The sequence below is a fragment of the Eretmochelys imbricata genome, chromosome 1 (genome assembly GCF_965152235.1).
Source record: "Eretmochelys imbricata isolate rEreImb1 chromosome 1, rEreImb1.hap1, whole genome shotgun sequence".
NCBI classification, from domain to species: domain Eukaryota; kingdom Metazoa; phylum Chordata; order Testudines; family Cheloniidae; genus Eretmochelys; species Eretmochelys imbricata.
Window position 1 is genome coordinate 192792588 of NC_135572.1, and position 144179 is coordinate 192936766.

Genomic DNA, 144179 nt, shown 5'->3' on the forward strand with positions numbered 1-144179 from the left:
TGCAGATCAGTTTGTAAAGTCAATCAGTCTATCCACCTACTGCACTGGCCAGCTAGATAGCTATTAAAATTCTTTTATAAAACAAGGGATATTTATAGAGGTTATAATTTATTCTTCAACAGTGATTCTTTCTCTATTTTTCCGCTCTATCTTGCTCAACTGCCTGCTCTACTTTTAAAGCTGAAAACAATTTCAAAATCATGAATATTTGAATGACCCTTCAGTGGCATATTGGACGCAACTGGATACCGTGTAAATAGTATCATGGCGGGATGAACACATCTATAAGGCTTGTCTTCACTATCAGGGTAACTCGACCTAAGTTACACTACTCCAACTACGTGAATAACGTAGCTGGAGTTGATGTAGCTTAGGTCAGTCAACTTACCCCGGTATCGTCACTGCGTCGACGGGAGACACTCTCCAGTTGACTTCCCTTACTCTTCTTGGGGAGCTGGAGTAGCGGGGTTCACTGGAGCGCACGCTGCCATCGATTTAGCAGGTCTTTACTAGACCCATTAAATTGACACCCGCCGCATTGATTGCAGCAGCATCAATCTCCCCAGTAGTGAAGACAGACAAGCCCTTATTAGCGTCTACAACATACACATCAAAATATACTACACTAATACATACACTAATCAAAATCAGCAAGGTTCCCCATCTGAGTTTCTCTGTCAATGTCCAGAGCTCCTTTGTGTTGCTGGGACACCATTCTTAGCTCAGATAAATCTGCAGTGAAGTCAATAATCAATAAGCCCAGTAAACCTAATAAAAACTGCCAGAAGTGGAGGACATTTGAAAGAGCAGCACTTTAAACCTGGTGACCAAAATAGTAACATTTAAGATGACCAACATTGATTTTGAAGGTGAGAAAGGATAATGATTTAATTCTTAAAATTTCCTTTGGAAAGAAACTGATTCTACTCAGACAACTAGGTAATTGTAACCATTTTCACCATAAATACAGGGAATAAATTAATGATCTAAATCCTCTGTATGTCGTAGCTACAAAAAATTGGTTGTGGTCTAAATATTCCATTACTGGAGTTTTAAAACATTTAACCCGCAAATAGGAAGTTCAGATTCAGCCCAGAGTAATGGCACCTAAATGTAGATATTCTGATGACTACAAAGTGAATTTTTTGGTTTCGGTCTATTTCCTATTGAACAAGCAAACACGTTACAAAAACCCACTACCCCAAACAGTAAGTGGTAACATTGCTCGCGGGAGGAGAAAGGCCAAGGATTGAGTGGGAAACAGGATGACTCCTCATTTCACTTTGAATATCAGATGTGTGACAAAATGTGAAACCCTGAACATTTTTTAATAGGCCACAAAGCCAATTTGAAACTTTAAGTGATCCGTTGATCATCAATAATACTTAGCCCTAGTCTACACTACGAGTTTAGGTCGAATTTAGCAGCATAAAATCGATTTAACCCTGCACCCGTCCACACAACGAAGCCATTTTTGTCGACTGAATGGGCTCTTAAAATCAATTTCTGTACTCCTCCCCGACAAGGGGATTAGTGCTGAAATCAACATCGCAGGGTCGAATTTGGGTTAGTGTGGATGCAATTTGACGGTATTGGTCTCCAGGAGCTATCCCACAGTGCTCCATTGTGACCGCTCTGGACAGCGCTCTCAACTCGGATGCACTGGCCAGATAGACAGAAAAAGTCCCGCGAACTTTTGAATTTCATTTCCTGTTTGGCCAGCGTGGCAAGCTGATCAGCACAGGTGACCATGCAGATGTCATCAGCAGAGGTGACCATGGAGTCCCAGAATTGCAAAAGAGCTCCAGCATGGACCGAACAGGAGGTACTGGATCTGATCGCTGTGTGGGGAGACGAATCCGTGCTATCAGAACTCCGTTCCAGAAGACGAGATGCCAAAATATTTGAAAAAAAATCTCCAAGGGCATGAAGGACAGAGGCTATAACAGGGAGTAGCAGTGCCACGTGAAACTTAAGGAACTCAGGCAAGCCTACCAAAAACCCCAAGAGGCAAAGGCCCGCTCGGTGTCAGAGCCCCAGACATGCCGCTTCTATGATGAGCTGCATGCAATTCTAGGGGGTGCCCCTACAGCTACCCCACACCTGTACTTGGACTCCTGCAAGGGAGTCTCAAGCAACAGGGATGAGGATTTTGGGGATGAGGAAGATGATGAGGAGGGGGAGGTTGAAGATCGCTTGCTGGTGTACGCTGAGAAACCATGCTCCCCGACAGCCAGGAACTGTTTATCACCCTGGAGCCAATACCTTCCCAATCCAGGCTCCCAGACCTTGAAGGCGGAGTGAGTGTACCTTTGTAAATATAATACACGGTTTAAAGGCAAGCGTGTTTAATGATTAATTTGCCCTGAAGCCTTGGGATGCCTTCGTGGCCATTACAGCTACTGGAAAAGTCTGTTAACATGTCTGGGGATGGAGCAGAAATCTTCCAGGGATATCTCAATGAAGCTGTCCTAGCGGTACGCCCAAAGCCTTTACAAAAGGTTTCTGGGGAGGGCAGCCTTATTGCGTCCTCCATGGTAGGACACCTTACCATGGCAGGCCAGTAGCACGTAATCGGGAATCATTGCATAACAAAGCATGGCAGCGTTTGGTCTCAGTGTTTGCAGGCATTCAAGCAACATCCATTCTTTATCTCTCTGTGTTATCCTCAGGAGAGTGATATCATTCATGGTCACCTGGTTGAAATAGAGGAATTTTATTAAGGGGACATTCAGAGGTGGCCGTTCCTGCTGGGATGTTTGCCTGTGGCTGAAAAGAAATCCTCCCCCCCGTTAGCCATGAGGTGGGGAGGGAGGGGTGAAGCGATCATCCCAGAGAATTGGGTGTGTGGGAAAGTGAAAAAAACACACTCGCAATGAAATGTTCTCTGAGCTCATGCAGTCCACTCAAACTAAAAGAGCTCAGCAGAATGCGTGGAGCAGACAAAGGCAGAGTCCAGGAAAGCACAAAATGAACGCGAGGACAGGAGGGACGCGCGAGAGGACAAGTGCGGGAGCAACAGGAGAGGTGGCAGCATGATGAAAGGAGGCAGGAAGCAATGCTGAGGCTACTGGAGGATCAAACGGATATGCTCCAGCATATAGTTGAGGTGCAGGAAAGCCACAGACTGCCACTGCAGCCCCTGTGTAATCAACCACCCTCCTCCCCAAGTTCCAAAGCCCCCTCACACAGATGCCCAAGAATGCAAGGGGTGGGGGGGAGGAGCCTCCAGGCACCCAGCCACTTCACCCCAGAGGACTGCCCAAGCAATAGAAGGCTGGCATTCAATAAGTTTTGAAGTGCAGTGTGGCCTTGTCCTTCCCTCCTCCACCACCCCTCCCAGGCTACCTTGGCAGTTATCCCCCTATTTGTGTGACGAATTAATAAAGAATGCATGAATTTGAAACAACAATGACTTTATTGCCTCTGCAAGCGGTGATCGAAGGGAGGAGGGGAGAGCGGCTGGCTTACAGGGAAGTAGAATGAACCAAGGGGGCAGGTTTTCATCAAGGAGAAACAAACAGAACTGTCACACCATAGCCTGGTCAGCCATGAAACTGGTTTTCAAAGCTTCTCTGATGCGCAGCGCGCTCTGCTGTGCTCTTCTGATCGCCCTGGTGTCTGGCTGCGCATAATCAGTGTAAACCAGGTGATTTGCCTCAACTTCCCACCCTGCCATAAACGTCTCCCCCTTACTCTCACAGATACTGTGGAGCACACAGCAAGCAGTAATAACAATGGGAATGTTGGTTTCGCTGTGGTCTAACCGAGTCAGTAAACTGCACCAGTGCGCTTTTAAACGTCCAAGTGCACATTCTACCCCTATTCTACAATTGCTCAGCCTATAGTTGAACAGCTCCTGGCTACTGTCCAGGCTGCCTGTGTGTGGCTTTGTGAGCCATGGCATTAAGGGGTAGGCTGGGTCCCCAAGGATAACTATAGGCATTTCAACATCCCCAGTGATTATTTTCTGGTCTGGAAAGTAAGTCCTTTGCTGCAGCTGTTCAGACAGACCAGAGTTCCTGAAGATGCGAGCATCATGTACCTTTCCCAGCCATCCCACACTGATGTTGGTGAAACATCCCTTGTGATCCACCAGTGCTTGCAGCACCATTGAAAAGTACCCCTTTCAGTTTATGTACTGGCTGCCTTGGTGGTCCTGTCCCAAGATAGGGATATGGGTTCCATCTATTGCCCCACCACAGTTAGGGAATCCCATTGCAGCAAAGCCATCCACTATGACCTGCACGTTTCCCAGAGTCACTACCCTTGATAGCAGCAGCAGCTCAGTGATTGTGTTGGCTACTTGGATCATAGCAGCCCCCACAGTAGATTTGCCCTCTCCAATTGATTCCTGACTGACCAGTAGCTGTCTGGCGTTGCAAGCTTCCAGAGGGCTATTGCCACTCACTTGTGAACTGTGAGGGCTGCTCTCATCTTGGTATTCTTGCACTTCAGGGCAGGGGAAAGCAAGTCACAAAGTTCCATGAAAGTGCCCTTACGCATGCGAAAGTTTCGCAGCCACTGGGAATCATCCCAGACCTGCAACACTATGCGGTCCCACCAGCCTGTGTTTGTTTCACGGGCCCAGAATTGGTGTTCCATGGCATGAGCCTGCCCCATTGCCACCAGGATGGCCAAATTGCTGGGGTCTGTGCTTTGAGAGAAGTCTGTGTCCATGTCCTCATCACTCTCGTCACCGCGCTGCTGTTGCCTCCTCGCCTGCTTTTGCAGATTCTGGTTCTGCACATACTGCATGATAATGCGCAAGATGTTTACAATGCTCATAACTACCATAGTGATCTGAGCGGGCTCCATGCTTGCCGTGGCATGGCGTCTGCAGAAGAGCAGGACAGCAGAGTTGCAGGGGAAGCGGTGGTTAGATGACCAGTTTTGCAGACCTACTGCACCGTCTGCTGCCAGGACACAACAGCTGAGCGGGCTGCACGCTTGCCATGGTATGGCGAGACAAGAGCAGCCGAGCAGTTGCAGTGGAATCGGCCCTGCAAGACCACCAGGAGAGCAGAATGGCAGCAGAAGCGGTGGATGAGGATGGTCATATAGAGGACCTCCGAGGTGGATTCATAGCATCGGGAGAGCAGGAGAGCAGAGTGGCAGCGGAAGTGGTTGTTCGATTACGACGGTTTGCAGACGTACTACACTGTCTGCTGAAAGCAGTATGGCTCCCGCAAGGAAAAAAGGCGTAAAACGATTGTCTGCTGTTGCTTTCACAGAGGGAGAGGCGACTGATGACATGTACCCAAAGCCCCCCATGACAATGTTTTTGCCCCATCAGGCAATGGTAGCTTAACCCAGCATTCCAATGGGTGGCAGAGACTGCGGGAACTGTGGCATAGCTACCCACAGTGCAACGCTCCGAAAGTCGACGCTAGCCTCGGTACTGTGGACACACTCCGCTGACTTAATGCGCTTAGTGGGGACACACACAATCGACTGTATAAAATCGCTTTCTAAAAAATCAACTTCTATAAATTTGACCTAATTTTGTAGTGTAGACATGCCCTTAGACTAAGGAAACTTTGAATGCTTCATATAACATCATGTGAGATAGAAAGCAGAGATATGGGGGTTACTGTATGGAAAATAAGATTAACAAGTACTTGCCTGGGCTGTTACACCTGAATCTGCACACGGAATTTAAATCATTAGATTTCTTGTACAGCAAGCTGGATCCAATTAGTATGCTACATGCTCTTAAGTTATACTTTGTATCTGGCAATGAATGGGACAGGGAGATTAATATAAAGAAATGACAAAGTACAAATTGAAATCATTGTGAAAGCAGGTGAATTACGTTTGATATAGAGAATAGGAAGGTACCCCCGCACCTACAATAGGTCAAATAATGATTTTTTTTTTAACTCACTGACATCAGTTAACTTATTTTTTAAAAAATGCATAAGATTAGTGTCAGCATACAAAAAGAAAAGGACAGACTAACACGGCTGTTACTCTGAAACCTGTCAGCATACAATATTTCTACAAAGATAGCAAAAATAATTTGGGCAGGTGGTCATTAAAAATATTCATTGTCTTGGTGATTATAAAGGAAGATGGAGAAACAGATGCCACAGACAAGTAGCCCATAGCACACAGAGGCATTACTCAGTGAGATTAGAATCACACCAGAACACGTGAGTGGTAAACTTCATGGTAAAACAGAGCATCCATCCAAGCCAAGAGTTTGCAGAACCCATTGAAACACATCCTTATCAGCAGCTTGTAAATCTCTCTGGTACCAGGAATCCTTCAGCAGGCAGCCTCTCTCCACAGTAATTTTTTTTCCTTTAGGCATCCCACCATTATTTTCAGTGGGATAGCCTTAGCATGAGTATCAAATATAAATAAGGTGCCAACTTTTTCTTCACCATGTCCTCCCATGCTGCTTTAACTCATCTATGCATGTGCAACTGTGGTATGTAACCTATCATTGAAACCAGCGTCTGTACCACATGGCTGGATGATAGCTAATGTAACACTTTTTTTTTTTTTAAAAAAAAAGGGTCCAGAGGCAATTCTGGCAATTACAGACTAGTAAGCTTTATTTCAGTACTAAATAAACTGGTTGAAACTCTAAGAAAGCGCCGAATTATCAGACATAGTTGAACATGATTTGCTGGGGAAGAGTCAACATGGATTCTGTAAGGGGAAAATCATGCCTCATTCATCTATTAGAATTCTTTGAGGCCAAACGAACAAGGGCAATCCACTGAATACACATGGACTTTCAAAAAGCCTTTAATCAGGTCCCCCACCAAAGACTCTTAACCAAAGTAGGCAGTGATGGGATAAGAGGGAAGATCCTCCAATGGATCAGTAACTGATGGAAAGATAGGAAACAAACGGTACAAATAAAATGGTCAGTTTTCACACTGAAGAGAAATAAATAGCAGTGTCCCTCAGGAATCTGTATTGGGACCAGTGCAAGATAGAAAAAGAGGTAAACAGTGAGGTGACAATACAGAATTACTTGAGAGTTAAATCCAAAACCAACTGCGAAGAGTTACAAAGGGAATCTCACAAAATGGCAGCTAAATTCAATGTTGATGAATGTTATGCACATGGAAATCATCATCCCAACGATACAAACAATATAATAGGGTCTAAATTAGCCATTACCATTCAATAAAGTGATCTTCGAGGTATCGTGGATAGTTCTGTGAAAACATTCACGCAATGTACAGGAACAGTCAAAAAAGCTAACAATGTTAGGAAACGGATCAATAAGAGAACAGTAAATATCATGTCATTCTATAAAGCCACGGTACAACCACCCCAGGAATACCGCATGCAGTTCTGGTCGCCCCATCTCAAGAAAAGATATTAGAAATGGAAAAGGTACAGAGAAGGGCAACTGTCAAGGTTCCTCCCCCACTCTGAACTCTAGGGTACAGATGTGGGGACCTGCATGAAAAACCTCCTAAGCTTATCTTTACCAGCTTAGGTCAAAACTTCCCCAAGGTACAAAATATTCCCCCCCGTTGTCCTTGGATTGGCCGCTACCACCACCAAACTAATACTGGTTACTGGGGAAGAGCTGTTTGGACATGTCTTTCCCCCCAAAATACTTCCCAAAACCTTGCACCCCACTTTCTGGACAAGGTTTGGTAAAAAGCCTCACCAATTTGCCTAGGTGACTACAGACCCAGACCCTTGGATCTTAAGAACAATGAACAATCCTCCCAACACTTGCACCCCCCCTTTCCTGGGAAATGTTGGATAAAAAGCCTCACCAATTTGCATAGGTGACCACAGACCCAAACCCTTGGATCTGAGAACAATGAAAAAGCATTCAGTTTTCTTACAAGAAGACTTTTAATAAAAATAGAAGTAAATAGAAATAAAGAAATCCCCCCTGTAAAATCAGGATGGTAGATACCTTACAGGGTAATTAGATTCAAAACATAGAGAACCCCTCTTGGCAAAAACCTTAAGTTACAAAAAAGATACACAGACAGAAATAGTTATTCTATTCAGCACAGTTCTTTTCTCAGCCATTTAAAGAAATCATAATCTAACACATACCTAGCTAGATTATTTACTAAAAGTTCTAAGACTCCATTCCTGGTCTATCCCCGGCAAAGACAGAATATAGACAGACACACAGACCCTTTGTTTCTCTCCCTCCTCCCAGCTTTTGAAAGTATCTTGTCTCCTCATTGGTCATTTTGGTCAGGTGCCAGCGAGGTTACCTTTAGCTTCTTAACCCTTTACAAGTGAGAGGAGCTTTCCCCTGGCCAGGAGGGATTTCAAACGGGTTTACCCTTCCCTTTATATTTATGACAGCAACAAAAATTATTAGGCAACTGATGAAATAACTACCATATGAGGAAAGATTAAAGACTGGGGCTGTTCAGCTTGGATAAAAGATGGGGGGGGGGTAGGGGGAGATAAGATAGATGTCTATAAAACCACGAAAGGTGTGGAGTAAAAAAAAATGCATGTATCCAACCTTTTTATTTGAAGCAGTCTTTATTTCATCTCTCCTGTTCAATTTTGAAATCTATAAGGCTTGTATTATTTTGTATACTGCTGAGAACAACCCACACAAACCCCACTTCACAGGAAGTCATTCAGAAGTCCCTATATCCCTGCTGAAATAATAGTAAAACCTCCATGTTAAAAATGTTAGGGATTTGATAATCAAGTGAGATTCTTCTGAATAGCTTGCACCTGTAGTGGCTTGGGTCTCAGTTTACCATACTGGAGCAGTTTACCATTTGAATTAAATGAAACCAGTAAATGCCAAATGATTTTGCTTATGGTTGAGGTGTAACATTGCTCTAGTTTGGTAATCAATTTCAGGCTCCCATCTAGATATGCTCATCTTGTAATTCATACACATAGACAAGGGTTCATTTTTGGATCAGTAGGTCAGCAACATGTGAAATGTAATCCACACATGATCCAGCTACTGAGTAATTTATATTCTCAGGAGATACATCTGACTGCCCACCTTTTGGTTTCAGTTGTAAATTGTTCAGGTTTGTAATTTATCATGTAGCTTAGGTTTGCTGTCTATTGAGTTGTTCTGGTTACTAATTAAGTGTTCCATTCAAGGGCAAGAATGAGTCAGCCATAGCCTTTCTTCCCTTTTCATTTTTAAACACACATGCTAAGATACCTTCCACCCCTATGTAACAAGAAATCAAAAGGGAGAAAACCAGATAAATTGAAGTATGGTCAAAATGGTTACCTCACCCAGGGCAAATGCATCCAGCTGTCTTTTCTAGTGTTCCCATAAATGTAAATACTATGGAAAGGTAGTTACACCTAATAAAAGCCATTCCTGGAATGGATATTAGCCATACTTGTAAATGGGACAAAGTCACGGAGTTGTTGCAGAAAAAAGTCAAAAGCATCACAAACAGAGATGGGTGAACTGACTGGTTGAGTAGGCTTTCATGATACACAAATAACCTATTCTATAAATAGGAAGCTCCACAAATGTTGAAAAATAAGTATTATTTCCTGATGTGCCAAGATAAAGAAGGGCATATAGCTTTTGAAAGAAGTGTAATTGTGTATGTAAATTTCTGCAGGACATTACGGAGGGATATTGGGCAACTCCCGCTTCCTTGCTTCACTCTGCCTTAATAGGATAAAATATATTCACAGATGCAGACATATCTAAATCTTTCAATGTAAGTGACACACAACTCTTACAGAATACAATAGTAGAGATCAACCTCAGGTCCCTAGAACAATGACCATGTGATTACTTTTCATCTGGCATAATGAGCTTAGAAAGACATTTGTAGAACTGAAATTTCAGTTTTTAGTTATTCTGAGCAACTCAAAATCAGACTTGCTCATCACTATCCCAGGCACGAAGGATATGAAAATATTGTGCAGTTGTTTTATGGCTGAATATCAATACTAAAACTCCATTTTATATTTGAAGCCAGGTTTATTATGCTGCATTTTCCCCCATTCTGTTTCTAGGGGCATTAGTTTAATTGAACATTTCAGGTACATAGTTGGGGTAGGAAGGTTCCGACACAAGTTTCAGAACTCAGAAATGGAAAAATATTAAAGCATAAAGCACAGTATTTTAGGATATCAAAAGAAATTTAAAAATTAAGTTGTACTGTACAGTTCTAATAGTAGCAAACATTAACCCTTGGCACAAATGTAAGAAAGGTAAACATATTTCAGTACAAAATAGTGTAGGAAACTTTAAAAAAAAAAAAGTCACAGGAAATCAAGGTGAGGGAAAGTTTTCCAACAAACAGCAGCATTTTCTTCACATTTTCTATCATTTGTGCAAATGCAGCATTAAGAAAACACCTTTATTTACAAAACAGAGGTAAGGAGACAGAAGTTAAAGCTCCACTTCCTTTCTTTTGTGACCTTTGCATCCTTCCAGATTCAGCAGTGTTCCATTGCCATAAAAAAAATGAGGTTTTGGTTAATCACAGAAGAGATCTGAGTGCTAAGCTCATACATTAGTGCTAACATGCAACTCATGCTAGGGTTGTCAGCTTGTCAATTAAATCATCAACAGTGTACACAAGAAGTTTCATGTCATCCTTCTCACTCATTCGGTGCTGACCAACTTTGCGGAGGATCACATCCACATCTGTGCTGACAACATGATCTGCAATTTGCATGGATACCTGCCATGGGACATCTTCATCCTTCATGCCATGGATAAGTTTTATAGGGCAGGTTATAGGAATAGGATTGCTCAAGAGACAGTGGTTTTCTGCTTCTTTAATGAACTCGTACGACAAACAATAAAACCCCTCCTCGTTGTGTTTTGTTGGCAGCTTCCATTCACCCTTTTCTTCTATTTCTTTTTGGACCTATTTAGAAAAGAAAAGGCAAAAGAATATTCCAGACAAGTGCGATTCACTATTAAACAAGGCAACCAGACCCCTTAACTCTGTTTTTAGCACATTACTAAGAGCAAAAAAAACCAAAAAACCCCAAACTCTTACAAACTTATCCTTACCAGTTGAGGTCAGAAGGAGGAAGAGGGGTGTATTTGACCCATTCCTGTAACCCCCCTGACATTTGCAGGAGGGAAACACCCACAGTGAGCCTCAGAAGCCGATCTGTATCTCCCTCCCACAAACTTCAGCTATTCAAGGCTCTCACACAGCAGGCCTCTCACCCATTACCCAGCCAAAAGACTCAGCAGCTCCCTACAACCGGTTTTAGTCCTGGTGAAGTCAACCAAGGCTCTGAAGAGTTCACTAACTGTCAATGAGTGAAATACTCATGGGGAATAGGGGTTTTTCCACTCACTGGCCTCCAAAGGCTTGCCATGAGCTCTCTCCTCTATCACACCTCAGGAGCTCCACAGAAAGGGAGAGGTGGAAATATTACCTGATCTGCTTTCCCCCATCCGAAGACCCCTGCACCCTCCAATCTCAACTGACTTCCCCCAAGTCTCCAGAGGCTCAGGGTTTCATTCCTTTGGAACTCCCAAAGAAGTCACCAAGGAAGGGGACCCAATGAAGACAGGGGGCTACCAGTGGGGGGGAGGGGAGAGAGAGATGATCTGAGGCCTTCCTTCCTTCCTGGGGAAATTCTTTGAGCATGCAGGAGTTAAGGCTCACAAAAAAAGAGACACATTTAGGAAGCCCATCAAAACCAAACCCTCCCACCCCAAAGCTTTTTGGTGGACATTCCTTCCCTCCACCCTTGAGGTCAGGTTATATTATAAGGTATCGCTAGCAAGAACCAAAAAGCTACTATGCTGGAGTTCTGCACTCAGATGAATACTTCAATAATTACTGTGTCAAATTTGGAGCCCAAATCCAGTTGGTTTCAAATTATGCAGAAAAATCCTACTTCAACCCCATATCTAACCTACCAAATTTAAGTCAGGTTCAACTGAAAGTTCATTTGCAACCTTAAAAGTAGTTGTCACAACTGTACCTATATTCCCACTCTGTGCTCCAGCAAGGACACACATTTTAGTCTCCCAGACCCTCAGCTGTTACCTCTTCCGTTGAGAGACCCGTATCTCTTGCTCCTGATAGGGGTATTTCCAGGCTGCACAGCTCCCTGCCTACACTATGAATTCCCCAGAAAGACAGACTACTTAAACAGGCCGTGTCTGTGCTTTGCTTTTTCAGAGGCTATAAACAGTGTATTTGCCACAGTTACAAGTTACCACACAGCTTTTTCCTAAGCATGCACATTTACTCTTAAGATGAAAGCATTACAGAAGACCTACTAAAACAATAAAACCTACACGCAGGCTAATAAGCTTACCAGAGATCAACTCCAACGAGGGCTCTGGTAAGCTATCGGTCCTTGAAACCCCACCAGAGGGTGTGTGGTTTCAAGTTTAGACAAGCTTTTACTCTGAACAAGCACCCATAGGCATACACCTTTCTTTCACTTGTGTCTTCAGAGACCATGAATAATCAATCAGACAATGGGTCTCCTCTCAGGGCACAGTTTCAAAAAGGTTGGGATAGGAACCTGCATTCACCTCCCCGCAGGTACTTCCTAGCGAACCCATTTAACTTGGTTTGTCCCAAAAGTCCCTTTTTGTCTGGCATATCGTTTGAAATAGTCCTTTGAAGCTTATTACACTTCTCCAGGGTTTACAGTGGCCCCATATTCTTCCCCAAGAGATGTCATGTACAATCCCACAATAATACATCAATTTTGCATTCATGACACAAAGGATTCCAAAGCTATTTCAACTTAACACTGTAAGATCTTCCAAAGATATTGCAGGAAATTGCCCTATCTGTCACAGTAGTGTTGGTATATGAAGTTATTTTCTAGCCTTTGACATAGAATAGCTACACTTACCTCACTCTTTCCCTCCCCAACTTTTTGCTCAATCATCCTGCCTGTCATTCAGACCCATATCCCAGAAGTCATTTGACTCAGACTTCTCTCTAGGTCCTCAGTCAGGCTCTCCCTTTAGATCTTCTTTCTGCACAAGATCTTTAAAAAACAACCTTTGTATCCATCCACGAAACTAAGACTTATCCAAGCCCTAATCATCTCACGTCTCAATTACTACAACATTCTTCCCTTTGGCCTTAACAAATGCCATTTTTCCCCATTCATATTCACTCAGAATGCTTCTTCAAATATCATTTTCTTAGTCTGCTGCTTTGACCACATCACCACTCTATCACCACTCTTTTCCCATGCCCCCCCCCCACCTCCCAGTTCCTTTTCTCTATCAAATATGAGCTACATGTCTTCACTTTCAAGGCTCTTCACTGCTTATCTCCACCCTACTTATCTCTCATTCACTATTGAAATGTCAATTCCTGCCTCTGTTCAGTCCATGTTACCAGCCTCAATGGGCCACTTGTTAAATTTTCAAACCAGCATCTTTTTGCTTTCTCCTTTGCTGCTCCTAATATATGGGAGGTGCTCCTGGTAAAAAGTGCAGAGCTACCTACCTCTTATCCCCCTTCATAACCCTCCTCAGAACTCTTTGCCGTGACGCCTACAAAATCCTGACAATAGTTAGATTGCTGGTGTGATGAGACCACTGCCTATTATGCTGACCAATACTGTCTTTGTACTCCATCCATCCGATGTCTCTTTTTCTTATACTTCGATTTTAAGTTGCTTGGGGCAGGAATTATCTTTTTGTTTTGTGTTTGTACTGTGCCTAACACAACGAGTCCCTGGTCCACAATTAAGGCTCCTATATACGGTGGTTGTAACAAGTCTTCATTTTAACTAATTCTGACAATTTCACTCAGAAATTTCACTATTTTGCAGGCTGTTCACTCAACAACTCTTACAGTCCATTTAACCATACGACACAAAATGAAAACTTTTCGTAAAGGGATTTCACACCAGCAAGTTTTCAAAATTTGCAAAAACAGAACATTTAAAGCCATTAGCATTTACCTCAAGGGGAAGTTGTTTAAAAGTTGTTACAAGATAGTCTGCAGCTACAGCTACTCCGACTAAAGCAGCCACCTTTTCTGGACGAGCTATTGCTGCATGAAGCATAAGCCATCCACCTAAGCTGGATCCCACTAGAATCTTAAAATAAAATTTGAAAAAAACAAAACAAGAAAAAGTCAGTGATTTTTTTAATCTAAAATTTACTTTTTTTTTTTTAATTAAACCAAAATATTTTCAGTTTTGTTTAGCTACTTAACCCTGGGGCATAATCTTGCTGCCCTTACCCAGCAGAACTGCTGTCATTTCCAGTGGGAATTTTGCCCAGTAAGCATCACAAGATCTGGCTTTTAACTACTGTTTTTTGTTCGGTGGGGCAAGTTATTGATTTTTCAGACTGACCCACTGTAAACAAAATGAGAACTGAAATGTAGTTGAGTGTCAAGTACTTTACTTTTTATTTTTCCAGCTGTGGAAGTGCTTTAACATTTGATGTTTCTTTCTTCTCATTAATAAAAGTCAGACAAACACCACACAAAACAAGTTTTAACACATTACAATAGTTCTAATATTCACTCTGAGCTACATTAGAATTACTTAGTAGAACTCCCTCATTAATTTAAACTGAGCTGTATGTAGTATTTGAAAGCGACCATTGCCATGGTATCTATGCAATGGACAGCTTAACACTGACTTCTTGACTTTATTCTGTTTTGAACTAAAATGGTATCTCCTCAAGTTGTTTCATTACCTAACCTACTTTATTTTACATTTAGTGTTGTTCTACAACGTTATGTCCATTGCTATTAGCTTGTTGATCAGCACCTCCATCCCTGTGTAAGGTACTTCATGACTTACATGCTTTTGTTCCATTTGAAACAACTCAAACCAGAAATGAGTATAAAGGTAATTCTTTTCTTTTTTATAGAAGATCATTCACAAGGACCGTTAAACTGTATTTCTGGCTATGTAATGCTTTAACTTGGGAGAACAGTTTCTGCTATATTTAAAAATAAAATATAACCTGTGGTCCATCTGTGAGTTCATCCAGTACAGACAAAACATCCTTCCTCCACTTTCCAACCGTACACTCTTGAAGATTACCATCCGAACTTCCACATCCTGTATAATCAAATCTGCAAGTTAACAGTCGAGATAAAAATTTAATATTACTTACAAAACAAGCTGCATCAGACAGTACCTACACAGAACAGGAACAATACTCTTGACTATTAATCAGAATTAAACAATTGCAATAAAGACAACATACCTCATAATCATCGAGGTTTGCAGAAATTTCAGTTGAGAGAGAAAGTTACTCTCAGACGTCAAATCATATACATAGGGATTTGCGAGCACGAGACAACTAGGAGGTGCAGTGCACCCATGCACTAAACTAGCTCGTTAAATCTGCAAATCCAAATTTAACCCGGACATATGGACAGGACTGTCCTTGAAGAACGAGCCAAAGACGTACATGATTTTTTCATGGCAAGCGTCTCCTTCATATACTATACATGGTTCATAAATGTGTTGTCAAGTACTGAGACTGTACATCCTTATTACATTCTGTACCTTCTTATAACAATGTTTCATCTGTACTATGCAACTCCTTTCACTAGCATACTCCTCTAAACCCACTCAAGATACTTGACCAATAGACACTAATCAGTATTCATAAGATTTAGCAGTGGAGACATCACAAATAGCATTCTACACAAGAGCTAAAATGAGAGCTCTGTTCTACGGCCCAAATCCCGGGGCTCCAAGCAGGAGTCCACCAACACAGTGCCCCTTGCAGGATAGAGTTTAAGCATGCAGTAATTATTTAATTTATATGTATTAACCATAATATAAATGAAGATTTCCAATTTCAAAGATTTTTCATTTTTATTCTGATACTCTATTTCATGAAGCATATCACTCAGGTTAGAACAGAGATCATTACAATTTCAATGAGTCATGCAAGTGTGCTGAAAAATTCATTTTACTGATTTAAATAACCTCTGCATAGAAAAGATGAACATATCTCTGAAACAGATTGGCAGTGACACCATCACAAGAAGCAGATGTTCTCTTATATTGCATGCTTTCAATCAAAATCTAACAGGCTGAAGTGGGGGAAGAATTTTCAGCATCTTAGACGTATTTTCACAGAATTCCTCATTTCTGGCTGCCATACTATAATACATGCTAGTTTCTCTAACCAATCTTCTTGACTGTACCTTACAAAGGCATGACCGAGAGATTTGCAGAAGTCCTCGAGTGCAACTGCTTTCTGCCCATTCATATTTGAATTAAGGCCTGGGAGGAAGACAACACCTGGGTTCTTGCCTTTTATCTTATTATAAGCTAGATTTGGACGATCAGGTCGACTAAGGAAACTGATTGATGACTTCTGTCTGCAAGCTTTAAAAAAAACAACAAAAAAAGACATTTTATAAAGAAAATCATCATCAGAAATACTTAAGTACTTGCGGTAAGATACCAGAAAACATTAGAAATCATCTTGAAACAAAATATTTTAGTTTAAGTAAAATAGTCAATCACAACACAGTTTGGCAATTATGTTCAATACTATCTATCTGGACAATTTCAAATCTTCAGGGACCCCCCAGCTATCCGGATGAAAAAAGCAAGATGATATTGAAGTCATTCAATACTAACAGTTTCACTCTAATCAGAAACGTGATTGACTAACCCTTGCCAGTTTTTAAAAGGGTTTGCACACAACTGAACGTTACTGAATCTTGATTTGTTAATGATGTTAATTTCATATTTCCTCAATAAATTTAAACTAACCGGATAACTAAAGTTATTTATTTGTGCTTCCTTTTTATTTGCCTCTCTGCTATTCTGAAGTAGGTTTTTCAAAATTAATCTTAAGAAGTGAAGTTATTATTTACATGGTACCATAGGTGTGGAACAAGCTACAGTCAAAGGCAATCAATCCTCCACAGAACTACAAACCCAGACCATCTCCTGCCCAGAGTCCCACTGTAATCAATGTTAAACAGAATGGGGATAGGTTGGGAGGAGGTGAGAACAATGAAACAAGCTTTGGAATTTTCCAGCATAAGAAAACCAATACATGCAAGTAACATTACTGTACGGAGAGCCCAAAAGAAATTCAATAAATAAAAGGTTAGTCAAACCTTAGTAGCGCAACGAACATCATCCCAGTAATGTCAACTTAGTCTGGAGACTACTGCTAGTTATTTTGTTCCTTTTCAATTGATTCTTCAATATTAATGGGGCAATCAGAAATCTGTATGGTAAAAGCTTTTTTTCCAAGACTCATAACTCCATCCTAAATTGATGCTACTTATACAGTCTCAACAGTATGTATCAACGAGGAAAAAAATCAAACACATTTTCCTCTTTTTTCAGCTTACTAATCAGAAAAACCTAGAAGTCTTAGAATTTCATGTATTGGAGTCTTGAACACCATGTTCTCAAGTTGCCCAATTTAAAAAAAACCAAAAAAACAACAAAAACCTTAGAACTGACACTTGGTCTTCCTGTCACTTGTAGGTGTACAGACACTACTATTTGAAACAACAGGCTTGAGAGTGGATACCAGTGGGTTTTCATTGCTGAGTAAAGCTCCTGTGAAATGTTGTTTTCTAAATTTGCTATTCAGTTCTTCATCCACATAACATAGGCTTCTATATCATATAAAAGAAGAAGCTGAAGGTGTGAAATTCTAGCATCTGAAAACAAGACACAAAATCTCTTTTACAGACGGGTAAGCATTGTTTTTTTTACATAATTTTTTTTTAGTTTAAATTAAATACAAATTCACTTTCTAAAAAGAAAGCTATTTAAAATTAAATCTGAAATTGACAACCTATATTAAGGCCTAAACTTATTAAAATAACTTAAAATCATTTAAATTAAATACAAAAAAATTGTATTCAGCAGCACATGTTTGCTGCTGAAGTTTTAAAGAAAGTCAAACCACTGAACTGGTGGGAGTCACTGGCTAAGCACCTGGAATCAGCGTTTGTTGAAGGGCTAAACCAGCTTTTGACAGCGGTAGCCTCTTCTGCCACTATAGAGACAATATGTTCTTCATTTCAATATATCCAATTAGTTCAGTTCAATGACTAGTTCCTTCATATAATTTAAAATAAAATAAATAAAAAAAATCAACTGGGAGTTGAAAAAACAGCAATGCTTGTTTTCCTCTTTCAATCTATGCATAAAACTAGTCGTAGATCTCGTTCTCTTACTAATTTTAAAATCTTGAAGGACATGTGGAGACCTGGAACAATAAGTTCCATTTCACCAAATTTAAATAACACTTGCTTTGCTTAATAAACATATTCATTTTAAATTAAAACATGTTGTGATAAACTTTTTTCTTATCCATCGTTCATCGTTTTCTAACATCATAAAGCTAAAAATTAACAAGTTCTATATAACTGCTTAAATGAGCGCATACAGATAGTGTGTGCTCATGGTCAGCAAAAAAATATCAAGTTTAGTATAATGGCTATATTTAGGTGTAAATCAATGTGTTTGAATGGTTATCAATCAATGGAAAAAACCCAACCTTTTTATATGAAAAATAGATAAAATGTATAAATATAAAACGCTATTAAAATCAAATGACTTAAATCAAGGTTTCTTGCTTGCTGATTTAAAGAATAATTAAGATCTGTGATTTAAAATCAATCCACCCTGCTTGAAGAAAAGAAATCATGTAAAAAGTTATAGAAAGTCTTCAGGCAACATTGCTGCTTGCTCTGCTACAGTTGTATTTGATATTTGAGTCTGGCAAGGCATAAAGCTATCCTGTGATTTATGGCTCAATCATAAAATGATTAATTTGGCAAAAGCAGCTTTTAGACGTTGCTAGAAATATGACCCCTCTGCAAAGTCTGATCAACCATGAGAGTCTGTGCTGATGAGGTAACAACTGTGATTAGGAGTTATTGTTTCATTATCTTTTCACACGTTATCTTGCTAGATACTTTTAGCAAAGGAGATCTATGGAAACTCTAGACATTCTCCTCTCTACCATCTGAGGTTCAGTAAAGGTCTTATTAAGCCAACTCACTTTTGTAAATCTCCTCTGGACTCAGTTACTTCAGTTCCAAAACCCCCTGTCACTACTAAATCATTTAATAACATCAATGGAGACACTATCTAGTGATTATGCTACATGCTAAAATGACAGTCGCCTGTCTAGGCCGTTTACATAATTGATACAACAAAGATTGCCTGCATCATTTCCCGCCACTGGGCTTTTGATAGTGGCGGGTCTGCTTTGTGCGATCAGAAACCAAGTTTGGTGGACCCTTTCTATCACTATAAAAGTCTCAATGGCCAGAAAAAATGCTTGCTATGTATTAATACTACTACTTTTTAAGCTAGATCCCTGAGTTGAGGGGTTTTATTTCAATCAGTGTGTATTACAACCTCATGCCTTTTCTTCTGATTCCTCATATGAATTGAGCATGCTCAATGCTGGTCATTTTTCACATTCTCCTTTGTAATTTTAATATTCTGTTTCAGTAAAGAACACAATTCAGATCCTTGGACTCATTGGGAACATTAAATTTTGAGCAGTGATAGCCAAACACCTCATTTCAAATCCTTAAACCTTTCTAGAACCAACAATGAGCTGCTTGTAATTGACTATTCCATCTCATGGCACCTTAGCTAAGTTAACTGTATCTAATGGAAATAACTGTTCAATTACGTTAATTAAGTACAAATACTGACACACAAAATGATGCTTAATTTCGAATTTAAAAGAAGTATACCCCTCTACTAGCAACACTGTAGTTAGACAGCCAACCTCTGAAAGGCAAGTTCAAGTACATTTATTGCTGTATGATAACTTCAGTCAGAGAATGAAATCCATCACTTATTTAAGAAGTTACAACAGCAGTTTTTCCTTGATTTAATTTCAAAATTAATAAAATGAAGCTCAGAAAAGCTTCAATGAAAAGATAGAATTGCCACAAGGGCTTTCTAAAAACTAAAATCCTTTATCATAAAAATGTTTCGGTATAAAAGGCTGGCTGAATATTAGAGAAAAATACTCAAGTGGTACAAACCGTCCCCAATGTTGAGAGATAGCACAGATGTACCAGTAAGTAAACAACAGTATGCTCCCATAAACTCACTGTCATTAGGCAATTTCAGTAAGTTGACAAATTTGCTGACTCAAAATGAAATGGTTATTTTGGGTGAAAATTTTACCAGATTAATCACAGATTAAAAGGCAAAGTTAGTTTCTGGAGATACTGAAGAGTACATACCACTAACATCCTGAAAATATTTTGAAGTCACTGTCATACTTACAGGAATCAACTTGTTGCCAAAGACTGAAGCCAGTCTTCCCCATGAAGTCTCGTAATACAGTAGTTATCTTAATAACAATAAAACAATATTTTCAAGAGTCCCACTGCAGCTAGATAAAGCATCCTCCAAGTAATACTGAAGAAGATATTTCAATAAGCTTCTCCGTTTAGCAGAAAGAACCAATCCCAAACACAAGGAAAGTAACTGTTTGAGTTGCTGTTTAGAAGATGATCAAGTTACCAGTTAAATATAAAAGGCTTATGATTAATAGGTAGGGGAAAATTTCAGAGATTTAAAGCCAAATTTTCACGTCCTGTTCACTCAAAAGTGAGTGGAAACGAAAACAAAAAAAAGTCAATTTTTAAGTTCAAGAAATGCATTCTAATAAAGGGAACGCTCCCTAGGCCACAGGAATAGGTGTATTCTAAAGGAAGCAAATTTACTCCTGATTGGAGAAGCTTCCTGTGCAGCTCTATCCCCTTCTGGTTATTACTGGACATGGCAACGTTGAGTGAAATGGGGCCGTAGCATGGAGACTAGGGGCAGTTGCAAGAAACTTAAGGGTCCCGGCTCCAAAATGGTGATAAATCATGGACTTAACATTGCGTGTCTAGATATTGCAACAAAGATGAAAAAAGTGACAGACAGTTAAGAACGGGGATCTGGTTCTGATACCATTTTATTAAGTCATAATGACTCCATTACTAGGTATCCCAACCCTATATAATGGGAAGAATAGTTACTTTGGATTCTTTGACCATGGGATGGTGTTCCATGAAGGAGGAGTGCTGGGCAGAGACGGGCTCCATCTTACGAAGAGAGGGAAGAGCATCTTTGCCAGCAGGCTGGCTAACCTAGTGAGGAGGGCTTTAAACTAGGTTCACCGGGGGAAGGAGACCAAAGCCCTGAGGTAAGTGGGAAAGCGGGATACCGGGAGGAAGCACAGGCAGAAATGTCTGTGAGGGGAGGGCTCCTGCCTCATACTGGGAATGAGGGGCGATCAACAGGTTATCTCAAGTGCTTATATACGAATGCACAAAGCCTTGGAAACAAGCAGGGAGAACTGGAGGTCCTGGTGATGTCAAGGAACTATGATGTGATTGGAATCACAGAGACTTGGTGGGATAACTCACATGACTGGAGTACTGTCATGGATGGTTATAAACTGTTCAGGAAGGACAGGCAGGGCAGAAAAGGTGGGGGAGTAGCACTGTATGTAAGGGAGCAGTATGACGGCTCAGAGCTCCGGTACGAAACTGTAGAAAAACCTGAGTGTCTCTGGATTAAGTTTAGAAGTGTGTGCAACAAGAGTGATGTAGTGGTGGGAGTCTGCTATAGACCACCGGACCAGGGGGATGAGGTAGATGAGGCTTTCTTCCGGCAGCTCACGGAAGCTACTAGATCGCATGCCCTGATTCTCATGGGTGACTTTAATTTTCCTGATATCTGCTGGGAGAGCAATACTGCGGTGCATAGACAATCCAGGAAGTTTTTGGAAAGCGTAGGGGACAATTTCCTGGCGCAAGTGCTAGAGGATCCAACTAGGGGGGGCGCTTTTCTTGACCTGCTGCTCACAAACCGGGTAGAATTAGTGGGGGAAGCAAAAGTGGATGGGAATCTGGGAGGCAGTGACCATGAGTTGGTTGAGTTCAGGATCCTGACGCAGGGAAGAAAGGTAAGCAGCAGGATACGGACCCTGGACTTCAGGAAAGCAGACTTCGACTCCCTCAGGGAACGGATGGCCAGGATCGCCTGGGGGACTAACTTGAAGGGGAAAGGAGTCCAGGAGAGCTGGCTGTATTTCAAGGAATCCCTGTTGAGGTTACAGGGACAAACCATCCCGATGAGTCAAAAGAATAGTAAATATGGCAGGCGACCAGCTTGGCTTAATGGTGAAATCCTAGCGGATCTTAAACATAAAAAAGAAGCTTACAAGAAGTGGAAGGTTGGACATATGACCAGGGAAGAGTATAAAAATATTGCTCGGGCATGTAGGAATGAAATCAGGAGGGCCAAATCGCACCTGGAGCTGCAGCTAGCGAGAGATGTCAAGAGTAACAAGAAGGGTTTTTTCAGGTATGTTGGCAACAAGAAGAAAGCCAAGGAAAGTGTGGGCCCCTTACTGAATGAGGGAGGCAACCTAGTGACAGAGGATGTGGAAAAAGCTAACGTACTCAATGCTTTTTTTGCCTCTGTTTTCACTAACAAGGTCAGCTCCCAGATTGCTGCGCTGGGCATCACAAAATGGGGAAGAGATGGCCAGCCCTCTGTGGAGACAGAGGTGGTTAGGGACTATTTAGAAAAGCTGGACGTGCACAAGTCCATGGGGCCGGACGAGTTGCATGCGAGAGTGCTGAAGGAATTGGCGGCTGTGATTGCAGAGCCATTGGCCATTGTCTTTGAAAACTCGTGGCGAACCGGGGAAGTCCCGGATGACTGGAAAAAGGCTAATGTAGTGCCAATCTTTAAAAAAGGGAAGAAGGAGGATCCTGGGAACTACAGGCCAGTCAGCCTCACCTCAGTCCCTGGAAAAATCATGGAGCAGGTCCTCAAAGAATCAATCCTGATGCACTTGCATGAGAGGAAAGTGATCAGGAACAGCCAGCATGGATTCACCAAGGGAAGGTCATGCCTGACTAATCTAATCGCCTTTTATGATGAGATTACTGGTTCTGTGGATGAAGGGAAAGCAGTGGATGTATTGTTTCTTGACTTTAGCAAAGCTTTTGACACGATCTCCCACAGTATTCTTGTCAGCAAGTTAAGGAAGTATGGGCTGGATGAATGCACTATAAGGTGGGTAGAAAGCTGGCTAGATTGTCGGGCTCAACGGGTAGTGATCAATGGCTCCATGTCTAGTTGGCAGCCGGTATCAAGTGGAGTGCCCCAAGGGTCGGTCCTGGGGCCGGTTTTGTTCAATATCTTCATAAATGATCTGGAGGATGGTGTGGATTGCACTCTCAGCAAATTTGCGGATGATACTAAACTGGGAGGAGTGGTAGATACGCTGGAGGGGAGGGATAGGATACAGAAGGACCTAGACAAATTGGAGGATTGGGCCAAAAGAAATCTGATGAGGTTCAATAAGGATAAGTGCAGGGTCCTGCACTTAGGATGGAAGAATCCAATGCACCGCTACAGACTAGGGACCGAATGGCTAGGCAGCAGTTCTGCGGAAAAGGACCTAGGGGTGACAGTGGACGAGAAGCTGGATATGAGTCAGCAGTGTGCCCTTGTTGCCAAGAAGGCCAATGGCATTTTGGGATGTATAAGTAGGGGCATAGCGAGCAGATCGAGGGACGTGATCGTTCCCCTCTATTCGACATTGGTGAGGCCTCATCTAGAGTACTGTGTCCAGTTTTGAGCCCCACACTACAAGAAGGATGTGGATAAATTGGAGAGAGTCCAGCGAAGGGCAACAAAAATGATTAGGGGTCTAGAACACATGACTTATGAGGAGAGGCTGAGGGAGCTGGGATTGTTTAGCCTGCAGAAGAGCAGAATGAGGGGGGATTTGATAGCTGCTTTCAACTACCTGAAAGGGGGTTCCAAAGAGGATGGCTCTAGACTGTTCTCAATGGTAGCAGATGACAGAACGAGGAGTAATGGTCTCAAGTTGCAGTGGGGGAGGTTTAGATTGGATATTAGGAAAAACTTTTTCACTAAGAGGGTGGTGAAACACTGGAATGCATTATCTAGGGAGGTGGTAGAATCTCCTTCCTTAGAGGTTTTTAAGGTCAGGCTTGACAAAGCCCTGGCTGGGATGATTTAACTGGGAATTGGTCCTGCTTCGAGCGGGGGGTTGGACTGGATGGCCTTCAGGGGTCCCTTCCAACCCTGATATTCTATGATTCTATACTTTTCAGCAACTGATGAAATACTGACACAAAGAAACTGGTTCAGGACTGAGCTTCACCCATAAAAGCAAGGAAACTGAGTGATCAGTTCCTCAATGTCATTTAAATATAGTTCTCTAGTTTCAATGCCATCTTTAGAAAGCCCTTATCATGTACCTAAGATGACATGATGGACTATAATGATTCCTTGGAGCCTTTACTTATTGTACAGAACCAGGATGAAACCAGCATTTTAGCTGGAGTTGTTAGATTGATCTTTCAGATAAAGATGACCACATTTGTCATGTCAGCTAAAAAGCCTAAGCAAAAGTATCTGGTTTTCTCTCTCCACATACCAGAAGAGCAAGAAACCAGTTATCAACAAGGATATGTGACAGAGGAGATACCGAATGCTGTACGTCTGAACTGAAGGCTGCATCTGGAATAACACGTGTGAAAATGCATAGCACAAAAGGCTACCAAATTTGCATGTCATTTCTGTCCAGTAGGATTCTGATAATTTATCATTCCTGCCCTCCTCCAAGCTTTTAGGATGAACACTACCACTATGAACAATGCTGCTTAAAATTCATGGTATACAACGAACAGTACTTTTAACATAAGTATCTCTCTGTTGTGGTTGTCTTTTTTCCCTGTCTGTTTTATTCTATTTCTGCTTGGAGGACTCCAGCGAGAAACTGCTGAATTGGAATTCATTTGCAAATTGAATACTATTAATTTAGGCTTAAATAGAGACTCGGAGTGGCTAAGTCATTATGCAAGGTAGCCTATTTCCCCTTGTTTTTTTCTACCCCCCCCCCAGAAGTTCTGGTTAAACTTGGATTTATGCTGGAAATGGCCCACCTTGATTATCATGCACATTGTACGGAGAGTGGTCAGTTTGGATGAGCTATTGCCAGCAGGAGAGTGAGTTTCTGTGTGTGTGGGGGGGGGGGAGGGTGAGAAAACCTGGATTTGTGCTGGAAATGGCCCACCTTCATTATCATGCACATTGTAGGGAGAGTGGTCCACTTTGGATAAGCTATTACCACCAGGAGAGTGAGTTTGCTTGTGTGGTTTTTGGAGGGGGATGAGAAAACCTGGATTTGTGCTGGAAATGGCCCACCTTGATTATCATACGCATTTTAAAGAGAGTGGTCACTTTGGATGGGCTATTACCAGCAGGAGAGTGAATTTGTGGGGGCGGTGGGGGAGCGGAGGGTGAGAAAACCTGGATTTCTGCTGGAAATGGCCCAACTTGATGATCACTTTAGATAAGCTATTACCAGCAGGACAGTGGGGTGGGAGGGGATATTGTTTTATGGTCTCTGTGTATATAATGTCTTCTGCAGTTTCCACAGTATGCATCCGATGAAGTGAGCTGTAGCTCACGAAAGCTCATGCTCAAATAAATTGGTTAGTCTCTAAGGTGCCACAAGTACTCCTTTTCTTTTTGCGAATACAGACTAACACGGCTGTTACTCTGAAACCTGATAAATTTAATCTGTCAGAAGTGCATTTGCTTGGAAAAGAGTATACGGACACAATTTCTAATGACCATCTGCTAAAGAGGTACAGATTCCTCACTGTGTGATTTGGGGGATTTTTGCCCATGCAGACACACAAGTTGTTCTTATAGTTCATGTTGTCCCACTACCCAGAAGTTACTGAGGTTTGAAAATTTCCACGGTCTTGCACATATTAGAACAGTTAAATTGGAGGGCCTAGTTAGGGTTAGACAAACCATCTACATCAGGGGTTTCCTCAACCTTTTTCCTTCTGAGCCCCCGCAACATGCTATGAAAACTCCAGGGCCCAGCAGGTGGAAGGGCAGGCTTGGGGCTTTAGTGCTAGCCACTGGGAAAGGGGGCCCTCGGCATAGTTGATTTCTACTTTGGAAGGGAGCAAGCCCTGCCAGGGCTTGGGCCAGCTCTACACAGCAGGGCCCTGGGAGGGAGCATCACCTTTACTCCCAGACTCACCTCAGCCCACCTTGTCTGGGTTGCAGGGGGCATGCATCCAAAAATTATAACTTGGGGGGGGGAGAGGGGGGGAGCGCTCAGCTCAAAAAGTTTGAAAACCAATCATGGTGCAGGGAGAGGAGAAGCTAGGGGCAGTATGCAGGCACGGGGGTAGCTCAGGGTGCATTCAGGGGGTAGCTAGGGGCTATGTGCTGGGAAGGTTGCGGTCACTGCTCCACAAGGGCTCTGGCCACCCTAGAGCCGTGTCCCCCCACCTGGGCAGCTCTTACTGGCTGCAGGAGCAGCTCCCAACCCCCTTTGACTGAGAAGCAGCCACAACCCTGGGCAGCAGCAGGAGACGACAGGGGAGCGCTGTGGCTGCCCACCGTATGGCACTGCCCCGCACTGCCTGGCTCCCCAGCTCCAACCTGGCCAGGAAGCAGGGCCTGTGGGGGAGGAGGGGTGGTGGGGAGTAGAGGTGGGGGTGTGGAACTGCCCCAGGACTACTCTGCTCTGGGGCTGCAGTTTGGGGGGCGGGATGGGCAACATCCCTGGTACCTACCCCTCAACTCCCCTGATGGGCTTGGGGCTTATACCCTGCAGGGCATCGGGACTCAGGGCTAGTAGATCCCCTGAACCTGACTCTCAGTCCCATAACGGGCCACATACCCCCAGTTGAGAACCACTGATTTCCACTACATAATTATAAACCAAGTCAGATTTTTATTGGTGTACTGAACACAATAAATAATTGTTAGTTTAGTTAGAGGAACACATACAGGCACACTAATTCAAGATGGCCACACAAGGCTTTTCACTTTTGAAAACACAGACTAGGCTGAAGGCTTCAGTGCCATTCAGCTTGATGCAAATTTATGGCTGAATTAGTTTTACACATTGGAGAGATTAAGAAAATGCTCATATACTGTATACTTCAAAAGACCTCATAGGTTTCTATAATATTTAAAATTAAATCCACTTTTTAGCAGCTTTTCAGTTGTCAACGAAGCAAAGTCATTTGGGAACATTTCCCCTCCTATATATGATCTGTGAAATGCTAAGGTGAGTCTGAACCTTTTGACATATTAGCTCAGATTCTTAAAGCACTATATCATAAGCACTATATAATATTGACAAATTAATAATTTCCAGTGACCAACCTTTCACTAATGAAAAACAAATGCATACCCAAATAAAATCTGCTGGGCCTCTATAATATTAATTCAAGGTTGACCTAGTGATGTAGTTCAGTAGATACAGAAATGCTAAGCATTAAAACAAGTGGGCCTTGACAGTATCACACCACAGAACTGTCCTGCAGCAACTAAGATCTAGCCTCCTGTTACCCTAAAGGCAATGTTCACAACATCTCCTTTTTACTTACAAGTGTGCACAATTATAACTTGCAACAGATACACTATGTTGATAAGTAAGACAGTAAATATTGACCATTGCTCTTTAAAGCTGCTATAGTACTTTGAAGCAAAAAGTTAGTCATGTTTGAAGAATTGTTTTTTTAAAAAGGTTACTATCACAATGAAAAGCAAAAAAACCTTCTATACTTTTTCAGTTTGCACAGTGCATTTAACAGCATTGTCTGTAGTCTGGTATATTATCTTGTTCTGTAGTCGAAGGGGTTGTTTGCACACCAAAGAATTAAAAAGAAGAGATAGTACAAGCTAAAAAAAAAAAAAATCTAATGCCATTCTGGGCAGACAGAGAACCTAAAAGCAATGTTCCTCCCTCCATCAATTTTTTTTTAAATTGGCCCTGAACCTACAATCTGATCCACCCAAGCAGGCAGATGCCTGAAAATTTGGAAAGCTAATCTGGGTTTATCAATTTCTGTACAGCAACTTCTGTGTTCTCAATAACTCATTCAACTCAGCACAAACACAGAAGAAAAAAAAAAAAGGATCTTTGGGATACAAAACACTGTTCATGGTAAACAGCTTTGAATATATATAGTTACCACACCTTGAGCCCTTTTTGTCATGACTCCTCCCCTTTACTTTTCCTGACAAATAGTATGAGATGACAACACATGAACCATGTAGTTCATACTTTATATATGGCTTTTATAAGTGCTTCAAATTATACAACACAAAGTAGAAATGACTGCAATTCAAAGGTGAAAAGTGGTAAACAGTCAGTATATAGCACAAACACTTATCTATGGGAAAGGAGTGTATAAAACAGGGGAGAGGAAAGGAAAGAATTTTGGCCAAAGGAACATTCCTGTACTCTTACACTCCTTGTCCATACAGTACTGGAAAAATTGCACCATTTTAACTATACTCGTATGGTTTAGCAGTATAAGTGGGGATGCAGTTACCTCAGTACAAAAGGTGTTTGTATTGGTATTGATAGTACCATGTGGAAAGGGGAATAACTACCAGTAAAAGAGATAAATTTGTTCACAGTTACTGTACATTTTGTAGCTCCAGTTTAAGTGGTATATAACAAATTATTCAAAAATCAAGTTCTCTACAGCCTCTATATCTAACAGGCTCACAGACTGATATTGCTAAACTGGTTCAGAACTCCGATTCTGCTGAAACAATATGGCTGGACTGCACAGACTAAATTATATTTCAATCGATTTCAGAAACAGTTATACAGGTAACACTCTACAGATGGGTTTCAGAATAGCAATCGTGTTAGTCTGTATTCGCAAAAAGAAAAGGAGTACTTAATAAATTGGTTAGTCTCTAAGGTGCCACAAGTACTCCTTTTCTTTTTACTCTACTGATGTTGGCTAGATAAATAATTGCACTTAAATGTGAGTTCTGAATTAAATTTAGCTAACTTCAGTTGAGAACAATGTCATTGGGTCTGTCTGTACAGCCTGGTGATAATACTTAAGTAGTAAATAAGCTAAGTCTGTTTCAGACAATTTTGGTGCCATTTTCCTGGAATGACAGATTTGATATATCTCAAGAAATACTATGTGAACAACTTAACATTTCCCCTTTATTGTTTTATTGCAAGGGCTTGCACACTTTGTTTCAGTGAAGGTATGGACTAAAAGCTTCCTAAGGGCTCAAGGCTGCTTTTAATATTTATTAAAGCAATCGACAGTCAGCTGTAACCAGCATACAGTGTCTTAGGGGAAGTCTACTCAGATCAAGGTGGCAGTGGGAAGGCATGGTAAGCCTCACCACACCATGAACAGATGACAAGGCAATGGCAGAATGGGTCAGACCCTAGCTACATGTCAAAAGAACAGGGTTTAAAAAAACAAACAAAATAACAAAAAACACAACTAGATAAGTTCATGGAGAATAGGTTCATCAATGACTATTAGCAAAGATGGGCAGGACTGGTGTCTCTAGCCTCTATTTGCCAGAAGCTTATAATGGATGACAGGGGATGGATCACTTGATGATTGCCTGTTCTGTTCATTCCCTCTGGGGCACTTGGTCTTGGTCACCGTTGGAAGACAGGATACTGGGCTAGATGAACCTTTGGTCTGACCCAGTATGGCCGTTCTTATGTTATGTTCTTATATTCTTAAGGCAGGGTGAAGCATTGTCCAAGCTGAGACCCTCCTCATGAGCCCTCCAGCCCTGACATCCCCACTATGAAGCAGCCTGAGAAAGAGCTACACTTCTGAAAAAGGACACTACATGTATGTATGCCCCTAGAACACCCAGCACGGCGGTCCACAAAAAGATCGAGATTAGGGTTGCCACCTCTGAGGTGCCACACGCCAGGGCACCCAGGATGACCCTGAGCCTGGAACCCGGGGCAGCTAGCGGTGTGGGCCGAGCACTCCACAGACTCCCTCAGGCAGTTACTTCGAGAAAAGAAGCGCTCCTGGGAAAAGCCCGACGGGGGGCAACCCTAGTCTTGACACCAGGGCAACAAGAACAAGTGACATCCAACCCTGGAGGGCCGAAGGGTGGTAGGGCTCCCCTCCCCCGTAAACAGCACGGGCGGGCGGGCGGGGGTCCACAGGGATCACGTGCTGACAAAGCTCCTCCAAAGGACCCAGGCCCCCTCCCCGCCCGCGGGCGGGACCCACGTCACAGCAGAGCGCGCCCAGGCCCCGCCCCCCAGGGCCGCCTGAGCCGGGCTGGGCGCAGGTAACGGCCTGGCCCCGCGCTTACCCGCAGACCGCAGCAGCAGCGAGGCGCGGCCGGCCCCGGACCCCGCGCAGCGGGCAGCGGCCCTGCCCCAGGCCAGTCCCCGCAACCACAGCGCCCAGATCCCGCCGCCCGCCGCTGCCATGGCCCGCCCTCGTCGTTTCCCGGTAGCTTGGGGAAGAACTGAGCATGCGCCGTTGCGTTCCTAGCTGAGCGGGCGCCCTCCAACGTGATACAGACGCTGCGTCGGCGCTTAAAAACCAGACTACGAGAAAGTGCGCAGGCGCTTGCGCGTGACCAAAACAGAGGGAGGACTGCGCAGGCGCCTCCTCCTGGAGGCGGACAGGCAAGGGGGAGTACGCGTGCGCCTTGAGGCCGAGCCAGGGGAGCTGACTCATTGGTCCCCTGGGGAGGGAGGGATCCTCATTCGTCGGAGGTGCAGGCGCCAATCAGCGCCAGGGAGAGCTTGGGCCAGCCCCAAGCAGGGGGAGTCCTGCCGTGCCCGGGGCATATGCCTCGTTCCCGGCAGAACAAACCGCCTGCCCCGCCAGGTTGCCAACGTTCTAATAGCAGAAAACGGAACGCCCCTCCCCCCACTTTGCAGCGGGCGGGGGAGCTGGGGCGCAGGCTCCAGCTGGGGGAATGGGCTCCGGGGTGGGGCTGAGGATGAGGGGTTTGGGAGGGGGCTCAGGACTGGGGCAGGGGGTTGGGGGGCAGGAGGGGGGGGTGAGGGTTCCCGCTGGAGGTGCAGGTTCTGGGATGGGTCCCGGGGATGAGGCGTTGGGGGTGCAGGAGGGGGCTCGGGGCTAGGGCTGAGGGGGCTGAGGGCTGGGGTAGGGGGCTGAAGCGTGAGCGAGGGTACAGCCTGTGGGCTTCAGGAATTGCTGACATCTATGTGGCTGCGCTCCCAGGAAGCGGGGAGCAGAGGGACTACTCGAGGGGCTCCACGCACTGCCCCTGCCTGCAAGCGCCACCTTGAGTGCCGGCTCCCCAGCTGGCCAGCTACAGCTATGGAGCTGGCACGCAGGGCTGGGGCAGTACGGAAAGCCCCTCCGGCTGCCCCTCTGCCGAGGAGTTGGAGGAATTGCCACCGCTTCCCAGGAGCCTTGTGGAGCTGCCGGGCAGGGAGCCTGCCTGGCCAGCTGTGGGCGGCCAACCAGATTTTTAATGGCCCGGTCAGCTGTGCCGACCGGAGCTGCCAAGGTCCCTTTTCAGGATTTATATAAAATAAAGGTGGTAGTTTTAGTCCAGCTTTTAGGCGTCCGCAGTACAAAACCCACCACCCCATATTTGCAACCTTATTGGGAGTCTCAGCAGATGAATCAAGAATTACATAGGCCATAGAGACTAAACTAACATCTTTTGCCTTCAGGTCAAGATCAAGCATGGGAAAAAACTTGAACTTCTGCTGTTCCTGTTCTGTGGATAAATAAAAATTAAGGGCTGGCAATTCACAATTCTCAGACTAAGGTTTATTACAAAAAGAAGGAAGGTTAATGAAAGATATGCACATGCGATGTAGGCAGGTAGTATTCTTCAAAAGATAGTTTTTAGGTACAACACACACACATACTATTTTCCACAGTTCTTTTATGGAAAAAATTATTGGATCATCAGATTTCAACTACTTTTTGCATTTGTCAACAATATTAAATATATGCAATTGAAATGATTATAGTGATAAGAAAAGCAAGACTGTTTCATAATGAGAAATCAGGCCAATATTTAAAAATAAAAACAAGCATTTTTTAAAACATTTATTTAAAAGACTTAATTGCATCATGCAGGATACAAAAATCATTATTATAAAACTTGTGTAACCATACATAAAAGTAAAATTAAGGTACAATCACAGAAAAAAATATAATTATATAACTCAAAGCAACTATTTTCTGGTATTGGTTTTATGTTTTAAAATCATTAGATTACAAATTTCTTATAGCTCTAATCTGCACAGAAATTAAAGATAAAAATTATTCCTGGTGATAACAGTTCCATCTTTCCCAATTCATAATGTCAAATCTGTTGCACGTCAAAACGAATAAAATAATTCTAGAGCAATCATGTGACCTGTGCTACCACACCAAAAAAAAAATTTCATACCCATTCATGCCAGATATAGGATTTTAAAAGTGCAACATTTTCTGCAAGCATAATGTATTCTGCTTTCATATTTTCATTTGTTTAATCAAAAGCTACTTTCTTCTTTGCTTTTAGTGTGGTTTCTTTAATTAAATGAACAATATGGCACATTCAAATCCAGAATACTAAACTAAAGAACTATTTGGAGATTTGCCTGAAGTCCAGGTTTCATTCAATAATAATTTATTTGTATATAATAGTCAAGGGCTAGAAAGCAGTTTTTAAATGGGAGAACATTTACAAGGAGCATACATTAAAAAATAGGTCTTTGCCATGTTTGCTACTTAAAAGTTTTTATTTATATTACTGTTTTAATATGTGCTCTCACAACTTGCCTTTCTTTGTGCTCTACCCTATCATACGGCGAAATTCTACACCGATGTATACTTTGAACAATCTCACTGTCAGAGGTCAATGGGAGTTTTCATGCAGACTTCAATTGGGCAAGGATTTCACCCATTGATTTCAGTGGGGTGTTCAATCAGCACATGTTAACTTTAGACTAGAATCATATCTATGGCAAGACTGAACTCCATACAACAGAAATTGTTACAGGAACCAGAGAGAGAATCAGTTCAATGCTTCCTGCAGAGAGAATGTAGAAAACGTATGGCAAAGTTAAGTTTGCTCCTCTTGTCTCCATTCAGTTTTATCTTGTCAGAGAGACCATCTTTGTGAAGCTATTGCTTCTTTGTTGTGCTTTATGTAAATGACTTTATACATGCAGTTTGTACAACTGGTAATTTAAGTGTACAGAATACTGTCGCAATTGAATTATTAAAATTTAGGAAGAATTTTGGCATTGTTCCATTACACAAAGCTAAATCGCAGCTCACAATTTGAGTTCATTCTTACACAGAAATCATGTAAATCTTTGGCTCTGTAGTAATATTTTAAAATACTAAGACAAGAAATACATGTATTGTAGGCTGGTGTGTTTGTTTTTTTCATATTTTTTAATTTTTTTTATAAAATGCATAAGTAAAAATTTTTAAAAGCCATCTAATTATCTATAAATGTCAAATACTGCATATTAAAAATATATGCTATTATACCTTTCTGTTCCGTTACTAAAATGTTTGCATACCAATGAGCACACACAAACAATTCTGTAAACTGTTCAGTTTGTATTTTTGAAGACATCTTCTACATAGAATTTGTAAGAAATTACTAGTGAATCAATATACCATACTTAAGTTGATTTGATTACCCATGTTAGAACACTATGACACTTTCAATAGCTTTAGTTCTTTTGCTACTATAATGATCAACTAAAAGAAACAAGTAGTCTTACTTTCACTTGTGTGTATAAAATCTTTTGATTTTGAGAGTTTGTGTGCACATCATAGGGAGAATTCTTGTGACAGTTACCAATATTGTATATGGCTTTTCAAATTCACTTGCACGTGGCTAAATTCATGAATGAGGTTATTGCAATATGCCTTGTGAATGAACTTTTGCACCATTTTATTATAACATGAAGTGGGTGTAGCCTTCTGCTCCCGTAACTATAACATCCATCCATATCCTCATGGCTTCTGGCGTTGGAGCAACCATGTAATATATTCGGTCATGAGTCTTAACACTGAAAGTGAGTAATGGGTTAGGACTCTAAAATAAAAAAGAAGCAGCAAAATCAGTTGTATGACATGAGAGCAGTTTACTGACAGTGAGTAAAATCCTGTACTTGGAGACTGTCAAGGAAAAAGCCAGTTGAGCAACGGCTACTTAACATCTCATCCTTAGTAACTCGGGATTTGCTCAACCCCATCTGCTACCTCTGGAGGAAACAGTTTGAGAGTACTCAGGCCTAATGCAGACACACTGTGTGTGACTTACTTCTAAACTGAGCAGTAATATGTGAGACCAAACATTGCTTCATCTCTAAACCACAATTTCTCCCGTGCACCTGCTGCAGCAAGTGATCAAGTCATTTTAATTCTTAAAGTCCACTTCTTGAGGTTGGGTTGAAGCAGCTCACAGTCCTTCCAAAGTGCAGATGCTAGTCAGGGGTACTCCTCCCAGAGCTTCAAAATCAAATCAACTCCCATCTTGGGCGAGAAACACAACTACATCCCCTGATTTAGGTCACCTGTAACTGCAGATCTAGTAACCTAGGATGAAATCTTGGTCCATTGAAGTCAATGGCACAACACCCATTGACTTCACTGGAACCAATATTTCACCCCTAAAACACCATATTCAGGAAGAACCTCTGTGTATGTGCCAGCAGACGCATTTTCAGCATCTGGAACTGGTGGCTGATACGAAAGGCTCCATGTGGTCATCTCTCACCTGCTAAGTCCTCCCTAAACCCTAATGCTGCCAGATACTCTACCACCATCTCTGTCTTTTGAGACCACATCACTTGACACGTTGACTACATCTCTTCTGTCTCTCAATAGCTTGTTTTATATATGGAACAAACAAAATTATATATGAGAGACACAAGGTGGGTAAGGTAAGATCTGTTATTGGACCCACTTCTGTTGGTGATGGAGACAAGCTTTCCAGCTTGTACAAAGCTCCTCTTCAGGTCTGGGAAACGTACTCAACAGTGTCACTGCTAAATACAAGGTGGAACAGATAGTTTACCATAAATAGTTAACACATCTGTTCCACCTTCTATTTAGCTGAAACACTGAATATGTTTTCCAGACCTGAAGAACTCTGTGTAAGCTGAAAAGCTTGCCTCTCTCACCAACAGAAGTTGGCCCAAAGAAAGATAATATCTCACTCACCTGGTCTCTCTAATATTGTGGGACTGACATGGCTACAAGAAGACTGCATATAATGCCAGTCATTGCCCTGGCCAATTCATTGATATGTTCTATGCTTTTCTATGCCTTGTGTGTGTGTGTAAGGGATTTTGGGTTTGGTTTTTTTAGCTCTTTGAGACATGAATTTTATCCTCCTATGTCTGTACAACATCTACCACATTTTGGATGCTATTATAGGATAATTAATAAAAATAACAAAAATGATAATGTTTACCTTATATGCATTCTTTAGATGATCATAATAGACTTCTTCAATGGCTTGGAAATATATTACTCCTTTTAATTTAGTTTCATGCTTGTCTGCAAATGAGAGAGAAACTGGGCTTTGAAAATTGAAACAAACAATCTACCGTAAGGGTTGAAGGGTTAATTGAATTTGCATGTTCACCACTGTATTAATCAAAGACTGCACGCTAGCACTTTTGTTTGCAAAATACCCCAGGGAATTTTCAGCCTGCCTTTTCAGTTGGGTAGCATATTTATAGTAGGTAAAATTGCACACAAAGTTAAATGCAGTGTTCACCTTAATTTTTTTTTTATTAGATCATTGTTGTTAAAACATTACAAGAAAACTGGCAAGCTAACAGTGACTTTCACCCTTCCTCCCCCCCAAAGCTGCCATGAAGACCAAATCTGGCAGACAATTTGATCCGGAGTTTTACTTCAAAACCACATTGCGTGAGGTCTTCTACTATTTAAAAAAAAAATAGTTTTCCTGTTACGGTAAACTCTCAGAAGCTGCAAACTAAAATTTAACTTGTTACTCAACAATGGTGCAAGCGGATCTTTGGCATATTTATAATACTACTGGAGCAATGATGGCATTAAGAGACCAAGGAGAAGTTGACTCAGGGATGCCTTTAATTAGGAGACATTAAAGAGAGAAAGATTATGGACTGAATTTTCTGCACACCCTCCAACTGGCCTCCTGTTTGGGATTGATTCCTGTCATTTATGCAGACATGTTCACCATCTAAGTTCCATTACTTGTGTCTGCAGTTTCTACTTGCAAAGAGGGTAGGCTGCTTTCATCTCCCCCGCCCCTCCAAAGTCTGGCCCTATATGCGCATTTCGCATTTCACTTTAGACGTGAGTAACCATTCTTATCGTTTCGGAAGAAATATTCATACCAAAATATTAATCTGATGATGTAATGTTTAGTGCTTAGACAATGCTTAGTCTTTGTACAAAGAAAGTTCTATATAATTTTCAGGTCAAGACTAACTACTTGTACATTTTAGTCTTTGTGCTACATTACAGGCTTCGGGGTCAATTCTCTTTCTGCTCAATACACCTACAATCCTAAGGACACTATACCTGTATGTTCAGTTATAGGCCATGTACTCTACATTTATAGCATCAATACTTATCTTGGAGATTTGCTGTATTGTTAAAGTCACACTGACAGTTTCTAATACAGGGGCGGGCAAAGATTTTGGCCTGAGGACCGCATCAGGTTTCTGAAATTGTATGGAGGACCGGTTGGGGAGGGGGTGCCTCCCCAAACAGCCAGGCATGGCCCGGCCCCTGCCCCCTATCCGACCCACCCACTTCTTGCCCCCGATGGCCTCCCCAGGACTCCTGCCCCATCCAACCCCCCACCTGTTCCCTGACGGCTCCCTGGGGATCCCTGCCCCATCCACCCCCCTTGCTCTCGGTCCCCTGACCGCCCCCGGACTCCCCGCCCCTAGCTGCCCCCCGCCGCCCCATCCAACCCCCACTTTCCTTCCTGACTGCCCCCCCCCCCGGACTCCGGCCCCATCCACGCCCCCGGTCCCTGTCCCCTAACACGCTACCTGAAGCACCGGTGGCTGGCAGTGCGGCTGCACCAGGACAGGCAGCCGCGCAGCACAGAGCACCCGGTCAGGCTGGGCTCTGCAGCCCCGCTGCCCAGAGCATTGCGCCGCGCAGCAGCGTGGCTGCAGGGGACAGGGGGACAGCCTCCTGGGCCAGGAGCTCAGGGGCCGGGCAGGATGGTCCTGTGAGCCTGATGTGGCCCACGGGCCGTATTTTGCCCACCTCTGTTCTAATGCATACCAACAGCTGCATTTGTACTCAGCTGGTATGAGGTTTTCATTTAATTTTGTTTGTTGGCTTGAGTCCTCAAGACATTATGAAAAGTTTTCTTTGATAATTGACACTACATTAGAGCAGCTGTGCTGAACTCAAAACTGAAACTGGTAACTATTAAAGAAACTATCTTTTAAAAATCAGTACCAGATGGGAGCGCTATAGTATTTGTTAATAAACAAACCAGATATGCAGAGCAGTAAAAATGAATGTTTCTGTTTAATTTTTCCCACAATTAATATTGCAAACTATGCTGAAATATTATGGACATTTAGTGACTATAAGTACCAATTTTTCAAAAACATAAAATGGGTAATTTGTAATATATTCCTCTACTACCAATATTCAGCTCCATTCTGCCTGCTTCTAATGTAATGTCACGTGAGGAAATGGAACTGTTCAGTTTTTATATCATATATGTGTTCCTTTGCTTGGTAACAGTTATCACCGAGAGTAAGCCACTACCTGATTTCTTTTACCAATGGAAGTTATATATTAATTATATTTCTGGGTCCATCCCAACTTTCACATTCAAACAACAAGCCACATATATGTATAGTAGTACTGCAGATTTTTTGTATTTGCATCCGTTTGTATATTTCCAGTATTTTTATTTAAAACTAGACTATGTAACAAAGCAATTTAAAGCCTGAGATTTGAATCTTCAAAGATGGTAGTAATCTAGATGTAGCTGTTTCTGAAATTTATTTATTGGATTTCCTTAGTCTAGAAATGACAGAAGTTTGGTTGGTCTCTGTTTTAACTGCCTTTAGGAGTATGACAAGTAAAAGCAAGAATCTAGTTCGCATTTATCATTAAATTATGATGATGATCTTCATCATCTCCAGACCACAAGGAACATTGTTAAAATATGATGAGATATTACGTTAAAGAAAGTGGGTTACAAAGGCAAATAATTAATCTGATTTTTTTTTAAAATAAGTTAACACGAATCAAGTTTTTCTGTGAAGCCTACCAGAAATCAGGCTACCGGTGAGGACTAGGCTATACCAAAGTCAATTGTCACTGATTTTTATTTATTTAATAATTAAATAACACAAAACCATCATGCTGTACAGTAGGAACCTGACAATCTTATTGTTGTTACCCTCCTCTGCCCTTTTCCCTTCCTTTGTCTGTTGCACTCATTTGTGTCTCATCTCAGATTGCAAACTCTCCAGAACAGGAGAAAGGAAAGAGAGACTGTGGGTGGGTGGGTGGTATATGTGTGTGTATGTAAATGAAACACCCAGCATAATTGAGCCCCTTTCTGATTGAGGACTTGAAACGCCTCCACAACACCAACAATAGTAAATAAAAATGAATAATAAAGAAAATTGTTTAAATGACACAACTTAACAATAGGGTCTACGTGACAAATGCTGGGATGGGTGCACATAAGAATGGTACTGCCACAGAAGGACTCAATCCTGGATGAAGAAATACAACCTACCTGCATAATAAGAAAATGTTCTCTTGCTTCTGTCAAAAACAAACCACCGTTTTTTCCATGTTTTAATTTTCCCTCCCATTTTAATCAGAAAGCCTCGACAGGTCTTCTCCGTGAGTGAAATGTGGTAACAGGTCTCTATGTTGTGACCAGCTGTTTCGATGTGACCTCGTAGATCGAAGTCTTCCTTTCTGATTGGCAAGTAGCGAGTCAAGGGGCGGGCCTACGACAGAGCAAAAAGATACTCCATAAATCTTTCATCTTTTTTCTTTCTATTTGTGGTAAGCAGATAAAAAGTACAAGTAGCAGCCATGTTCAAATTATGAAGGTAGCAAAGATTAAATTTGTGAGTTGCAGCCTTGGATTTTCTTAAGAGAAAAGACAAATTTTTGCAATATGTACCTATGTAAACTGTTGAATACTGGCATAAAAAAACCAGATTTTCAGCAGAGAACATAGGTTTCTTAAAATCATCCATTAAGAAACAGAGTTCAAATCACAGAAGAGTTTTTTTGGGGGTTAAAGCACAGACGTGTGTGTCAAAATGTCTGTGGCAGCTTTGGGAAAAGAAGAACTCTGTTTGTGTGAACTTGGACAAGTCACTTAACAGCTCTGTGCCTCAGTTTCTCTATCTATGCAATGGAATGGTATACATCTAACTCGTAAATGTTTTTCAAGTGCTTTGAGACACTTAGTATCACTGCATCCTTCTACATACAGTGGTGGCCTTTTGTATTGTGTATATTTGGCACCCTCTGAAATTGTACATCACTATACTGAACAAGCTTGGGGTAGCTTTGGTTTCTGCAGAACATGCTGCTCCTTCCACTGTTTTTGGTGTTTAAATGTCAGGAAACACTGAAAAGAAAAACCCAGAATCCTAAAATTGGGTCTTTCTGGGTAACCAAAAGAAAAACTCATAATTGAAAATATATATATATATATACACTGCTCATGAAAGATCAGTTATATCATCATGTCAATCCAATGTCTCTGCTTTGGGATCCATTCACCAAATATGAACTATTGTTTCTTTCATATAATGTTGGCAAAATAAATATTCATCACTCAGTTGGTTTGAAGAGGCTGTGTATAGGAGGGAAGGGGGGAAATAAAATTCTTCTTTTCTGTTCTTTTCAGCAAAATATTTGGAAGAGGACAACTCACAATCCAAAATGTCCCATATATAAAAGTCATCGTGTACTCTCAGAAATGTCCATTATTCAGCAGAGTTGTGATACAGACTGCACAGTTGGGCCATGAGTGGATTCAGTGACAAACCTTATAGGATTAATACAGTATATTTACAATGCCAATATAAATGGGAAGAGATACCTAAATATTTATTGATTTAGATTTAAATAACTAAAAAGACACCTATCCAAGGCCCTTAACAGACCACTGACAAAATCTTAGAAATATTAAAATAATCAATTCAACAGGCACTCAAGCAACCAGCTACCTACAGAAACTCCTTCCCTTCAACACTGTGAAAAGTTTGCTATATAGCTGTTTCAGTGTGTAGATGGTAGATAGTCAACACACCTGTGCTCTTTGTCTCTCACGTATCTTGACTTCCTTTTCAATTAATTTTTGCCGCTGGCTAGTTTCTTCTTGTAATCTTTTTTCTAGTTGCTCTCTGCGACGCTTTTCTTCTTCCAGGGCTCGTTTTTTGGCTTCCATTTCCCGTTCCTATATACCACAGTGCACACGGAGTTTCAGATATAGGCTATGTAAAACTATACCTGATAAACTTAAAAGTAACTTGATCCCACCCAGAGCTCCTACAAGCCCCTTTATAACTCTCAGGGAGCCACGAACATATGCAAAGTGGATTGGGAACAGGGATCAGAATCACATTTGAACAAGGTTGTCACAAGCACTGTTTCTCTAATAAACCTGGATAGTTTGGGGGGGGGTTGTCTGGGAACCATATCACATCAGAAAACCTAGAATCCTGCAAATAGTAAAGTATCATTGGTTCATTATATAGAGTATGATCTAAGGTAACAGTGAAGTTTATAAGAGGGACCACTGTCTATTATCTGGAGCAATGGAGAACAGAAAGCATGGTAGTCTACCACACCAGTAGGCTACAAAACAGTTCTCACAATAAAATAAATAAATAAAATCCATGTGCACATTATGTCATGTTAAGTGCACTAACACTATGGTAACAGTAAGGTGTTTAAACACCGCTAGCAGGTTCCAATCCCAGAGTGATCAGGGCCATATTAAATAGAAAGCTAGAAGACAATATATTTTTATACAGAAGTACTGAGTTACATTAAAGCTGCATCTACATAATATAATCTCACCATTCCCCCCTACAAATTGGGGTGTAAACAGTTGCCCACCAACTTGAACAGGGTCTAATTGAGCTCTGTATAGCCAATCCTAGCTTTATCAGGGATTGACCCTCTGTGCCATCTAGTCTTTTAATTTGACTGATTCTGAAGGAAACTCATTGTTAAAGCATTAATATTTTCTTGTAAGAAGGTCAAAATATATTCCTGAATGCAGAACAACCTAGCCACTGTAATATGAAATGAAATACTACTTCTTATCAAACATTTTGCTGACTGGGATTTAAGTGTATTTGTTAACACTAAGAGACTGAAATAGGACTGTAAATCTTTTGTGCCCAATTTAAATGTAAGCAAATATAACTAACATTCACGAATGTCAGTTCTAAAGTGCAGTATTATTTTGTTTCATAGCTAAAGCCTGTTCTTCACTCATGAGTCACTTTAAAATTTGAAAATAGGGCTGATTTTATTTTAAACCATCTAAAATCATTACCTGAAGTCCAGCAATAGGGACTGGTATACATATACTAGTAGACTAGTGCCGTGCTATTTGAGAGACTTCGGTTCAGTTACAGGGGCTGGTCTCTTGCCTCCTAGGCTAGTAGACTTTAAGCAGCCCCATAAAGATGGGGGTTGTAAGCAAGTACTACTCATCAGCCATCCCTTTAGCAGATGAAGGAGCAACGTTGATTAGCTCTTAAAGGATTTCTGTCCACCTCAGCCACAGAAATGGTAGCTGATGCACAGAGTATCAGGAATGGCAGGATTCCAGTGGGACAAAGTTGGGGAAAGTGGAAAACGAATACTTCAGTGCTGTATTAGGCAACTGCAATTTAGGAATGGCCAAATGAAATGTGTATTATCTGAACAAAGTATCTATTAACCTCTGTCAAACAAATCTTTAGATTACCCTGAATTCAAGCAGTCGTGTCTTTTCAGCATGAGCTTGTTTCAGAAGTCTCTCCATCTCTTCTATTCTTGCAACATTTGAAGTGCTGGCACTGTATACATTAAAAAAAATATAGTTGAAGACTGAAGCCATATTTTACAAACTAACTCTGGAAATTTTTATCAACTCTATTATAAAATTACAAGTCCAATTTAGGGCCAAATACAAATAGTATATTAAGTATAGTATACTCTCAATAAATATAGTCTCTCATCCAGAATTGTCCAAAAATGTAGATCTGAGAGTCATTAGAGTTTGTGGGTTCACTGTGGTTTGCCATCCCTATAACATGTGGGTCGAAAGAGGCCACATAGCCCAAAACATAGCACTCATTTACTTCTCCCCTGCATTGACACCAGTAACCATCTAATTGTAAAATTGAAGTCCCTCTGGCCGTGAACTGAGTGTCTTCTTTCAGAGTAGCAGCCGTGTTAGTCTGTATCCGCAAAAAGAAAAGGAGTACTTGTGGCACCTTAGAGACTAACAAATTTATTTGAGCAAAAGCTTTTGTGAGCTACAGCTCACTTCATCGGATGCATACAGTGGGGAGATTTTATATACACAGATAACATGAAACAATGGGTGTTACCATTCAGACTGTAACAAGAGTGATCAGGAAAGGTGAGCTATTCCAGCAGGAGAGCCGGGGGAGGGGGTGTGAGGGGGGGGCTGGGAACCTTTTGTAGTGATAATCAAGGTGGGCCATTTCCAGTAGTTAACAAGAACGTGTGAGGAACAGTGTGGAGGGAGGGGATAACCACCCTATACCGGAAACCTACTGACCGCTATACTTACCTACATGCCTCCAGCTTTCATCCAGACCACACCACACGATCCATTGTCTACAGCCAAGCTCTACGATACAACTGCATTTGCTCCAACCCCTCAGACAGAGACAAACATCTACAAGATCTCTATCAAGCATTCTTACAACTACAATACCCACCTGCTGAAGTGAAGAAACAGATTGACAGAGCCAGAAGAGTACCCAGAAGTTACCTACTACAGGACAGGCCCAACAAAGAAAATAACAGAACGCCACTAGCCATCACCTTCAGCCCCCAACTAAAACCTCTCCAGCGCATCATCAAGGATCTACAACCTATCCTGAAGGACGACCTATCACTCTCACAGATCTTGGGAGACAGGCCAGTCCTTGCTTACAGACAGCCCCCCAACCTGAAGCAAATACTCACCAGCAACCACACACCACACAACAAAAACACTAACCCAGAAACCTATCCTTGCAACAAAGACCGTTGCCAACTGTGTCCACATATCTATTCAGGGGACACTATCATAGGGCCTAATCACATCAGCCACACTATCAGAGGCTCGTTCACCTGCACATCCACCAGTGTGATATATGCCATCATGTGCCAGCAATGCCCCTCTGTCATGTACATTGGCCAAACTGGACAGTCTCTATGTAAAAGAATAAATGGACACAAATCAGACGTCAATTATAATAACATTCAAAAACCAGTCGGAGAATACTTCAATCTCTTTGGTCACTCAATTGCAGACCTAGAAGTGGCAATTCTTCCACAAAAAACTTCAAAAACAGACTCCAACGAGAGATTGCTGAATTGGAATTAATTTGCAAACTGGATAAAATTAACTTAGGCTTGAATAAAGACTGGGAGTGGATGTGTCATTACACAAAGTAAAACTATTTCCCCTTGTTTATTTCCCCCCCCCACCCCCTGCCCGTTCCTCACACGTTCTTGTCAACTGCTGGAAATGGCCCACCTTGATTATCACTACAAAGGGTCCCCCCACGCCCCGCTCTCCTGCTGGTAATAGCTCACCTTTCCTGATCGCTCTTGTTACAGTGTGTATGGTAACACCCATTGTTTCATGTTCTCTGTGTATATAAAATATCCCCACTGTATGCATCCGATGAAGTGAGCTGTAGCTCACGAAAGCTTATGCTCAAATAAATTTTTTTGTCTCTAAGGTGCCACAAGTACTCCTTTTCTTTTTGAGTGTCTTCTGTATCATTGAACTTGTGATCAGAAATTACCAAATTAAATTAAATCAGAAATTACCTTGTGAACTGTAACCTCTGAACTGTATCACTGAACTTGGCATCAGAAATTACCAAATTAAAATAAAGAGCAGGTAGTAGGGCATATCAGTAAAATAACACTGAATGACAGGACACACAATCATATATTCTGAAAGGCTTACATCTCAGTACTGAAGAAAGGAGAAAAAGGCTGAAGGCCCTTGTAGTGGGGTGGTCACCCGTTCCCGGCCCAAAGGGGGTTAACAAGCCAGCCCTTGGAGAGGGCCGGGGCTGGGAGCCTTCGGCTGGGCTCATTGGGAGGCAGCCTCAGCTATGGCCACACCCCAAACAGACTCAGCTGACCCCAAAAAGGGGCTGCTGGGCTGAAGCTCAAGAGAATCTCTCTGGCTTCTGACACGGAGGGACCTGGCTGTAGGGACCTAAGCAGAGTACCTAGATTGGAGCTGGGCTGGGGAAGGGCCTGAGGAGCTGGGGAACTCCAGCCAGGAAAACCCCAGGCTACAGCCTAGTATTAGGCCCAACAGGCACTGGGGTTGCAGGGGACAGCCCAAGGTTAGACAGAGGCAGCAGGTCCAAACCCAGCCTTGCCTGTGATGAGTGGCTTATACTGCAGTCTGCCCCAGGGCATGAGGGCTAGCTGGTGACTGGCAGTAGCCTACGACTGAGGTGAGGTAGGGATAGGGGGTGGGGGTTCCCCGGGGAGGGGAGACCCTGCAAGTGAGGGCTTACTGCCAGGGGGCAGCACCCTGACGTACAAGGGGTATTGGGCGGGACACCGGCCTGCAGAGGGTGCTCCAAGGCTGGAAGTAGAGCCAATTCCTAGGACACCAGCAGGAGGTGCCACAGGGGTGAGTCCCACACACGTACAGCCCTATTGTAATCATTGAGTCCTAGCAGGTCTAGTTTAATTGTATGCCTAACGGGTGGAAAATGGGTAAAGATTCATGAATTTCCACAATGCCCAGTTATATAAAAGGATTTAAGAAAGAATGTAAAGAAGAGACATAAAGGCTGAATTAATTTTAGCAGAGAGGGTCTACTGATAACACAGTCGTGGGGCGGTAAGAGGAGGAGTAGGGTATTCAAAATGAATACACCAAAAATGGTGCTTTGTAAATTAGGTCTACATGGTGAACAAAATAGTAAGAGGATGACTATTGCACCCATCACCCCTTTTGAGGGCCCCTAAAAAGACAATTTAGGGAAGAAAAATAGCTTCTACTATTACTGCAGGTGCAGCAGAAAGATTTCTTATTGTGACAGCTAGACCTTGGCAAATAGTGGGGACACCGGACCGCTGCACCACCAACAAAATGGTGCTAGACTCTGGTGCAATAGAACATAACTATCCTTCTTGTCCTGTAAAGGTTTCCTTGCTCAATCTCTGCAGTAGACAAATGCTTGGACTACACTTTAAACTCACTGTGGGAGTGCACTGTTGCACATCGGACTGAGTAACTATGATCATAGCAGCTCCCTGTTCTACAATGATTCCCTATCCAAGGCAATTAACTTTGTTTGTCCCTGCTGATTTTGAAGGCCCTTAAAAATGTAAGCCCTATTAGAGATATTTTTAGAACTTATTTTAAAGCCCAATCCAGACCTGAATCTGAGCCAAGCACAGCCAACCTGAACATGACCCGAGAGTGTCAGGTTGTTTTCAGAACTGACCTCTCCCAAACCTGACACTTCGCCCCAAATGTTGGGGCTTGGCCTTATGGGGGCTGCCCCAGGCCTGGGATCCTTCTCCAGCCCCCTTAGGCCCTTGAGGTTGGTGCATCATCAGCTGCTGTCTTGCTGTGTTGTGCATGCTGCCGAGTGAGAGGCACTGCAACTCATCAGCACATTCACTCTGTAGCCTATACAGAGTCCAGCGAGATGGTGGCGGTCAGCAGGAGTGGAGCATGCAGCTACCCTGGGGCAAGAGGAGGTAATCGGAGATGACCCAATCCTCCTAAATTCAGATCTGGTTATTTTCAGGTCCCACCCGACCCAATCCCAACACGTGTAGTTGGGTCCTATCGGGTTCAGATAGGGTTGTAAAGCTCAAGGCTCTACACTCTGATACTTCAACCAGGAAAACTGAAGTTACTAATGGTTCGTGGGACCTCTTATTTTTATAGGCTAATGAACGACCTTTCAAAATTTATACTTCAGTTGTATTTTGAGAACTGTGGGACTTCAGGTATTCCAGCAATTAACCTCTCTCCTTATCCCTAAACTAGCTCTTTTGCATATTTTATGTTGTATGCGACTTAGTAAACAGCAATGTTGAATTTTCCCCTAGCGCTGGGACATGGCTGGCAATCATTTTAAAATATTCCATGAGACCACTGTAATTCAATGTGCCTAATGGTCCTGGAATCTGTCAAAGAAGAGGAAGACATCTGTCAGCTATGCGCGATCAACAAAAATAAACAAATACCCACCCAAACTAACTTTATCTAATGAGAAATCATGTGATCCACAAAAGTACTGCATGCATTTGTGTGAGAGTGTTTGTGTGTAAACAACATATTTAGAAATTAGGCTGAGATTTCCAAAAGAACCTGAAAGAATTAGATACTCAAATCCCAGTGAAATTCAACAGGAGTTAGCCACCTAACTCTTTTAGGGATCTTTGAAAATCCCAGCTTTAAGCTTCTATTTGCAAGCTTGTCTGTGGGTAGCCTAGGTGCACAATGCCTGTGTTAAAGAGAATCACAGTGCAATAAGTCAATCATAGCAAAAAGCCAGACTCAGATACCATTACCAAGCTGAACAGTACTGTACAAACCGCATCATTGAGGCGCTGCTCAGCCTGAGTAAGGATATCAGAATCTGGCCAGCAGCCATTGCTTCCCTACATCAATATACATTAGACAGAAAAGTTTAAAATTATATTTGCAACTTAGTGCAACAACACGTAATGAAAACTCTGTCACTGGATCAACATTTCCTGCTTTGAAAACACAAACTTCTGTTAGGCCTCTACATCTATCTTCTATATTACAGTTGGCTGTTCTAAACAAAACAAGAGGACTGCAGCAAATATTGATCCTGAATATCTATTTCCAACAATTAACCAACTTCTTCATTACATTTAAGTTGGTAATACAATACAGCTATAAGGAGACTATTCCTCAAATTGCTCCATAACATTAGTAAAAACTCCGAGAGCACTGCCACAATAAAAGAGGAGCGCGATGGGCGGATACTCAAGGAAACAGATGCTAGACAAAACACAATATGGCAGCCAAAAAACTTTCCTCATGTTCAGAAGAAGTGCTAATTCTGTGACAATGGTCTATTTCATTGACAGGATTGCTTTCCCAAACTACCCAAACAGGGATTTGGCAGAAATCAAAGTGCTATCACCACAATGGGATAGTCAGAGAAGAAAGGGTTGTCAACATGCTGTTTTCAGACCCCAGCTGCTGTGCAATTTTGTTTTTAAATAAATACAAGATATTGCTTTTATCTTTAATGGTTAAATTGATAAGATCCTAAAATAAGAGAAGCATAGCCTAGAGATTAGGGACCATGTTTGGGAACCAAGAACTCTTTTTTAAATTCTGATTTGGAGAGGGGAGACTAGATTGCTAGCATTATTGGCAAGAAATCCAAAAAGTTCAGCAATCCAAGCCCCTAATGAGGTGACATCTTAGATACAGACAGAGAGTAAACTTAGTTGCTGGATTATGGACTTGACAATGAATATCCTACGTAAGAAGTCTACAGCAATCAGAGAGGCAGTCTTACGCCAAATCCACTAAAACATGCAGAAAGTCAACTCCTCCATAGGTTTAATCCCAGCTGTGACACTGATTCTCTGTGCGACCTTCAACAAATTACTTAACCTCTCCATACTTTAATTTCCCATCTGCAAAACTCAGGGATGAGATGAGAATTAGTTACATTGATTTGAAAATGAAAAACAGTATCCAAATGCTAAATAGTATTTCTGTCCAGTTCTTGCAGATTTTCTTATCCAGTTAGTAAAAGCTTCTATCTTATCTTTCTCACCTTAAAGAGAAGTAATACATTTCAATTGCCCTAGGTATATACAGCTTCAATGATTATAACTTGTTCTAACAGTTTCCATTAAGAAAAAAATATGAGAAGTTAACATTTACCTGGAAATATTATCAGGGGAGCACGCAGATATGCTGGTCTCCATACTGTCAGAACTGTCTAAGCTTAATGTATCAAATGCATAGTCCTTGTAGCTATGATCGGGGTAATGGAAACTATTCAGATACACATTAGATTCAGATGCAGTTCTGCTGTAGAATTCAGGAGATTTCTGCCTTTGTTCTTCACATATATGTTGATGATTATACCCTACAGAGTGCAATCAAAGAAAAGAAAAGTAAGCTTACCTAATTTTTACACTTAAAATTCTCTGAACTAAAAATTAAATGTTTAGAAATAGCTGCAGAAGCATTTTGAACACCATCTTAATCTAAAATTGCACTGTGACCAAAGTAGTAATGTTCTACAGAATTTAATAGAATAATCATAAACATACAGAAGATTTAAGAAAATTGGATTTGCTTGTGACTGACACAAAGGAATTCACTTTCATCACTTGTGAGATTAGTTTACTGGCTAAACTTCATCAACTTTCAAATAATTTTTTTTAATATTTATTTTTTGTATGTGAATTACGGAAACAGAGATGCAAAAGCTACGCCAAAACCCTAAAACTAAGGTGTGACAGATATTGCAACCCCATAAAATATCTTTGGGGTCTATTGTATTAAATTTATGAATGGTTATATATGACTGTGTACCGCTCCATGGAGGAGGGTTATCATAGCTCCTCCAAGAACTAAAAATAGTGGTGAATGATAAGGTGGGTTGCTGAGATTGTAAACCGCTCCAGAGAGGTACCATCCTCTGGGGTGGTTTGCATATACTGATTCAAACTGGGTTTTCCAGAGACTCAAACAAAGAAAGGGCTTGTGGCATAAAAAGTAGAGTTTAAACAGATTTGTGTCTTTCTTTTGACTCAGCAAATAGGCAGGAGGGGACAGAGGGCACCTCCAACCCTTGCTGAAGGGATTGAAAGACTTTGACCTACCAGGGCCCCGGAGGATTGATGGGCAATTTCTGGTACATTCAATAAGCGGGTAGATCTGTTTATTGTTTTTATTATGGTGTCTCTATAATGCTTTCATCGTTATGAGAATAAATGTGCTTGCGTAGAAAGAGCTGTGTGATAACTTGTAATTGCTGGCAATACACAGTTTATAGTCCTTGGAGAGAAAGCAACACACAGATGCTGGCCATTAGGCAGACGGGCTTGCTGGGGTATCACCTGGTATGATGGGCTGTGAAGCCTTATAACTGCCAGTCAGAAGGGAGTGAGACATAGCTCCCCACCCAGACACTAGTGGCAGATAGAGGCCTGAGAACTGACTTGGCATTCCTGGAGTGAACCACAGGCTGGGATGGGATGGGGGGGGGGGCTTTAGGGTTGCCAATTTTGGTTGGATGAATTCCTGGAGGTTCATCACATGACATAATGCTTAATTAAAGATTAATCTTTGTCCTGGACAAAGTCTCCAGGCATTAATTGTGGAGGTTTGGCAACCCTCGGGGCTATAAGCACAGTTACCCTGAAACTGTGACAAAGGGTAGCTAAAGTTAGGCATCTAAATCACCACTTAATTAAAATGCCCTGATTTTCAGGGGTGCCAAGTACCTGCAGCTCCCACTAAAGTCAAATTTTGTATTGGCCTTAATGGCAACTGAAGATCAGGCCTTTAGTTTATATGCTGAAAATAAAGAGCATATACTTTAAATAATCCTGATTCACATTACTAAGGTATCTCCCTAAAACTTACTAGTACTACTTGAGATTCCCCTTACAAGACTGAAACAGACTTTTGTAGCCCAATAGCCTCATGAAATACTTCCTTCTGTGTGCATGGTTTTTTTTTGTTTTAAATACCACTATAAAATCACAAGTAGTTCCTGCTTCCTGTGAGCATCCATCCAGCATGTACGGATGGTAAGCGTGCAAATAGAAACCTTAGTTCTTGACCGGTGTAAACACACTATTTGTAATGCTTATTTTTTAAAACAAAAAGTCAGGTTAAATGATCATGATTGTGGAAACATGGGTGGATTGGAATTATTCAGTTAAAGCATTTGCCTTCTTGGACACAGACATTTAATCTGTTTTAACCAAATAATTTTGAAAACTTTTGTAAATAAAGCTACAGCATTTATACAGAGTGCAAGGGATCATGTTCATGTGATCTAGGGGCTTGTCTACATTATACGGCAATGCACACTACAGGGGTGTGAATTCTAAAGTGCAGCAATGTGTTGCACACTAACTGGCCCCTGTAGACCCAGCTGGCATGAACTAAAAATACCCTACTACACATTAAGATAATACTTCATTACTACATTTAACACATGCTAGGGAACTTTAATGCATGCCAGGAAGATCTTCACGGAGCAGTTAAGTGCGCAGCATGTTGGTGCCCTTTAGAATTCATACCCCTCTAATGCACATAGCCGCACCATATAGATAAGCCTTTGATTTATAAGCAGAAGGTGTAAAGGAGCCTGCCAGTTTGGTGCATAAAGATATTCTATAAAATCCCTTTTAATGCTTGTACAGTATTAAGATATTATATTTGTCCACAATGGGTCAGAGATCACATTCTGTTTGAAACAACCGAAGAACTGCTTGCACTTTGATTCTTAAATACCTCAGACTACATTGTGCATAAACCTGTGATAAAATATGAGCATGAGTTAGAGCAGGAGATGAACAGCACCAATTGGAATATATTAAAATCTCTCCTGAATCGAGAAACAATCTACTGATTCATAATTAATCCAGATAACAATTTTTCCGAGGATTTTGTCACATCATATTTTATAAATTTTTTTTTATTCGTCACCGTTATTAATGACTTGAGAAATACGAATTGGGAATATTTTCCACAGTAATTTTTAGTAACATGCCTTCTTCCTCTGGTATTGTACCTACACATGAGTTGGTTTGGTTCTGGGATAGTTTCTCTGGCATGACAGTAAGCAGAATTCCATTTTAGAGAGCAAACTATTGTCACTGGAGCGTCATCAAAAAAGAGCTACAGTATTCTCAAAAATGTATCTGAATCGTGCGTAGCTCACACTGAATCATAAATGGCATCACTTTATTAAGGAAAGCATGAACTCCACACATCTCCAAAACAACATACATTATTTCTCCATTTCAGTTAGTTACTGAATGTTTTCCTATATACAATTAAAGCTGATTTCCAAGATGCCAATAGCATTATACTTGTCATTCAAGATGAGATTAGATTTCAACGGAAGTTCAGCTGAACTAGTTAGTAGAGGAGAACAAAGTGACACATACACACACACTTCAGCTTTGATGGATAATAATAAACACCATGTAACAGTTTCTATAACAGATGTTACTGATTTGTATGTGTAGTTTGTTTTTAATAATAATTATGACAAATGATGATATTTCCAACATTTGATAAAATTACCTTTAATACTTGTACCTTTGGAATGATTAATTGTTCCTTTAAAAGAGTTTTCAGTTATTCATTATGAAAAGAGAAGGAAACAGAAATTACTGAAAGGAGAAATATTATTCTAATGGGTATATTTTTGAGTCCTAGTTTACTAATATAAGATTGCTAAAAAAAACCCTTAATTTTACTTTTAAAATTAAACATTTCCCATATTTCACTGGAAAAAATTAACCCTATTTTTTTTATATCCTGAATATAGTGAATCCTTTGAATCTTGTTGATCGTGAAAAGAGAGGGTTTTAAACTGTTCTTGTGAGAATGCTTTCTGTTACCGATGGTTATCTTCTACCCTCTTCACACGCAGAAAGAATGTAAGATTCATGACAGGTATGAAAACTCACAAAACTGTTTTAAAAATGCCATGCAGAAAAAAGGATAATTTACAACTTTGAATACACATTGAAATAAGCAGAGTATCATTTCCCACGAAGAAAAATTGCATTATTATAATAATTAAAAAGTATTGCTCCTTCAATTGAATTTATGCCAATATAACTCAATGGCAAACTGTATCTCTTTCTAAGTACAGTATGTGTTCATCTGCAGAAAATATAATACCATGTTCTCCTTTTCTCTTTGTGCCTTAGTCAGGCAGTTTACTTTATCCCAGTACTAACATAGCTCAGCATCAGCTTTCCAATGGCACCAAAATTCAACCTACCTACGTCCATTACAGCCCTTCACTGCTTATCCAGAATCTTTTTGTGAACAGATTTACTCAAGGTATATCTCCCTCTCCACCCCCAATACTGAAGTCAGGATGATAACCAAAGAAACTAAAATAGTCTCTGACAAGGGAGTAATAAGGACCTCAAGCTTATTATTTAATAACAAAATAAAATAAAAATCTGAAGATAGAGTCATGAAGGTGATATCCAGGATCGAAAGTCAAGAGAAAAATATATACTACACGGAAAGCATCCATTGCTTACAGACATTTTGGCAATTAAGTTGCTCAACCATAGAGGCTGCTACTAAGAGTAGTAAGTTCCCAGTAAGATGTCACTACAATATTCTGCCCCTTTCCCATCCCTTCCTTGGGGTTTGCAAAAAAGACTGTAAAAAGCAAACTGTGATATAATAACAAAAGAACAAAATTAAGGTGTTTTTTTTAAAAGAAATAAGAACAAAACAAAATAATTTTAGTAACTGCGTAGTTAAGTCAAAGAATGCATATGCAACAACAAAACTAGCTCATTAAACACACCAAGACCAACAGTTGTTAAAAATCCACAAATCTAGTAACTCTGAATAATTGTGAAGTCACAGCTATTACTCAAGTTGCTTTCAAAAGAGACACTGTCAAGTATTTTTAAAAACTGATCTTTTAAAAAACTGTTTCCTTTATCTTCTTAGAAGGTTAAAAATAACATCTCTTTTCCTGTTTTTTGTTTGTATGTATGCAACACCTCAGTCATTTTTGTATGGAGCATATACCAAAATAGCACTGTTGGCTTTACTTTCCAGTCATCAGACATAAAACAGCCCAGCTGTGTGAACCTAGTTCTGTTTTTTTGTGCTCCACTTGTTTGGTTCTCAGACACAGAGCAAAAACATTAGGCTAATGCACAGGCAGCGTCTCTGCAGGTATGAGAACTTTTTAGCTACCCGTGATAGTCATGAGTTTATTTTGAAAAGCTATTTTTTTTAAAAAAGTGGGAATCTGTAGAAGGCTCTACTCTGATTTTCAACAACTTTACAATTTACAAAGATTTTGGTCCTGATCTACTTGACAGTGTCACTTTGATCAGTGACTTCAGCAAAACACCTCAGGGATCACACAGACAGATAAAAGGGTGTTCTCATACCTTTTTTGGTTTTTCCTGAGTTTGAGAGGAAGAAGAAGAAGAATTAAAAAAAAAAAATCATATTGTATCCATTTAAGAGGTTTTTGGTTTTTTTTAAACAGTGCCCATTATTCTAAATTAGAATAAGTCATGTCCCAAGACCTTGCTCTTACAAGAGTGCTTAAACTATGTATCAATTGTACATACAACACAATAGAAATTAGGGATGAAAAAGACCACCTTCATTATCTTGGCAGCTGGTGATGAGTGCTCTCTACACAGCATGTTTTCCAGTGCTTTCCTTTCTTGTTTTTTTAACTCACGAGCAGTGCAGTTTCGACTACTTTCTTTGGGAGACCACTCCATAAATTGGTTAGATTTAATTACGTGGACAAGTCTCATATTCCTACTTTAATGGCCTTTTAGCCACACTACCCAATATACATAGGCTAAGCCGTACAAGTGCATGGAGTCCCACTGAAGTTGCAAAGGCCCAAGGGTTCACCTTAGCCTTAGCTCCCAATTTTTCCTCAGAACAATCACTTTCTCCTTCTCTTTAGGTGGCTGAAGTTTAAAATCACCTTTACTTGTAGACACCTTAGTTTAAACAGGATATCTTATTTATCTATTGGTAGCTCTTAAATCAATACTATGTATGCCAGAGTTGTACTTCCAACACAATCCTTGAGAAATCTATCAAGAATGACAGCTAAGAAACAGTTTTTCAGTTAATAGTTTATGCCAAAGATATTTAAAATGTGACAAACTGCTCTTAACTCAGAGAATAATTAGCTAAAATAGTATTTGGAAGTCCACAGGGGTGGACTGTGACAGGGCAGGAGTGGAATGCATCAGGTGCAGACTGGAACCAGAAGGTTGATAAGTGTGTTAGCAGTGTCTGCGGGGGATGCATGGGAAAGAGTTTTGTGACAGTGGCTTCAGGGGACGACAGGCGCGGAGCTGCTCGGTTTACAGTCCTGGTAGCGCCTGGAGCATGTCCGTTTGGCACTCCATAATGTTTAAGAGCTGCTCTGTGGCTTCGTTCTGGTGTGCCGCGTTCTCCTTTCGGTATCTCTTTTCGCTGTCCTGCCACTCCTTCAATTCATGTTTTTTGACCACCGAGTGCATCATGACATCACACAAAAAGTCCTCTTTAGTTCTTCATGGCTGCTTTCTAATTCTGCGCAACTGTTCAGCCACTGATAATGAAGAGGGAGGCTGGGCTCCCAAGGTCATGTCTGTGAAGCCAAAATGCAACATTTTACAGAAGCAGTATTGTTTGCAACACTTAGACCACTAATTTAAAACTCAGCCACTATTCACATACCTGTCCCTAACTGGCTGACCCCAGGCAAACACACATGAGCCACAAAACCCCCCAAATGGTGAGTAACTGCAGGGGCTGGGGAAATCAGTGTTCCAGGACTGTACTGTACATTGGGCACATGGCTCTTGGGGAGAGCCAGCCTTGTGTGTGTGTGTGGGGGGGGGGGACGAAAGGGGCTTATAATCATTACTGTCCCCACATTTTCCACAGGCTGTGTTCATTACGAAAGATATTTCACTGCTGAGGGTGAGCAGGGAATCAAGGGAGGGTCTTCTTCAAGACTGCGGCTTCCGCCCTGGCCCTTATGCGGCTCGCCTGTGTGTATCAATGGTGTCCCCATAGTGATGGCAGAGTGGCACCGGAAAGTTACCCTTAATGGAGCAAGAAACAAAGCAGCTCTGCCAAAGAACCTGAGGCAGAGCATTGCCCAGTATCTCCAAGAAAGTTTCCTGGAGATCTCGGAGGGAGATTCCCATGAAGTGCGGGAGTCAATCAACAGCCTGTTCCACCGCTCAGACTAGACATGTAGTGGGAGATAAGACTGCTTTCTGCAACTCTCCTACCCTCAACAACTCACTTCAGCGATTCCCAAATCAGATCCACTTACCAGGGGCCTCCTCTCCTGTTTGCACTTTGCCAACATCCGACTGCTGTGACTGGCTAGGCTCCTCTGGGGTAGAAAAGAGCTCCTGACTGCATGCATCTCTGATCTCCGAATCATCCTCTGCCTCTGGGTCCCCCTCCCACTCCACATCCTCATCCATATTTCCTCCTCCGGGCTTGGTCCACTCTCGACTGGCATGTGAGACACGGAATTATCCACAGTGGCCTTCGCAGTGGTGGTGGGGTCGCCACCAAGAATCGGGTCCAGCCCTTTGTAGAACTGGCAGCTCATGGGCGTAGCACCGGAGCAGCGGTTTGCCTCCTGCACCCTGTGGTAGGCGTTCCACAACTCCTTCACTTAGACCCCATACTGCAGTGTGTCCCAGTCATGGCCCCCTTCTGTCATGCATCATGAAATCTGTCCACAGGTATCATAATTCCTATGGCTGGAGTGCAGCTGGGACTGGACAGCCTCCTCTCCCCAAATGCTGATGGGGTCCAGCAGCTTGGCATTGTTCCAAGCGCGGGCTCACCTGGTGCATGGAGCAGGAATGGTCACCTGGAAAGATGCACTAAGACCACTGCACGCGTCACCGAGCAAACAGGAAAGGAACCTTCAAAATTCCCAAGGAATTTAAGGGCTGGGGATGACAATTGGTCACCTGAGGGCAGGGTAGTAGAGTTCAAACCGATGACCAGAGAGGCGAGAACAGGCATTGTGGGACACCTCCTGGAGGCCAATCACAGCACTGTAATCGACCAGGGTGTCTACACTGGCACTGTGGCATTGTGCCCCTGCGCAGAAGGCTCTACACCTCTCGTTGGGGTGGGGTTTTTTAGAGTGCTGCAACTGCACAGTTTCTGCGCGCTAAGTAGCGTGGCAGTGTGTGCACCTCGGGAGTTACACCGCAGGAAGCTGCTTTCCTGCGCAGAAACTTGCTAGTGTAGTCAAGGCCTTAGTTATTTCCTTGTGAGGTCTAGTTTTCTAAATCAGGTTACTTGTCACTCACACTTTTGGTTGTCTTTGCAAGTAAGTCTATTTAGTATGAATAGATCTGAAAATACTTCCAAATGAAAACCATCGTCCTCTGGTCTTAAATTTATTTGCAGATGAGGCATCAACTGCCCCAGAATCAAGATATGCAAAGTTGCAGTTCCCACATTAAATTTAAGTCAGTCCCCTTGCCTATCTGTTGTGTTTTCTATTCCTGCATGAAGCCAAATAGCTTAATGAATATGCACAACATGGTCAAATTAAAGTGAATTTGAAAATGCTCCATTTCCTGACTTTGGTGAAATTAAAATATTCATCTTTAAATTTATATTTTATTTTCTTTGGATTTTCAAATTTACATTTTTTGGGTAAGTGACGTAGAAATTAGAGAGAAATAATTTTAGGACTATTTAATTTAATACTTCTTTAGAAAAACATTTCTGAATTAGCTTAGCTATCAATTCCTCCAGAGACAGCTGAATAACTTTCTACAGAATTATACATATGCACACACAGATATCTCTGGCCTAAGAATTTCAGCCCCAAGACAGCTTGTAAGCCACTGGAAACACCATTAACACCTGAGCAGCACTTCAACTCTATTTAATATTGCAGTTTATGTGACACAGTACTATATTTATGGTATATGCTCCAAGCAGCAAGGATAAAAAGGCATTCATCATACAAGACTATAATTCACCACTGGCATAAGCATATATAATGCCAATAAATTGAAAGGGATTGTGCATGCTTATGGAAGCAATAAATTGGAACTATCAGGTCACCCACAATACATCACCTTCAGCGCAGAAAACCACTGGAGTGTCAAGCCTGTACTTTTTACATATGCTGTACTAACAAAATGAGCTTTCTGGGGGAAGGGCAGGGGATATTAAAGATCAATACATAGTTTTATTGTTTTAACATGTCTAAAGAATTTTATACATGTTTTCTCTTGATCTGTCCACTTAAGCTGAACAAACAGACAATATTTATATCTATCTTTTATTTATTGGGGGGAGGGGAGAAAACAAACTACTTATTTCTGCAAAGCCACACAATATACTGAACAAAGAATTGTGAAGTCCTCTAGCACATTGCAGGATCATGTAAACCAGGAGGGGTGACATCACTTGCCAGATCTAAAATTAGACAATAGCTATATTTTGGTTTTCACAAATGTCTATATATCACAACCTTATATACCACTATATAAACCTGCCCGCTGTGTGGGCTGTACAAGAATCTTCCCTTCTCTCCATTAATCTTTTCTGGGGTTCAGTGTTATTAAGAGAAATGGGAAAGATGTACAAGATCAACATATCAATCCCCCTACAAGAGTCGCATATAACTTTCCGAGATATTCAACAGCTGTTACTTTTTTTGGTAGCCAAAAGGGCAAGCTTATCTTTCTGATGAATTATGTTTATAAAAATAATGATTTTATTTAGGAAGAGAGCTGGCAAAGAAATAAAGGGATGGTAGTAAGGAAAGGAAATCATATAGTTGTCAGAAGTTAGGAAAGAAAGCAGAATAAATTTAACTTCTGCTCACTCCTGATTTGTCTTCATTCTCAACTATGTGTTTGTGAAGTTATGCGGAACTTGGTCCTTAGTTACACTAATCCATCTTCTATGGAATCAACCGGAGCCACATTTAAGAACAGAATTTGACCTGTCCCTAATAACAAATAAACTAAATTAAAAATTATGTTTAAATCGTAGGACATGAGTGAAAATTTTTACCCAATTTTCACTATTCTAAGGCAACACACATTCTCCATGGATACTATTAAAGAGAATGTAAGTTCTACTGAATGGACTAAATTATGCCTCTGTATTCACGGTATAGGCCTCCCCACTAAATTCTATTGGAGCCCCATTTGTGCCTGTATTCAAAGGTTTTAGCACTTGCCCTTCAGGTTTCCACACACCGAATGCTTGTTTGATGATGCATTTTTGTATTTCTTCACTGATTTGTTCAAGATATAGGAGTATTTAACAAATTGTCTAAAGAAAAGTTTCTGCAAACAATTTAGATGCCTATTTGTGAGATTAAAGAATTTTCCCCAAACCTTAAGACAATCTAGGAACAGAAAAAAGTGATTATATCCTTCAAACTCCTTCCACAAAAATGAATCTGAGCAAAAAGGTAATAAACATTAAAAATATCCCTAAGGAAGGAGAGTGAAGCAGAGACCGTTCTGCATGTTTTTTGCATTTATTCCTAGATCCCCTCTGTTTTAATTAAATCTCCCACTTTTTAAAACCTGTGTGAGTGCAAGCAAAGCATCTATCAACAGCTTTAGTTCCTTATTATATCTCAACACATCAAATTAGGCCATCAAGAAATTTCCTCTTTCCCAATGAGAATAAACCCAATCCCGTAAACCTCTTCTAATAATTTAGGGTCTTCACACCAGCTATCCTCTCTGCCACCCCTTTTAAGGCAATAATTATCTTCCTGTGATATGGCAATCACAAAAGCACATATTATTCCAGATGGCATCGAAAAAAGCACCTTGCACAGTATCAATATACCTCTTTTTTGTATTCTCCATCTGCTTGAATTAGACTATATATTTTTAGTGTACACCACTACTATACTTACTAATTTCAGTGATTCTCTTCCCCATTCTCTCAGCATTTTCCTGATCTATGTATTAGGCAATTGTTCATATGGCACATATCATAGTTTGGTTGCATGCTGACAAAAGAAATTTGATTGGCAGAGTTTGCAACATAAAAGATGGGCAAGGAATTTCAAAATTAGTGGGTCTATCCTTTCCATAATAGCCAGCATCTTCAATTTGTAAAAAAGTATTTAACAATTCACAGTTGTTTCACATCACCTACTCTAAATGCAGTCTTGAAATAACTTTGCAAAAATCATTCCTATTTTTAAGAATTGTGATCTTCTAACTTAAAAGAATTGCTTAACATTTGTCTCTTACGTTTTGTAAGCCAAAGCAAACAAATTATGTCACAAAAAATAGCAAAATCGTATGGGTACAAAATATTGTATTGCAAAATACACAACAGAGAAGCTTTCCAGGCTGACAATAATTAATCTGTTTTTGTGGCTGCTTCTGAAATACTTCAGCGTGGAAGTAACGACAAAAAAAAAATTACAGAAAGTTTGTGCAAGGCCCTCCAGATTACTGAAGCCCTAAGAGGCAAACCCAAAAGTGTGGTTCAATTCTGTAAGGCGACTATACAAAAATGGTGCAATTTTACTCAGCAAATCTGCTCCATATGTATTCAGTCACCTCTGTTGATTTGGTCGACTACAAGCATTTTCTTAGGCTATAATCATGCTTTTAACACATTAGCCCTGAATAGTCAACATAGATATGGGAAACGATCATGGAAAAAGTACTGTGGAAAAGTACTACGGGTTCTATTTTGGCTAATGCACAATTAAGACAATTATTAAGTAAATTTCTACAGTAGAATATTTATTTTTGGTAATGATGCATATGCCAGAAAGAACTGATATTGATTCTCAGATCCCAGAAATGGTTGAATTTGCAGAGTTAACAGAATCAAACATATTTTTACTTAAAAAAATTGAGCACGAATGAGCTCAAGCTGAGAGAAAATAAACAGAACCCCAAGGCTTGCAGGGACATGTTTCAGAGCAGTACTGTACACTGGATGCAGAATGGTCATGTCCTTATTCCAGAGTTGCACCAGCACAGCTACAACCATCAATATTTTTAGGCACACACATCTATGATAGATTAAAATGAACTGTAATCTGTTATAAATCTTCATCTTTAAGGGACAATCATAAACCCTAATTACTCCACCCTGGCAAAAGTATCTGCACATGAAGAGTGATTTACAAGATCAAGGCATTAGAGAATGTTCTCACACACACACACACGTCGTATCTTTAATAAGTTGTCTCCAAAAAAAAAAAAAAAAAAAAAAAAAAATCACTCAAGATACAGTAGTTGGAGTTACCCAGTTTACCCAACACATATTCTTCAATGCACCTTTCTTGTTTACTACAGCATATGTGAAAATTATGTACTTTCAAATTGAAATGGGAAATGCCAAGGAGCCATTGCCTATGCTCCTGCAATATAGCTTAATACCATTCATCTTATTTTGCTGAAGTCTAAAAATTGCATATGCAGCTTTTTATTTTCATATTGAAAGGAGAATTATTACTTCAAAGTCCTAATATAATCTACAGCATTTACAAGTACACTGATTTGGGATTTACTTTCCAGAAGAATGAACATTAGATACCCATGAATAGAAAGTACTGGTAAGTGTTTTAAAATAACTTTACCTTTATGCATTCTTCTTGATTCAGACTCTTTGGTTATGGTTGCCAGACAGTGAGGAAGTACACTGCCACAGCTGTTGCTCTGTCCTAGTGGCAAATGACCCTGCATAAAATTTTGTGAACAGATATTTACAAAATGCACACCTTATAACTTTGTACATCAGCAATTCCGAACAAAACAAACACCTCAGATGGATTTCATGACAAAGTATCAGCTATAAACTACTTTAGCTGTACACATTCTCAATTTCTGAAATATTTTCAAGTATCTTCTCCTCCTAAAATCACATGAAGGCTCTCGTCGCTCTACAATGATTCATGGTGCCACAATCTAGATACAATTTTCAGTTTCATCTCCACCTTCTAGTAAGACCATGAGGAAAAATCAGAATTCTAAATTTTCTTTAAAAATCAGTTCACTTTCATTTGAAATTGGAATCACTATTATACAGTAATCACAAATTAACTGTTTATGCATGCGTGCTTATTGCATGACATCACTACAGGTTTAAATTAAGGTTGTTTTGGTGCCTTTCCATATCTTAACATGTTTGGATTTCCTTTACGTTTAACTCTGAATTTATTGGTTTGTAACATCTAGGGTTTATCTACACTGAAAAGTTACATCGGCATGGTTATGTCTCTCATGGTGCAAAAAAACCACTGTCCTGGGAGACATAGTTAAGCTGACTTAACAACCGGTGTAGACAGCGCTATGATGATGGAAAAATTCTTCAGTCAACCCAGTTAACACCTCTTGGGGGACATGGATTACCTACGCAGATGGGAGGATCCCTTCTGTTGCTGTAATAAGGACATGTCTACACTTACCTCCAGAGTGATCGATCCAGCGGGGGTCAATTTATCGCATCTAGCGAAGATGCGATAAATTGACCGCTGAGCACTCTCCCGTCGACTCCGGTACTCCACTGGCGCGAGAAGCATAGGCGGCGTCAACGGGGAGTGTCAGCAGTCGACCTACCGCAGCAAAGACACCTCAGTAAATAGATCTAAGTACGTCGACTTCAGCTACGTTATTTACGTAGCTGAAGTTGCATAACTTAGATCAGACACCCACCCCTTCCCCAGTGTAGACCAGGCCCAAGTGTCTACACTAAAGCTCTACAGCGGAACAGTTGCAGAGTGTTTTAGAGTGTAGACATAGCCTTAGTTTTGGGATAATTACAACATCCGATGAAGTGAGCTGTCGCTCATGAAAGCTTATGCTCAAATACATTTGGTAGTCTCTAAGGTGCCACAAGTACTCCTTTTCTTTTTGCAAATACAGACTAACACGGCTGCTACTCTGAAACATCCTTACGTTACTCAACCTTAACTCCTTAACTTTTCATAGGGGACAACAGAAATGGAAAAGCTATATACAGGCATATTGCTTACTTTAGGAGTAACACTTCGTCCGAGAGTAGCGCTACTGAAGTGTGGCGATACAGAGGGAGTGGTTTTCTTGCGGGGTAGAGTATCACTCAAATATGTGCCCTCCTTGTGCTGTTTCTTTCTTTCTTCCAGATTTCTAAAGTGCTTAAAATATAATTTGCAACACTGTTTTGACAAAATGAACTGAACTGTTTGGTAAGTTATGTTTCACACAGAATATAATGAAATCTACAGTCTTGAAATTTCACTGTAAAGAACCTGTCTTGTTTTAAAGCTAAATATTCTGTTTCACATCTTGTCCAGAATTTATTTTATTTTATTTTATAGGCTGCTGCAGTACTAAAAACATATCACTAGTCATAGAAATTTATATGGTGCATGGTAAAACAGTAACCAATTGTCCCCAAAGATAAAAACGATCAACTATTCTCAATTTAGAATAGCATTAAAGACTCTCTGAAGCTTGTGCAGTCCTTAAGGTTCTCATTTAAACACTTATTAATGAGTTCTGCCAGTTAAGACATATAAATGGCCAAATAAAAATGGTGTGATTTCCAAGATTCAATGGGACACAGAAATACGTTACAAGTTCCATTTCTTTTTATGGAGATTGTGGACCAAAATAATGACAGGGAGATGATTTTAGAAATAACAGTTTTAATTCTTCATCCTTTTAAAACTAAAAATGTGTTTCCATACAGGTGAGTTGTTAAGAGATTCATCTTAAACAAAGCTCTCAAAAAAGCTATCACACACATAGAATGAAAAATATTTGTAAACAGAAAGTAAAGCTTAATGTTAAATTATCACCAATTTGAAACTGAATCATACTGTACATAAAAATGGGCCTGTAATTTGACATCAGTACTGCCTGTTGATTAAGAAAACATTGTAAGAACAGGAACACATTGCTGGCCCTGCACCCTATTATTGTTTTAAAAACACAAGGAGTCTAAGGCTCTGTCTACACAGCCAACTGAACGACAAAACTTTTGTCGTTCACAAATGCTTAAAAAAGCCCCCTCCCGAAAGACAAAAGTTTTGTCTTGGCAAATGGCAGTGTAAATGGCTCGTTACTGGAGGAGTGCACTCCTGTTAACAATACGAACCTTGCTCATAGGGGGTGGAAGTATTTTGTTGACAAAAGTGCCAACAAACAGCATTTAGACTGTCCGACTTTTAACGACGTGGACGTGTTGTTAAAAGCTGTGTAGACAAAGCCTAAGTTTACAAGTGGCATCCTATTAGGCAACAGAAAAATAAACCCCTCCAAATGCTAATGAACTGGTAGTTTAAAGGCAATGTATTTTTGGAGTCCATTGTTGGACAGTAATAGAAAACCCTCCATTTAAATATGACGTTAGATCTAACCACTGGCACTTTACTGTTGTAAGAGCTTCCAACAATTAAGATAGCTCTCAAGTGTCAGCATTTTCCACTGTGTTATTCGTTTGTTTTAACAGCAAACAGACATACAATATGTACCGTACCAGGGGCTATTATGAGATCTTTTCTCATCTCATTGTGCATGTCTCTATCACTAAACACATTTACAGACCACCACAAGAAGAGACTATTTATTCGACACCACTCAGTAATAATTCATAAACATTTCAGCAAACCCTTTAAGTACAGAACTCTGCGAGTCTGAATCAATTATGGATTCTTAGATAATCACATCACATGAAAAATTCATGTGTAAATGACTTCATTGCCACCATAAAAAAATCCAAGATGATCAGCTTTTAATTTGTTACCTGTTGTTGCCTGCGATGTTTCTTAGCTGGAAGAGGAGGTGGTGTATCAGATAAAGGAAAAGGATCTACATGTGTAACCATGACCTCAGGCCAATGGACTGATGGAAGTTGAGCAATAGAGCGAGGAGAAAGAGAGTGAGGAAACACAAATCCAGAACAGAGAGATGATCTTAGCTTTATAGGAAAGAGAGAAATTACACACAGAGTTTTGTACTAGGAATTACTCAATACACATGGCACACACAAGCTGCAGTTTATAACAATATTTCATTGAGAGAGTTCTGAATGAAAAGTACACATTATACTGGAACTGGTAAGATAAATATTTAAATATTTGAAGCAATGTAAAAATGCTAAATACCAAGTTTATTGGTAAACTATAGCAGCACAAAGATAGAAATTTTTTAGTCATAAAGTTACTCCATTTTTACACAGAGTTGCTTCTCTATTTTTTAAACAATGTAAAGGTTGATATCAAGGCAAAAAGTGACAAACACAGCACAAAAAAGGCCAGAAAGAACAGATTGGAACAACAAAGAAAAGTGAAGGTATCGATCTGTACCCAAAATATTAAAGATAGATATTACTTCTGCATAGATTCACCCCACAAAAATGAGCTACAATAAGATAGGAAATAACGCTTCAACTCCATCATACAAATTATCATTATTATATGACTTGAGTCTACTTTTCCAAAGGATATGCTACCCCTTCCTATTTGAAAGGCAATGATGTCACTTATTTCTGATAGGGGCCTTCTTCTTAACCTCTAAAATCCCAAATCCAAAACCAAACATTTTATAATTGGAGAATTCCTTTGGCCTTTCTGTCAGATGAACATCTGACCCTTCATCGCTAAGTCTACAGTTCGTTTTAGGGTTAAACTTATTACACTAGAAATTTAAAAAAAAAATAGCTGTGAAAGAATGATGTAAACAAAGGGAAATGTCTCTCAAACAAACCTCTTTATTTTGTGGCTGGCTCGCCAGCACAGCCGTGGAAGGCTCAGTGGCAACAGCGTCAGCATCTGTGGGGGGCTGAGTGGAAGGGGATCTATTCGTGGAATTGCCATACAGCTCACTAATTTCACTTACACTGATATAACCCTAAAAGGAGGAATTCAGAAATTAAACACGAAAAAGGAGTAAAAGCCAAAAGACATGCAAGAGTGTTAATGTATCCAGTACAATGAAGGTTAGTTTAGAGTGATACAGCCAAATATCTGTGGTCTTATCAAATATTTCATTAAAGCAGTAATAACAATTATATTTTTAAAATATTGAATACTTCAATTTTGAAGAATGTTTTTAGTCATTCTAAACACATTTGTCTTACCAAAAGGCAAATCAACTGTAAGTGAGCAAGACACTTTATCAAAGTAAAGCCATCAGTGCTTCTTGTTTTGGTATGTTTAAATTTGAACCACTTAGCTAGAGCTAAACATAACACTAGCATTTCCTCCAAAACAAAAGTCTTATTCATGGATGCTTAATGCTTAGGATTTTCCTCTGTTCACTTTTTTTTTAAAACCCATCCCTATTTATTTCCTGATACATCTTTCAACTAAATTTGTGGGGCCTGGATGGCTCATGGGATTGGTATTATGATGTGGTGGTGTTATTCTGTAAATTACTCTAATAATAGTCCCTTAAATTAGTAGTGCCTTAAAGTTGCTTCCCTCTGATGGCTGTTTGGAGGCTTATGTAAAATGGGTATCAGTCTGGTTCCTAATGGACAAGAGCCCACATCTTAAAAGTAGCCATTGCAATTTGAATCTCTGTAAGCAATCTTAGATAAGGAGGGTGCAGGGCTGACTGAAAAAGTATGGAGGCGAGGCACAATGGCAGGATAGTTGATGTACATGTTCTGATGTCAAGAGAAATTCAGTGTCTAGTGCTGTCAAATAAATTCACTTCAAAAATAAAACACAGCTTCAATGCGCTGATTATAAAATCAGTCAAATGCCACAGCTCTTGATCTGTGGGAAAAGGTCATTTTAAAGGGGGGAAGTCACTGCTGAATTAGTGTCATAAAAAGTAGACAGAAATATATTTTTTAAAAAATGAAACAGTGAACCACTTTTAAAAGGAACAGGTGGAAAGAATGGAATATGGTTATAAAACTGCACTGATTTATTAATACATGAAAAGATATCCTATTTTGGAATTCAGATGATCAGAACAGCTACAACTTATTGCTACCGTAGTTCTGCTTTTAAAAGGGATCTTTAGGTATGAGCAAAAGAATATTTTGGCTGCAGAGAGAAGCATTGCAAAGACGCACTAGAAGATGGAGGATTTTATTCACTTAATCTCAAGCCAGATGTTATTCAGGAAACTCAAGTGTGATTCTAAGTTAAGGAAGCTGCCTTAGAGATCTGACAATTTATTCAAAATGCTAGTATTTTCTGTTTACAACAAACTTCAATCCACAGACACAGAAACTTCATTATGATGAGTTAAGATGATAAACACATTGATTCAGTGTTGCTAAGATATGCACTGGCTGAATCACTACAAAAAATAGGGACTGTAGCTCAGGTCCCTTCAGACTTCTTCCCCAGTTTAAAGGCTGTGGGTTGTGAGGACTCACAACGGTAACCTCAGAGCTTTGGAGCTTCACAAGTGCAGCAAGGTCTAGGTTTTCCTTCACATTACCCCTAACTTACTCAATACCTCATCCAAAACTTTTGAGCCTCTTCCCTTTTGACTGCCAACGATGATTAAATAAATAGAGCTACAACAGCTCAAAGTCTTCAACTCAGTGTTTAAATGATGAAAGGCTGAAATACACATTTACAATGGATTTTTTCTATCCCAAAAAAGGAGAAGTCAGTGGTAAAAAAAATGTAAAATATACGATATAAGAGCAAGAACACTAGAACTTAGTCGCACTTGCCCTTAGCTGTTTCTAGATCTCTCTTTTCTGGTGTCAGTTAGGTTCAAGCATTTATTTAGAGAAAAACAGATTCTCTAACAAATGCAAAATGGTAATATATCCAGGGCAAAAGTTTAATGAATGGGAAAAACACCTGTGAAGCAATTTTTTGGCTTAATTTGGATTTCCAGAAGTAACTCAGCTAAGTTTCCTAATCATAGCAAGAACAGAATATTGAAAACCACATGAACCATGGATTGCATATTTTACAAGATTTGCAAAACTCTAAATCACTATTGCATACAATGTTAATAAACATTAAGCTTACCAGAGGTACAGGAAAAGCTTACCTCTTTTAGACTGCTGGGACAGACAGGAAATCCTTTTCCTCCAGAAAGTCCAGAGTATTTCTTTTCCAGATTACAAAGATTCTCTTTTTCCTGTGAGGAATAGATATTGCATTTATTTCAGAAATGAATATTTATCCACCTAAAATGAATACCAGTTATTTATTTAAAGGGTATAAGGAAACCCTCTGGTGTGGCCAGAATTGCAACAGCAGTTTCAATTTTATTTATTTATAGCAGAACTGAAACTCTCCAACAGTTCCCAACAGATTCCTTTTGGCTTAAGTGAGCTTTGGATCACACCCTATGTGTCCAATCGCAATTGCCAAAGATTGTAAAAAGCGACCAGTGATTTGGGATGTCTGAGTTTTGGGGTTTCCAAGTTGACACAGTAAAGAAGCCTGACTCTTAAGGTCTGTCTCCAGCATACAGGTGAGATCAAGGTGTTCTCAGAGAACAGAATCCAATCCCTCTTTGTGGTCTAAACCAAAATGTAGCCCCCTAGGAGAAAGATACATTTTTTCATTCTAGAATTTTATTAGCCAGAAGCTGGTCATGGCAAGTAGTCTGATTTTGTGGCCAATTACTGGCCATTATATGCTGATGGTTTGGGAGGTGCAGAGGTTGTGCACATTCCCAGATAGCCTTTGATGGGTGAAATGTTGGCATTTTTTATATATTATATATATATAAAAAATCCTAAGACAGAGGAACAGCTTTTGTTTACTATATTTTTAATGCAGAGACCTTGTTCATTGTGAGGTAATCTTTATAAAACCTCTTATAAGACGAAACACCACTACAGTTTTTAGTTAGGAAACCGGCTGGTAATAATAAGGGTGTTTTTTTTTTAATGCTATTGGAAAACAGAAGCCTGTTGAGATAATTTTGTTTTTCCAACTTCCATGTAACAGTTGGATTTTTTTATATTGTTGATTTTTTAAAAAACATCTTACAAAGAATAGAAAACGCTTACTCTTTGCAGCATCATTATTAAGTTATTCTTCTCTTTTACAAAATGATCTTGTTCCCTCTGCGACTGCTGAACGATATGATTGGCTTGCTTTTTGAGAGCAGAAATCTTCTCCTAATATACAAATATAATAACCACATTTTACATATTTAAGTTTGAAAGGACAATATATGCAGCATGGATCTTGTTCAGAAAGTGCACATGCTAGCAAATATAACGTATATATTTCATCCATAAACTTGGCAAAACAGAACTGTGATAATTAATAACTATTTCTTAAAGTTAAGACTAACTACTGGAAAAGAATTTTTAACTATTAAAAATGTATGAATCCTTAATGTAGTACATGGAAAACTGTTAAAGATGACAAGCTATCACTTCAATTTGTAACGCGTTTCCTGGTCCTGCTTGGAGTCTCTGTAGGGAAGAATGCGATCAATCAATCTGCAGAGAGCCAGCCCAGAGTAAGATGGGTTGAGTAGTGCCTGGTTTTTGGGTTCTTGTGTGTCATTATTCTGAATTCTAAGAAATAAAGTAGTGTTATGTTGCTACCTTCCAGCAAAAGTATTTATGCTCTAACTGCTGTGTGTGTGTGTGTATGCATATGGAACGTCCCCTATCTGTGAAAATAAATAATTGTTTTTTTTCTCTTCTCCACCTTACAGTGCTATGCTATGAGGTGTTTTATCACATGAGCAGAGGACTAGGAACCAGGAAATCCTGAATTCTAATTCCTGATCTAACCTCACTTCTTCTGAAGTCTTCGACTCTTAATATCTCTGCCTCCACTGGCCCCTCTGTGAAGTTAGGATAATAATAATACTTGCCTGAGGTTTAATTACTTTAAAATGTTTAAATGCTTTGAAGATGAAATGCACTAAATGGCAAGTATCATATACAAAGTAATACAGAACTAACAAAGAAATTTCTAAATGACAGCCAATCGCTCTATTAAATGGGGGGAGGATTCAATAGGAACCAGACACTATGGAAAGTGGCTCCTTGTAAGTGCCATAAATAGGAGAACAAGGCAAGATCAGCTGGGGGGGGGGGGGGGGAAACGGGGAGAGACAGACATTCTCAGTCTACTTTATTGTGTTGAAGTAGAACAAGTTATATTCTGCCATGATGCTGACATTTTACTGCATTATTTTCCATTTGTTAAAATACAGATAAGAGATGGGCAAGATTGAAGCAGCAATCAGGTTCATTTATTGAGGTTGCAACAGACAAACAAAAGCAATGATGGTTTGAAATTTTTTATCTCACTATACTCCAGGTTGTTCCACAATGAAGGGGAAAATTAAAACATAAGATCCTGAACACTACTGCCCTCATTTAAATAAATACTTGTTTCATTACCTGTGCCTTGCCACATTGTTAACTTATCCAACTCTGGTTTCATCTCCTACACTCCCTACTGCTTTTTCAATGATTCTGGCTGCTTCTGTCTCTTAGCCCATCCAGTTTTGTATGTTTGCCAAATAGCTCCATAAAACCATAAACATCTGAAGACCCACCTGGTGCAATCAAATATTTCAGCATTAAGACTGCAACCTCACTCAAGTCTATTTCACCTGTTTGTGTCCCTAGGTTGGTAACTTCTTTGGCTTTTACATGCATAGGGCATTCAACTCTTTCTGAGTAGGCACTGTAGTGCACAGAGTAATAACAAACAGCAGTAACCATTAGTGGCTCTTCAATTGGTAAGCATAAAGCTGACATGGGGAAAGAGGGTATGAATAATTTTTCTACCTTATACAGACAGAGCTGGGGAGGCCTGCATAAAAACATCGAGACAATACACAGTAGATGATCTGGGTCTTGATATATTGTGATTGCACCCCAGCATAAGGCTGGTATCAGGGAATGTGTCAGAGGGTGACTGGCCCTTTAAGGGGTGGTGGATCCAGCCCGACCTGTCTCCACAGAAGTACAAAATGAATAATGCCATATGATAGGCAGATCATGTGACTAAAGTCAGGCCTTTGGGGTGCAGATAAAAGAGAAGCCTTTAGAGAGTCAAAGGGAAGAGAAGGGAGACTCCCTGTAGGAAGCCCTGGGAGTCACTACTAGATAGAGAGCAGGGAGAGATGCAGAGGAATAGGAGGGCTACAGGAGTTGCTTTATACATAAAGACTCTCCCTAGCTCCTAGGCAGAGGGGCTGCAAGCCTGACAACATTGGGAGCCAGATAAGAAGACTTGAGCATGGAGGGCAAGTCTGCTACAGGGAAGTCTTGGCAGGGATAGGACTAAGACCATTGCACAAAGGGTCATGAGCCAGCTATGAAGGCTCTATGGGAGTTCTTGTGTTTTCCTGTGAACTTTGTTAACAAACCCAGACCCCAAGGAGGAGTGTTCATTGACACCTGAAAGTCTGTGTCGAAGTTATTGGGGAATCCAAGAGGGGAAAATGAGGTAGGAGCTAACCCAAAGCCAGACTGGGTAGGTGGTCCTGCTACAGGTAGAAATGCAACTTCTCACCTCTTAGTAAATTTATCTTTAAAGGTAAAGAGTAAAGTTAACAAAGGTGATCATGGTAAAGGTGCTGCTTCCCATCATCATATTATCAGAGAGCTTCCTATATAACGTAGCAAGAGTGAATTCCCTAGTGCAGTGGTGGGCAACCTGCGGCCTGCATGCAGCCCAGAGCAAGCTGATTGCAGGCCTTGAGACATTTTGCGGACATTGACCGTCTGCAGGCACGGCCCCCGCAGCTCCCAGTGACCACGGTTTGCTGTTCCTGGCCAATGGGAGTTGTGGGAAGCATGGCCGCAGGTTGCCCACCACTATCCTAGAGGATATAATGAATATCTGGCTCTCCTACCTTTTAAGGATATAGCCTTGCTTGGGATATTTTTTGTGGTTGTGGTTATTTGTATTTTTGTTTTATTTTATTTTGGGGATGGAGATGAGTTTGTATTATAGGACTTTGTTCTTTAGTTTAATTTAATTTTTGGAGGGCAGTGTGATTGGGAAGATGGGGTTGTCATCATTATGAGTGTCATTCTTGCTATGATGCTTTTTGAGAGAAAGGTTTTGTAATGTTTCCTATGGACAGTCTACCTCTGGATTCACCTAAATCCCTTTTATGTGCACCAGCAAAGAAACAGGTAATGGTGAAACAACAGTGCTCTGAATTTAAAAAAAAACAAAACAAAACACACATCAAGCAAAGAGTTGAGTTTTAATCCTTTTACCTTTCTACTGACAATGCTGCGCTGATATTCAGCTACTTCACGCAGGAGCTGCTGTGTCAGGTTCTCTTTCTCCTCATCTAACCTGCTCTCATGTTCAAGTTGCTGAAACTCCAGATCTTCAAAGTGTTTGCTTTCTACATCCAACAGATCAGCATCCTTTAAAGACAGACAAACAAACAAACACACATGCAAAAATTTTGCATTTACAGTGATCAGAGAACGGTTACTTAACAGCATTAAATCTCAGGAAAAGCTTCCTAACTGTAAGAACAGTAGGACAATAGAATAGACTGCCTAGGAAGCTCCTTCACTGGAGGTTTTCCAATGGAGGCTGGATAGCCATCTGTTTTGGATGATTTTTTAGACATAACAAATTCTGCATCTTGGCAGAGTGTTAGACTAGATGACCCTTGCAGTCCCTTCTAACTTGGTTCTATGAATCCGTCTAAAATGATTATTCAATTTCATTCCACAAATCTGTCTGAACAAATACAAAGTTGATTTCTTTAGTTAGCATTACCATCATCATAAACAGAAGTAAACATGGCTGATCTTTACTTTGGGGTTACTTCGTCAATTACTGCCAACATCCCACTATCACACAGAATTCTATTTCACAGGAATTAAACATGAAAAGATGGAATCACCTGTGCATACACACATTTGAAAGAACTTTCTATTCAGAACAGGTTCTTATAACATGCTCATCACCAAAGTGTCTGAGTGCTTTCCAGTAGTGGATTAAACAAAATGACTGACATCTGTCATGTTTATTCTTTCATCCTCTCCCCACGGGAAAAAGTGTATGCAGTGGAATGTTTTGTTTTGGATTTTTTACATATAATATATATACATACACACATTGCTATCTATTTGTTTATCTTAGAGAAGGCAAGGTCAAAGAAGTGCACCTTGCACTTGGAGTGGAAGGTGGTCAGGTTTATGATGGTTCTTAGTTTTTAGGGAGTTCATTCCACAGTCTTGGACCAGCCCCAGAGAAAACTGCTTCCTGCACAGATAAGCTTTATCCTAACGGCAGAAAGTCCCATTGTCCCAGAGGAGCACAGTTGTTGGCCACAGTCTTCATCCCAGAGCCTCAGCTGATGTTTTAGATATGCTGAGCTCATGCCACGGAACTCCCTGAAGGTAAGAACTGAAACCTTGAATCTGATTTGATAGTCTATGGAAAGACAGTGTTGAGAGCAGAAGACAGGTTTGATGTGCTTGCAGTAGCCAATGCTGTTGAGGAATCATGCTGCAGCATTTTGTTCAAGTTAGAGTTTCCTAAGTGCTGAAAACTTAAAGCCCAGCTATATCACATTGCTGTAGTCCAGCTAAGAGTGAACAACTGAGGCCGAGTCAGCATCCACCAGGAGGGGGCTGAGTCTCCTAGCCCATCAAAGATGACAGAAGGACAGAACATAGTGGCAGTAGTACACTAACAGCACATTGGTTCATTTTGTCTCACTAACCCTTTCAACAACCACATGTGCCCATTGAATAGAAGATGAAGAAAAACAATTTCCAAATGCTAGCCTCAGAGATCTGAGAGAAAAGAACCCCACAATGCCATTTTTACAGTATTTTCAGTACCTAACTATACTTTAACTTAGACTGTACTTTAACTTTGTTATGTTACAGGCAATAAAGTCAAGTTAGACTGTGTAAGTGTTGAATAAAATGCAACAGTGCCGCTGCAAAGAATGAAAGAGTAACTCAGATATGTAAATCAATTGTGCAGACACATAACCTCAGGAATGACATTTTCAATGCATGATTCAGATTATAAACTAAATTATGTATTGAAGAAAATAAGTACGCACAACAGCACACAGAGACCAGTTGACAGTATGGCAAAAAAGCAACAGATAATTGTGTCAAATAGCAATGAGAGTTAAGTGCTAATATAGTTTATCCTAATTACTGAAACCACGTATTTGTCTTTGCTTGTTCAGTTACAAGGTGATGCTCTAATGTCCATCTAAACATCACAATTCTTATCAGCTTTCACATCAGCCAACAGGCGCAGGCTGTTAATTATGTGTGACTGGGCTACAGCTTTTAAAATAGTACAAAAAAAAAATTAATCCACTGATTTGCATTCTATTCAATTATCACCATGCAACATATTAATTAAGAATGCACTGAAACAAATACTTAACCCTCACAACTAATCTGCTAAAAGTTTGCAGATGCTTCTTTGCATATGTGAGATAGAATATATTACAATTAACTTAGCCGTAAAAAAAAAAAAAAAAGTTTGTGCAATCTTGAAACTTGCTACTGACCCTCTTCAGCTGCTGCTGTAACTGTTCCCTCATGGATTCAGGGCAATTATCAAGCTGGGTCTTCTGCTCGGAGTAAAGCTCCTGAAGCCTCTCTAGTTTTTCCCTTTCAGCATCAAGCTTTATTTTTTCCTGAAGTTTGAACCAGAAAATAAAGAACAGAATTACCTTAAAACCCAAGCAGTTGTTAGCAATTATGATAATGAACTCTAAAACTCTAAAAAGCCTCAGCATGTAGTTCAAAGACAGATATTCACTGTTAGTAGAAATTGCAATGATAGGGTGTAAAGTTGACATCAAACAAAAGTTAATCATGACAGTGAAGTAATTAATTCTCTTCCTAGTCCTTGTTCTTTGTGCATAGGAGTTACATTCCTCCCACTCCCATGCTCAAAAGGCATTGGCTAGCCCTGTCCTATCTTTCAAATCTAATCTAAATCTTTCTTATCTAGTAAAAAATGGTTAAGGAAGCAGCAGGCATGTTAGTCTGATAATGATAGAGTGAAGTGAAAAATGGTTTTTGCAAAGAGCAGGGTGAAATATTATATATACTCTGGTTGTACAGGGAAACTGGAACTCTCAAGGTGAGTTAACTACCTGTCTACTTCCTGAGCACAGGTTAGCAAGCAGTAAAAAGATTAAGTGATGCAGATTACGGTGAAGAAATACATTTGGGACAGGAAATTCTGTTTCAGTAGCTAAAACATATTGAATCTGTTCAATTAATCCCGTAGGAAACTGTACCCTGTTCTCTAGGATGCATATAAGGCTGCTTTACATACTCCTCCCTGAAAACTCCAGCAGCATCCCTAGATATATCTTCTTTTCATCTCTCCAGTGTACATAACAGTATTTAAGTTAACTAACTTCAGCACTGGCAAACATAGTTGGTACATTCCCCTAAACATTCTTGTAATGTGTCTGGAAGGAACAGTATGCCTGACATGCCATAGAAAGTGGCTGCCAGAACATGTACGTTCCAGAAACCTTGATAGGGTAAATTAGTCTCTAACAGAGGATACCCATCAAGAACCATCTTCATCTATGAAGACAGCCAGGTTTCTTAACACTATTTTTAGTCAGCTGCTGCTCACAGACTCACTCAAATATTGTTCAATCCCTGCTTCTTCTCTTCCTCTTTGAGCTACACATGGGCTTCTCATTTCCCAGCAGACCTCCATGTCTTCTTGATATTTTAGGTGCCCTAAATGTTCCAGCCTCTTTCTTTGAGCCTTCCAAAGACAGTCGAATTCTGGACTGCTACAGTATCCAGTTATTTGTTCTCTTCTCCATCTTCTTTTTCTCTGTCTTCTGAAAACGAGTGCCTCTTTTCAGCAGCTCCTCACACTCAGGTTTTGGGGTCACTGTACATGATTTGAACACCTTGAATAGACACGTCTCTCGCCATACAAGATCTTCTGTTTCATGAGCGCTGAATGCTCTTTCATATTCTGTTCATTATTACTGAAACAGTCCTCAAACCTTCACAGTACCATCGAGATGAGGAAGCAAAATTATTTTGTTTGATTAATCTCCTTATATTCTCCTCTCCTCTAAAACGGGAAATATCACTTTCCCAAGACAGGTTGTTGATTTGTTTTTAATGTTTACAATCAGGTCTTATGTGAATTGAAATGCTCATTTTGGTCATTTCTCAGGCCATACTATCAGGCCACCGAATTGCCCAGAAAAATGGACAATTTTCACAAACTCAATAAAAACCGAGAGATTGAACCATCATATTCAGTCACCTGGACTCCACACTCTCATCCCTATTCTCAAACAACATAAGCAGAGCTCACTGACAAGTACAGAGCAGTCCCAACTTGACTGAGGTCACACAATGACACAGCAACATATAGTTGAGAGTAGAACCCGGGAGACACGACTCCTAAAGCTCAATCCCTCATCTATTTATTGTCAACTGTTCTGAGATCAAACTCATTCCACACAGGCCACCAAACAGTCATCAAATTACTGCTTTGTCACTACTAGCCCAGAATGAGGCAGAGAGAGTATCTGTCAGGATTTTGACAAGGACAGTCGGGACCGAGGTCAGAGGAGAGTCAAACCTGAGTTTGAGAGTAGCAGAGGAGTTTGTAGTCAAGTTCTAGGCTGGAGTTGATATCAAGGATCAGAGTCCAAATCAGGTTTCAGAGTCCGGGTCAAGAAGCGAGGTCCAAATCAAGCTGAGGTTGAAGCCAGGAGTTCAAGAACTGGGAGCAGGAAAGGTCATGACAGCAACAGGAGATCACTGCTGTTGCCCAGACACTTCCCGGAATGCCTCTTGGGTTTACATAGGGTGGGGAGCCAATCAGGAGCCATGAAGCTGCTGCCTGTCAGACCCCTTGAGGCAGAACTTCCCATGGTCTGTATCCACAGTGAGTAGTGGCTTGTGGAGCATGAGCTGGTTATAGCTGCTGCTGGATGGCAGCATGGTGGTGTCTGCTACCTGGTAGCTATGGAGGCCTGGGTTTGAGACCTGTTGGGCCTTGCAGTGGCTCACATCCTGAGTCAACCCTTCCCCCCAACACAAAAGGAAATCTAAACATTTCACAAATCAATATCCAGGTCTTCACAACCATAGCTGTCAGTTTCACATTAGTCCTAGACACAATCAGATTGCTCTTCTCTTCCTGATCCCACCCACATAGCAATCTACAGCAACAAGAATTACTGCAACCTTGAGCATAGTTTCATTACTCCAGTAATAGCTTCCTGGAGATCCAGGCAACCTAACAATCACACTAGCTCATTCAATAATAGGCAAGTCAATCTAAGTGTAAATAGCTAACATCAGCAAGTATATAACTCACTGAGGACCATACCAGAAATATTATTACTTCCATCAATAAACCAGTAAGGTATTCCTTGAAGACTGAAAGAAAATGATACCCATCTCTTCTATTTATAACTCAGGAAGTTCTAACATCCCAGCAGACTGGTTCACTTGTGCAATCATAGCAGGAAATGTCACCTTAAGCATTTATAGGCATTATATGTTTTGCAGCCCTTTGGTAAATTCCACCAGCACTACTGACTTTGCATTGGTTTAGTTCACACACTGATAATCTGATGAAGAAGTGAAATGAATAATAAGTTATCTGCACTTCAATAGTATCTTCCTCCTAGGATCTGAAAAAGCTTTATAACCATGGATTAAACCTAATGGCCCTGTGAAGTAGGTACTACGGTCCAACATACTGGATGTGATACAGACTGTTTAAGTGAGCCGTCCAACATTACAGTCAGTGACACAGCTGTCACTAGAACCCATATGTTCTGGCTCCCTGTGCTGCCACATAAACATCCTGACTCTAAAGGATTGCTGAGATTTTAAGAGAAGGTTTGGAAAACTTGTAGGAGAAAGATACAATTTAAATTGGCATTGACCTAGCTAATAAATGTTCTACTGTTATTTTATACACTGTGGTACTCCTCCCACCCTCTCTGTGCTCTACTCCAAAAAATTTATTACAGAGCAAAGTTATAAATGTGAGTTAAAGCTAGCTTCAACAACAGGGAGAGCCACAAAGTCAACTTCTGTCTGTTAAACACCTTCCCCACAATTCCAACTGCTTTCCAAACTTAAGTCTTCATTCCATAACAAAATTAGATTCAGATGAGTTGCCCTTTAATCAACACCTACTTCCGCAGGAGAAAAGGAAAACCCAGGAATAAGACGTGTTGCTCTGCCATATTTTCCACTTTGGACCATATTCCACCTTCGGATACAGGTGCTCATCTCCCATTGAATCTAACTGCAGATACATGTAAGTATCTTGGGGGGGAAATTTTGGGCATTTAGGAGCACCCTTGAAACAGATAATTTTGCCCAGTGACCAGTTATGGGATACATAGCAGGTATATTTATTACTTTGAAATGTGAAGCAACCTTGATAATTAAATCTAAAGTATTTGTGATTTGGACGCTTATTTACTGGTCTTGCAGGTCATTCAACACAACCTTTCTTAGAAAACTGACCAACAGAAACACCAACATCTGTATGCAAGCTATTACATTTTCTCTATAAATTCAAGATTTAAGAGGACATTGCAATAAGGTTAGTAAGCCAGAACTTCAACCACCAGCTTTGTTTTGGATGGCCACAGCACAACACATTCTGTGCATGATGACTTTGTTCAAGTGAACCAGCAAAGTATTAATAGCACAAACAAAAAAGTGTGTTTGAATATAGGATCCTTAAATAAAAGCTAAATAGGAACAGTACAATATAATTGGCAACCCAAAATTAACCCAGCATTGTGGGTTTGTTAGGAATTGGTCATTTAGGATCACAGCCTGGATTTTGACGTAGTACAGCCTTCTGTTTTGATGATATTAGTGGGGGAAGGGTTTGATCAGTTGTCTTTCCTTGTACCTCGCAATTTGTGGGAGAGGAGAAGGACAAGCTGGGGAGAAATTTTAAAAAATAATGAGTGGAAATTATAAAAAAAAATGCTCAAGGTCATTGTGAAAGGGACTGCATGGTCTGGGTACAAAGGTCTGACTCTGCTACCTTAAAAAAAAGAAAAAAAAAAAAAGAAATGTTATTTGACATGAGAAACACAACAAAGAAGAAAGAACAAACAGGCAACTCTACATGCAATAATAAACGTACACCAAAGCTCTCCACACAGAGTCAACTCTCCTACTTGAATTACTCCAATGTGAAATACCTCAGGATCTGCATCAGTCAAGAATCCAAACCCACATCCGTTTAACACTGTTCTAAGATAGAAGACTTTATATGAGGATGTCATTCCCATCATACTTATTACCAGTGATGAGCTGCCAAAATCTTAACAACCGGTTCCCTCCTCACCCCATGAGGGGGTCGTGGCCCCGTGCCCAGACCCAGTTCACCTCACCTCTGCTCCGCCTCCTCCCCTGAACGCGCCGCCCGGCTCTGCTTCTCCGCCCTCCTCCCCCAGCTTCCTGCAAATCAGCTGTTTGTGCGGGAAGCCTGGGAGGGCTGAGAAGCAGGCGGCAGCTTCGCGCTAAGGCCCAGGTGAGCTGGGGCGGGGAGCGGTTCCCCTGCGGCCCCCCCCCCCCCGGGGTTACCTGCTACGGTGCGGGCAGCCCTCTTCGCGCCCCCCCGCCCCAGCTCACCTCTGCCTTCCTGGGCCTGAGCACGAAGCCGCCGCTTGCTTCTCAGCCCGCCCCGGTTTCCCGCGCAAACAGCTGATTCGTGGGAAGCCGGGGGAGGCGGAGAAGCAGAGCAGGGCGGCGCGTTCAGGGGAGGAGGCGGAGCGGAGGTGAGCTGGGGCGGGGCGGGGAGCTGCCGGTGGGTGCTCTGCACCCATCAAATTTTCCCCGTGGGTGCTCCTAAGGCACCACTTTTGGCCGGTTGTTAAATTAAGAAGCCCTTTTAGAACTGGTTGTCCCTCACGGGGAACAACCGGTTCTAAAAAGGCTTCTTCATTTAACAACTGGTTCTAGTGAACCGGTGCGAACCAGCTCCAGCTCACCACTGCTTATTACCCTTTCAAATAGACTAGACTATTAAATCACCAGTACTTCCCAAACAAATTCTTCTAGAGCTTTCTGAAAAGCAAGCAAGGACCTAAATGGGTCTTCATTCTGAATAACCTCTACACACACTCCAATTGTTTCCACGTACAGCCAGACAACCGTAACCACATCCCAGAAAAGCCCTCCTAAGCCTACAGTCAGTCAGAAAGATGTCATGAGAACTGGCCAGTAAGCAAAGGAGGAGAAAGACATTTCTTTCAAAAATCAGTGGCTGGCCTGTGTGAGCTGATTCTGGCTCATGGAGCTCAGGTTAAGAGGCTGTTCAATTGCAGTGTAGACATTCCAGCTTGGGCTGGAGCCTGGGCTTTAGGACCGTGAGAGGTATGAGGGTCCCAGAGCTTGGGCTGCAGCCTGAGCCTGAACGTCTACACTGCAATTAAACAGCCCCTTCGCCTGAGCCCCTTAGCCAGAGTCACCTGGCATGGGCCAGCCATGGGCTTTTAACTGCAGTGTAGACATACCCACTGGTGCCAACTGGCAAAGGGTTCGCTATTTTTTACAAGCAACTCCTGTCTTAGACCTGACAAACTCACTATACCTAATAACCATTTTCATGATATTTACCCATAAAGAGTAGCATTATGAAGTCTCCCTTGAAAACTTGTAATTCAGTGATATTCATAATTATTGAGAGATGTGTGTATGGGTAATATTTAAGAAATACTGTAACTATATTGAAAACTATACCCTTATAGCCTTGGAGCGGAAGTGAGTCACCAGAGAATCAAATGCTCAGTAATGACCCATTCAGACAAGAGGGAGCTGTCAACCCTCCCTGGCTAGCTGAATATGTAATGTATTGCACCATTGCAACAACTCAGACAAACCAATGGAAACCCATCAAAGACACACTATAAACAAGGCTCTATCAAATTCATGTCCATTTGCATAAATTTCACGGTCATAGCATTTTAAAAATCCTGAATTTCAGTTTCAGACAATTAAAGCTTACATTTCACAGGGCTTTAACAAAACAGGAATACATATTTTAAAATAGCAAAATATAAACATGTAAAGCCCATGATGACACCCCAAAAAGTGACAACCACCCCATACCATTGCCACCCTTACTTCCGTGCTGCTGCTGGCAGCGGTGTTGCCTTCAGAGCTGGGCAGCTGGAGAACAGCAGCTTCTGGCCAGGTGCCCAGCTCTGCCAGCAGCAGCACAGAAATAAGGGTGGCAATACCATACCATTGCAGTCTTTTTTCGGCTCTGATGCTGGTGGCAGTGCTGCCTTCAGAATTGGGCGCCTGGCCAGCAGCTGCCGCTCTCCAGCTGCCCAGCTCTGAAGGCAGTGCAGAAGTAACGGTGGCAATACCGCAACCCCCTACAATAGCCTGGCAATCCCTTTTTGGGTTGGGACCCCCAGTTTGAGAAATGCTGCTATAGGGTAAAAGTACACAAAAGACTAGACTTCACGGGTGAGACCAGATTTCACCGTCTGTGACATGTTTTTCACGGCTGTGAATTTGGTGAGGCCCTAACTATAAACATCAAAACCACTTGGGAGTTAAAAGGAACAGTGTGACAGCGAGGGGCCCGCCCTGGCTAAGAATAAAGACAAGAGACAGATTCGCTATATCACGGTCCGGAGAAGACACTCTGCACTCATTTACTGAGAAGGTACGTCAGTGAGTAGGGGTAGTTTATGAAAGATGAGGTCCTGGTTCCGTGGGGCAGCAAATGCTGCAAAAGACTGAACTTTGGGATGAGAATTGACTCTATCAGGTAAAGAAGGTAATTATTAATAAAGTGTAGGCCTTAGTTCATGTTTTATTATTTTGTTTTGCATGCAACCACTTGTTTCCATCACTTTGCCTTGTTTCTATTTGGATCTCTATTCTTTCTTAAAGGAATTTCTTTTTTTTTTTTTTTTTACTATAATTGAACTCAAATGCTGTGTGTGATCCAGGAGTGGTGGGCTAAGATAAAACTTAGCAAACGGGGCTACATTCTTCCTTTGGGAATGGAGGATCTGGGATTTATCCAGGGGGACACTTTGAAGGGATTCTGGGGCTGGGGTACATCTATTGTCAACCAGCAGGACTGGTCCCAGAGGAGAGTGCCTAAGTGACTGACAGGCTGGGACACACAGGTGGCACAGGCAAGCCTCCCTCATGCAGGAGAAGGGTGTCAACAAGGTGACTGACAGCCTTGGGTGCCCCGAGAAGTGTCACATCACTATATAGACATGTATATGTTCCCAAGGGAATCCTCACGTTGTCCATAAAATAAAATTCTTAGTAGCATTGCATTCTGACTACTTCAATGGAAGGGGGATGCTCTGCTTTTAGTGATTTGCTATCAGTAGAGCTGCAACATCTGTAGGGAATTTGTCAGGATATATTCCACCCCCCGAAAGTCAGCCTTAGCCCTCCAACTAGACAGCAGGTGGGGAACACACCCCTTGATGGTCAGACAGTAAAGGAGGCTAATGGAATAACTGTGAGATCGGGTTGAATGTCAACCTTTCTAGTGTTTCTAATATATTGCCAGTTTCCCAGAACTGAAAGCACTTGCAATGTTGTGGCTGGATTTCATAAAACAAAGAGGGCTGCCTGACGTTCTGAAAACAAAAAAACAAGGATGGAATGAAGCAGACAAGTTGTTTGTTCTTCCCTCTGTACTTTCCCGTTTCTTTAGGGCCTGTTTCTCACTCTTCTGTCTTACAAGAGAAACACAGCTGTGGATGGAAGCTGGCACAATTTAATTACTAATGGTAAAGTTATGGTTGCCACTCAGACACGAGCGGTGGGGAATGATAGGTGCCTGCCAGACACGGGGAAAGGAACATGACATGTAAGGGAAAGCCATTTCCTTTTCTTTTCCCAATACTTCTTGTGGTGAAACAAGGGCAGGCTGTTTCTCATGCATACCATAACAGATGACATACATTAGGACATATCATAGGAGGCTCTCTCTTATGAATCAGGAGCTTTCTATCAAATGCTGCAAGCATAAAACAACTACAAAGCTAATCAATTCTGTATTAGACTAAACAATACTTCTGCTTTAAGTACAGCCCCACACTAGCAGACATCAACTTATTTTTTAAAAAAAAATCAAGTTTTTTTCCAGTTTGTCAGCATTTTAATATTCAGTACACCTTAAGAACTTCATGTCTTCCAAATGCTGCTCAATTTTAAAATAATTTAGCCTAAAATATCCTTAAAGTATTATCCCCATTTCACACATGGAGAAACCGAAAGATGTAGCAACTTGTTGACAGACACACAGCAAGGCAATGAAGAACAGGGTTTCCTAAACTCAAACTCTGAGCATGCTTCCTCACTGATTAAAAAAATCTCTCTTTCTAGAAAAGAACACCTCCAACAGCACTGCCAGAACAGAAAAAGGAGCAGTCTTTCCAGCTAACCATAATATCCCGAGCAGCACAAAATGATTTAAATATGAAAACTTCAAAATATTGGACAATCTTAACAGATACTGGTTGATGACAAGAGGATACAAAACGAACAGGTATCTTTCTAGCAGTACAACCCACTGTTCAATTTACTTTCTTCATAACTGTCTCAGAATGAACTTGAGGTTTCCAATTATCCATTATCACCTATAATGATCCTTTTCCTATAAGGATCCTCATTGCTGCAGGATCCTATTCACAGCCTTTATGAACTTCAGCATGTTTATTACTTGTAGGTGGTAACCAGTACCCTGGACTTCAATGAAATTGCTCAACTGCTTAAAATTATACATATACTTAAATATCTTGCTAAATTGAGGCCTTAGTAGGGAAGATGTAAAAATGTATGGAGTTATTAATCTGCCTGATTCTTTAGGCTTTGCGCATTTTCACTGAAGCACAAAAACAGTAACCTGAATTTTAGATCCAGACTTAAACCATTAGAACTACCAATGTGTATAATTTTGTTTCTTGGAATCCCTTTTAAAAGATTGGCAGACTGGCATCCTTTCCTTGGCTCAATTTCCGCAATCCTTACAGTACAGATTTGGCTCCATAGAGCCAAGTTTCAAGTATCCTGGCAAGTGTGAGATGTTCTGTTTTTTATCCCCAAAATACTTTTACAAAATAAAATGTAAGGCAGGAAGGTGCGTTATCCTCTGCCAACCACTGCCTGACTTCTGTATGGAATTTGCTCTTGAGGAGATGGACAGGAAACACTATGGATAAAAGACATTTCAGCAAGACATGAGAGGGGTCCTACAGAGGAAGGATAACTCTTCACTCCTAAAATTTAGGTTTAAGCCTCTGGGCCAATTATTTCCAGGCAGGTAAACCTTTCTGCCACAACTTCTATTAATCTGTGCCAAAGTTCACGAGCACTGTCCTTTTGTCATGTCCACATATTCATTATTTCATTTTCTTTTTCACGAATTTTCATCCCTATTTTTTTCAAAATGCTTTAACTTGGTTATGCGTAAACCAAGTCGATGATGGTATTCAGCTACATATGACAAAATTTATTTCCACATCTGCATATTTAACATGGATAAATATAGTTTTATACAACTTTCATAAAGACAAAAATCACTCGTGGACTGAGATAGAGTAGGGCAGGTCTCCATCTCAAAGTGTAATTCTTAGGAAGCCGTCATTGAAAATAGCACAATGGTACAAAGGTGCTAATTCAGCTGTCAGAAATGTGTCACTACCACATAAGTAGAATGCATACATGGTCCTTCCAGTAAACAGCAAGTTGGGGAAGCGAGACAGGGCGGGGGGGGAGGCAGGAGCAGGGAATGTTTATTTTTTGTACTTGTACAGTTTGGTTCTATCCAAAGAAGGCAGGTTAAAATCATTTTGTCAAAATCTGTAGTAAAGTTCTTTCCCAGGAAGCGTGAAGCTACAACCAAGTATCAAATTGCATTAGCACTGAATTATTTCTGGTGCTGCTTCTGCCAAACTAGAGCATACAATCAATAGCTTGCTATTGAAGTCTGAGCAATTCCATAACTGAAGTGTTTATATGCTAGATTAGGCTTCAGATGGTTAGGCTTCAGAGTGTTATCATTCCCGCCGTGGATGATAACAAATATGCACAAAATGACACTGTCTTTTCAATCACATGAACACTTAAGGTAAAAATGCTTCTCGTTATTACAAGAATGGGAAGATTGCAAGCTGTGGTAAAATTGCTTTCTTCATCTACAACCTTTGTGGTAGCTTGGAGGCAAAAACAATTTCCACATATGCAAAAAAAGTCACACCTTGCTACGTAAGCTAACATGGTCTAAAATTCCACTGAACACTCAAAAAAACCCAAGTAGAAATTCTGCTCCATAGCCTGGTTACCAGAGGCTACCTAATAGCACTAGAAACAATCAACCAAAACCTCTGTAACTTTCATCTTGGGAGAATCTTGGCTCCGTTGGCCCATCTACTTTCAGCAAGTTCCTACACATGTTTCAGCAATGGTGCAGTAACAGTGCCATGCACTAGTAGCAGAAAAGGTTTTCATGGCATGGCATTAAACACACTGTCTAGAGTAGTGACTTGCACTGGTGCTAGCAGAGGTGCAATCGCACCACTGTCACAATCTGGGGACATATTTTTCTAGTGTAGATCAAGGCCTAAAAGTGGATTGGTATGTACCAGATCGCAGCAATAGTGGTAGCACCAGTGCAAATCACATCCTCTCTCTCTCTAAAAATCCTTCCTGAGAAAATACCATTACACCAGTGATGAAGAATGGGGGAAATTAGATTTATTTCAGAGTGTTGCATTTTTTATAAGTTAAAATGCAAGGCACTGAAGTCTACAATAATGTTAATGACAAGGGGATGGGTTTTTTTCTTTTTTTTAGGAGGTGTGAGCAAAGAGCTTTATTTAAAAAATACTATATTCTCCCCCTAGCCCCACACAAAAAAATGTGAGGGAATATTTGCAAGACTAAGAGAACTGGCTGTTTAACCAATCATGAGAGAGTATATTATGCAAGATTTGTGCCCCATTGCCTTTCAATCCTGCCTTGTATTACACTAGATTGGAGCCCTATTGTGCCAGACAATGTACAAAAACTCTGTAGGAAACAGTCCTGATTTACAGGTGAGAAACAGGAGAAGAGAGAGATTAAATCCACACAAGCAACTCCACAGCCATGCCAAGAATCAAACTCAGATTCCCCAGTCCACGTCCAGGGCCCAAATCACAATGCCATCCTTTCCTCTCTTCTCCCCTGCTCATTTAATTTCAGTCCTGGGTTTCTCCCAGGCCAAGACAGTTCCAGGTCTCTTTCTTTGTCATCGGTGGGTAATAGACATTTTACATTCTGGAGCACTAGCACTACTTGTGCCTCACAAGAAGATCGCCAAGTAGTCAGAGAGTATCTGTGTTGGCCAAATTTCTAACACGTGCTCTGGGAGGCAAAAAAAAGAAGGCACGGAATCTTTAATGATTACAAGGGGTCAACAGATGGCACCGGCAAGCATCCAACTGAGCCCTGACACTATTTAATTTAATTTAATTTAATACTGCCTCAGAGGAAATATGCTGAATCATCAGCATCATTTTAGGCAGCATTTGGGAGGGGAGGGAAGGGAAGGGGGGGCAGAGAAGGGGAAGGGTGTTTCCCATCCTATTGCAGGATAGGCAAAAACTTGCTTAGCTCATGAGATATGCAGAAAGTATAATCTTACATAAACAGCACTATTAAACAAGATACTGAAAATTATTTCTCTCAGCTAGCTAAAGAATGATATTTATTTGCATTACATGCCCGATCTTTTTTGTTAACGTTTCCTTCCTTCTCCAGAATATTACAGCTATGATTTTATGACATTTTACTTCACAATTTGCATGATGCAATATTTTTTTTTCCTTTTTTAAAAAACTTTCTATTTTCTTTAAGCCTCCCAGGGCACTACTGGAGGAGATTTGTATTCTCTCACTTACATATTTTGTTTTTAATATAAAAAACTTCAGACTTTGGCAAAGCCATAAGTATGAGTAGTGAAAGCATTCTGAAAAGATTTTTTTTTTAAAATCCATTTATAAAGGTACATTCAAGACAAAACTAATTAAAATATTTTAACCTATACTACTAACACCATCTTGCATTGTAAAAAACAAGTATTTTAAATAAATTTACTTTTCAAATAAGAAAGGTTTCTTTAGGCAGCTTGTTTACTTTCTGCTTTGCACTCAGCTGGAAAATTAAACTAGACTTGCCCTTTTCATTTGCTGATTAGCATACACAAGTGCAATGCTGCTATGTTTTGATTCACAGCTCTGTCAGGGAATATTTAAAAGTGCTCCAAAAAGTGTTAAAACGTGGAAAAAAATAAGGATTAATTTCCATTTGTCATAAAGTTTGAGATTAAAATAGAACAAGTACGAGAGAGAGAAAGAAAACATCACTCAGACATTCAATTTCTATCTACTTATCCAAATATTTAAGGGGCTCACACCATACAGTCTGAGAATCTCAACTGCCTGATAGCATCCCTTTAAAGTTAAGCTGTTTGCACAGCCATAACTTATCACCATTTCACCTGAAGCCTGGCCAGTGACCAGCTTTAGACTGGTCTTTGGCCAATAAGAAAAATAAAACCTATTAAACTGATTTCATGCTCAGGTTAAAAATGTGACTAAAGAATCTGCAGGTTGAGCATTATTGATAGTTGCAGCAACACTGATATATAAAGTGAATGCAGGCCTGAGGAAGGAAACAGGTAGGGAAGCCTAATAAAGTTTAAGCATATTTACATGTGTCATTTCATAGAACAAGGAGGCAACAGGACTACTCTCTGTGCAGCTTTAGTGAACATGCAGCTGGAATGTAGAGTTCAGGCTCAATACATGAGAGACAGCAACGATGTGGAAAGAGTTCAGAGAAAATCAACAAAAGTTATTAGGGGCTGTAGGCTTGACTTAGAAGGAAAGTTTACAAGAACTAAAAATGTGTCGTTTGTCTAAGCCACACAAGGGGATGGTGAAAGGTTCATGGAATAAATGCAATGAAGCCTGTTTCAGGCGACCATCCAAGGAACAAAATCTAAAACCAAAGGAACAGAACATCAGTCAAGTGACTAAAGGATGGAGAAGAATTATTTAGAGTAGTTCCAGGGAGACAGTTTTAAACCATGAGTTCTGGGATGAAATTAAGAAAAGAACAGTTATTGGCTGAATATCCAGAAAAACCTCCTGACAGTGGGATATAACAGGCTGTGGAATGGTCTTCCAAGAAAAGATATGCGGACTTAGAAACACACTAAACAATAGGTTAGAGGAAACAATTCTTCTCTGGCTTGATGGGGACTAATAGGTCTTTTCCATTTTGGGTGTCTAAAATTTGTATTCAAGTTAAGTCAGTATTTCACAGAAGTAACTGTATTAAAAAACAATTGAAAGTTATGACTACACATACTAGAGAACTAATTATTTAATTTGTACACGTTTAGAAAATTCTTTGTAGATTCCCAAAATTTAAAAAGTTAACAATTTCCAAATTGAATGAACCTGCATAATTGTATTAAAAGTGTACATTATTAATTTATTTGGACAGGTGTCTTATTTATCATTCTGCATAGTGTATGTTGTGTATTTTGTAAGTGAAGTCTCAATAAAGTCAAACTGCAGCAATCTGCTCTGACATTTCTTTGCTGAAAAGGAAAAATATCCTTGGATTTTTTGAGAGAATTAGTGAGGGTCTAATATGAATACATTTTAAAACAAATAACTTACGATGGAAGACTGTGGAAAAGTCAAATGAATACCACCTTTTTTAACTATAGATAACATAACCACAATAGGACATTGTAGTCCAAGATACGTGTTGTGATAATTGGTCTATAGTGACTGCACACCCAGTGTTCACTCTGCTTTACTTGGCATTTAACGCACCCAAAGTATCCCACATACCTTTTCAACAAATTAGGTCTTTCTATTTTATCACTTCATGTTGCTAATCAAAGATATCTCATAAAACAAGTGCATTCTAAAGGTGAAGTTCTTGAGATAATTATATTCTACCATATATAAATCTAGTAACCCGCCTATCGCCAGTGCATGTTACAGAACTCCTCCTTTATGTTAATTATTTGAATATATTTTGAAGATCAAGGATTAAATAGCACAAAATTAGTGAAGATAACTTTATTTACCTTTGTCTTTTCACCAATAACATTTCTCTCCAGCTCAGCTATTTTCCTGTTCAGATGATCCAATATTTCCTTCTCTTTCAGAAGTTCAGTTGTTTCAGATTTCTGTTCCCCATCCAAAAGAGCACATTCCATATCCAGCTAGAAACACAAAACATTTCTCAAAAGCAGTCCAGCTTATAAAGAAATCTTTGTACACTTTTTTTGTTACATTTTAAAAAGCAGTGTTGATGCCACCAAGCATGAGCTTCTACATGTTACAAGGAGATCACAGATATGTAAAAAAGAAAACCTCACCATAAAATATTGTAACAAACCAACGTTTAAATATTATTTGTTTAGCACTTATTTTCTAATTCTCCTCTTCTTTGCTTTCTTCTGTATGATACCGTACCTACTACTTGTGCCAGCCTCTGCACTAACCACTTTTGGAACAGCTGCTTCTTTCCTGTTGTTACTAATTAGAGACAGGACAACTTTAAGGTCCATACAGCTTGGTTTGCAAGTGTGAGATTCCAGAAACCAACAGTGCTTCATAGTCTTACCAGCACAAGGGTGAGGAGTTTTAAAAAGAAATTATCTCACATCCTTACCCTTTAAATGGCTACATGAGATACAATACTCCCAAGTGAGACAAGATTCTCAGATGAATCCATCAACCATTCAATAATCAGGACTATTCTAATTACATTTAGGGGCATAGTAGTTAGAACTAGAAAAGGACAAATAGATCATGTTATCCAGCCTCCTGCAAGGGAAGAAAATAGTCCCTATAGTACAGAAATATCAGTTAATACGATACTGCACTTAATTTTGGCCAAAAGGCAGAGGATTTAAAGGCTATGTGGATGCATGAGACTCCTGTATAATTTATATATATATACGCGCACACACACACACACACAAAACAAGATACATGCATATATTCAATTTTAGCTATTTAATGAGCATGACATTTAAAATCAAAACGTGAAAAGAAACAGGAGACCTCATTTCTTGATACCTCTCTTGAAGATTCATCCATCTGGTCATTTAATTCTTTGATCTTCTGTTCAAGTTCCTCTAAGTTATTTAGTATTGCTATGTGTTCTTCCTCCAGCCGACCAAGCTCCTGCCCTCTTTGCTCATCACTTGTGCATTCTGGTGTCTGCAATTAGTCATTAGGCGGTGTTTATTAATAAAATTCCAAAGAAGTACATTTTTCTCCTTCCTCTCACTCTGTGTTCAACTACTTTACACAACTGTTGCATTGCCAAGAGTTCTGCTTGTATGCCTGCTAATTGACACTTCACTTGTAAGCATTGGGTACCGAACTTCATACTATCCAATGAAGTGAGCTGTAGCTCACGAAAGCTTATGCTCAAATAAATTGGTTAGTCTCTAAGGTGCCACAAGTCCTCCTTTTCTTTTTGCGGATACAGACTAACACAGCTGCTACTCTGAAACCATTCATACTATATCAAGTCTTTTCTCATTAACTCTTCTTGTTAGCTGTATTCTTCAGACACTTCATACGTTGTGTTATTTTGGTTGTAATAATCCATCATTCTCTCTTCCTAAGTAAAACAGATACAGGAAGATACATTTCTCCTTTTAAAAAGTATACTTCAGTTCTATATATAACAAAAACCTGGATGATACAGCATTTCATAAGCAAGTGTCAAAATGAGTGGCTTTTGTAAGATGGGTGCACAATTAGCATGGCAAACAATCTTTAAAATCCCTCTCTCCTGCCTCAGTTATTTATTGGACAATTATGACAGATAATAAAAAGCAATGTTAAAGATATTTTGGGAGTTTATTTTACCCAGGAAAGCCTCGTTCCAAAACAGCAGCTAGTTTTTAAAGTGCTCCTGCAAATTATCCTGTTTTCTAAAGGCTGAAGCAATAGGGTCAAATTACTTTTTAAGGTCTCTCATTCATTGTCTCCAGACAGAATTAGAATCAGATCCTGTCTCTCAGTCCCTTGCTTTAAGTGCTATACCATATGGCCCTCTTCAAAACCCAGTGAAACTCAACTACCTAATTACTATTCTGAGGGCAGACATTTTAACAAGAGATCATGTGCAAATCTGACCTTGATATTTGAGAACAATGAACTGCATTTCATTAACACTCAGGTGCCTGTTACTGCTCTTCTCTTCCTTTAACAGAACACACTTTACCATGAATGAATGGTATTCCTTACTTACTAGTGCTAGTAATCCTAGCAGGAAAGCTTCTTTTTGTCCGGTTTCCTGTTTGGCTAATGCTGACATAACATCTTCAATTTCAACTTCCCAATAGAGATTAAAAATAGGAACTTTCATTTATGGAAAGAAAGTAACAGTCATGAGCATGGAAGGGTTTCAAGAGCATAATAACTTGCACATGAAGTGTTTCAATGTAAATTTCAGATAAAGAAAGGAGAGAATCAATATTTTAAGGTGTAGATACAGGGAACTGGTTTCTGCTTAAAATACGCTTATTTCTAAAGGCTCGTCAGAAAGAGTTCTAGAGGAGCATCCATCTCTTTTTTTCTTTAAAGTAAATGATATCCCCTTTTACCCATATATGCACAAAACCAAGTCAAACAGAAGATACCCTTAAACATGAATTATATTTGAATGCAATGAAGCTAATGTAGCCCTTACTACAAAGGGGTAAGGAGAGAAATAGAAAATACATGAAAGCTACCATCAAATACTGGAGCCACCATCAAGCTGACAATGTGAAAAATCCCCTACTATGAGGTGATGACTAAGATGACAAAACTGAAGAGTTGTGCCTTGACCTCTCCTTTATTTTGAAAGTCCTTAAACGGTTAGCATTGAAATGGATTAGCTGCTGAAATAACAAAATGATTATCTAATTATATGGTAACTGATTAGATATTCCTGTTGCAACCTGATGTAATCTACCGCAGCGTCTCTCAAACTGGGGTCCGTGGATCCATGGGGGTCTGTGAGGTTACTCCACAGGGTCCGCAAGTCATGTCCGGGCCCACTGGCCCCGCTGATCAACTCCTCCTCCTCCCTCCCAGTGCTTCCTTCATGCTGTGGAATGACTCCTTCCCCTCCCTCCCAGTGCCTCCTAAACGCTGTGCAACAGCTGTTCAGTGGCGTGCAGGAGGTGCTAGGAGGGAAGGGGAGGAGGGGGATGGGGCGCACTGGGGAAAGGGGTGAAAAGAGGTGGGGAAGAGGAGGGGTAGGGGTGCAACGGGGAGGGAAGAGGTGGAGCGGGGGTGGGGAAGGGTCGTAGCCATGGGTGGGCCGTGGCCAACCCACTTAGCATCCAGGCCCACCCCCCAACCCCAGCTCTGCTCTGGCCCCAGCACTTGCCCCGCTCCATCCACCTGCCCAGAGCTCTTGCTGGGGAGCGGAGTTAGGGCATGGAGGCTTGTCCTGCTTCACCCGCCCGATGCTCCTGTCAGGCCATGGAGTCGAGATGCGCGGGCTTGCCCTGCTCTGCCCACCCCGTGCTCCAACCGGGGCATGGGGTCAGGGTGCAGGGGATTGCCCCATTCCACCTGCCCGCCCACCTGGTGCACCTGCTGGGGCCGGGTGGGTGGAGCAGGGTAAGTCCCCGGGCCCCAACCCGCTTAAAAATCTGAGGCCAACAGAAACATTTCCATTATGGTGGACATTTTAGGGAGGAAGGAATGAGGGACGATTCCAGTTCTTTCCTCTTCTTCTGGCCACAGACCTGATTGCTTGAACTATGAAAACAAAGCTCGCTGGGAATGTTTCCACTAAACATTTTTTGAGCAGAAAACTCTCATTCATCAAAACCAAAATGTTTCATGGAAACGTTTCAGTTTCAGTGAACTTTTCTTGATAGACAGGCAGGGGTCTGACAGAACCAGGGCTCTCAGGGCTTCCAGGCTTCCTGTTCCATGACAGAAACTCCTACAACTCCAAAGTCTGCAGGGGAGGCCCCTGGAGTCTGAGGCTGAAGGAGGATGGCACTTGTGATTTCATTTAAAAATAAAACAAACAGAAAAACTTTGATTTTTCTGAAACAATTTTTTTTTAAATTTCCTTTCTGCAGGAAATTTTTCAAAATGGCGGAATTTTCCATGGAATGGAAATTCTGAATTTCAACCGGCTCTACATGAAAATTATTCTAAATTATTTGCTCATTCCATGCAAACTGGTCACAGGACCACTGAAAGTTACAACATATATTCAGTGCAAAGGAACTTACAAGTAAAACTAAACACAACACAAAAATGTAGAAGATTAGCCTATCACTGTTCCCTCTGAAGGAAAGCCCCCCAAAAGGTAAACAGACATAATGAATAGCAAAATATGAATTTGATTTTTGAAGTGTTAGCTATTAATAACATCACTAAGGAATTAATTTTATTAAAAGGAGCACCCCCTTTAACTTACAAGACTGCACTGTGAAATGAATGGGGAATATTCGGTAGCAGTTTCTTAAGGAGCAGTAGGTTTTTAATGGAGAAGATCCTTGGACAGATTTAGTGGTGTGTGAATAGGTCAACTGTCCCAGTACACTTCACAAGAGGCAGCATGTTGATTGACGCAATGGCTTTGTTCAAAATAAGAAAAAGGGATGGTGGAGTAAATTCAGCCAGGTGATTCTTTTCTGCTCCCTTTAAAACTATTCTGGTTAGCTGGTCAGAAAAAATCTGGTGATCTTAAGGCAGGCAGAAATCTCAGTCAAGGGGAGGAGAAAAGTTATGTGATTTCCTCCTCTTCTGGCAACAGGCCTGAATACTTAAAACAGTAAGTCTCCACCTGACAACAATTATACATTAATTTTGCTCATAAAACTCGAGCTGTCTACAGGACGTTTGAAACGCTGCTTATTTAAATCATTTTATACTATTATTTACCAAACTCCCTCCTCCTGAACTGTTTATCACTTGGGAAAGGTATGTAAAATAAATAGCTTTCATAGTAAACAAAATCACCAACATTTCAATTAATACTGGACCAAAACAATGTACTGTCTCACTAAAACTTATCTTTAAGCCTTTTTCTTTGTGATTTCCGCCATAAAACCTGAATTCAGCTGGAAGACTTCAACCAAGGGTTCCCAATATGTGATGTTCACTTCTCAAGAATCTTACCTTTGGTATGATACTTAGGTAAGAAGACTCGTTGGAACCCTTCAAGAAGGCAGAAGCTAAAGCTGGAGTCTTCATATTGTCACTGAAGTGTTCATCAGCTCTAATCCCTCTAGAGGTAAGGAAAGTGGCAACACTTCGATTGAGATTACTACACTCTGAGAAATCAGAATCACTTGTTGACGATTTCAAGTGGTTTCTAAATCTTGTTTCTGGATTCATTTGAGAATCTTCAAATACAGAATCTTCATCTGACAGCTGAAGTTTTTCCAGTTCTTTATTAATTTTTTGAACATCAGCAACAGTGGTAGCAGCAGCAGGATCGCTATCAGGTTTGGAATATTCAGCACACAGGTTGAGGATGGTCTCCAGCCGCTGTCGCTCCTAGTAATTGAAACAGACAGTGCTAAACTTAACATACAAATTTCAAGCAAAGAAAATGTCAAAGCTACACAGAGGTTCACTTTTTTTAATGTAAATTTTTAAAGTCATTAAATTTCCTTATGTGCCTTTACCAATCTAGGGATAAAGTATTATATATGTTTATACATATACATAAAATTATGGTGTGGCAGAGGAAACGAAAGTTAATGAGGCAAGAAATCCTAAAAATGGGAAATAATTTCTGTAGAAAAGAGTTTAATGTAAAATTAGTGTAATAATTTAATGCTATAATATATATGAAAGTATCATATAAAAAGGGATTTATAAAGCAACTGAGTCAAAAGTGAGTTGTAAGATAGAGAACATAGAAGCTGTTCTCCATAAAAGATTATGATCCCACATTCAAGTTTCAAATTTCCCTTTTCACCACAGAAAAAAGATTATAATTATTATTTATTTCCAATAGCACCCAAACGTGAATGGTCATGCCCAACACAGCTTACCACCTAAAAGATATGTCAACCTACTTGGACTTTTGGCGATGCTCCTGGCAGAGATTAAATGATTACGCTGATTTTACACAGAACCAATTTACACAGAAATCATTCCCCTTTTTTAGGATTTCCTGTTTCATTAACTTTCATTTCCCCCTTCTTCTCCAGACTCCCCCACCAATTTTGTAAGATGCTTTACATCTTGAGACTTCCACTTTTGATCCTTAGGAGGTTAAGATGGAAAATAATATGTCAGGACCAAAAGTTGACTAAAATGGAACAGAACCTAAAACAGGGGGTTATTGCTTTGCCAGCAAACTGTTAAGTTATAAAAGCTCACACCATTTTCTTAACATTGAGAATATGAACAACTATGACATACTTCAAGAGGTCATGGCTCAAGTTATTGTAGAAACATTTAATTCCTCAGAAGTTTTGAACAGCTCTGCAGTATTTTTAAAAATTATTAGAAAGCAAAACCAGATTTGTTATGTTATACATAATTTCTTTTAACATAAAATTCAGAACAAAGTTATTAGTTTTTTAAAATTATACTATATATAGTATAGTATTTTAAAAATATATATAGTATAGTATTTTAAAAATATACTATAACTTAAGTTCATGTTCCTTTTGTTAAAAAAAAGAGAAAAAAAATGAATTGGAAAACTGCTTACCATAAGCCTACTTAAAGATATTACTGGAAAAAACCTCATTAAGACAGCTTCATGTTTTGCATTAATACCAACACTAATGAATAAGGTTTTTGTAAATTTTTCATCTTATCTCTAGGAAACACTTCTAGACTATCACTCAGGAGATTTAAAAACAATAACAACAGCAACAACGTCTCCTCTGAACTTCTCTCCTGCCAGAACCACCACAGGCTTACTCAGTTTCCGAATTCTACCTGGCAGTAAATCCAAAATCAGATTTTGCAAGATAGCTAACTTCTTGTAATCCTATCTCACTTGAGTCAGCAGCAATTAGAAACTAGAACCAAGTAGAAGAGTTAGAGCAAGACATTCTTTCTGGTTTCCCTGAAGCAAGTCATGAGTGTAATAAAACTTAACAAAAATTAACAAGTACTCAGCTTTTAGTAGGATACAGTGAAGGACTACAAAGTTACATGGATGAGAGCATCCACAGTTATTGTTAAAAAGAACAGATGTATGTATTTTTTAAAAAAGATCTAAACCTTCCTGTTTCAGGGCATAAGCAACAGGCATGAGACAGAAATGTCCCCTTTGGGTAGCTTATTCCATGTTGTTCACAATGGAGTTTCTTGCACCGTCCTCTAAAGCCTCTGGTACTGGGACCATTGTCAGAGACAAGCTGTTGGACTATATGGTCTGCTCGCCTGATCTGATACGGTAATTTTTATCCATTCTTCCATAAAGCATATGGCAGATTTAGCAGACAGACGTCAACTCCAAACCTATGACACACACACACGCACACACGCCCCAGTCTCCAACGAGCCCTCTAGTCTATGCAACTATCCCCAACCTTCTAAGCTTCTCCTTATTCCCGTAAAAGGTTCATCTTCCTTTCCTCCTAGCTCCTACCTTCAGGGCAGGCAACCCAGTCCCTAAAACACTGCGCAACGGCTGGCCAGGAACTCCAGCATTTATGTATCTCTTGCCGTTGCCACTGGGTGAGGCCTGGCCCTTTGATACTATTGTCATAAGAGATAGCAATGAGACAGACAATATTAGAACATACAGTCCCATCCCCCCCACTTCAGTGACAGGATATATTTCTGGTCTCCCACCTCGTCAATACAGGACATACCTGATTTTAAACCACAACTACATTTTATCTTCGTTAAAAGGCTTATGGGAGCAATGATAAACTACCACTTTGTCAGCTGATGGGAGGGAGAGTTATTTTAGGTATCTTTACAAGTCTTAGCAATGCAGAAAGCTCTTTCTAGCACAGAGGTGGGCAAACTACGGCCCGCAGGCCACATCCTGCCCATGGGACCCTCCTGCCCAGCCCCTGAGCTCCTGGCCCAGGAGGCTAGCCCCCTGCCCCTCCCCTGTTGTTCCCCCTCCCCCGCAGCCTCAGCTCACTGCGCCGCTAGCCCAATGCTCGGTGTGGTGGGGCAGCAAGCTTTTGCCGGGCAGCGCAGCTGCAGAGCCGCAGCCTGACCTGGTGCTCTGTGCTGCGCGGTGGTGTGGCTGGCTCCAGCCGGGCGGCGCGGCTGCCTGTCCTGGTGCTCTGGGTGGTGCGGCTGTAGCATCGCCAGCCACTGGTGCTCCAGGCAGCACAGTAAGGGGGAGGGAGCAGGGGGGTTGGATATAGGGCAGGGGAGTTCGGGGTGGTCGTCAGGGGGCGGGGGTGTGGATAGGGGTCGGGGCAGTCAAAGGGTGGGGAACAGGGGGTTGAATGGGGGCAGGGGTCCCGGGGTGGCAGTCAGGAAAGAGAGGGGGAGTTGGATGGGATGGCAGGGGGCAGTCAGGGGCAGGGAGATCCGGGGCCAGTCAGGGGACAGGGAGGGGTGGATGGGGCAGGAGTCCCAGGGGGGCCGGCAGGGGACAAAAAGCAGGGGGGACAGATAGGGGACCAGGGACGGGCCACACCTGGCTGTTTGGGGAGGCACAGTCTCCCCTAACCGGCCCTCCATACAATTTTGGAAACCCGATGTGGCCCTCAGGCCAAAAAGTTTGCCCGCCCCTGCTCTAGCACTTGGGGAAAAAACACAAATTAGGGCAAAAATCTCTCTCACTTTTCAGAAAGTTTCTGATGAACTTCTATATTTGAGGACATGTTATAGAAATGCCTATGTCCAGTACCAAAAATAGTGTCTTCTGCTGTCCTCACTACTAAGAGGGGAATAAGTTATCTCACTTCTATTTCAAAATGCGCAGCAATGTATTAAGAGGCTTACACAGAGGAAGTTCTGTCTAATGCTATTTCGTGTAGTCTATTTTCATCACTTTGTTTGCAGCCAACTTCTTCTAGTTCCAACACACCTGCATTCACCAGTTCAAGCCATAAATTTTTAAATCAACTGGCAAGCCAAGAAAATATCGCAGCAACTGATGAGATAAAGAAGGTGGTATGTGGATAAAAATATATTAAACTAAATTATGCAAGGAATGTATCATACTAGTTTTCAGGTTACACGCTCCAGAAAATATAAAATATGTCAAATTGGGTTGTGCTGTTTTATGTTCGGTGCATGAGGCTTCGAATCATGACTTTTAAGCCTTTTTTCAGTATATTTTCCTTTTTAAATTTCCTTTCTACTACTGTACACCATTTGCCTGCGTTTTTAACCCCCATGCCTACAGCGCTGCGTGGATAGAAAATGTGTATTAACGGATGTGGATACCCGCGGATATAAAGCAGATACCCACAGAGTTGCAGGGCTCTAGCCACAAGGAACAGGGCCACGGCCGGTGACTGGGCCAGGAATCACAGTGGCAGAAGCAGCAGCAGCATGTTGGGCCGCCGCTCGTAGGAGCCAGCAAGCAGCAGTGCTGCTTTCACTGCTGCGGTTCTCGGCCTGGTCGCTGATCATGGCCCTGCCGGTCTTCCTCATTGTCGCTAGAGCCCTGCAACTCCATGGATATCCACAAATATAAATTTTGTACCTGCGCAGGGCTCTAACCATGTCATCTGCTGTGAAAAGTGATAGGTACAACTCTAGTGCCTATATTACACTAACACTCACACCACTGATAGTACTGATGAAGCACTGGACAGTGGGAAGGCACGGCCTCCACTTCAACTACTCCTTTTTTCTGTGCATCTCATTTACATGCCAGGTGTATGAATTATGTAAATGCAAAATGGTGATGCTAGATCAAGATATCAGGGCAGGACTTGAAAAATCCACTTGATGAGCCATCTGTAGCAAGTAGGAAACTTTTCAGGGAAAGAGGCATTAGGAGAACCTAAGATTCCATTAATAAAATATATGGAAATGGAGTCTCTACCCCTAATTATTGTCAAGTTAACATGAACCAGATATAATCAATGCAACAATGCCTACCGCTGTTAGCAGGCAAGATTGCTCCAATGCCTCTGATATGGCTCAGTGCTTTGCCAAGCAGCAGCAGAAGACTGAAAATTGACCAGAGTTTCCACCACTACTCTTCAGAATCTTGTGAGTAGCAAACAAACTAACAAGAAACTTATCAGCTTCATGGTGCATCAAGCAGCAACAGTATGTGCACTGGAGCTACTCAAAGGGGAGAAAGACTCAAAAAGAGAGACTGAGACGGGTAGAGTAGTAGAGAGACACCCCCTCCTCCCAATCACAGATCCAGGAGTTTATGGGAAACAGAAGACAGAAAGAGCAAAGCCTTCTTTAATAGAATTCTAGAAATGTAGGGCTGGAAGGGACCTCAAGAGGTTATCTAGTCCAGCTCCCTGTGCTCAGCCAAGGACAAGTAAATCTAGATTGTCCCAACAGGCGTTTTTCCCACCTGTTCTTAAAAACCTCCAATGATGGGGATTCCTCAACTGGAAGTCTATTCCAGCTATCCTTGTAGTTAGAAAATTTTCCTAATATCTAATCCCCTTGCTTCAGATTAAGCTTCTCAATTCTTGTTCTACCTTCAGTGGACATGGTGAACAATTGATCACCATCCTCTTTATAACAGCCCTTAATATATCTGAAGACTTACCAAGTCCCCTATCCCCCTCACTAATATTTTCTCAAGAGTAAGCATGCCAAGGTTTTACACCATCCCCCATAGGTCAGCTTTTACTAAACCTTTTATCCTTTTTGTTTTTCTCCTCTGGATTCTCTCCAGTTTGTCTGTATCTTTCATAAAGTGTGGCAACCGGAACGAGATACCCTACTCCAAATGAGGCCTCACCAGTGCTGAGCAGAGCAGGGCAATTACCTCCCATGTATTACATACAATGCTCCTGTTAATATACCCCAAAGTTATATTAGCCTTTTTCACACCTGCATCATCACATTGTTGACTTACATTGAATTTGTGACCCACTATAACCCCCAGATCCTTTTCAGCAGTACTATCACCTAGACAGTTATTCCCCATTTTGTAGTTGTGCATTTGATTTTTCCTTCCTAAGTGAAGTACTTTGCAATTGTCTTTATTGAATTTCACCTTGTTGAATTCAGACCAATTCTCTAATTTGTCAAGGTCATTTGAATTCCAATCCTGCCCTCTTAAGCGCTTGCAACCACTCCCAGCTTGGTGTCACCTTCAAATTTTATAAGCGTACTCTCCTCCCTACATTATCCAAGTAATGAATAAAAATATTGAATAGGACCAGACAGGACTGAACCTTGAGGGACCCCATTTGATAGACCTTCCCAGTCTGACAACAAACCTTTCATAACTACTCTTTTAGTATGGTTCTTTCAACCAGTGGTGCACCCACCTTATAGTAATTTCATCTAGGCCACATTTCCCTAGCTTGCTTTTCTTCCAGTATTAAAGAGAAGGAGATGTGGGCTGGGCTTCACATATACCCAAGATAATAGACAAAGGCTTGGGGGCGTTACGGGAAGGCTTCGGAGCCAGAGCGCCATACCAAGTTGTGACAGATTTTTGTTACTAATTTGCCTCGAGCCACAGTTGATTATGCTGGGGCCATAGGATCTCTTTGGGGAGGAGATGACGAGGCACACTAAGTGTTTAAATTTTAAAGCTTTATTAATAAAATAATAAAACAACAGCAGACAGTGTTGCGAACGCTTTTATGTTACTTACGGGAAGAAAAAGTCTTAATGCCCCAAGCCCTAACCCACTTTTATACTTCCATATGCATGACCCAGACTAGCCAAGTCTGGGTGTAACGTTAGAAGAAGGGTGGGGGGGAAGGTGGACGGGAGTGCTCTTTTGGGCCTAGGCTGTTTAAGGATTTGCTGTGCTTTTTTAATTGCTTTAGCTTTTAGGAGGGTTTTAAGTTTTGGGCTTTTTGGGGGGTGTTTTATTTTGCGACTTTTGTTTTTGGTGCTTTTTGTACCAGTTTAAACCAGGTTTTTTTTGGGGGGGTGTTAACACTTTGGCTTTAGGGACGCCTGGCTTGGCTTTTTTTGTTGTTGCTTTGTGTTTTTAGATTTTGCAGCTTTGGGCTTTTTTTTTTTTTTTCCCTGGTTTTGCTCTTTTGAGGTGCATGTTTGTGCAGTTGGATTTTTTTTTTTTTTTTATGGCTGCTTGGGCAATTTTTAAGCCCTTGGTTTTTTTGGCTTACAGCCAAATATTGGCTGTGAGCTGCGACCTTGGGCTGGCTGGGGCCAGCGTTTTATTTTTGGATTGAGCTAGCTGAAGTATTGAATTAATTTGTTTTTTGCTTTTTTTTTTTTTGGCCTCTTGTACCCTGTAAAGGAAACTTCCACTCCCAACTTGCACAGCTTTGACCCTCCTCAAAATGCTTAGCAAGCAATATACGGTGCTGATCTGCCTTCCCAGGGGACTCCCTGAGGGAGGGGGTGGCCATTGGGGTGTGACATTCCCCCCCCCCTTGACCCCCGAATCAACATTTTGTCACGACGGGTCACTAATTAGGGTTTTGTTATTTTTTGATACAGTGGCTAGGGTTACCGTTGGCTTTTTATATAAACAGCAATATAACATACACAAAATTGTTAGGGCAGCAACAATTGCATACATTAGCCAGTAGTGGCTTTTGGCTTTATTAGTAATATAGCATAACGTTTTTTTGTTGGCATAGATGCCCCGTCCGAATGGCGGTTGTAAATGCAGCTTTTTTTTTTATTAAAGGTGTGCTGTAACACCGGGAAGGAGGAGGCATTAGCCTGGAACACAGTTAGTTGGTTTTGTGTGTGCGCCAAGGGCAGGAAAACATTGGGTGCAATTTATGAAATATTAAACACAACATAGTGAGAGATATTAACCATACTTTGCATAACTGCAGGCCAATGAACTGAAAAATTTTGTGCCTGAGACTGTAATAGCAAATTAAGGGGCACCTTAGGGTTGGTGGGTTTTTAAACACATGTAGAGGTATTGGTAAACACATGGGCTTTAGTGGGGGTGTATTTTGATGCCTTTTTTTCCCAGCAGATGTGTTGATTTACCTTGTAAAAGTGGCCTGGCCTTACTTTTTTTTTTTAATATATTATTGGGGGGGGGGGCTTTATAGGCTGTAATTGCTAGGTGTTGCTTTTTGCAATTTATATGTGCTGATGGTTAGTGGCTGTGGTCAGCACATAGTGGTTAACTGTGTTATTGGGGGGAGCCATTTGTTATATGTTGCGATGGATCACCCAATTTTAGATAATACGTGATGATACATTTTTAGGATGCTCAGCCACAATTGCCACCCTGCCAATGGATGATTGACTTTTTTTTTTTTAATAAGGCTAATTTGGAACAGTGGTAAAATTAACAAAGGAGGACAAAAATGTTGGACACCCGAGGATTCCCATAGATATGTGCCACCATTCATACATTGTATTACATTAATAAATTTTGCAGGCCTGAAGCAGCATGCGTGGTTTTACTACTTTTGTTTGGGGTGTTTGGGGGCTTTTGCTATTACTGTCTTGTTTTGTTAACAAAGAAAGAGGGAAAGAAAGAAAACAACATAAATGAACCTACTGGGGAAACTGAGGCACAGATGAAAAACTTTTTAAATTATTAGTTGTTTTGTTACAGCTTTTTTTGGCTTTTGTTATGGATGTTGTTTGCTTGGTTTAGGAGGTTACAATAACAATATTACATTTTGAGATTAGTAAATGCTATTGATTGCTAAAGGGCTTTTTATTTTATTTTAGGCCACCACAGGAGGAACAGGGTTTGTTTTTATGGGATTTAGGGGAGGTCTGGGGCCACCCATCAGGTATTTTGCGGTGGCCCTGCTGTGTCTAGTCGGCCTATGCTGTTTTTAAGGCACCCCTCCTCCAGCCTCCTGCCACATTGCGGCTCTGGCCTTTTTGGCCACTTGAGCTAGGGAGAACCTTTAGAGGTATTTTTAATTATGATTATTTAGATAATTTTATGGACAGCTGAAAACCCGGATGGTTTAGGCAGGTGGCTGGTTTATAACTGAGGCCCATGACGTCATGACCAGAAACCTAGGGGGAAGCATATGTTTTGAGCTGATTGGCATGTTCCCATTTGAATTTACCGGTAGCTGAAGCTGGTACACTACCAGGGAGATGCGGTTTACGATGCAGTACGGACCCACCCACTTGGCGTTTAGATTGTGGGTCGCCTTTCCCAGCTTTTGTAGTATTATTTTGTTTTTAATTTGCTATTTTTAGATGTTTTTAATGATGATTTTTTTATGCTTGGCTTTTTTTTATTTAAAGCAGTTTTTATGGCTTTGCGGGTTTTAAAAAGCTTTTTTTTATTGGTCAAAGCTGAGACTTTTGGTTGTGGTAAACAGTAAATGTGATTATTGGTAAACACAGTATTTACATTACATTTACGTTTGTTTACTAGCAGGTTGCTAACATTTTAATTTTTTTAAAACTTTTTTTTAGGAATTAACACATACATATTGCCCATTATATAGTATTTTGGTTTTATTATTTAATTTATTTTACATACAAGAGTTTTAGTGAAATGTTTTTAACAGGGCTTTGCAGCAACAGGCAAGGATAAGCACACCCACTTTTGAGGAGTCCACTCAGTACAACCTCTGGTGTTTAATTGTTTTTTTTGTTTTTGTTTTTGTTTTTTTAAGCTTACTGGCTCGAGGTCCAGGGTAGCCAGAAGGATCCCATGTGCAATATGGGGAGCGGGCTAACTTTATATATTTTTGCCTTTAGAGCTTGTTGGTGTGCGATTTTAACAATATTTTTTTTTTAATTAAAAGGTTTGGCCTTACTATGCTAAAAACATACTGCATTTATTTGTATTGATAAGTATTAAAAGTGATTTTTTTTTGCTTTAGTACGTGTTAAAGCCTTAGTATTTTTTGATATTTCTTAAAACATTTTGTGTTTTAAGGTGAACAAAACAAGTATTTGCATTTTAGTACATTTTATAGATATAGCAGTATGTTTTCTTAATTTTTATTTGTTTTTGTATTTGCCTGTCCTGTAGATGGGACAGAGAGCTTAATTTATTTTTAATTATTTTTACGTTTATAGTATTTATAATTTTTGCTTTAAAACCGTTTTTTTTTTTTAATACGGCGTTTGCTATTTGAGGAAGTTTTTTTGCAGCATTTGGTACATAACAGTGCTAGCAATGAGACAAACACCACCAAAAGACAAAACATAGAACATAAAAACCAATTTTTATTGTGACAGTAGTTTTATGGTATTTTGGGTTGCTTTTTAGCTGGCATTGGCTTTTTTTTTGTTGTTTTGAAAGACAAGAAAAACATATTTTTATTTTTTGGGGGGTGGCAGATTATTGTTTAATTTTTATTTTTTATTTTTTTTTTTATAAATACCCTTGCTGGTTGCAGGCATAACAAAGGAATTACCCCCATATTTTTTTGTGTTTGTTTTATAGGTAGGCCAGGTTTTAATGGCTTTTACTTTTATTAGTTAGGTAATTTGCATTAACAAGGTGCTTTTTGGCTTGCTTTTGGATTCAAAGCCATTATCTGCTTAGAGACTTTGTTTTAAAAGGGACACAATTAACTTTTACTAGAGTTTTGATTACTGTTTACTTTTAATTTTTGCTTTTAACATATATAAAAATTTGAAAAAGAAAATACAACCTACTGTGGCTTCCTTTGAAGACCTAATAGGATTGTAATGAAGTAGCACGGTATATTTGCATTTTTTTTGTAATATATATTGCTTTGTTTTTCTATAGCTGTATATAAATTACATTTTTTAAATATATTTGGGTCAGTTAAGTTTTAATAGAACCCTTTTATATATATATATATATATATTTTTAGCAAATTTGGCTAAATTGTTTATAGTTTTGTTTTGGGCATAGGTCTGTGTTGCAGCGTGGTTCGTAATTTGCGCTTTCAGTTGCTTTATTTTTACCAGCTGTTGGGTACACACTTTTTCTTTTTATAGCTGCCCCTAGATTTTTCTTTTTCTTTTTATACTTGGCATACAGGTTTAATAAATTCTGCCACGTATGCACACTTTTTTGATGCTTCGCCACAGAACCCCGGGGATTGTATTTTACCTTGGTGAGAGCCCTCTCCAGCTGGGAGAGGTTTTTACCCTCCTTTGAAAGAGGCAACAGGGTCCCATCCCTCTTTGCTGCCTCCCCCGTGGCTCGGGCATCAGGTTCACCTGCCTTCCGAGACGCCAGCTGACCAGGCAGCCGGACTACCATGTTTGTGCTTCCTAATGCCCGTACGTCCGGCATTGAACCCGTTATTGATGCCATTGCCCATGACTGTGGGACTTCCGACTACTCAGCTGTACCACTTTGTTTTTTAAACATGTTTTTACAAACTGTTTGTACCATTTTTAAGGTTTTTTAAATAACTTGGGATTTTATGCTGCTTATGCCGGCACCGGGGCTTACGATGCTTACTCCCCGCTTTTTGGAGGGGCCGGAGGAAGAGACATTAAGCCTCCCTTCGTATTACTTGGTCCGATTCCACCAAGGGTGCATACACCCCTGCAAGTGCCTTTTTTGGGCAAAGTGAGAAACTTCAAAGCTCTCCTCTCCAAGTGCCCCTTTTGGGCTGAGCGAGAAACTCCAAAGCTTTGTTTTTTAAGTGCCCCTCTCGGGCTGAGTGAAAAACTTTAAAGGTTTTTTTTTTTTAACTTAGTTATACTATGACTGGGGGTGTATGCACCGGGGATTGTTTTTGTTGCTTGGAGCGTGGATTTTTAAGTTGTTTTTTTTTTTGCCCGGTACTTTTACAAGCGGGGATAGACCTAGCTGCACCCTTCCCCCCAGGGTGGAGAGAGGAACGCTAAACCTCCCTCTGGTTCTCTGTTATGCTATGACTGAGGGTAGGGCTTACCTTTAATTATAAAATTTTTAACATGCAATACCAACAGTGCCGGACAGAGCAAACATGATATACCAAGGGCAAAGCGTTTGGTGCGCTCTGCAGGGCTCCCCCCGGCAATTCTCCATCAAAACTGTGACAGACTTTTGTTACCAATCTGCCTGGGGCCACAGTTGATTAGGCTGCGGCCACAGGATTTTTTGGGGGAGGAGATGACAAGGCACACCAAGTGTCTAAATTTTAAAGCTTTATTAATAAAATAACAGCAGAGAGTGTTGGGAACGCTTCCACATCACTTAGGGGAAGAAAGAAAGCATTAATGACCCAAACCCTAACCCACTTTCATACTCACACACGCACGACCAGACTGGCTAAGTCTGGGTGTAACATCAGAAGAAGAGGGCGGGGGGAGGGAGGTGGACGGAAGTGCTGTCCTGGGCCCAGGCTGTTTAAGGATCTGCTGTGCTCTCCAAATTGTTTTAGCTCTTAGGAGGGTTTTAAGTCCTGAGCTCCTTTGGCGGCGTTCCATTCCGCAACCTCTGTTCCTGGTGCTTTTTGTGCTAGTTTAAACCGGCTTTTTGTGGTCTCTTTCCCTTTCTCCAAACACCCCGGCTTCAGGGATGCCTGGCTTGGCTTCCCCTTTTGTTGTTTTGTTTGTGGTTTTAGATTTTGCAGCCCTGGGCTTTGTTGGGTTGTTGTTTTTTTGCTGGCTTTGCTGTTTTGAGGTGCATGTCTGTGCAGTTGGATTTTTTTTTTTTTTATGGCTGCTTGGGCAACTTTTAAGCCCCCGGTTTTTTCGGCTCGCAGCCAAATGTCGGCTGTGAGCTGCGAGCTTGGGCTGGCTGGGGCCAGCGTATTATCTTCGGATTGAGCTAGCTGAAGTATTCAATTAACTTGTTTTTTGCTCTTTTCTTCTTCCCCCGCTTTTTGGCCTCTTCTACCCTGTAAAGGAAACTTCCACTCCCCACTTGCACACCTTTGACCCTCCCCAAAATGCTTTGCGATGCTTGCAACAGCGTTAGCAACATACAGTGCTGGTCGGCCTTCCCAAGGGACACCCTGAGAGCGCAGGGGGGCCACTGGGGTGTGACAAAGTTGCAACTTCAAAGCACTGTCTGCACAGAGTTTTTAGAGCGCTAGCACAAACACCACAAACAAGTCTGTTGACCTGAGCTGGGAGGCTCACTCCTCAGGATCCAAAACGCTGTGTAGACATACCCACACACACACAGACTCTCAAGGTGGAGGGGGGAAAGGTTAGTTAAACAGAAGAGGGCTACATGGGGAAACTGACCAGAAGAACTATAGCAGAATAAACTATTCCAGAAGAGATCTCCATGTGGACACTATTCCAGAATAAATCACTTTATTCCAGAATAATCAGTACACTTTGTGAGCACACTATTTATTCCAAAATAAAGTGATTTGGGGGGGAGGGATAGCTCAGTGGTTTGAGCATTGGCCTGCTAAACCCAAAGTTGTGAGTTCAATCCTTGAGGGGGCCATTTAGGGATTGGGGCAAAAATTGGGGATTGGTCCTGCTTTGAGCAGGGGGTTGGACTAGATGACCTCCTAAGGTCCCTTCCAACCCTGATATTCTATGATTTTTATTTTGGAATAGTGTATCCACATGGGGAGCTATTTGGGAAGAGCTATTGTTTATTCCATAATAGCTATTCTGGTCAATTTCCCAGTGAAGACAAACCCAGAGAGAAAGCTCTTTTTCTCTTCCAGCAGCCAGGAAAAGGGTGGGGAAATTGGGGAGCTTTGAACTGATCAAACACCAGCTTCCCAGAAAACATAAAGCCCCTGAGCAGAAAGTACACTTGCTAGGAATCCTAGTAGTCTCACCCTCCCCACCTTTTTTCTTTTTTTAAAGCATTTTCAGGCAGGGGCTGAGGTTTTCACCAGGATATTGCATTTTGCTCAGACTGGTGCCTTCCTTCCCTAACCGTACACACACACACTTGTACTTATTTTTCATATCACACTCAGGCTAGTAGGAGTCCAAAATTATTGAAGCCCTCATATGGTTCCATATTCTGAGCTCTGTGTAAAAACAGAGTAACTCCATTGAAATTGATTTCTATTCTGGCCTATAGTGCACCTTCTAATTAAATACAAGGCTGGAGAAATTAAGCTAAGTGTGTGTGCATGTGTATATATAAAGTTAGAGAGAGAGAGCAGGAAAAAATAAAGTTAACCGCTTACATTTATTTAGGTCTGTTGGAAGAGATCTAGTTGGAAGAGATCTAAAGTAAAGTCCTCCTTAACACTTCTGATCATTAAAGATTCTACAGTGCTATTTTGCAAAAATAGGGATGTTACCTAAGATGGAAATTCACCAGGATACCAGGGTTAATTACATCCTGTGTATCTAAAGCATCTAGCGGCTTCAACCTGATGTGTGGTATTTGTTCCTGTATTAAATTCAACTGCTCTTAAACAGCTGCCCTGTAACACCACAAAGATTGCTAAATATAAACAGTGGGAGAAATTATCTATACTTAGCCTTCAACTATCTCACAGGGCTGTTTGCAAAACTTAATTAGCTAATGTTTTTTACATAGTGCTTCGATATCCTAAGTGATAAATTTAAAAAAGTGATTGAGATTTCAAGCAGTATGGAAGACTGAGCAGACATCTTCTATAAAATTTAATTGTAAAATTAATTACAATTATTTTTAATGGATGATATGTGGGTCAATCCCCTGTACTGCTTTCAGAATCCTACCTGTGTTTATTTCTTTTTAACTCACATGAACACGCCACACATAACTATGATGATGACACAAGCTTTCTATATTCAACCTAATTTTGTATTATTTCCTGCTTACAGAATAAACTTTGACCATGTTTAAATATTCAGCAAACTGAGAGAAACAAGTCTCTTAAAATATGTTCTCCTCCAAGTCCATATTCATAACACTTGTTAATTCATTGCTCATTTAAACTAAAATCTCTCATGAATACATTCCTCATTTCCAGAAAGGCTGCTTGACCGATAAAAGTATGCTTTACAGATCCATACCAAGAGATGGGCTGTGGACAATATTTTACATAATTCCAAATAGTAATTTTTAAATATGTGGCTCCACCTACAGGTAAAATATCGTACTGCCTTTAAAACAGCACTAGACAATCTCCAACAAGGTTGTGACTATTTGACAGCACCTAAGTATCAACTTGCCTAGACTGGCTTTAATATTTATCCAACTTGTCTCTGTCAGCTTGTGTACAATTCCTTACCACAGTCATTATTTCAATCAATACTACTATTCATCCCCTTGATTTTCTTAGATTCAGATGACTAATTGTATTTGAACTTCAATATGTATTGGGGTTTATATCATACTCAAACATGTGAGGTTTAGCCAAGTATTTTATGAATGTTTATTTGTCTCATAGGTCTTCCCTTTAACTATTCATAAACTACATAGTTATAAGGGGGAGATGTGTTGAAAAACATGGGCTAAGTTCAGCCAGAATTTACAATGGCTTCTGATGGTAAAAATTCTGAAATAACCTCCCCACACTCCACTCCAAGATGCAAAGTCCAATCAGCCTAACTCCTCAGCAACCTTGATCAGCATAGCTCTTATGGAATTCTGGCCATAACCCTAAAGCTGTCTTCCCTGCCCTGCAGCTCATGACACACATACTCATACCCATTACAGAAAATCCAGAGAGGAGGACAAGATCAGGGACATATAGCCAGCGTCATGAGACAGGGAAACAGGCTGGCACAGGAACGTTTGATTGACACCTCCAGGTACCAGTTTGGACTCTGGCCCATGGATATATATATATATATTTTTAAAAAGAGAGAAAGAACACCAAACCTTGCTCTTAAAAAGCAAATTACTTTGTCACATGAGTAACAAAATTAGAATTACATTACTGAAGCTAAAATTATTCCAGAAATTGAAATGGACAGTTCACAGTTTGTGCTGTTCGTTTACTTTGGTGTTTTACTCTCTGTGAACAGTAAAAGCAGACCAGTTAGTTTCATATTCAGGGAGTAACAAAGGCTGCAGTTTCAACATTCTCCACCAGCCTGTGCAAGTTAAAAGCAAACAAACAAACACAAAAAGCAGTTTCACAGATAAAAGAACAGGAGTACTTGTGGCACCTTAGAGACTAACAAATTTATCTGAGCATAAGCTTTCCTGGGCTACAGTCCACTTCATCGGATGCTCAGAAGAGAACATATAGTAAGAAGATATATATAGATAGATATAGATATATATACACACACACACATACAGAGAAGGTGGAAGTTGCCATACAACCTGTAAGAGGCTAATTAATTAAGATGAGCTATTATCAGCAGGAGAAAAAAACTTTTGTAGTGATAATCAAGATGGCCCATTTAGACAGTTGACAAGAAGGTGTGAGGATACTTAACTTAGGGAAATAGATTCAATATGTGTAATGACCCAGCCACTCCCAGTCTCTACTCAAACCCAAGTTAATGGTGTCTAGTTTGCATATTAATTCAAGCTCAGCAGTTTCTCCTTGGAGTCTGTTTTTGAAGCTTTTCTGTTGCAAAATTGTCACCTTTAGATTATCACTACAAAAGTTTTTTTCTCATGCTGATAATAGCTCATCTTAATTAATTAGCCTCTTACAGTTTGTATGGCAACTTCCACCTTCTCTGTATGTGTGTATATATATATATATATATCTTCTTACAAGATGTTCCATTCTATGCATCCAATGAAGTGGGCTGTAGCCCACAAAAGCTTATGCTCTAATAAATTTGTTAGTCTCTAAGGTGCCACAAATACTCCTGTTCTTTTTGCGCATACAGAGTCACACGGCTGCTACTCTGAAACCTGTTATTATGCAAGTTTCACAGATGTTTTTTTAAAAAATCATAAAGATAAAAAGAGAAGAAAATAATGGGTTAGTTCAAAGGAAAATGGTGGGCCAAACTACACTGACTCTTTAAAAGTATTATAATGCCTGAAAAGCAAGCTACTGTTTCAAAACAGATGTTTGCATTGCCAGAATCTCTCTCAACACATTCTATCTGGCTTACCTGACCTCACATTAAAAGGTCAAATATTTGGACAAAAACCAACTTCCCCAAATCATTTCTCTTCAAGCCATTCAACCCACACTTCTACACACCACTTTGAAACCACGCATTTTTGGTTATCTATCATCTTTTCCACAGGAAACATGCTATACAAATCCACATTCCATCAAGCAGGAAGAAGAAGGATTAAGTACATTTAGCAGGTCTTCAAACTGAAGCTAAAAGTAAAGAAGTCCCAAGGAGCTGTGGGTTCTCAGCCCATTCGAAAAAATCCATCTCTGAATGCATGGAGACCCAACACTGACTTTTATATAAAGGGTATAAAGAAATGGTATTTTTACAAACATATACTTTCTGCCATGGCTCAGCTAACTAATTATAGTGGTTACTCAAGCTCTCAAATCCCCGAAAAAATGCATTGTTCTAATTTCCAATCCTTAACTGGATAACTTCAAAAAGTAATACATAGCAGGATGCTGAAGAGAAGACTAAATCAAGAAGGAGCAAATTCCTTCATGTGTAAGTCATACAGCACCTAAAACAGTCACTCTTTCACACATTTTAACACGTTGAGAAAACATTAGGCTAATTCTCCTTTTATAGGACTGGTACTCTGGAGAAGTATTGAGCTGGGAGAAACAAATGCTAAATAAAAGGAAAGATTTAGTCATCTCATCTAGAAACAGAATCAGAACATATCTTTAGATTGGCATTTTACTTTCAAGAGAACAGCAGTACTAACTGTAGAAGCATTCCCCCCAAAATCCAAGTTTTTCCTCTTAAAAATACCAAACCACTATACCATACTTGGTTTGAATTTTTCAGAGACGGAGTACCTCCCTCTTGCAAGCTGGTAGCATTGTTCACTGGAATGTATTCCAGTATTAGGAGTCAATGGTTCTAACACAGAAAAATGTTAAACCAAAATTTTCCACATTGGACACTTCAAGTCTGGCACCAAAATAAGTCACCACATTATCAGAAGCACTGATAACTCATACCTAAAGCTGGCCAAAAAATGGGAGACAATACTTATTTCAAAAAGGATTTCAGTAAAAATTTGATTAAAATGGTGATCTTCCCTCCCTCCCCAGCTTGTCTATCTAACTCTATTTGCAGCACTCACTGACTTTAATGAAAATCAAAGGCCCTCAGTATCTCTGAAAATCTAGCTAGTTTCATTTAGAAATCCAACTATGGATTTAGGTACCTTACTTTAAGCACCCAACTTTGAAAATGTTTGCTTTGGTTTTTAAAATAATAATAATAGACTTTAGCTCTGAGTATACTATTACAGTATAATATGTTCAGAGTCTCTAAATAGCTAACAATGGTGAAATTAATGCCTCTCTACTGCTATGAATCTCATGTAAATGAGGTTGGGGCCAGGAGTGGGGGTAAGGAATACACAGGATTTAGGGGCAAGAATTAAACAGAATCCAGTCCTCAACCAGAGACCACTCTCAACTTGGCCTAGATAGGGCGTCTGAAACATGCGGCCCACGGAGTTATTTCCTGCAGCCCGCCATAGATAGAATGGAGATGATTCCCCTCCTCCTGCCTTGTGATCATTAGAAAGACCAACAAGTAGAGAAATCAATGCTTTGATGAAGATACTCGGGAGGCAAAGTCTTGACCAAGCAAGGCAAATGGTGCTCACTAGAGATGGTGACATACAGCATCAGGTAATTTTGTTGTTTGATTCTTTGTTGCTTATTGAAGCATGACCCTGAAGTCTTATAGTGGAGACATAGATTTGTTTTTGTTTTTTTTTTACCTAGTGTTTACCACAAAACAGTGCCATCAACTTGGAAAAAAAAACGAAAAGAGTGTTAGATCCCTGCCAGGCAATTTGTGGGTTTTATGTACATAGATATTTTGGCGGAACCCACAGATTGAACTACCATAATTTCTGTGAGTTTCCTACATTTTTTTCAGATGGTTGAATGATACCATCTGAGATGTTGATGCAGCATACTATATATTCATTAACTTTAGAGACTGACATAGTAAACAAGCCCCAGCGCACAAGGTCATGTATTTGAATTTCAAAACACAGGAGCAGATGTTTTGCATCTACGGTATAGTCTTAACAGTTTGCTTTGAAAAGTTAGTTTTGCAAGCATTAAACACTGGTGAAAACTAAAAGGAAAAGAAAAATTACCAGTCGTTCCATCTCCTGTTCTCTAAGCCTCTCTTCCCTTTGTCTCCTGTGATAGTCCATTAGGTCATCTCTTCCAGAAATTGAACTAATACTGTTCTTTCTCTCCCGCAAGGTAGGTGTCTGTCTGAAGCTTTCCAGGTCAGTTTCATCAAACTCCATGGAACTAGTGGAAATGTTTCTTCTGACAGAGAATGTTCTGTCAAGATCCACAGGGGGAAAAGAATTACTGGGGCTTGTCCCTGAGAGTCCAAATCTATCAAAATCATCAGAAACATGGGAGAAGGAAGATGCTAAAAGCATTTTCCTGGCCATTCGGGGACTTGCAGGAACACTAAAAGTTGAACTAACATAGGAATTACTGTCAGACACAGAATTTGTATATGGTGACACCCCTGAGCTGCAAGAAGAAAAATTAAGGTAATTATCAGCATCTAATGCACTTTGAGGTAGATCTTTTTCTCCGTGTTTTTTTCTTTTGGAATTACCAAGAGAGTTTCTTGGAGGCAAACTTAATGGCATCAGCTGGCTTTCTGTTGATTTGTACAGCCTGGGCAGAGAACGACTATAAACTCCCATATGACCCAGTGACCCACCAGAATACTTCCTAGTTCTTGAACCCAGAGTCTCAGTCATGGCCTCCTTATGCTTAACTGGTCTTGAATGAAGAGTTAGGTGGTCTTGAATATTCATCCTCCTGCCTTGTTTTGGGCTGGAGGGCATGCTTGCGGCCCCTGAACTGCTAACAGGTGAAAGAATTATTTCACTACCTGAGCTTCCATTCCACATTGCAAGAAGAGAGCCTGAGTTCTTCTTCCCATCCAGCACTGCTGGGAAGAAGACATTGTCATACGATTTATTTTTTTGACTATATTTTGAACAGTGAAACTTATCCACATGTCCAAAGAGTTTTTCATTTTCTCTGTTGGCATGAATATCAAAGTCTGTCCTTCCGAGGCTGTACCCACTGGAGGATGGAGAAGTGGAACCCATATGCTTTACGGAGACACTTTTATCTGAAAGATAAGGGCTCTCACAAGAAAAGGGTTTACATCCTTGAATTTTGGTAGCGGAGTGTATATTTTTAACACTAGATGAAGGGCTGGGTTTAGCTGGCACAGGTTGTGATAGTGTTAAATAGGAACCAGAGGAGTCCCCATTTGTTTTAAATTTAAGGCTCGATGAATATTTCTTCTGGTTGAGACTATCCATAATATCCTGGAGATCATTTTCAAAGGAATTCATCACAGAGCTTTTTCCTAAACTAGTATTTTGTAATTCCAGCTGGTTTTGTATGTGGCTGTACTCTGCCATAATCTTACTGGAATCTGTGAGAGAGGAAAAAAGGGGAAAAAATTAGTTTTCAGCAAATACATGAGAAAGCCTCACCCCGCAATTAGTTAAAAATAATCGTATATACTTAATCTATCATGGAAAAATAACTTGTTTCTAATAATATAATTACATATCTTAGAGCACTTTACAAAGATGGGTGGGTAAATTTTATAATCCCAATTTGACAGAGATGGAAATTGAGTCAGAGGGCAGTCAAGCGATTTCCCCAAGGTTACATAGCATATCAGTGACATAGATGGGAAAAGAATTAACATTCCTTGACACCTGTTCTGGTGCCCTACCCACTAGAAATACTGACTCTAGTTTTTCAGAACAGGTTTCAGAGTGGTAGCTGTGTTAGTCCGTATCAGCAAAAACAAGGAGTCCATGTGGCACCTTAGAGACTAACAAATGTATTTGGGCATAACCTTTCGTGGGCTAAAACCCACTTCATCAGATGCATGGCTGATGAAGTGGGTTTTAGCCCACGAAAGCTTATGCCCAAATACATTGTTAGTCTCTAAGGTGCCACAAGGACTCCTCATTGTTTAGAACAGGGTTTCTCAACCCGTGGGTCAGGACCTAAAACTGGATTGTCGGAATGTTTCAAAGGATTGTGGGGCAGCTCCAGTGGCTCCTGTCCAACAGGGCGGGCTGGGCTCACCTCCCTGCTGTCTCGCAGATCCCAGAACCACTTGGTAGCAAGTGTGAAAAATTAGGACCTGGGGGGCGGGGTGAGGGGGGAAATAGGTGCCTACATAAGAAAAAGCCCCAAATATCAGGACTGTCCCTATAAAATTGGGACACCTGGTCACTCTAAGTACCATTCAGGTTTAGCCCAGCCATTATGATGACGGGAATCTGGGTAAGCCATATTTGAGTGTCTGGCACTGCAACCCCATGAGCCAAGTCACAACTCTACTCACGCAAATTTGGTCCAGTCGGGGCTGGGGCCAAACTTGAGCGGCGCTGCAACCATGGAGATTGCAACACCCGGACTGGAGATCCAATCCCAGCCAGCCCCACAGCACAGGGGCTACAGGAGATACCACTGTGGGGTGAGTGCTGGGCAGGACCCAACTCTCTGGGGGTCAGTATCTGACTGAAACCACCCCAGGGCCTCCACCCCAGACTATTTACTGGGTGGAAACAGGCCACGAACATTTACAAATGGGTCCTGAGCCCAAAAAGCTGGAGAACTGGTTTACAACACATGAGAAGGAGACACAAACTCATGAATTCTAGTCCTACCCCTATCTATCTATGTTAGATAGATATATAGCCCCCATCACTACAGAATCTGCGCAACTCACAATCTTTCATTTATGTATCCTCTCAAAACTCCTGTGAGGTTGGAAAGTGAAATTAATCCCATTTTACAGATATAGAACTGAGACACAGAGATACTAAGTGCAACCTATTAACTATGTGCTTGGTCCATACTCAAGTCAATGAGAGTGCTTCCATTTGCTTCAGTGGGCTTTGTACCAAGGTCCTATATAAATGTGGACAAATCACCCCTTGCCTCAGTTTCCCCTGAGAATACAACCTATTTTTCAAGGGTATTATGGCTTAGTTCTTTGATGTTTGTAGAGCACTTGAAAGATGAAAAGCTCTCTATAAGCACTATAGTCTTTAAGATGTAAAAAAAATATTAAGTTAGCCACCTTGCCTTCATTAAAGGGGAATCCAAGGTTGTTATAAATACAGAAAGCTGTTTAAGATCCCATGTCCGTGGTAGAACAATAGTTCAGAATTACAAACTATAAATACATAGATCAAGAGATGAAAAATCACTTTTTGTTCAGTTACGTATCAAGACCCAAATTTCAGCCCAAGAGTTCTGAGTTTCCCCTGTTAGAAAGCAAATCACTGGTACTTAAAGCAATGAAAGGAATGCAGTTCCTGCTCTCCTTCTGTCAGTGATAGCATCAGCCACTGCCAGAAACACACAAAATGCTGAGGGGGCTTGAACTCAGGCCTTGACTGATGTAAAACGTCTCACTAAACCTTTAAAGCAGCTCTTTGGCAGGCTAAATCAATGAATTAGCTGTGTATTTGAAGTTAAGGAAGCAATTATCCTTCAGAGCAACCAAGGTCTTGTGGTGAGAGCATGTTGGATTATATTAAAGAAGTTCTGTATTAAAATCACAAATGAGTTTGATTCCCCATAGTTTAAATTCCAGGGTATTACTAATTAAGAGGTCTCTTGGTTTTTGGTACTGTTTCTCTCCCTCTGTGTGTGAAACCTGCAAGCTGCTAATTGCGTTAGTACATTCTAAGACAGTCTGTTCTCAAAGCAATTCACACACAGAGAGACTCAAAGCAATACTCTGTAACAACAGAAACAGCACCCAGAGACTCCCTGCCCTTTTGTTGTATTAACAATTGTGATTAAAATAGAGATAGAGGATGTATGTGGATGGATGCTTGGTGTGGATAATAACTGAATGATCAGGGAGGTGCCAGCCTAAGAATCCAGTGTCCATCGGCTGAAGAAGGCGTCAAGTGGAAATAACCAGAGGACCCCCCCCACCCCCACCCCCACCCCCACCCCGGAGGGCAGACTGGAATCCACCCAACAGCCTCAAGAATGGGAGAACCAAAGAACAAGATAACATCTAGCAGCACGGAGCCGTCAAGAATGTACTATCTGCTGATTGATTCAGCAACAGCATGATGAAGCAATTGCCATAGACGGGCATAGGAAGAAATTCCTATAAAAATGGACTCTAGAAAGTGAGAACTTTGGGGTCTGATTCTGCAAACCAACTTCCAGGAGCATCAGATGTGCATCTGAAAAGGCCCTGCTCCCTCCTCATGTCCAGGCCACCTGGCCAGTGGCTTGGCATGAGCAACTCTAAGGCTGGTAACTATGATAACAACCTTGCAGAACCTATGTGCGCGTGTGTGTGTGTGTGTGGCTTGGCATGAGCAACTCTAAGGCTGGTAACTATGATAACAACCTTGAAGAACCTGTGTGTTTGTGTGTGTGTGTGTTTGTATGAATGAATGTGTGAATAAATATGAGATTGAATGGAATGTTATAGCTATAACTAATTGCTTACTATGATTTTTTCTGTATTCACAATAAATGTGGTATTTTGCCTTTTTCCCTTTAATAAGATCCTGCTGGTTTTTAATTTATTGGCATAACAAGCACAGGACTGGTCATAGGCCCAATTTTCTGAGAAGTTGAGTACCTGTAGTTCCAACTGAAATCAATGAACTGGAAAGGGTTATCTCATCCCTATTCACCATGTGCACACAGTGCAGTCTGTTTTCTTATTGCTAAAGTTATGGTCTCATCTAGTGGTTAAGAACATAAGAATGGCCATACTGGGTCTGACCAATGGCCCATCTTTCCCAATACCCTGTCTCCAAGAGTGGCCAGTACCAGAGCTTCGGGGGGAGTGTACAGAATAGAGCAGTTGGAATGATCCACCCCCATTAGTCCCTCCCAGCTTCTGGCAATCAATCAGAGGCTAGGGTCCTCCCAAGCATGGGGTTGCATTCCTAACCACCTTGGTTAATAGCCATTGATGGACCTATCCTCCATGAACTTATCTAATTCTTTTTAGAACCTAGTAATACTTTTGGCCATCACAACACACCATGGCAATGAGTTCCACAGGTTAACTGTGCACTGTGTGGAAAAAGTACCTCCTCTTGTTTGTATTAAACCTGCTGCCTATTAACTTCATTGGGTGACCCCTAGTTTTTGTATTTGGGAAAGGGTAAATAACATTTCTCCATTCACTTTTTCCACAGCATTCGTGATTTTATAGATGTCTATCATATCCCCATCCTTAGTCAACTCTCTTCTAAGATGAATAGCCCTAATCTGTTTAGTCTCTCCTCGTATGGAAACCATTCCATACCCTTGATCATCTTTGTTGCCTTTCTCTATATAGTATCTTTTCCAAATCTAATATATCTTTTTTGAGATGGGCAGACCAGAACTGCACACAGTATTCAAGGTGTGGGCATACCATGGATTTACATGGTGGCATGATTATATTTTCAGTCATATTTTCTATCCATTTCCTAACGGTTCCTCACCTTGTTAGGCTTTTTGACCACTGCTGCTCACTGAGCTGAAGTTTTCAGAGAACTATCCATGATGACTCCAAGTAACAGCAAATGTAGAACCCATTATTATATATGTATAGCTGGGATTATTTTTTCCAATGTGCAGTACTTTGCATTTATCCGTGTTGAATTTCATCTGCCATTTTGTTGCCCAATCAACCAGTTTTCTGAGATCCCCTTATAACTCTTCACAATCAGCTTTGGACTTAACTATCTTGAATAATTTTGTATCATCTGCAAACTTTGCCACTTCACCGTTCACTCCTTTTTTCAAATAATTTAAGAATATGTTGAATTGCACAGGTACCAGTACAATTCCTTGGGGGACCCCACTGTTTACCTCTCTCCATTGTGATAAATGACCATTAATTCCTACCATTTGTTACCTATCTTTTAACCATTTACTGATCCATGAAAGGATCTTCCCTGCTATGCCAGTTGAAAACTCTATCTGCAGCTTCAGACCTGAACCCAAGAGTATGACATCACATACCCTTTCATGCTGTAACATGTAGGTCCCTGGAAAGAAGACAACACCACCAACTCATTTCACAGGGTCAATCAGCATTGAATGTTAATGACTTTTAAATACTAATTAAACTGGGCTGGATTTGAGGCAGTGAGTTTAGTGATGAAAGGCTTCATATCTCACTGCTGGTACTTTAAAATTTCACATTATAAGGAACTGTGTGGCTCAGTTAGAAAACTTCAACAGGACTTCTACAAGTTTTATTTAGTGGTGACAATCAAGTTCAAATTGACAAAAAGAAAAAAAAGCCATTCGTGTTCTGGTAAAACCAAACAAAACGAGCTGAAAAAGATAAAGCGCTTGTATGAGTGGTGTTTAGAAGTTCAGAACCCAAAGACCAAAAACGTGAAAGTTATTTGTGATTGTGAGAGCTTATTCTTCATATCCACCCCTCCATTCTTAATAGTACTTAACAACCCCCCTCACCCTCCCCATTCCAAATCTCTCTCTCACACACTTTCAATTAATCTCGCATCAAATACTAACTATTCAAAACAAGATCATGATGCAACTAGACTAAATTAGCATCAAAAGTTACCCTATTTTTGGCATAATTTCCACTGACTCCTGTACAGAAATATGTTCAGGCACAGTAATGTAATGTTAGGGACTGTTTCATTACTACCCTTCAACACTGAAGGGGCACATTTAATCTTATGAAAAATAAAGCCTTTTGCCAAAGAACAAGTAAACTCATGAAAATTATCACACTTGTTCATCAGAGCAAAGAAGGGTTCATTGTACTTCATATGTCAAAAAGCAAAACAAACAAAAGTCAGAAATACTTCTATGCAGCCGCTTGAATTTAACTGTTCCATACTTTACCTTATGTCAATTCCTCAGCACATCAGCCTCAAAGAAGCAAAGCACTTAAATCAAGAGGGCTTCTGCACATGCTTAACTGAATCTAGCTGACTGTCCACAAACCAGATCTTTGGTGGAGTTTTTTAAAGTTATTGTTTCAGTAATGACTCTCCGAATGTATCATGACTCCTTAGATACTCTTGCTGGCACTCCATACACATGAAGACTAGAGGCAGGGTGTGCTTGGTAATGTGTAAGGAATTCATTCCTTCTGGAGGTCAGCCAGAGCTCTAATTGGTTAACCTTGGTGCACAGTGCAAGGATCATCTTTTAAGCCAAGTATTTGCTGGAGAGAGTTATAAAGAGGCAGCATCTTCTCTTTTCTTCCTTGTCTGGTTTCTCTGTCTAGGTAGTTAATCAGAGGGTCAGTTCTGCTACTCACTGAGGACAGACATAAAACTGAAATTTGTTCTTGTTTGTGATGTACCCAGATGCTATGGCAATAGATCCCTCTCAGTTAGTAAACTAAATTATGATGATAACAAGAGCAGAGAACTAACAATTTACAGAGCAAACAAAATTATAGCACCAAAATCAATGAAGTCTTCAGTAAAGTTACAAAACGTGCTTTCTGCATTTTATACCTGATGCAATGCTCTGGAAGGAGGAAAGGTTACCTCTGTTTGGCATCATGTTTTTTCTTCTATAGCATGGTTAAGACAAAGCTAGTTTGAATCACCCAGGTAAATTTTGACCTGCAAGTAACAGAAGAAAAAAATATTTTAATAATGCAGAAACTTTTTTAAAAGGCATTTCTTAAAATGCACAACTAAAATGAGTTTTTCACAATATTCTCCTGATTGACAGGAACACTACCAACAGCTGGAACAGCAATGGTACAAAGATGTTTGAATGGATATATCAAATATACAAAATAGGGGTCATCAACATTTTGGTTTATTGTTAGGCTTCTTTTGTCAATCTGAAAGTCCATGTAACTTCTTTATGGTTTTCTCCTGTTCACACAAAAAAAGTGTTAACCTCTCTTTTTCCTTTAAAAGAGAGAATATGCCTAGTCAGTAGACGGGACTCCTGGGTTCTATTTGCAGCCCTGTCTATCTTTCCTTTAGAAATCGTAAAAATTGTGAATACTTACCTCACCACGGCTCTTTTGAAACATTTAATGCATGAGTCTTCATAAAACTCTCAGACAGATGGGAAAAGTGCTATAACAGCATTATCAGTTGTGACGGGACAAGGCCAGATGGCTATAGAAAAGTAGTGGGAGATAGATATATTAGCTCCAGGCTAAACAAATCCCTGGTACCAGGATAAGTGAAATGGAAGCTGCTCCCAGTCACTTAAGACACCTGGGGCCAATTAAGAACTTTCCAGAAGGCAGGGAGAATGCTAGGTTGATTGGGACACCTGAAGCCAATCAGGGGCTGGCTGAAACTAGTTAAAAGCCTCCCAGTCAGTCAGGTGAGTGTGCCTGTCAGGAGCTGTGGAAGGAAGTTGTGCTGTTGGAGAGGCTGAGCAGTACACACCATACCAGGCACAAGGAAGGAGGCCCTGAGGTAAGGGTGAAGTGGAGCTTGAGGAAGTGGGGGAAGCAGCCCAGGGAATTGTACATGTCATGTTTCTAAAAGGTCAGCTACCACAGCTGATACTATTAGGGCTCCTGGGCTGGAGCCTGGAGTAGAGGGTGGGCCTGGGGTTCCACCCCACCACCTTTGCCCCCTGATTAATCACTGAGACTGGGAGACAACAGACCCTGTGCAAGGAAGGATAACTTCTCCTCACCTCCCTTGCTGGCTTATGATGAAAATGGCTCAGTAGACTGTGACCCTTGTCCCTAGAGAAAGAAGGGTTACGTGGAGGGTCACAGTGAGCCTCTGAGGCTAGCGAAATCTGCCAGGAAATGTGGGACCCACGGAGGCAAGGGCAGAGCTTTGTCACACAGTATAAAAATAAACTTGAACGGACTTTTATGCCAGCAGCCCTGCAATCACACACAAACATATATCAAAACAGGGTGCACAAGCCAAGATATAGAAAATATTTTAGGAAGGACAAATTTCCATCTCAAGCTTCTGAAGGAATTAAACCATAGGGGAACAACAAAGACTGTTTCATTTTTATTAAAAAATAAAAATCTCTGGATATGGTTAGGGTGACCATATGTCCCATTCTGGCCAGGACAGTCCTGTTTTTAAGCTCTGTCCTGGCAAATCCTGACTTTTTTGAGAAAAATGGGCATTTGCCCCATTTGCTCTTCCCAACTAATCAGCTGGCAAGAGCAAACAAAGAAATGCCCAGTTTACCTAAAAAGTTTGATGCACCCCTCCCCCCCACCCCCAGTGGGGGCATGGAGGAACATTGAGGGAGGGTAGCAACGTGAGGTGCTGGGCATGAAGCTCTGGGGGAGGGGAGGGTGTCAGTCCCAGTCACTGGTGGTGCGGAGCTCGGGGGCATCAGCCACTACTGCGGGCAGCAGGGGGCTCGGCCCCAGCCACGGGTGGCAGGGGCACAGAGCTCAAGGGAGGTCAGTCCCAGTGGCTGACGGTGCGGAGCTTGGGGGGGGATCAGCCGCTACTATGGGCGGTACGGAGCTCAGGGGCACAGAGCAGTGCCATGGGGCACAGAGCAGTGGGGGGTGGCTCTGGCTAGCCCTGCAGGTGGGGGTATGGGGGGCAGCTTGGGCCTGGCTGTCCCATTTTTACTTTAGGAAGTATGGTCACCCTAGATATGGTTACAAAAAACCCACAAAACCCCCAACTTTTAACAGGAGATTTCCAGTGTGCAATCCTTGCCATTAATTAGAGATCTAAAAATAAACCAAAATTAATATGGGAAGTGTAAAGTAGGCCCTTGTGTAATAAGGAAATGATAATAAAATGTCTTTTTTTAATTAATGCAACTGTGATTACAAATGAGTGAAATAAAATCCTTTAAAATACTTAAGAACATAAGAATGGCCCTACTGGGTCAGACCAAAGATCCATCTTGCCCACTATCCTGTCTTCCGACAGTGGCCAGTGCCAGGCGCCCCAGAGGGAATGAACAGAACAAGTAATCATCAAGTGATCCATCCCCTGTCGCTCATTCCCAGCTTCTGGCAAACAGAGGCTAGGGACACCATTTATGCCCATTAAATGACAATATGAATGTTGATTGGTTTTACGTTTCTGCCATTTAAAAAAAAAAAGGGTTGCAGGAGACAAGCAAAGAATAGAGGCAGCTGTGTAATGTTCTCTATAGACAGGCAACCTGTCCAACTTTAATAGTCACAAAATATGGTGTCTCAGTTGTCTTTGTACAGTATTTGCTTGTCATTCTTTCGTACATTATCTTCCTGGCAGTGAAGCACAGCAAGCAATCCATGGTCTTCCGCAGAGGCCTTTGTCTTCTCCTACCTTCTATCATGTTGCCCCATACACTTGGAATATTCTCTCCCTTCTTGTACACCCAGTCCCCTTCCCTCTCCTCTGTCATAGCCCCTTTTCTAAAACTCACTTCTGTGACTCATTCCTGTGCTGACCCCACTGATGATGCTTTTTCTTTAGTGAGTCACCTCCCACCCCTTCTGCGGGTGGAGAGTTTTTGCTCCATCATAGATCTCTCACTGTGCTGAGGAGGGAGCTGCCATCCTGCTGTTTTCTTAAAAAAACTACCAGCTTTGTTGCTTCAGCGATCAAATGATGGAAAAGATAGCCTTATACCCCCGTAAATGAGTGCCCTCCCGAGTCTTCCAGAGAGCGATTAAGCCTGGGTTTTAAACTTAATACATTAGTTTAGTGTTATTGTGCCACTGAGAGTTTACTGTCACATTCACCCCCCTGTGACCTCTCCAGGGGTTCTTAAAGGAACAGAAAGGATTTTTCTCCATTGCCTCTATCTCCCAGCTCCCTCAGCATCCCCCTTCCGTTAACTGTCCTTACTCAAAGTGTCCATGTTGCAGACGCTCACGAGCAGGAAAAGGGTTGACCTTGCTACATCTGCACCCCATCAATCTTTCAGTCCCTCGGGGAGCTAACAGAGTATCATGTGCAGTGCTCCCAAGCCCCTACCAACTGCCTGAGAACAAAGCAGAAGACTAAGCATTCAGTCCCATTCTCCATGGCAACATGTAATCACTGTTGATTTTTAGCTGGCTAGGTTTCTAGTTAAGAGATAGGGTCAATTTTTAACTATTACTAAAACATACTATAAGCCAATTAGTCTCCACACAGTTCTCCTTACTAGTGCAAGAACTTTCCCTGCTGCTGCTCCTATAGCCTTCAGTATCACTCTCCATTTCCTTAAGCATCTCAGCCGAAAACTTGTCTTAACCCTTGCCCCAACGTTTAAATCCTATTTAGCTCTGTAATTGCATTAATATCTTGGGGCACTGTTTGTAGGAAAGGCAGTATTAACAAAACTTTATTCCACTGTAAATATACTTTCTGTAAAGAAACAAGTTCTCTCAGCATATACAAGCTAACCACATTTTAAGAACCTGTGGCATGGGCAAATAGTCCTTTCTTTTCCAATGGCCATACAAATTACAAGCATATCACAAGCCAAGGAGAACTGGCAGTGATGGAAAACTCAAAACTCACATATGGTGCACATCTGATGCTCACACAACAGTGAAAGCAATAGGTATTTTAACTTCCCAGTACGTGTTCAATTTCTTATCAAAGAGCAGAATTACATACATTTATGACAATATTTTACCACCCAAAAAATATAATTTATATTTACCAATCAGTGAAAGGAAAAGATGGAAAACTAATAGTGGAGTAGGGGACAGAAGCACTACAGTTGGGGGGCGGGTGTTGGGTTTTTTTGGGGAAGGGTTAAGAAAGATTTTTAAGTCACAACTGCTTATACATTCTAAAATATCTGTAGTGCAGAATTTAAAAGGTAAACTGAAAAGGAAAACAACATAAGTGAGCTTGTTCCTATTTTAGCTGCTTTGTGATGTATGAAATCAGCTGATAAGACTTTTGTTAAAAACAAAGAAAAATCTGCTTGTTTTTATATTGGAAGTTCAGGTCTTACTTCCCATGAAGACTCTATGACAATCTTGTAACCAATAAAAATTGTATATGACAAGAGATTGAACACTGAGCAACCAAGACGGGAAGTGTTTTCAACTGTTTGAATGAAACAGTTGAAAACATTTTTGTTTATTTTTGTGAATACCTAATTTATTTCCATTGCCTAATAAACAAGCAAGAGAAAGAATGTAATGTCTTTGTTAAAAATTACGTGTCACACTATCTCAATTCAGGTTTGAGAGTTCTCAACACACATCTGTGTTATCACCTCCCTCAAGAAGACCTCTAACAAAATCAGATAACCCAAACTTGACATTTCTGCTATTTCTAGTGTAAAAGCACAAACTAGAAAAATTAAAAACAAAACTCTTCAGGCCTGCTTAATAAAAAAGAAAAAAAAAAAAGCACAATTATAAAAAAATCTTTTGCATGTCATCTTTAAGGATTTCATTGTGTTTACTGTTTGTATATAGAAATTACAACAGAGAATAAAATAAAAATTCACTTTTTAGAGATAGTATTAGTATATATATAGCTATCACCTGATTAAACCTGTCTTTTTCAAACTTACTTTATGTTACAAATCAGGTAATGCTGCGAAATATAAACTTCTGGGAAAATAATTAAATGAATAGGTCAAGAAGCATAGTTTATTGAATACAGTCATCCACACATACTCAGATTAGTTATTTACAGCCTGATCCAACTTCCATATAAGTCAATGGGAGTCCAACTACCATTAATGAGCATACAGTGCACTCTGCCTTGTTTGTTAGGAGACAAAGTGATTTCATCTGGGACTTACAAAGTCATCTGAAGTGCACAGAATCAGCTTTAGGACTGAACTCTCATCTTTACGTTGCCCAAGTAAAACTTTTAAGTTTTGTTTTATTAACAACCATCAAACGCAATGATTCACTACTCAAACAGGCTCTTACTCTAACAAAACAGTCCAGTTATAATTAGGGTGACCAGATGTCCTGATTTTATAGGGACAGTCCTGATATTTGGTGCTTTGTCTTATATAAGTGTCTATTACCCCTGCCCCCACCCCGATTTTTCACCCTTGCTATCTGGTCATCCTAGTTATAATACAAGTATTACTTCACATTTAAAAACTAGTTTATAAATTGTATACCAATATTCCTGCACACCAATTCCACCAATCCACAGAAATGGCTTTATCCCACCCTCAGTTTACAAAACACAGAAATTTGGATGGTTTCTTCTCTCCACATGTGCTGTTCTTCCTCTCATTTACACTGACTGTTTAGCCTTGGAGCAGCTTGTCATGGCTATGACACAGTCTGCTTTTCCAGAGAGTGGAAAGTTTAGTCTTTTATTAACAAATGAATCACAAAGACAAGTCCAAATAAATCTGACAGGGATATCCGATACCGTAGATGCACATTTACTAAGCAAGTAATCTTATGAAACAAAGCCCTCAAATTTGACTATCTACTCCAGAGGTGGGCAAACTACAGCCCACAGGCCACATCTGGCCCGCGGGACCGTCCTGCCCAGCCCCTGAGCTCCTGGCCAGGGAGGCTAGTCCCCGGTCCCTCCCCTGCTGTTCCCCCTCTCCCGCAGCCTCAGCGTGCTACGCCACCAGCTCTCTGGCCCGCCACTCCTGCCTGGCTGCATGGAGGCGTGGCTGACTCCAGCATGGTAAGAAGGCAGGAAGCGGGGGGTTCTGGCGGGCAGTCAGGGGACAGGGAGCAGTTGGATGGGGTGGAGGTTCTGGTGGGGGGGGGGCAGTGGTGTGGATGGGGGCGGGGCAGTCAGGGGACAGGGAGCAGTGGGGGTTGGATGGGGGTGGGAGTCCCAGGGGGTTTGTCAGGGTGCGGGAGTGTGGATAGGGGTTGGGGCAGGCAGGGGACAGGGTGGGTTGGATAGGCGTGGGAGTCCCAGGGGGCCTGTCAGGGGTCTGGGGTCTGGACAGAGGTCAGGGCAGTCAGGGGACAGGGAGAAGGGGCGGTTGAATAGGCGGTGGAGTCCCGGGTAGCAGTTAGGGGCGGGGGTCCTGGGAGGGGGCGGTTAGGGGAGAAGGTGCAGGGAGGGTTGGATGGGTCGGGGTTCTAAGTGGGGCAGTCAGGGAGCAGGAAGTGTGGTGGGGTGATAGGGGTTGGGGATCAGGCTGTTTGTGGAGACACAGCCTTCCCTACCCGGCCCTCCATATAGTTTTGCAACCCCGATGTGGTCCTCGGTTCAAAAAGTTTGCTCATCCATGACCTACTCTAAGACTTTGCTGAATTCAATTACTTTCTCACAAAGTATAGTAACTCTCTGGAAAAGATATGTACCCCACTTTCTTCTCATCCAAGTGCTCAATGTAGCTTGAAAGAGTCTCTTTTATCAGCAGAAGATGGTCCAATAAAAGACATTACCTTACCTACCTTGTTTCTCTCAAGATTCCAGACCAGCTTACACTAAAGCCATGGTCTGCTGTAAGCAAAGACAAAAACTTTAGCTTTTCTATCCCTGCCTTCTAAGATAGCCACACATCATCACTGCAGTTCAACATGTTCTAACATGTATGGGTTTCTGAATTATTAGACCCATCTCATGGAGAAGACTCTGATTCAAGGTGACAAAGAAGAACTTTCCTGTCCTATAAACATGAAGGATAACTCAGCTAGAAGTCTGGCTACAGCGTGAGCAGAGAATATGACTGTCTTGGTTGCAGGGCTTGTTGAAGCACACTCTCTCTCTCTCTCTCTCTCTCTCTCTCTCTGTGCAACCTCTCAGGTGTCAAGCTTCAAGATTTCATATCTCATAGAATTCCACAGTCCTCCCACTCTGAGACTGGGCCCTGGTCTACAGCACCCTGTGTATCAATTGTGCTTTCCCAGAAAGTCTAACTGGATCTGTACATCTGTGTTTTTTCCCTTTGGGACTCAGTCATAGAAGCATAGCACTGGAAGGGACCTTATGATGGGGAGGCCGCCCCTCACTGGGGTGTAAGGGGTTAAAGCAACCCAGGGGGCGGGCGCTGGGCGCTGCATGGGACACAGCAAATAAGGAAAAAGCTTGTAGTGCCAGCCAATTAGAGGAAGGTTTATTGGAGGAGCCAATCAGGGCCAAGCTGGCCCATATAAGAAGGGACTGCTGAGCAGAGGGGGAAGCAGTAACTCCCTGGAGTTTGAGGGAGGAGGGCTGGCTGGCTGGCTGGCTGGCTGGCTGGCTGGCTGGCTGAGAGGGTTGGAGCACCATGGACTGGGCAGGGTCAGCAGAGTAGGAGAAAGCTCCAGGCTGATGGCTGCCAAACTGAGGTCCTGATACAAGGGCAGAGACAGTGCTGGGACCATGGGAGAAGTGGCCCAGGAAAGAGATGGTGGAGTTGGAGGAGGGACAGTAACTGGCTGCTGGCAATAGGGACCTTGAGGGAAGTGGCCTGTGCGTAGACTGCAGTCTGCCACTGAGACAAGTGGCTAGAACGTGGACTTCAGATTGCCATTGAGGCAAGTGGTTGGACGGAGAACTGTCAGTCCCCTGGAAGTGGGGAAAGAACCCGAGTGGGGCACAGCTGAAGGGCTGTGTCCAGAAGAGGATGACCCTGTCTGGGGTGCGACATGGGTCCTGGATGTGAGACAGGAGTGAAAACAGGTGAGACTCCACCTGAGGAGGGCGCACTGGCAACCTAAGCTAATTCCCGTGATGGCCAGCAGGAGGCGCCATGGTAGTGAGTGACGCGCCCAGTTACAAACTTTGAGAATTCATCTAGTCCAGTCCCCTGTCTGTGATCAGTAGAGAATATAGTGACCAAACAGCTTCTTTAAAGTATTATTTATTTTAACAGTAAGAATAACAGTCTGCATACATCTACCTCGATCACATTTATAATGTGCAAACAGAATAAAGTCTAGATCAAGAATATATATAATTGGTGCTCTAAAGGGGCCACTTTCAGAAAGCTGAAAACAATTATAAGCCATATCAGCTGGGAGGTACAATTTAATCACAAACATGTGAACAATAATTGGGAATTGTTTAAGACTAATCTACTAGATGCCCAAAAAGCCACAACTGAGGAAGGCCATATTGGTTTAAAAAAAAAAACTTGGTTTACAGAAGCGAAAGCAACTCTAAAAAATATAACAAATGGAAGAAAGGGGAAGTTGATAGTAATGAATATAAATCAGAAGCTAGGAATTGCAGAAAATTGATAAGTGAAGCAAAGGGACACAAGAGAACTTCATGGCTAGTAAAAACAACGAGGAGTCTTTGTGGCACCTTAGAGACTACCAAATTTATTTGGGCATAAGCTTTCATGGACTAAAACCCTCTTTATCAGATGCATGAAGTGAAAAATACAGTAAGCAGTATATATATTACAGCACATGAAAAGATGGGAGTTGCCTTACCAAGTGGGGGGGGGTCAGTGCTAACGTGGCCAATTCAATTAAGTTGGAAGTGGTCTATTCTCAACAATTGACAAGCAGGGGTGAATATCAGTGGGAAAATTACCTTTGTAGTGACCCATCCACTCCCAGTCTTTATTCAGGCCTAATTTGATGGTGTCCAGTTTGCAAATTAATTCCAGTTCTGCAGTTTCTTGTTGGAGTCTGCTTTTTGAAGTTTTTTTGTTGAATGGCGACTTTTAAGTCTGTTATTGAGTATCCGGGAAGACTAAAGTGCTCTCCTACTGGTTTTTTAATGTTACAATTCTTGCTGTGTGATTTGTGTCCATTTATTCTTTTGCGTAGAGACTGTCCAGTTTGGCCAGTGTAATTAAAGACAATAAGGAGTCTTTCAAGTATATTAGGAACAAAACAAAATCGTAACAATGGTATTGGTCCATTATTAGATTAAAATGGTAGAATTATCAATAATGCAGAAAAGCATATTTACAATGAATATTTGTGTTATATATTTGGGGGGAGAAACAGATATAGTGCTTTAATAAGTGGGCCTAATTGTGAGCTCAACCATGGAAAATGAATGAAAGTTCATAAAACGTTACAATAACCTATGATTACAAGTGTTGAACAGAAAAGATGCAGAAGGGTGACAGGAAAACTGAATTAGTCAAAACAAAAAGGCCTTGTAATTTAATTCAAAGACTGTGTTAGTCATAGCTAGTAAATAAGAGAAATGTGGGACCAAATATCAATGGACCAAACTTGGTATGTCAGAAGTTAGATGGTGAACAATATAAGGAGGGGATGAGCTATTCTACACATCATTCTCTTTGGGGGGGTCTTTTTTTAAAAAAAAAAAAAGAAACACCACAATAACTTTGTCGGGAAAATATGGATGAACAGACAGGAGATTAGGAAGGAGAGAGTTTCACCGTGATGGCTGCCACCCCAACTATCTCCTGAGACCCTTGTATCTACCATAACACCAGTGGGCCTTTGTTATCCTGATCCCAAGGGATGTCCTTAGCCTACTGGGCCAGAGACAATGATCCAGATAACACTGGCACTCCACAGGCTCTGGCCAAATCCTGAACACCGTCTGGGATGTGAGACTTCATCATACCACCTTCCTCTTTGTGTGTCCTTTCCCTTTCCCCTTTATTTCTTCTTTCCTATCCCTCTCCTTTTTCCTTCTGTCTAATAAAGAGTTTGGCTTAGCCAGCCAAGACTGTATATTTTACAACACTGCTGTAAGCCTGTGACAATAGAGGCAGCTAAATACAATGCCTTAAATAGCAACACTGGAACAAGTTTACCAGGTCTCAAAGTGGCTAATAAGACCACGTGCCAGGCCTGTGTTTTTCCAGCAAGATTCTTGCAAGTGAGCATCAACACCAGAGACACAAGATGCATTTTCTTATCTTTACTGTTCTTTTCATTCTCTCTGTGTTTGTCTTGTTTTGTCTTCTAGGAAATATAATGGGATTTTAACAGCAAAAACAGCTCCAGCCAATCTCAACTAACGTCTCTTCTCCCCAAAAGGACAGTAATTACTATCTTTACCCTCTAAGACTGTCAAAGAGGGGTGGGAAGGGTGTCTTCTAATGACTCTTTCCAGCTAAAGGGATAGGGAATAAAGAATGATCTTAAAATGAAAGCCTTGCTTAACATTTTACATTTCAAATACTATAAATGTTGTCCCCTTTTTTCTGTATCTTTCATAAAAGGTTAAGAAGGATTTTTGGTAATGTATGGTACTGACCAGGCTGAGGTTTCTGCATACCAAACCCCAATCCTTGTTTAATATTGGACAGCGACAGGGTCATATTAACACATTTAACTCTTTGGGCCCATTTATGCCATCTACATTAATCAATAGTAGTGATAGCTGATGATGATGATGATGATACTTTTTCCATTCTATTAGTACCTTAGGAGGATATTCAACAGCAGCTACTAAAGTTAGATATTTTTAAATCCGCAGTTCCAGATAACTTGCATCTAAGAGATTTTGATTACAAAACTAGAATGGTATAAAATTAACATGACACACATTAAATGGACTAAAAACTAGCTAATGGATAGGTCTCAAAATGTAATTGTCAAATGGGAAATCATCATCAAATGGGTGTGTTTCTATTGGAGTCCCACTGGGATCAGTTCTTGGCCCAATGCAGTTCAACATTTTTATCAAAGACCTAGAAGAAAACACAAAATCATTGCTAATAAAGTTTTTCAAATGACACAAAAGTGGGGAAGAGATAAATAACAAAGGACAGCTCACTGGTACAGAGCTATGTGAATCACTCCTTGAACTGAGTGCAAGCAAACAATATGTGTTTTACTATGGGTAAATTTATACATCTAGGAACAAAGAATGTAGGCCATATTTACAAAGTGGGAGGCTCTGTCCTGGGAAGGAGTGACTCTGAAAAAAGATTTTGGGGTCATGGTGGATAATCAGCTGAACACAAACTCCCAGACAGTGCAATGCTGTGGTCAAAAGGGATAAACAGATCCTTGGACACATAAATGGAGGAATCTTGAGGAGGAGAGAAGTTATTTGACCTCTGTATTTGGCCCTAGTGTGACCGCAGCTGGACCACTATGTCCAGTTCAGCATCCACCCTTCAAGAAGGCTGTCGATAAACGGCAGAGTGTTCAGAGAAGAGCCCCGAGAATGATAAAAGGTTTAGATAACAGCCCTTATAGTGACAGACTCAGGGGGCTCAATCTATTTAGCTTAACAAAGTGAAGGTCAAGGGGTGACTTGATTGCAATCTATATGCAGTTACATGTGGAAGAAATATTTGATAATGGGCTCTTCAATCTAGCAGAGAAAGGGGTAACATGATGCAATCACTGGAAGTTGAAGCTAGACAAATTCAGACTGGAAATAAGTCATATTTTTTAACAGTGAGGATAATTTAGCAACAGAACAATTTATCAAATTTCCATCACTGATTTGTTTCCCCCCACCCCCAAAAGATATGTTTTAGGAATTATTTTGGGGAAGTTCTATGGCCTGTGTTATATAACAGGTCAGACTACATGATCACGTTGGTTCCTTCAAGCCTTGAACTCTATTAATCTTACCAAACAGCTTACGCTGATGGTAGCTAGAAAGGCCTACTTTCTTCAGACATCCTTGCAGGTCCCATATGTCAGACTGGTCCCCCCCTGCCCCCCAACAGCTTCCCAAAAATTACTTCCTCTATTGAGGGTTCCTCTTTAAACCAATCAAAGTTCCTCTGTTCTTGTCAGTTCCTAGGCTTTGGATCTTCTGCACAAAACCAGTCCGATTGGCTCAGCAGAAAGTGAGGCCAGCCTCCTTGGAACCAATAGCCCTGCCATTGTTCTATAGCAACCCTCATGTGTTTGCTCAGGGGTAGCTTATTTTGAGCTATTCTTCTTCCTCTTCCTGCTTGTTTTTCCTTACAGTCTGGTATGAAACTAAACCAATATACTCATATAGTAAACATCCAAAAAATCAGGTAAACATACAGTAATCCATATATTGTTAAAAGCTGCAACTATGGCTACAACTTGAACAGAGAACACGACCACCCCTTTAGAAGAAAACTGCAAGGCTGGTACCTAAAAATCCATCCAAACTCTTCTCCACTCCCCATTTCCCCCTTCACACTCCCACAAAAAAAACCCCACAATAGACTAGAACCTTGAGCGACATCAAATGCCCAGATACAATCAGAAGTTTCCTGGAAATGCTCAGTCCTTAGCTTTCTAGGATACAGACTGATTTTTTACATCTGCCTCTGTGGTGCTAATGAGCACAAAGTTTAATTATGTGAGGAGAGAGGTTTTTGGTCTCCAAACCTGGCAATCTGGCACCTTTTGCAAACCCTCAATTAATTCAAAGTATTTTTCAAACCGTAAAGTCAAGCATCCATTTGGTTTTGTGTTAATCAGCTTTGCCACTGTAGAGTCCTTCCCTGGCAATCCTACAGGTTTCCTGATGTGGAACAGGGAGTGGCAGAGGAAGCACCCTTTTTCCTCTAAGGAAATGGCATGTGAGATATGGGAGAAGGCGCCTTGTAGAGACAAAAAGGAACAGCACAATTTTTCACCCAGCTAGGCTTGTCTGCCTGAAGAAACCACTTTTGGATCACATCTGTTTTATCAGAAGTATGGCTTTAGCCATTCCAAAAAGGTGCCCCCAAATTAGGCTTTTTATTTTTCTCTTTATTTTTATGAAAGAAATTGTGCACAAGCATCACACTTTTTGCCAGAAAAAAAAAAAAATTAGAGCACACTACTTCATAAGAATTGGTGGTGTCGTGTCAGTTGGTTCTGCTATTTCTGGTACACTGAAGAAATACAAACCACATATTAAATTTAATCAGTTCCATGAAAGATGACAATTTTAAATGTGTTTTGGAAAAGGAGTACGTGAATTTCCTGTGGATATTATGGTTCGGTGACTATAAAATTGGATGTTTAAACGTTGACATAAGAGAAATCTTTGTCCGCTGAGGGTGTCCGATTGAAAACTGTTTGTGGCAAAAAGCTAAAGATTTACTAAATAATTAGTAAAAAGAAAAGGAGGACTTGTGGTACCTTAGAGACTAACAAATTTATTTGAGCATAAGCTTTCGTGAGCTACAGCTGTCTCTAAGGTGCCACAAGTACTCCTGTTTTTTTGCGGAGACTAACACGGCTGCTACTCTGAAACCTGTCAATAAATAATTAGTGGGATTCATAGGATAAAGTTAGAATTTAAGGATTTTCTAACTAATATATTCCAAGGGCTCCCAATCTCAACCTTCTTAAGGATTCCATACACCTTGAATATGAAAGCAATAGATTGTATTATTTAATATTTTAATGTGTATGCAAATAACAGATTTCATTTCCTCCCTAATTTGAAGTCATATAAGCCATTGTTTCCCCTGTGCTACTTTAGGTGATTGAGGCCATATGGAGACTTTACATCTCCAGCTGGATATAGTTAATTCATTTTGCACAAGCACAAAACTACCACTAACAAAAATAATACCTTTTAAAAAAACCACAGTCTAATCCAACTTCTCATGGAGCAAAATGGGGGTGAAAGAGAAGGGCAAGGAATCCCCCAAGTTAAGTTTTATCATCTTCTCCATTTTGGAAGGATTAGTTCCCCATCAGGTAATTGAAATTAAGAATCCACAATTATCACTATGACTTGCACAACTCACCCCAACAATAATATGCTCCCACTGTATTCCTGTGACACTGTTCCATTACATATTTTCCTGTTAAAACTTTGGGTACAGTGGAAAAGCTTGTAAATCAAGGCTTCAGAAATACATTTACCAGTGGCAAGTGGAAGGCTTTTTGTGTTGACTATAGGCCTAAGTCCATTTCTGCCAAGTTCCCACAAAAAAAGAAAATGTACACCTCTAGTCCTGATGGTTGTGAAAGAACAAAAATAGACTGAACCTATTTGATTCTTATTCCTTACTCCTCTGGAAGATATATTAGAAAAAGACAGGGAAGCCAACACTAGATAGATATTTGTAATACTTTTAAGGTAAACTACAGAGGGAAAGGAGGGGGACTTTTGGAAAACAAAATAAATTGTGAATCCAACTTTATACATCATAAAATAAAAAAATAAAAGTTTATCCCTTTACATCCTATCTTAACTGACACCAGTAAAGACATTTAAATTCTCCTTTAGGAGTTATATGCATGTGCCTACCAGGTTTAATGAGAGTTTGCCACACAAAGGAGTTGAATAAACCCCAGAATGTATACGCTAATCACAACAGCTCCAAGGGTTTTCTGCTCTTATATTATTATTTTTTTATCCTCAGATGTTCTTGACAATTTCCCCCATCTATTACATTGTTCCTCTTCCCACTGTCTCTTATGCACTCTTTATCCTTAATCTAGTTTTCTTTGATCCTATGTCTTTTACTGCCTCTTTGCATCTGTCAGTTTCTTTTCATTGATCAGTTTCCTTCAGCCTCCACTTATCCTAAGAACATTTCCTTCTTTTATTTTCTTTACCCATTCTCCTAATTTTGTCTCTTTTTTTATTATTCTTGTCCCATATATCTGAGTGCCCCCTCTAGTTTTTATTCCTTATTAATTTTCCAGCATTTTTAGAGCAGCTTACACAGTCCCCCATTAAATGCTTCTCATCAAAAGAGCTTTACAAGCCAGATTACTATAGTTACAGTGATAATGGCTTGAAATTGACAAAATGCACTTTAGCTATTGTGCTCCTTAACTGTGATACAGGTCAATCTTAATGAATACAGCTACATTTTACAAAGGGCTCAGGAGGTTGTTCTGTTAACACACATCCAGCAGGGCAGATGACCATCATGCCAGTAATTACACCATTTGAAATATTTATTGCAGGTAAGAAAACAGTTCAATGCAAATCTCATTCCACCTACAAAGGACGTTTGGGCAGGAAAAAAAGGAGTTCAGCTCGACCAAGTTTACATTTTAAGGCTCCAATCCTGCTTTGCAGTCCATGTGGGCAGAAAACAGTGTGGTTTCAGAGGGAATGACACCCTTCGTTTTGAGGGGACTTTGTGTGGGCACATCTATCCAGATCAGAACTCAGGATCAGGGCTCTCAAGCAGCACCTGGCCTGAATCCCACTGTACAGGGTATCAATTTAGAGCTCTTTATTTAAGACTAAGGGAATCATAGTTGGTTTGAAGGCAGGTATGCTGTAAGTGTTGCCAGTGCACAGCAGAAGTAACTGCTTGTACTGACAAATTAAAATGGAACAAACAAGTATATTGTACTTGCATTAAACACAATAGTGAGTCTTACACCATCACCAGCACATTTTCCACACCTCTTTTCTTGGGATCCTCAAGTGGAAAAGAAACAGACATGCTCTGTGAAGTGACTTGTACTCTCCACCCTACATTCTTTGCTTTATTATCCCAGTCTCTGATTTCAAGGTGGACTCCCTATATACATCTGACCCACCCTCTGTTTCTCTCCCCCTAAAATCCCATTCCCAACTCCTCCTGGTGGACTTTGCTCCTTCCCTTCAGTGTCCAAGCAGTATCTTGTATTCCCTTGTCCTTAAAAAAACAAAACAAAACACCTTGACCTTTTCAGCTACTGTTGTTTCTCCTTACTCTATTTTCCCTCTAAGCTCCTTGATAATACTCCTCCTCTAACCACTCCCACTATTTCTTCTCATATTTCCTTAAGATTCACTTGTAGCTTAGATTTTACCTTCTTTCTATTAAAACAAGGGACTCCTCACAAAAATCCCTGGGCATTTCTTTGTAATTAAGTCTAAGGCCCTCTTCATCTTCATCCTCCTTTATTCTTCTGTCACCTTTCCCACAATCCATCATTCCACTGCTCTTAATTTGCTTTTCTCACTTGATTTCTAGGACCCTTATTTCCATGGCAGTTCCTCCACCTCTTGTCCTTCAGGTTCCCCCATCAATGGGCAACCTCAACTAATGATTTCAGCTGTAATTCACCTCACCACTTCCGTTATCATAATTTGTATTTATATTACAGTAACTCTTAGAGGAACCAACCAACCATTCCGAGGCATTGTACAAACATAGTGAGAGACAGCCCCCACCTCCAAAGAACTTGCAATCTAACTAGAAAAGACAGACAAATAGCGGGAAGGGAACCAGCAGTGAAGTGATTTGCTCAAGTTCACACAACATGCCACTGACAGAACTGGGAATAGAAACTTAGGTCTCCTGACTCCTCGTCCACTGGAGTATCCATTAGGACAAATTGCCTCTCTAGCCACTATCACGCTTACCTTTCTGATGTGTATCTCGGATGTTTCACCAACTCAACAGGGCAAAAACTGAGCTCATCTTTACTTTACCGTAACATCACCCTCTCTGCCTCCTCTTTCAGAGTTATTGACAAGACCACAATATTCAGTCACTCAACTTTGTAATCTTGTTATTATTTTCAGCCCCTCCTCCTGTTCCCACATAGGCAGGTGGTCACCAGATCCTGTTACTTCTTTCTCCATAACACTTTGAAAATATCCATCCATTCTTCTCTCTCTCACCCCCAGCCTACCCCCAGCTAGAATACTTGCCTTGGTTACCTCCTCCTTTTTTATCTCCCTGGTTCCCTTGTCACTCTCTTTCAGTGTACCCATAACCTAAAAGCTGAAAGACATCTTCCTTGTCTGCCATTCCACATTGCTTTACCAGTGCCATTTAATTAACACCAACAAGACATTATTGTTTTAAGAAGTACCAATTGTGAGGAATTGGACCATGATCAGTGGTCATAAGAGCATGGAGAAGAAAAAACTGGAGTAAGATCTTAAAGTCCATGTTCACCTGTGACACATCAACATTTTTACTCCAGCCTTCAAAATTAAAAGCTCTACAAACTCATTGCATCACCTGACTGCCCCCACTTTCTCCGCATATACCACTTTAAATAATTGGGGTTTTCAGCTAATATTGGTTTAAACTATGATAACTACCTCTTGCACATATGTCCCTCGCCTAGTCCTCATAAGGATCATTTTTAATTTCAAGATGTATTTACACAGTAGAGCATAATACTATCAGGTAGGTAGCTTTTTATCAAGTGTGAAATTACTTAAATGCACATTTACTAAACATATAGCCCTGAAAGCTTTCACTGCAATCCTCAGTACATAAGGTTTACATCCTCCAAGTAGCTTTGAATACCAGTAGGACATCCTCCTATTTCTTTCATGTGGCTGGCAAAACAGAAACATATTGTGCTAAAAAGAAATGTGCAGTATACAGATATACACTGCACTTCAGAAAGGACAGTCTGTCAGTCAGTCAGCATCAAGCTGGAAACAGAGCATTTCTCCTTGCCATTCCTTCTCCCCTCAATCATCACCATGCTGAAGCATGGATGGGGACCTAAACAGAGAAGCAAGTAAGGGCCAAGTTTGGAAACAGGTAAAATTGTCTGCCTCCTACCCCTCTCCCCCTGAAATAGAGCATACACGTGCCAAAAGCGGATCATTACATGTTCACCCACGTTCTGAATGGCAATATTACACAGCTGCCCTTGAAGCGGAATAATATATTTGTGTAAGGGGTTCTGCTTCGAAACCATTGCTAAGTCAGAGAGTGTACGTGCAGTCCACACCTCTGACACTCCACAGCACCTGCCACAAAGAAATTTCTCAGAGCATGTTAGAGTAGCATCCTGTGCTTCTTTTGCTAGTGGGTAGTCTTATAGAAGGAGGCTGGGCTACAAACATAATCTCTAAGGCTGCATCTCCATGGGGACAGTTTAGAACTCACCGCAGCCTTCACCATTACCACTAGCAGAGGTACAACAATGGTGAATTGGGAGTCCGAAATTTGACAGTGAAGATCCAGTTTAAAAGTCATGATTAATTCAAGACGATCAGATTTCATGCTGGATTCACATTCTTTTACTATAACTGTGCCTAAGTAGAACTGCTCACCAACTGAAACCCCCTGCCACGGCCATAAGCAGCAGAATGGCTTTGAAGGGTTACTGCCACACTGGAGGAAACTTGAAAAAACCAACAGTCAAAAACCAAAGAGTCATTGACTTAGTCTTGCTCTCTGCCATCCCTGCTAATAGGTATGGTACGATATCAGTGATTGAATAAGAGCCTATTTCCTTCCTTCACATCCCAGCTTTGCGTTTCTGCTGGATTGTACAATCAAGACTCCAGCCTCGGTTTATAGCATCCGAGTCTGTTGCTGATAGCACAGATGTAACCGTCTGGATTCACCACACGCTAGGATGAGATGGGGGAAAGCGAGAGGGGAAGCTTTGTTTAGTAAAAGGAAAGTCGCAACAATTTGTATTATCCAACAGAAGAGGAAAAACACACAAACAAGAGAGGAAAAATTACTTCAGTTTAAAGGGCCAATGAGAGGGAAAGGAAGCTACTTTTTATTTATAGTATTGTTATAAACATTTATAAAACCAGAACCTATCACACAATCTCTAAACAACAGGGGTCATCCCCCCCCAACCAAAGTACCAGCGAAAGATCCTGTTTAGCTCAGTCACTAGTCCTCAGAGCACAGGCAGAAAGCGAACCTTAGTCCATTTTCATAGCTGAGGCACTGCCCACAATTTAATGGGTCCCTTTTAGGGCACATGTGACCTTTAAATCAAATGCACCACAAATTATGAGAGGAAAAAGTGGGGACCAGACAGCAGAAAGAGACAAGAGCCTCCCTAAGGACAAACTCCTCAAATCCAGTGGCAGGGGGGCATTTGGAAAGATCTGAGTTTTTAAGGAGGTTGTTTCCCCCCAACAGGAAATCTCCCCTTAGCACCCCTTCCCCAACCCCCTCCCCCCAAAAAACCTTAAAAGGCCGCTTGGAGTCTCCTCACTTTGTTTTGGGCGAAGCCCCTTTGGGGGTGTTCGAATGTATGGGGGGGGGGGTGAAAACTACTAAACTGGCAACACTGCGAAACTAGTTGTCCACCGGGGGGGTGGGGGATGACGGAGTTTTGGGGGACAGGGAAATCCCTGACCCAAACACAAGTATCTCCCTCTGCCCTATAGTCTCTGCTCCCCCCAACCTCTCACCCCCCACCCCCACCCTTTCGTCCCCAGTTCCCCCGCCACACACACACACACACACACACACAGAGCCCCCAGCCACCCCAGCTCCTCAGACCCACCGGCAGCAGCAGCAGCAGCGCACCCCGGGGTGACCGTGCCACACTCACCTCCTCCTCCTCCTGCAGCGGCTGCCCCCGGCGCATCCCTCTCCCTCTCCTTCCCCCGCCTCGCCGCCAAGCCCCAGCCGCCGGGGATCCGCCTCCCAGCCCTGCGGCCAGCAGCGCCCGGCCCCCAGCGCGGCAGCGAGCCCGGCCTCCCCCGAGCTCGGGGGCTGCCTCATGCCCGCCCCCCGCCCGCCCGCGCCCGGGCCGGAGGGGCTGGGCTCCCCCTCCGCCCAGCCCTGAAGCCGCCTGCGAGCTGGGGCTGGCGCACGGGAGACGGTGGAAGGGGAGGGAGGGATTGGGAAAGAAATCAAGGCAGAGAGGGAAATGAGGGAAGGAAAAGAAGAAAAGGGAGGCCAGCAAAAGAGGCGACGAGGCAAACAAAGGAGGGAAGGAAAGGGGAGGGGGGTTCTGCTGCTGAAATAATGGCTCCCGTATCAAGCCCCGGGGGCGCAGTGCTTTGGGACACCGAGAAACTTCTCGCTGAGGGAATTGCAGTCGCGTGAGCCAAGAGGCGGGCTGCAATTTGGGCGGGGATGCGCCTCTTTGAGCCCGCCAGCTGCTGGGCTCCTGGCGCCCAGTGACATTAGAGGGGACACAACATGAACCCTTACACTTCCCCGCTCCCCCCAGGAAAGTTTGAGGACGCTGCCTATGGAAGTAGCTCCCCGGGGGCTGGGGGGCGGGGGGGGGGTGAGGTGGGGGCGAGTTGGAGGTTGTGCAATTTGACCATGAGACATGCTTCATCAAACTTCCAGCGAGATTCAGCCGAGAGCCGCCTGTCGGCGCTTAAATCACAAACAATAAAAATGAGTCAGTTTCCTATCTGAGAGTTGGAGAGAGGTGATTGCTATGAAAACGCATGGCAGATTTTCTCTGAATTGGGAGTGGAGTCAGACCTACAGGAAAAGGATGTATGCGCGGCAGCCCGGATTGCACAGGAACCCGGCTTGTGTTTATCTGCCCTGCTTTCCACAGTAACTTGAGGACACTGAGTCAGTCTGTTTTGCGTGCACTAAGGCTTCAGAAAAAAAGCAGCTTTCCCGATGCTTCAAGAGGCACAGCACTGCTGTAACAGCTGTATAGTCTGCTGCTGCTAGGTTTGGCCAGCTAGGCTACTAACTGGTGGAAAGCTCAGTTGCTTGAACTACTAGCTGGAGAAAACACAAGCCAGGGTCCCAAGTTGAGGCCTCCCCTAAGGTAACATGTACACAAAGTGAAGCTAGTGACTGGATTGTGGCCATTGCCAAAGAAAACTGGGTACATTGTCAGGTTCACAAGTATCCTAAATTCTGATCTTGGTCCGTGCTGTGCGGCCTTGGCACTTAGCCTTTCACTGTTTGTTCCCCAATGAATAAAGAGGGGATAGTCATATTACTTACCACACATTTTGGCTGGGCGGAGCGGGTAAGGAAAGACTGTGAGGATTAGTGGATTTTTATACAGTATTTTGCAGATGTAAAACAGTGTATAAAAGTGCTCACCATTACTATCATTTGCTGGGAATAGTGTTAGTTATGATCTAGCTCATGCCTTGCAATGTACAAAGGATATTTTATTTGGCTAAGACCATTACTATACCATAATATAAACTTTAAAAATCACTCCTAATGCCTTGAGTCTAGACTATGTACAATAGGAATGCCCAACGCACAATCCAAGGAGTCCTAAATGTGGCCCACAGCCATGCTGAAGTTCACTGGAGTTTATATAAAATGTAAGCCTTTTGAGATTGATTTCAACGAGCCAGAGCCCAAATCTGCTATTCCTCTCTGAGGTTTCTGTGAATGCCTGCTGGGTGCTTTTTTTCCCTCCATTGGTGTTGAACTTGGCCAACAGTTTTTGCTCATCTGTCAAACAAGAAAGTAGTATAAGTGATTAAAATAATAAAAACATGCTGTAAGTGGTGCTGCACACTCCATTGTACCCCCTTGTGTCAGGGCATGGCACTGCCTCAGGGCAGAGCAGCCTATGCTGTGAACTCAGTGTACAAATGTGTAAATGGTTGAAAATTAACCAACTCAGAATCCGGCCATTCACATCTTTGAACAAACAAACATAAAAGGCAGCTGTGCTTTAAGCCCAGGCCATAGCCTGGCCCTGGGTTAGCACTGAGTCACAGACTCTCACCCAGCACGATTTTCTCTTGAAAAGCAGGCAAGGCTTCTTAACTGGCCTGTTGGATCCCTATTGGTCAGTGTCATTTCCTGTCCCTTCCAGGCCTCTGGCAGACTAAATTGTGCTCCTATCCCAGCGTGAGTGGGTTTTCCTTAAGCAAGGAATGTGCCAATGTCTTCAGCAGGGGGCTAAGATGGCCTGATAGACCCTACCATCATGTAATATGGACAAGGGCATGCAGTCTGCTAGAATCAATACGAATATTAATGTTGTCACATTCACAGGCTAATGCACCTATAGGCTTTCTTTCATTCTCACAAATTGGTTCTTTTTATAAAAAAAAAGAAGAACCAGAAGTCTGTTTCTCGGTGGCAGAAGAGGGAGACAGTGAAAAATGTATGTTTTTTAAAGTAATGGCTAGTGCTCAGCTACTGTAGCGGAAAGGGCCATCAAAGTGGACAGATAGGTTTTAGGGTCCAGGGGTACATTTTAAAATCAATATTTATTTGGACTTTTTAAAAAAAAATCAATAATGAATAAACTAACATAAGTAACAGAGCTTCAAATATTTAATCTAGTTTGAAAAGTGAACCCAAAGTACTGCTGTTTTGAGGAGGGGGAGGAAGGCTTGAATCAGAACTATACATTTAAAGTTCTAAATGGACCCAAGAGTCACTCCAGCTCCTTGTTAATCTCTTACCTGCTTTTGTTTCAGTTGTGATTTGGAAAGTTCTGTCTCGGTGCTGTGTCAACAGCAACATCCTATTCATTACCATGTGCACTCCCACTGTGAGTGCCCGCACACATGTATTTAAAATTCACTATCCCTGCGTATGCAACTGTTCCCAGTAAAAGTTTACTTTCCATTATAATTCATGCAAGTAAAACTTAAGGGGCTGCAATGTTTGCAGAAAGTGTACACTACAGGGGAGCAAGTATAGCCCAAGTGAGTTTATAGTGAACATTCATGAAAGATGTTTTATTCAGTCATTTCTAACATTCTAGCTCATCTTTCTTCCAAGCATTAAGGAAACTTCTTGATACCTTTGTTGTAAATAAGGGTAATAGAGGGATCACTTACAATCATCTCTTACAACAGCAGCTGTTAACCAATGGAGATTAATAACATACAAGCGCTTAGTTCATGAAACAATGAAAACTGTATATAATGGATACTTCAGGTGGAACTTTGAGGCAAAATATGATTCTTCTATTGGAATTTATCCAAGACACTTGTCTACACTGCCCTGCCATTGGACAATGGAAGTGTGATTATCAGTGTGGACCTAAGTGCTTCTCTATAACTCTCCCATGTGAACTCTGCGGCCGTGAACTAAAATGTCTGTACTCCATGTTAATGGTGTGTTCCTCACACAGGACTATATTAAGGCAAAGTAGGAACCTTTTCATTCTTGCCCACAGCATCCACACTGGAGAGCTGTAGTGCAGCACTGCTAATCACACCAAGATAGTTAGAACTGCGGAGCAGTTTAGACACACCCTGCGTGCTTGTCTTTAGAGGGACACAACCAGAGATGTGACTGCAGCATGTGTATATTACCTGAGGTAGCTTTGATCTAGCTTGTTACCAGATGGGCCTGTTACTTTGGGGTATGCTCATTTATTCGGGTTACTCTTCGGGGGGGGGGGGGGGGAAGGATGCTGTAATTCTATTAATGTGCTGCTTACGTCACTTGTGTGTTCATATGGAGTTCTACTCCTTCCTTCTGCAAGTCCCCTCCCAATGGAGCTATCCTGCAGGCCCTAGGTTCCCCGGGGCTGGGTCCCTCCAGCCCTAGAACTAGATGAACCTACGCATGCACACACCACAAGTCTGAGCAGACTGGGTCAATCAGCACTCTTCAGCTGATCCCCTCATATGTCCTTGTGCTCAGTGAGCTGTGTTAAGCAGCACTTTTCAAGCTGATACCCTTATGTGCTCCTGGTCTCAATGGGCTGAGTTGAGCAGCACTCTCAGCTGCCCCCCCACTTAGTGCTCCAATTTTAGCATGTCCCTATCCCACTTTCATGTTATAATTGTACTGATAGTAACCAACTTGATGAGCAAACGCCACAGTATTTTTGGACACTACAGGGATCTTTTAGCTTAAGTAAAAGAAGCGTTGCTGAAGAGTAAACGGGAGAAGCTAAAGACACAAATGAGTAAAATTCAGAGAGAGAGAGAGAAACACCCAAATTAACCATAAGAGTTATTTATTGAATAATAATGATAACCATACAGGGAGAGACTAAACCAACATAACATCCATTATTAAAGGGTAATACCTGAGGCAGAAAGGAAAATGGGGTGGTGGGGGGGAGATCTCATCACTCCATGAAGCGTGAACTGGTCGGGGTTTCCAGGTGATGGTAGCAGCTCAGGGTCCTGAAGATAGGAGACTGGCAGAGACCCCAGCACGATCAGTCAGGTGATGATGGAGTCCCAGAGGAACAGATGCAGAGTTTGAGTCAGAACCCTGACTGGAGGGTGAGTAGGGATTTTTGTAGAGAAAATACAATGGTTCCAGGGAGAACACTAGATTTGTTTATAGGTAAACTGATGACTCAAGGGTTTTCTTTAGGCTAGATAAAAGGAGCAGATTACTCTTGGCTCTGGGTGTTTTCTTCCAGAGAGCTCACAATGCAACTAGGCTGCTTCAGTATTTTGGATATCAGTTGGGTGTGTGCAGGCATAGGTTCATTAACATCTGGAGCAGAGATTCCCATGATGCAGTGCGTCCTTGCTTTTCTGGTCCCAGAGTTCAGTGCGGTTCTCTGTTCTCCATTCTGAATGCAAATTGAGATGTCTCCCTGGCCCATCTTTCATGCAGATGAGCCTAGGGGAGTTGTCTCTGTTTTCCATTCTGTATGCTAATGGAGATGTCTTAATCTTGTCACCCTTGTCAGGAGAGGTCTAGGTCTGTCTCCCATCCGCTCCTCCTTGCTCTCTGCAAGCTTTTTCTCTGATGGGTTTTGGTTTAAACAGAGGCTGGGGGTGGGGGTGTTTTTCATGAGTCAGACAGGCTGGATACTGCACCCTGGTTCCCCAAGAACACAGAGCTGACTGGTATCAAGCTAGCTCAAGTAACAAAAGCCATGAGTGAAGTCATGGCAAGCCAGTCTGGGACCATGGGTATACAGCTTGTCTTGTGTGGTTTCACTGCTATTGTTAGTCGAACTAGCTAGGTCAAAGCTAGCTCAAGCTGCAGTCACACCTCTGATTACAGTGCAGACATATCTGGAAAGTTAAGGTGAACCAACTAAAGGAGTGGTTCTTAAACTATATGGCGGACCTCCTAAGGGAGGGGCAGGAGGAAATGTGTCAAGGGAGGTCCAAGCTGTGTGCTTTTATTAAGATCTGTGGCTGTGAGCCATGGGTGGCTGGGGTTCATG

General features: G+C 41.2%; 2 protein-coding genes and 1 long non-coding RNA gene across 4 annotated transcripts; 1 reads left to right on the plus strand and 2 right to left on the minus strand.

Annotated features, from left to right (window-relative positions):
- Positions 1-9911: 9911 nt before the first annotated feature.
- ABHD10 (abhydrolase domain containing 10, depalmitoylase) lies at positions 9912-30279 on the minus strand. The gene is made up of 5 exons (XM_077820862.1): positions 30094-30279; positions 16092-16275; positions 14891-15002; positions 13870-14007; positions 9912-10829 (listed from the first exon to the last, which is right to left on the minus strand). The coding sequence occupies exons 1-5, from the start codon at positions 30212-30214 to the stop codon at positions 10488-10490; spliced, it is 897 nt and encodes a 298-aa protein (XP_077676988.1). The 5' UTR covers positions 30215-30279; the 3' UTR covers positions 9912-10487.
- LOC144267153 (uncharacterized) lies at positions 30263-35198 on the plus strand. Its single transcript, XR_013346548.1, has 2 exons — positions 30263-30415; positions 31442-35198. It is a non-coding gene; the product is annotated as an uncharacterized LOC144267153 (long non-coding RNA).
- PHLDB2 (pleckstrin homology like domain family B member 2) lies at positions 33682-113148 on the minus strand. Of its 2 annotated transcripts, XM_077820844.1 has the most exons (17): positions 111829-113148; positions 92898-93278; positions 88824-88967; positions 87824-87961; positions 73206-73334; positions 70918-71073; positions 67720-67830; positions 66747-66836; positions 64482-64625; positions 61766-61906; positions 60371-60470; positions 47917-48124; positions 41731-41821; positions 40057-40203; positions 38515-38734; positions 35206-35291; positions 33682-33822 (listed from the first exon to the last, which is right to left on the minus strand). In XM_077820844.1, the coding sequence occupies exons 1-17, from the start codon at positions 113137-113139 to the stop codon at positions 33682-33684; spliced, it is 3738 nt and encodes a 1245-aa protein (XP_077676970.1). In that variant the 5' UTR covers positions 113140-113148. The 2 variants fall into 2 exon arrangements, with proteins under 2 accessions (XP_077676970.1, XP_077676980.1); XM_077820854.1 differs by lacking the exon at positions 73206-73334 and having other exon boundaries at positions 111829-113145.
- Positions 113149-144179: the final 31031 nt, after the last annotated feature.

What these genes read in the sequence shown, in the direction of transcription:
- PHLDB2 (XM_077820844.1), bottom strand. Translation starts at nt 113,139, where the DNA reads ATGGCAGAGTACAGCCACATACAAAACCAGCTGGAATTACAAAATACT. An exon ending in ATCAAGAAGAATGCATAAAG is followed by an intron (nt 48,125 to 60,370) that starts GTAAAGTTATTT and finishes TGCACTCTGTAG; the next exon opens with GGTATAATCATCAACATATA. An exon ending in TCCCCTGATAATATTTCCAG is followed by an intron (nt 41,822 to 47,916) that starts GTAAATGTTAAC and finishes TAATGTATACAG; the next exon opens with TGCCAGCACTTCAAATGTTG.
- ABHD10 (XM_077820862.1), bottom strand. Translation starts at nt 30,214, where the DNA reads ATGGCAGCGGCGGGCGGCGGGATCTGGGCGCTGTGGTTGCGGGGACTG. An exon ending in CTCGGTCATGCCTTTGTAAG is followed by an intron (nt 15,003 to 16,091) that starts GTACAGTCAAGA and finishes GTTAACTTGCAG; the next exon opens with ATTTGATTATACAGGATGTG. An exon ending in TTAAACAACTTCCCCTTGAG is followed by an intron (nt 10,830 to 13,869) that starts GTAAATGCTAAT and finishes TTTTCTAAATAG; the next exon opens with GTCCAAAAAGAAATAGAAGA.